Source organism: Caloenas nicobarica, chromosome 27, assembly GCF_036013445.1.
Source record: "Caloenas nicobarica isolate bCalNic1 chromosome 27, bCalNic1.hap1, whole genome shotgun sequence".
Classification (NCBI taxonomy): domain Eukaryota; kingdom Metazoa; phylum Chordata; class Aves; order Columbiformes; family Columbidae; genus Caloenas; species Caloenas nicobarica.
Window position 1 is genome coordinate 1,077,665 of NC_088271.1, and position 138,899 is coordinate 1,216,563.

The following is a 138,899-nucleotide window of genomic DNA, read 5'->3' on the forward strand; positions in this document are numbered from 1 at the left end:
GCTGCCTTACACAGATCAACAAACTATTTCAAACAAGCTGCACGACGAAAAAATTCTGCCTTTGCGTCTAAGACAACATACAGTCAGAAACAGTCACAAATCGCACTTGCGACGACGCGTCCCGCGTTAATTTAAGGCTCACAAAATCGGGCGCCACAACTTGTCACTTAGGGCTCGACGGAAAGGTAAACAAAACCCACTTTTCAGATGCAAATGCCACGCTCGGAGTCAGCAGCGCTGCTGAGAAAACCGCGGTGGTTTTTTAATTTTTTTTTGCAGGGCGGGCGGGTTTTAACGCCGCCTGCGCCAGCGGCTCCTTTCTCAGCCGCGACAGTGACCTCCGGGCTCGTCACCCAGCTGAGCCCGCGGCTGATAACCAGCGCTCCTCTGAAGGAATCCCCGGCTGCATTTGCATTGCAAATACCCGCCGCTACAGAGCAGCAAACGAGATATTGTTTCCCCCTGGCCGCGAACACCGCGCTGCCCCGCGGGCTCCGGCGGGCGGGAAGGGCGGGAAGAGCGGGGAGATGAGAGAAACCGCGGGAGAGTGAGCGGTGAAGGGGAGAAATGGGAGAAACTGAGGGGAAATGGGCGAGGTGAGGGGGGAAGTTGAGGGAGATGGAAGGAAAAACGAGGGAGATTGAGGGGGAAAAAATGAGGGAGAGCGAGGGGAAAAAAATGAGGGGGGGGGAATGAAGGAGACGTGAGGGAAAAAATGAGGGAGACGGGAAAAATGAGGGGGACAGGAGAAAAATGAGGGAGATTGAGGGGAAAAAAATGAGGGAGATGAGGGGAAAAGAACATGAGGAAAAATGAGGGAGACTGAGGGGGAAAATTGAAACTGAGGGGAAAAATGAGGGAGATTGAAGGGAAAAAAGAGGGAGACTGAGGGGAAAAGTTGAAACTGAGGGGTAAAAATGAGGGAGACCGAGAGGGAAAAGAAACTGAGGAAAAATAAGGGAGACTGAGGAAAAAATGAAAGGAGAAAATGTGGGTGACTGAAGGGGAAATGAGGGAGATTGAGGGGAAATGAGAGAAAAAAATAGGGAGATTGAGAGAAATGTGGGAGACTGAGGGGAAAATGACAGAAACTGAAAGAAAATGAGGGAGACCACGGGCACCTGAGAGGAAACGAGGGAGAACAAGGGGAAAAATGAGGGAAAATAAGAGGAGAAATGCAGAACAGGCGAAAACGAGAGGAACTGAGGAGAAATGAGGGATAAAGAAGGAAAAGGGGCCATTGAGAGAGAATGAAGGACAGCGAGGGGAAAAATGAGACCGAGGGAAAAGAAGGGAGGCTGAGGGAGAACAAGAACAGAGGGCGAGCAGAGCCGCCGGCTCCCTGCCCAGCCATTCCGGGCTGTGCCCGCTGTACTGGGAGCTGTGGTTTCCCTCGGTCTCAGCCCATTTGTGTAGGGAATTATAATAAACGGGTGAAGATTCGCTGCCGCCAGCGGCGGGGAACCGTGGGCCGAGGGAGGGAACAGGGGCGGGTTGGCGCGGATGGGGTACACAACAAGGCCACAAGCGCTTGGTCCCGGTTGGCGGCCGTGCTGCACCAGCCTGAGGGGCCAGAGCCACGCACGGGAAGGGCGCCCGGCAACGGGCCGCGGGCCCGGCCACGCCGCAGCGCCGCCGGGAAGAGGGGCAGGGGAAGCGGCGAGGCCCCGCTCCCTCCACTCCCCGCTTGACCCAGCGCAGGCTCCGCCCCTAGCCACGCCCCCCTGCAGCCCGCCCGCCGCCGATTGGGGGCAGCCGCTGCCCATCAGGCGGAGGCGGGGGAGGCTGGCAGAGCTCGGGCGGAAGCCCCGCCTGCAGGCGTGAGGCGGCGCAGCTATTGGCGGTGGGCGGGTGCCTCTCTGATGGCGTCGGTTTCCGGTTCCGCGGGGCGGGCGCCGGGGGGGTGGCGGGGCTGCTGCCTGTGAGTGACACACAATGAGGCGAGCGGCGGCGGCGGGGCCGTGAGGGGCCGCGACCGAGGAGGCGGCGGCGGCCGAGGCGGCGGGGAGGGGGGTGGGGGGGACGGAGAGCGGCTTCGCTCGTAGAGGGGAAGAAGGGAGAAGAAGGGGAAAAAGACCCCCTCCCGCCGACCGGCCAGCGAGCCCGCCGCGGCGGGAGCGAGCGAGCCAGCGGGGCCCGCGGCGCTGCGCCCAGCCATGGACAATCAGGTGAGGGGAGCGGCGCCGCCCGCCCCGCCGCGGGGGTGGGGCCGCCCGGCGCTGCTCCTCCCCCCGCGGGGGGCAAAGCGTGGGGAGGGGCCGGGGGACCCCCCCGCATCGGGGAAGGGAGGGGGGTGGCTTCCCCGGTGGTGGTGGGGGCATCGCCCCGCTTTGGGGAGGCACACCTTCCTCCTCCCCGCACCCCCTCCCAACACCCCCTTTTTTTCAGGGGGGGTGCCCAGCCCTCGCCCCTTCATGGGCGGCCGCGCTGCAGCCTCGCCCGCGGCGGGGGGTGGCAGCAGCAGCAGCGTTTCCCGCAAATTCCTGCCCGGGCTTCTGTACGGAGGAGGGAGGTGCCGGCGCTCCCACCCCCGGCAGCCGCCTGCGAAGGGTTAATGCCACCGGGAGAGTTGTTACCGCGGCGGGAGGGACGCGGGGCGGCGGGTTCTACCTGGGGGGATCCGCAGTTCAGGCCTTTGTGTGCGGGTGAGCTGCTAACAGGTTACCTGCGGGTTCAGGAGGGTGAACCCCGCTATATCCTTTGAATAATCAGCCAAAGGAGAGTGAAGGGAAGCTGGTTATGGCTTTCAGGCAATTAGCACATCAAACAAAAAAGCCGGGGCAGGCTTCAGAATGTTTATTGAGAAGTTGAAAAGCAGAGTCCTTTGTATTATTACAAATTGCTTGAATAGGATCCTGATTTCCCTTTGTTGAGAGACATGCTTGGAAGAAAAAAAACCCTCCATTTTCAGTGGAGCAACTTTGTATGTTTGTTATGTTAGGAGATGTTATTTTCAAATGTGTTTCAACTTCTGGCTTAATTCATAGTGATTGTTAATTGGAGCGATATGTGAGGAGTATAGCAAGTACAACTTTCACTCTCAGTTAAACAGTTCTCTTTTATGTTTAATTTTGTTCTCTTACACATAGTCCCATCTGTTTCTCAGCTAAAATTTCTCAGCCGTTTCAACTAGAAAGGCAGATTTTGTAGACTGACAGTCATTTGCACTTCTCTGGAGAGAGGGGTAGTAACTGGCAACAGTAGCACAATTTAAAGGGTAATTATGGAATCGATACCGTGAAGCTGCCGAACAGACTGGATCAGTGGATGTGAACGCTTGTGTGAACACTGTGGGAAGTACCCCAGATAAAGCAGACCCACAAACACCCTCTGATGCGAGCTTGGGATTCAGGCAAGCTGTTTCCACATAATACGCTTCCGCCGGAGCAGAGATTGCTGTGCTTTGAGTGAAACGCACCTTGCCTTTTTTTTGTATTCCTTAATACGACATGAAAGAACAGACGACTACGTACCTTCATTTTTAGCACGGTAGTGAGATGGAGCCAATGTAGATAAGCCCTAAAGCACAGAATGGGAAAAAATGGCCTGGCAAGAGAACTTGCGGAGGAAGGTAACCCAAAGAAATGCTGTAGCAAAACAGGTGAAGCAATTAATTAGATGAGTTTGTCCCCGAGTCTTAGAATGGATAGGTTGGATGGCAGCTGAAAGTATTTTGCTATGAAGATAACTGCCTGAAAGAGTGTGTTAGGGCTTAGAGATGAAATTAGAACTGGGCTGCAATTTGGGAGGTCGAGCTTTGATGTCTGGTGCTCTGCAGACCTCCTGTGTGATCTTTTTACAAAGAGAAGAATGCTGAGATTGAGTGACTTAGGCTTTTTCAGAAAGTATTAACCGTGCTCTGAAAAGCACATTTCGATAAAACGTCAGGTTGGATGTGCAAAATATTTTTTTTGAGCTTTAATCGTGGTCATACTCCTTGTACTTTCTCAATGGGAAAATGAGGATAATAGTTTTCCTAACGATCTGTTTAGAGCTCAGGAAGCTTTCCCTTTCCATGTTCATTGTCTAACATCATGGCATCAGTTTGGGTCTGTGTCCACCTGTAATACAGATAATGACGAATAATGCTGCCTCTCCCAACAGTAAACGAGAACTGCCAGAAGGAGCAAGACACTTATTTTCATGTCTTAGGTGAAGAAAGGACTAAAAACTGCCCTATTTTTATAAGCTTCCAGTTGCTGAAGCTGGATTTTATTTGCTTTAGGAGTTTGTATAATGTATATGCACAAAATTAGTAAGTAGTTGGATACCTGAGGTGTTATTCCATCTCTACAAATTTTACCCTAAGATTTGCTTGCTTTAACTGGTGTCTGAATCACATTTGCCTTTCCTCTGTTACATCTGTTTAATTAATTTTCTTTCTTCCAACTGTGAAGTCTGCAATAATATGTGGATCTTCACAATTAATTTAATCTGTTTTTTAAGACACTTAATGGGATTTTTGTGCTTTGAGTGAGACACTGAATACACCTTCTCTGTTATCCTGTGATTAGAGGAGGATTCGGGAGTAAAAATCGGAATTGGGTCATTTTAGGATTGGATATTGTGCAGGCGTGTTCTATGTTAGACTTGGTCTTTGAAAGTGCCTTAATGAAATATATTTAAAAGAATACAAGGAGTATCATGGCTGTATTCTAATGGATTACCTATTCCAGAGAATATCATAAACCACCGATTCATGATGTAATTTTTTCCTATTTTAAGATTAGTTTGCTGTCAGTGCTGTGAATTCTGTAAGTTGTGAACATCAAGTTCTGTCCCCGATGCTTTCTAGAAATAAAGATTCCACAATCAGGACTCTGCTGGCAATTGAGTTGATAAGTGAGGCAGATAAACCCATCCCTCTTCTAAAGCTGTTTTCTCTGCAATGCTACTATTAGTAAGAAAATAGGTATGAAATGATGCTAGGAGCTATTTTTATGATAACTTTTCTGTTGGCAACACTGTAGTTTTCAATGTGAGACTAACCTCTCTGTGGAGGCTGTTGAATTCTTGCCTTGCAGTGATCCAGCGTCTTCAGTTGGTGGGGCTCAGCGTTATGTGTAACATGTAAACCGTTTCATTTTCCTTCTGCTCTTACCTCTGTCCTGGAACAGTGCACGGTTCAAGTGAAACTGGAGCTGGGGCACCGAGCCCAACTGCGGAAAAAACCCACGACTGAAGGGTTCACCCATGACTGGATGGTGTTCGTCCGTGGCCCGGAGCAGTGCGACATCCAGCATTTTGTGGAAAGGGTGGTTTTCCGGCTACATGAGAGCTTCCCAAAACCCAAGCGAGGTGAGTGTGTTTTTGAAGATGGATTATTAGGTCGTCTTTGTATGAAGGAGCATCGTGCAAGTCAAGGTTGTCTTGGACTGTCAGCTTGCCCTGAAATATCTTCTTAAAGAGGAGCAAAATGTACATGGCGTGCGCTTGAGCTTTAACCTTTACCGTCGTTGTTTGAGGAAGGTCAGGGAGAATGGGACCTTTCTCCTGATGAAAGGGCTGGAGGTGAGATGCTTTCTTCTCTTATTTAACCATTAGTGCATGCAGGTTTTCAAGACAGTGATAGCAGGAGATGATAATTCATGTTACAAAGATGGGTTTGGTTTGTTAATATTCACTAACACAAGCTGGAAGCGTGTGTTTGGCGAGAGATGCTCAAATACTGGGCACGTATATGTACTGGAGTGTGTAGATTTTTGCATTGATCACTAAGCAGCCATCAGGATTTTTGCAATTTCTAGTCCCAGGTGCCAGTTCAAATAGTATTTAAGCTGGCAGAAATCAATGATGCCAAAGGGGTGGTGGTCTCTGAATTAATATATTTAGTCAGCAAGGTTGGGGAGAGTGTACAAATCGTAGTGCTATTTTCTGCTGGATCTGTTCTTTTCTCTCTCTGACTGCACAGCAACACGAACCTTATTCTTGGCGCGGGGCCGAGGTAGAGGAGCAGGAATTGTCCTTTTCGGCAGCGGTGCCGAGTTAGACCTGCTTAAGATTGTGTAGCTGCATCTGCAGGATTATTGTTCTGTGGTGTTATGAGGAATGCTGCCTGCCGGAGAGCAGTGCTGGAAATTGCTTTGTGGTGGGAATTCTTTGAAATATTTCTTGGGAAGGCTGCTGGGCACACGGGATGTCCTCAGACTACCTGCCACCTTGGTTATTTGTGAGAGTCCACAGTGGAAAGCAATTCCAAGGTGTTCTGCTCCTAAGGATGTGAACCTAGTCTGTATGTTAATAATATCTCCTTCCAATTGATGTTGTAAAACTGATGGATGATAAGCAAGTGCAATACTGAGCTGCAAGCTCATTTATAGAGTAAAAGTTGCAATCCGCTGTGCTACAATTCTTGTCATCTGGTGTAATTGCTTTATTACAAACAACTGTGTTGGGATAACACACGGTCTTTGCTTGGTCGGTTGCTGTATCATCTCCCTTTAAAGAGGCGTTTTTTCCGATCTCTGGGTTTTGCATGCTTTCTTCAGCTTGCTTGTAATACCAACTTGCTTTAGACCAAAGCGTGTCTGGGTTGTACATAAAGGCCCGGCAGATGCCTGCTAGTTGTAAATTTGTTTGAAGGGTTTGTTCAGACGGCTTGCAAAAAGCCAGTTCTCTGGTGAAGGTGGGCTCGTGTGGCTGGCACGTCGCTTGTGTAGTAATTGTATTTTGTTAGGATAGAGCAGCAAAGGAACAAAGGCTGCTCGGCAAATAGTCTTCTGATGCTTGCTGCCATCTTGGCACTGTTCTTTGGTTTGGGGCTTTTTCCTCTAAATTTCTTGTATGAAATTCAAGTTAAAGCAAGTTTAGAGATTTTGATTATTTTTAGATATGCACTTTTTTCACAGTTGATTTTTCAGTGCTGCCTTCTAGCACCTTTATGATGGTAAGAGTGCTTAGAGCTGGGGATAGTATATCTGCATTAAAGGAAGACAATTTGTGTGCTTTGAGGTTTGAGCTGGTTTCCTAATCATATTAATTACTTGGAATTCTTTAGAGAAGGTAAAAAGATTTGCACTGAATTCCTCTAATTGCCTAATTGACTTTATTTACATATATTGTAGTGCATAAATTAGATGTGAGTGTGTCTGGTTCCTGAGAGAATATCTGTGTTGGTCTCGTGTTTCTTCTGGCAGCTGTTATGTCGTGGCCAACTAAACTAAAATCGTAGAAGCCTCTGAGTTGGCTTTCGCTGTGCTGAAACGCAGTGGGAGATGATGAGAAGGATTCAGTAACATAAAGATACAACAGGTAGCAGGACAGGGCGAACCAAGGCAGGAAGCATGTAGATTAACTTCTTAGAAAAGATTTTGTCGTGGATGTTTGTGCAGCAACGGCGCTGTGACCTTAGCGGCAAACTGCTTCACCTTTCTCCATTTCCTTGTGTGTGCAATGAATAGCAGCGCTCACCTGCCCTTCGGGTTTGTTCCGAGGTTCAGGTGAAGCTGTTTGTAGTGTGGCTGTTACGTAATTATGAAGATTGAAGAGCATTTCAAGGAAAAAAGAAATCTGCTTGTATGGTATAATGTTTTGATTAATTGGTGTCAAAGTAAATTTTTACCTTACTGTAAATTGCCATGGTCTGGGTACTTGCCTTTTTTTTTTTCCTTTTTGCAAGACAGCTTTAAGTGGCAGTTTGCATTGTTGTGGAACAGCACCGAAATGTAATTGTATCTCACTGCAAAAGAGGGGGAAGAATCTCATGGAGACTCTGGCATGGAGCGATTTATGTTTCCATGGGAGGAGCTAAGAACAGGTTTTCATGTTCTTAACTATGCCTATGACCACCATCTTATTTTGATGTGTTTGTGCTGGTTTTGTTGTTCTCTTGTTTGTTTGGGTTGGGTTTTTAATTTTTTTTCCCCACAAAAGTCAGTGTTTCAAGCATGTCCTGAATTCTAAGCGGCCCATTTCTCATTTTGCACCTCCTTTTTGGTTAAAATCAAGTCACATTGTATGCTGAGTTAACATTTGTCTGTTCTCTTTGCAGTGTGCAAGGAGCCCCCTTACAAAGTGGAGGAGTCTGGCTACGCAGGCTTCATTATGCCCATTGAAGTGCACTTCAAAAATAAGGTAGAATCTGATTTCTGGTCTTCTAATTGTTTTGAGCTGTGCCAGAGCCTGAAACTGCCTGGCAGAAAGACTCTGAATTGTGTGACTGGTTTATGTGTGTGTTTTTTATTAGTCTAATAAATAGAATTTAACTGGGAGTTGGAAGCTCCTGCCAAACTTCAAAAGAAAGCTTTTGGCAGAAATGGAATCGTATCGAAAGGTGATATCAGGACAGTGTGATGGTCAGAGAGATTCTGAACAGAGATTGTACCATTTGTAACAGGCTTCTCTGGAATGGGTAATGTTAAAGCAGTTTAAAATATTTTATGCAAATAGGGAAGTAACTAAACATAAACCACTGATTTTTATAAACATTTGTAAATACTTTGTTGACTGGCAATATATTAAAAATTGATTTTTTTATTTGCAGTCTTATTAAATTAATTGTATGGGTATAAAATTTGCATGGGCCCAAGACAAAAATTTGCATTTATAGGAACAGGTATTTACAGCTATGCTAAAAATATTGTTGTTCTGATTCAGTACTCTTCCAAAAAGAAAACATTAAATGTTTTTAATCTTAAGATGCATTGCCAACAAGTATAAGAAAGTTGAAAGCTGGGATTTATTGCTTGTTTTAAGTTTTACCACAGAGGTCACGTGCTACGTGACTTGAAGAAGGTTATGAAAACAGGGATTTGGGCACTTGCGTTCATATCAACTCGGTTTCAGTTAAATCGTTTTCTTAAACATGAATACTAGATCTTTCTGGTTTTGATTACTACTGAAATACATTTTAAAAAGTTCTGCTTTTTATTCTTAAGAGGGAACCTAGATAACCTCGAATTTGACCATTAAATCACATCACTACAATGTGTGCTCTCATTCCCACCCCCTCAACCCTCCAAACCGTAACCCCAGGTTTTGTTGACAGCAGATTACATAAAACAACCAAATTCTCTATAAATTCCCAGCATCCTTTCCATGGTACCTCCCCCAAATATATCTGTTTCCTCCTTGCCCAGTCTAGCACAGTATTTTTTCCTGGTGGTGTCATTTTGTGAATAATTAACATTTTAGTTTGGTTTTTTATGGCCTTCCGCGTTGCTCTGTCCCCCCTGGATGAGTCTGAGTAACCAGCCGGATGATGAGACTGAACCACAAGGAGACTCATCTGCCCAACCTGGGAGTGTTTTGCTCACAACTTTTTTTTGTGAAGAGAAATGGCAGTCAGAGTCTCGGGGATGAAAGTTGTTGATAGAAGCAGCTTTTTTGGCAAATGCTGAAAACTACGAGCTGAATGCAAAAAAAACCCCTAAAAAACCTGAAAAGCTTAGAAGTAGTTTGACATCTGGTGGCTTTGCTGCAGTTTTGGATGGAAATCAGGAAACTCTTTGTCTGTGCTGCACATTGGCTTAATTCAGGTTCAAAATTGACCTTTACATTCCTGACTGAAAAATGTGAATGTCTCCAATGCTGATTTCTTGGAAGGGCAATTTCTGATGACTGTGATGGGTGAGCTGTTGTTTGTTACTACCTTTTTATTTTTTCTTCTCCTGTATTTTTTTGGTAGGTGCACTTGTTTGCAATGACATCTGTGTTCATGTGCTTTGTTTCTCTTTGTCCCTTGTTCATATAAGAACGTGGAACTGGCAGCTTTTCTGAATATAACTTGGTTTCACACCCACGGGGGTCATCGCTTCTCATTGTTTCTGTACACACGTGACTGCGTAGTTGTTCTTTCCAGCATTAAGGGTAGGATGGCTTTTATAAATAAGGGAAATAGGTGGTCTCTGTTCTTAGTGGAAACAATGGAAGTAGCACTTAATTTAGGAGAAGGTGCTTTGTTTTTGGCATTTTGGTCTTCAGCAACATGAAAAATTAATAGGAAAACAGGTTTAGTTGCAGAATTGTTTTCAAAACTACAAATCTTCAAAAATATTTATCTTTGTGCAGTTTTTTAGATGCATGCATTATGGGGGAGTTCTTCTGCATTTTTAAGCTGCTTTATGAATTGATCAGTTAAGGAGTTTTGGACAGCAGCCCCTGTTGTTAAATTGGTCAAGTGGTGGTTGAGGGAAAACGTCGTAACTTGTGTCTTCCAGCACGTTATTTGAACAGAAACGAGTTCCCAGGTTCAACCATGAACGTGAAATACGTGAGCTACACTGATGTTGTTTGAAATTTGCTTTTACTGCTTAAAAGCAATTTTTCCGTCCTTACATCAGCAAATGTTATATTCTCTGCACATGTGGAAGTCACACGTGGTACTTGGATTGCTGGAAGCTTAGAAACCGCCTGACGATGGGAAGAATTTGGCTTCTCTGACCACTATTGCCCAGTGATAACGCTGTCCTGAAATATTAAGAGCTATGATTATTTTCTGTAAGTGGAATTGAAGGAAATACAAGAGGTAAATACTTCTGGAAAGACAGAAACACAAAGACAAAGGATAAGCAGACTGGGATATAGTAGAATTTTTTAGAAAATGGGGAGGAGGAGAAGGAATGGCGAAGGCTTAGAATACAGCCTGTTTGCTGCTGCCTGAAAGAAAGTGACGTTAAAGCACCAAATAACTAGAAGTCTTCACTACTTCAAGACCATATGTTCACTCTGATCTCTGCAAACCTGTTGACACTGGTGGGCATCAGCTGTTGTGTGTGGAGCAGAAATTGTTTCCAATTTGCCTGAATTAATTCCAGCATTTGGGACTCATCCTTGACTGACTCTTTTTGAGTAGATGTTATGGATCGATTGTGGGTCTGGGCAGAAAACACTGTTTTGTGGGTGGCCGGGCAAGAGCCGGGTGGGGTTTCTGGCCATGTGCTCCCTCCATTCTAGCAGGTTTTTGTTGATCTGTGCCCTCTCAGTTGAAACAAGTTGCAAAGGCTTTGGGATTTGTTTATCAATGCACGTTTAGCTTTGTAGAGGTGAGAAGGGAGAGGGAGGGAGCTGCTCTGCACGGGCTCATCTCTGCCATGGCTGGCTGCATTTTTTTCCACGGTTTAAGCTCCTTTCTTAGCAGTTTCCTTTCCCTGTTGTAGTTTGTTACTCAGCTGATAAATTGTGGTTGTCGGAGCCAGTGCACTCTTTGCTTTGGCTGCAGAAACATGGACCTGTTAACTGCTAAGGAAGGCTTCTACTAAGAATGGCTTAAGAATATTTTTAATGAACTCAATTGGGGATTTTTTTAGGCAACTTTGCATAAAGCCACCCATTAACTCTTTGCATTGGAGTATTTTGTTGTTTGTTCGCAGTAGGACAGTCAGCGCTCACGGCCCCGCTGAAGCTTTTGGTGCATTTTGTCACACAGGGAAGTGTTAGAATATCCAAAAAGTATTCCTAAAGGTTCAGGAGCCTGTTTTTATCCTCTACGGATAGAGTCATGCCCCGTTGGCTTGTGTTTGTCCTTGCCGTGCTGTAGTTCAGCTCCTCAATAAGCAAGTGCTTTCTCAGTCCTGTTGTTTGAATTACAGGGTCTATATTTTGACTGTTGCTGTGAACTGGAAGGTTTGTGTATCTGAGATGCTGTAGTCTATACAGCACGCAGGACTTGCAGTCTCGGATGGGACCAACAACCTGCCGGAGTGTTTTCCTTTGGAAAAACGAGTGGCAGGGGCTCAGCGGGGTAAACCATGAAGCTTTTGGAAAGCACAGTTGACTAATGATAGCAAATCATTTGGGATTGTTGGACTGAAAATGGTAGCGTGCTATTTTTATTTTTAAATTCTTTGTGTTCCTTCCTGTAATGAGGGCCGCTGTTAGTGGCTTCTGGTGCTCGAATCAATACAAACTGGATACAAGAAATGCGTCGGCTGGTTTTTCTACTGCTCTTCCCTCTCCCCCGCTCAATTTCAACCATCTTGAGGCTTTTTTTGTGGCCTCATTGTTGTCTCCAAATACATCTCTTCTAGTGGCGTTCATTGTTATCTGGAGGCTGTAATACGAGTGTAACTTTGGTATTCATCTCCTGTTAGATTTTTTGCATCCTAATCAAATTAGATCAACCCCCCTTTCCCTCAACAAAAGCTAAAGGTCTCGTATCCTTCCATGCTACTCTGATGTAAGGCGGATGATATTAATGCAACATGGATAAGATGTTGTATTAAAGTCTCTTTAAAGATGCTACCACCTGATTTCAGTGCTAGAGATAAAAGGCTTCCAGTATTTACATAATGGATACATGTAACTTGGGCTTTTTCTGTTAGTGAAGAGGGAGATAAGGGAAGAAAGCGGAGAAATCAGTTTGATTTTTTTCCAGTTAGATTCAAAATAAAAACATGCATATTTTACCCCTTCTGCAATATTTATAGGTGTGGTACATCAAATACAGAGGAAAATACTGGAGAAAGGAAAAATTATTTGTTTTAAAGTAGGTACTCAGTGGAGACATTGTAGGTGGGTTGCACTGATGGCAGGACAGGTGAGATGGGAGATGAATTAGCGTCAGGACTGGGCTGTAGCAAAGGCTTTGGCTTGTGAAATGCTCTTCGAGAGCCTGTGTTTGCATGAGACATTTGATTTTACTGAACAAATCGCTGTGTTATTGGGGCTGCGTCTGCATAGATTTGAGGAAAGGAGGAGAAGATTTAACCTGTTGGTATTTATTCAGTTTTGCTGAAAGTTGTGGAAGGAGAAGTAAAACTTGTCATTTTGTCGAGCCTTTAAGTGGAAGCGTTAGTTGCTCCCATTTTTTGTGTCCGTTCTGTATTATTTTACCAAATCTGTAGCACTTTCTTTTGTGTTGCTGACAAGTGGTTAATATTTTTTTTTAAATGAATACATATTATCAATTTACCCCTTCTTCTATCTGAACAGGCTCTTTTAGTGGCCAGACCACCCGGTTGTGTTATTTCAATAGCCGATCAACGTGGTGTGTTCCTGGCCATCTCTGTATGCTGAATAAATCGCAGTGCCTGGCAAGGAAACGCTGAACGCAACAGCTTTACTAATCATACCAGCATCATGTCATGTATTTGTAACAGCCACTAGATTATTAAATGCTTGTCTTTGACCAGCGCGTGTATTTCCCTCATTTTCAGACAAGGTAATAGGCTTCAGACGGGGGAGGGTTCTGAAATGCTGTTCTCTGTTACTTAACCCTGTGGAATATAAAAAAAAAGATGAGTATTTCATGGACTTGTTAGCAGACTGTACCATAAGGCTACTTGCTTTAAAAAAATAAAAAATATTGGGCTATTCACTTTGAAATGTCCTGTGTCGGAGCGGGTGGAACACCAGTCAAACGGGTTGGACGAGCTGGAAAAAGGGGGGGTTCATTTATCTGGACGTTATGAATCGGTTATGGATAAATGACTCTGTCAGGCTGGATCTGTGGCAAAAGGGAAGTGGGGCTGGATGTTAGAGTTACTGAATAACCGTGAGCCTGCTTCCTTGGTGCGCTCGATTTTTGTAGATAATTTTGGTTTATGGCTTTCTAAAAGTGATTTATGAGCTTCATGCGCACGCTACCAGTGAAATTCTTTAGATTTGTGTTTAAGTGGAAAAGGGCACACCCTGCCTTAAAAAACAGGACAAGGAAATTTTAACAAAGACTTTGAAAAATTCCTCCGCTTACGAAAAGTGCCAGAAGAACTTTAACCCATTACTTCAAAACTCAGAAGGAAAATAAAGCAATTTCAGTGTTTTTAACAATGCAGTGGCAGACAGGAAGCCGAAAACACTAAAAATAAAAGTGTAACGCTCTCAGCTTTGGAGACTGGGGGTGGAATAGGGGGATTTGCTGGATGAAGGGACATTTACAGCGGCTGCAAATAAAAGCTTGGCCGTAGCTTTGTGGTGCACACTTCCAGTTTCCTTCTCTGGCATTGTGAGATTTAAGGGGCAGATATAAACAGAGGTTCTTGCTGAGAGATCCCAGACCAACTTAACCATTTCATGGCCAAGTTGACCACCACATTTTAATCTGAATAACCGCAATATCTACCAGTTAGAAATGGGTGCAATCTGTACTTTCTAAAGCCTTTCTTGGATGGTCTCAGCAACAAAATATCCACCAAAACTCTCTCCCCTTTTCAGTTTTCTTTGTTGAAGTCAAGGGTTGAATATCAGGAGGTGGATTCACGCAGTAGTAAAGCTTGGCTTACACTGATAGTTGCTACTCAAACCTGGACTTAAGCTTGTAGGCTGAGGAAGTACCGGCACTCCATTGCAGCTCATAGATCCGAAGACCTTATTTAGAAAGGCTTTGAAGTGTGGATTCAGCGTGGCTTTCTGTTGGAACTTGCAGGATGTGTAGGTCCAGATTTTCCTTGGTTTTCTTTTTTTGTTTTTCTTTATTTTCCCCTCCTCTCGCGCCCCCTCCCCTCTTAATGGTCATTTTGAGGGCAGAACCTTTTGGGGAGGACCGGATGGGTTAAGCTTTGCAGTGTGTTGAGCTGTAATCATTAGCTGTCAGGGAAGGCAGTAAAGGAAAGAATGTTTATTTGCAGCTTTTTTGCTTTGAGACTTTTGTACTGGAGCTTTTAGGAGTGCTGTAATCTTAACTATTCACTGGGGTGGGGGTTTCAGATGGCCTGAGGTGATACAAAGGATATTTTAATGATCGCGGTACTTGGCTGGGGCTCGGTTCCCAGTGCCGTCGTGATCTCTGAGTTGGAGAAAAATCACGTTAAAAAACTGTCTTAACTTTGCAATAAGTTGAATCTCTCCTCAACAGAGATACAGTAAATATTTGGGAAGTTCTCTGCTTTTGAGTCTATATATAAAAAATGAGATATGTAAGATAAAAGGGGAATTAATCCACTGCCCCCCTCCTTCTCTGAAAGCAAACAGGCAGATGACAAAGCAGAGCTGTGATAATGTGAATAAAACCTGCTTTTGCTAATATATCCAAGATCAATTTCTTCTATGTTGCAAACTAGGAAAAGCTTTTTAGAAACCGTCCTTAGGCCACATTTGGATTTCTATTCATCCTTCATTTAAGTTTATTAGACTTTGAGGGCCCCTCTCCAGCTGCTGTTCAAGCCCCAGCGTCAGCACACACATGCAGAGCTTGCTAATGATTCACTTAATGAGAATGGTCGTAGCAAGAGAGGAAAATGACTGTGTGGTGTATTTTGCAAGTATTTTTCTACTTCTTCCCTTTCATCTGTTTTAGCAGCCATGGAACCCTTTCAAGCGTGCGTGGATTCTTCAGGATTTTTCCAAAAGAGGGTCTGAAGACCCTGGTGTTGGTAGCATGTTCTTGCTTTTATGTGTCTGCGTAGATGTTGCCTTCCCCTCTTTTGGGGAGTCAGGACTCAAGATTTTGACTCCCAGGTGGGCTTAGGCTACTGATTTTGATATAAACCAGGTGTTGTTACCACACTTTTTGTTATTAAAGCTGTAATTTGTACAAGAAACGGCTTCTTTAGTGATGTTCGCATCCAGCAAACAGCAGGAATCTGTGTAGTCTGGAGCTGTTTGATGCTTCAGCCTATTTTCAGCAAATCTAATGACTCGGGCTGGGAGCCTGCGGCGTCTGTTCCTGTCCAACAATGCGACGGCACCAGGAGACGGAGCTGCTGACTGGGAATTGTGGAAGGGACTTGCTATGCAGCCGCTCGGTGTTGCGCCCTGAACGAGGTGCGTGGGACGCCTCGGTGTAAGTACCGATTGCGCTGTGAGGCTCTGCCGGCTGCAGGACAGGCTCTTTCGCCATATTTTCATCTCGAAACGCATAATACAAGATAATACCAGGCAATGTCGTCATCGATATTTGTAATACACGAGTAGTGTGCGATATTTGCAATTTTGGGGGAGAAAAGGGGTTTCTGCAGTTGTCCGTACTGCAGATGCAGAGTGTTCGCTGTGCTGCAGCAGGTGGAACGGAACCAGTGAGGCGCAGATGATCCCACCGTGCATACAAACTCCGGATTTCTCCAGCAAAAGTGCCCTTGGAAAGTTCAAAAGCCTGGGATCTCTTCCCATTCAGCCCCTGCAATATGCATATTGAAAAGGATTTTACCAGACGCGTCGGCCTTTTACCACTGCATTTGATCTTTTCTCAGCGTCCGCAGAGATCCTGTGAATTCAGAAGTTGTTCATTCTCTAAATAAAGGATTATGCTTTGCTTAATATTGATGCTTATAGTTCAGTAGCTTCCCAAAGGAGATAGGATCTGAATTTCAGTGAAAAACAGAATAGTGGCTAAAGCTTCTGAATCCGCTTTCCTGGGATGACTTGAACAGCTTTCAAGTGACAATTTTCAGTCAGTATCCTTGTCCGCATGTTGCTTTTGCAGTGAAAAGCCATGCCTGAGTTTCTGATGAACAGTATGTTAACTTTAGGCCCAAATAGTTTATTTTCTAGCTCTCTGATACTGTGATGAAAAACTCTATGAAGGCAACACTTACTCGGTGCTTTATTTGGGGTTTTCAGGAGTGACTATTTGAATCCTCTGCCTTAATGCACTTGCCAAACTTCTTCCATTTTTGCCAAGTCTGTCTTGTTTGTAGGAGGAGCCGAAAAGGGTTTGTTTCACGTACGACCTGTTCTTAAATCTGGAGGGAAACCCCCCCGTGAACCACCTGCGCTGCGAGAAACTGACTTTCAACAACCCCACCAAGGAATTCAGACGCAAACTCATCCGGGCCGGGGGGGTAAGTGCCGCAGGGACCGGCGACCTGAAGAGGTTCTGCTCAAATGTACGCTGGTCTCGTTTTGTTCTGGGTTGTGTTTTTTTTTTTATCCACTGCTTTCCACATTTCTTTAAAGGATGACCCAGCCGATTTTTACTCCTGGTTACGTGACTGTGGCACTTGAAGCAGAACTAAACCGTTGCCTGTGTGATTAGTGGTGCTTCATTTTTAACTTAAATGTGACCATTAATATAAAAAACCCCTCTGGGAAAGGGTCTCATGTGGATGTCACGTGTTGTCCGTCAGTTACACTTTTCTGCAGCCTTCCCGGTGTCGGGAGCTGGATCGGTACAGAAAAGCTCAAGAAAAGGGAGAAGCTTCCAGTGTGTTCCTTTACTCATTTTTGCCACAGGAAAGCTCAATACTCAGCACGTTCTGGTCAATAAATGTCCTCTATACTTGAGGTCACCTGCCTGTGGCTTAAATAATAAAAAATTAAGGAAAAGCATTAGAATTTAGAGCAAAAATGGGTGTGAGAGGAGAAAAATAGGTATACCCTTGAAGGCACAATAGGCTATGGGTTGGTACAGCAGATGAACTTATTTCTGGGTAGGCAACATTCAGTGATAGACTAAAGAAAGGAGAACCACAAGATCTAGGCAAATGAGTGTAAACCACAAAGTGCATGAAGTGTTTAACCAGGCAGTGAATATCAAGACTGCATTTTGAAACACCTACATATGTAGTAATTATCATTATATTCTGTTCAAGGACTTCATTCAAGATGATCTTAATTGCTGGCAAAATTTTCTTCGGAAGAAAACCCACGTTTCTAGCCTGAAAAATTAACAAAGTAAAAAAAGCTGTGGGGAAGTTTGTCCCTAATACATCTCAAGAGTGGCGAGGATTCCGAGCCGCTCCGTCCGGATCTTCCTCGCTGTGCCAGCGCGTGTCCGTGTGGGGCACAAAGGGGAGAGCGCTTGTTGCAGCTGTAGGGTGGCTGGGACAACATTGACTTTCTAGGGTTTTCACAGCACATTATTGTATTCCTGATGTACCGAGGCGGTTCATCTGTGATTCTGACAGAATACAGGGAGGTAAGAAGGAAAGTGTTTCGTGGAGCTCAGTGCTTGGTGTTAAGATCTTGTCAGGGGAGACACCCAAGACCTGCATTTTTCCTTTTTCTTTTCCCCCGAACGGGTGAATTCAGCTTCTCTTAAATTGATGAAATCTTGCTCGTTTCTTCCACATTTCTCTTGCTCCCCTTGTGCAGGATAAGAGCGTTTGCAGCAGAACATGCTGTTCTTGTCCAGTGCTTTATTGCCTGCTTGCGCTCAGAATATTGGCGTTCCCTTGGGGAAAGATACTTGATATTGCTTGTTGCCTTTCATTTTTTTGGTGCTTTTTTGAGGAGTTGCCTTGAAAATGGAGCATTACCTAGAAAATATCTTTTTATGGCCCTTAAGCAGGAGAAAAAACATTCAAAAGATGAATAATAGTGCGTTAATTGAGCAAGTGACTTAACATAATCATGTGTTAATAGCCCATGCGACTTGTACATAATTTTTCTTCTTTTTTATGACTAGGTAATGGTAATGCCAGAAGGAGCAGAGACTGTTTCAAGGCCCAGTCCCGATTACCCGATGTTGCCCACAATCCCACTCTCTGCCTTCTCGGATCCCAAGAAGACCAAACCATCCCATGGCTCGAAGGTCAGTGGGACGTCCTTTTGTGTCACCCTGAGGTGAAAAAGTCTTTCAGGACTTGCTGCTAAGAGCTTGTTTAGCAGCTGTTTCTGTCTGCTGCTAATTCCGAAACCTCCTTCCCTGTGCTCTGTGGTTCGCTAGCTAATGGCCTGGAACTTATGATAATTTAGGAGACTTTTAAATGGTTTGCTAGACTTCTCTCCAGGGAAATTTTGAAAACAAAATTCAGTGTCCAAGACTGGGAATTTTTGGTGAATCATATTGTCCTCCTGATACTCTATAGCAGATCAAGTGGAATGAAGTCCACCTTAAGTTTTCTTTTTTTCACTTATGCAATGAGGCTGTTTTTGTGTAATTCTACATAGGAGAACCAATCCACTAGCAGTGTGTTTTGAAGCAGATTACATACACTTTATTGGCCCAAACAGTCCCAAATATTAAGAGCAATTCATTTTACAGCGTAATTCAATTCTGATATCCATTTTCTTCAGGGCTCTATAAACACTGCTGGCACTTTGGTCATGCTTTCTGATGCTGATGATATGAAACAGAATAAAGATGACTTATCTGCCAGTGGCTGATTTAATTTTGGTCAGGAATTAAGCATTACAAAATGTGGAAGACAGAGAAATGAAGGGCTCTGACATGAGCTCTGGTGAAAATTGCCAGTAGCTAAAGAGCAAATAATCTCCTGCTTCTCTTCCTCCCCATTGCCCTCAGAGCTGCGTGTGCGTTTGCATCTCAGCGTGTCCAGTTCATACTCCAGTATCTCCCCACAAGACCCACTTCTTTCAGTATTTTGAGTTCATATATAATTTGCAAAGGGAATTAATCCTTCCGTGCGTACCTGACTCTTAGGACGGGCAGAGTCCCAGTGATTGGTGTCTTAAAGCTCTTACTAAAGGTGATGAAGTGGCTGCTGATATCAGACACTTGGGCTCTCACGGTTGTGGGGACACACAGTATTTTTGTCAAGTTGCGATGTGGTCCATGCAGTAAGTTGGGGTCTGTGCGGCAAACATAACTTGCATTTGCCATAGAAGTGATTTAACCTTCAAAAATTCCTTTAGTTGCTGCTTTTTTTTCCCTAAAATGCAGTTATGAACTATAACTTTGTAACACGACTTGAGTGAGTTTCCTCTTATCTGGCTTCAGACGTTAACCCTGCAGATTAAGTCTGAACTAAACATCCATAGATGTTTATAGACCTCCTTTTATAGACCACGGAAAGGAACAGGCATTTGTGAAATGTTTCATCCTCTCCTAATGTAGATATTTAAGTGCCTGCTGTCACTTTCTGTCCATCAGCTTTGGGAAATGGAGATGTCTGCCTCGAAGGTAGGTGAGTACATTAGGCGTGTGTGGGTGGATGTCTACATGAAACAAGCGCGGCAGGGTGATTTATGAGAAAGCGTTTCAAGAGCTTCAGTTTCATACCTCGCTTGCATGTTTCTGTTGTTGAATTTTAGGATGCAAACAAGGAAAGTAGCAAGGCATCCAAGCCACACAAAGTAACCAAGGAGCACAGAGAGAGGCCAAGGAAAGACTCTGAGAGTAAAAACTCCTCCAAAGACCTTGAAAGAGAACAAAACAAGCCTTTGAAGGACTCCTCCAGAAAACCAACTGAGAACAAACTGCCTAAGGAGGAGAAGGCGCCTCCAAAAGCTGCTTTCAAGGAACCAAAACTGGCGGTGAAGGAGACCAAACTGGAGAACACTTCTCCGAAGGGTGGGCCGCAGCCGGAGCTCAAGTCTTCCAGCAAGAGGCCGTCCAACGTGGAGTCACCAAAGCCCAGTGCCAAAAAACAAAAAAAGAGCAGCTCCAAAGGGGTGAAGAACATCCTAGGGACGTCTCCACGAACCTCGTCTTCCTCGTACCCAGAGAAGAAACAAACCAAGGAGAAGATGAATGCCAAAGTGGAAAAGGTAAAATCGGAAAGCGAGGCCAAGGAGATCAAAAAGCCGGTGGAAATGGACGAGTCGAATTCAGAGGATGAAACTTCTTTCAAGTCAGAGGTGAGTAGGGATTTGTCCTTCACCAGCATTTTTAAGGATGCTGCTTAAATCTCTGCATGAAAAAGGTGTCAAAAAATATTCCTTCAGATAAGATAGAGAACCAGACTCGCAAAAGCTTGGGCTGAGTTATATCTCAAATAAACTCTTTGAAAATGCTGGCAGTATTAATCGGTGCTGCTGCTGCTTTACTCCCGTTTCAGATACACAGTTCTATTTAGACTTATCTGCAGGCACTTACCTACAAGTCAGAGCCGAAGGTGATGGTTTCTCATTCATCCCTTGCAGTGACATTTATAAAGCCAGAGTATCGTAGGCATAGATACGCTTTCTACCTGCTTATGATAACATAGTGGTTTTGAATGTGATCTTAATTCAGGAAAGGAGGCAATAATTTCAGTTTTATTTCTGAAAAAAAAAGAACAGTATTAAAATGTAAATAAAAAACTATTCCTGACATGGCCTGTAAGAAATGTGCTGTTGGCTAAAGCTCAAAATACGTGCCACTAAACCTAAATAAGTTGTGTTGTAAAATATAAAACAAATTATGTTATTGTGCTGCTATCTTTAAAAGCTGTCTAAATATTTTTTTCCTTTTTGCAACTAAGAACACCCTTCGTCTTCTGTCTTCTAAAAATTCTTTTCCAAAAGAAGGCCAAAAAAAAAAAAAAAAGAGGGGAACGATACAACTTAAATCCAAACTCTGGCTGCTTTTTGCTTTATATTTTGTATTTGCTGTAAAGAAGCCATATATCTATTCCCAGGATAATACCACATGAATTTTTGAACTGCTTCCTGCTGACCACTTTTAGAAAGATTTGTTTTATTAGAATAAATCTTCTAGGGACAAGCTGCGTTATGATTTAACCAGCACTGTGATACACTAATTATTGACGTGTTTATTTCAGAAAAGATTTTTTTGCAAAAGATTCCTGGTAGACGAGTTTATCGGGAAAGCATTAATTCACGTGATTTGGCAAAGCCTTTTTCCAGATGGATTAGACGTGCAGCTTGTGCATTCAAAAGCGGCAGCTCCTCACACCTGAAGTGCATCCGAGTGCAGCAAACCCCTCGTCTCCGCACCAGCCACCGGCCCTCGGCGTCTCAAGTGTCACCCGTCCCTTCGGCTCTGAGCTGATGGTTCTTTTGCCTGTTCCGTGACAGAACTTGAAGCTCGAGGCTCGAACTTTATAACATGTTGGCATCAGCGGGGGAGACTGAGCTCCTTTTCCACCCTGGGGGCTCTTGTAGCTCCCAGCGCTGCCGTTTGCTGCTCCGTGCTGGTCCAGCTGTCTGTGATCTGTGTGGTAAAGCCACATCACTAAAGCGAACGAGCAGCTGGAGGTGGATCGGGGCCCGGAAACTCTTAAATCAGCTTTGGTGCTGCAGCCAGCGGGTTGTGCAACGTGCTCCGGGGCTGCAGCTCCGCGGCTGCTCCGACTTGACATCTTTGCAGGCTGCTGTTGAGAGGAACAGTCTTGCTCTCGTTGGTGCTGCTGTGACTGCAGCGCTGCAGGAATTTCTCCTTCCATTTCGGCCCTGCTAAAAGTTAGTTGTCCGTCCTTATTTACTTTTTTTTTCCCTTCCCCTCTCAAGTCCAGTTCCCTGAACTGGCCTCATGCTTGGCTGCTGAATCGCTGGTGCTGACAAAAGGGAGAGGCTGAGATGTGAGGGGAGGAATTGCTTTTTTTTCCATTGTCAGCGTGTGCTTTTGCCACATGGCGGTGACAGTACTGCGGCCTGAGCACGCAGAGCATGTCCAGCCTCCGGAACAGCTCCAAGAGCTGAGACGGTTCATGGCAAAAGGAGAAACAGGAGTTGATAAAACTTCCAACGTCTGCTTCGTGGGTGTATTAAGTCATTCTACGGGAACACCTGCTAGATTATCAGGAATGGAGGATGTTAGGATTGAATCTGTAGTCGAGACACGAGAGCTGTGCTGCCTTATTTTGAAAGTATTGCGCTTTCCTTTTATGTTGCAATTTTTTCTGAAGAAATAGAGCTGCTGCAATGTGCCAGTGTAGCAGATATTGGCACTGTTAAACTATTCTCCTTTGCAACTGGATAATCGGCAATTAGAATAGCCCTTTTTGACGTTTTTTACCCGCATTCTTACAGCTGAATAAATGAAACTTGACAACGTTTTGGTGATAAGTTATAGGGATGGATGGCGTTGGGGTGAAAGTCCTGCCACTGCTTTCATTTATTAATGCCCAAAGCTGCTGATGTGCCTCTTTCTACCTGTTCACAATGTTTTTATAATATTAACAGTTTATTACAGAAAGTTTATTGATCAGTGGGAATGTGTGATTTCTTTTCTAGTATCAGGATTTGGTAGTGGAAGTAATAGGTGGTTTCCCAGGAATGGTGCAATGGAACTGAAATGCCCAGTTTCCAGGAAATTACTTTTAGAAAGGCGAGATAATATTACAGTACGTGGAGAATCCTTAAATAGATCCTACTGAGTAACAAAAAACCCCTTTATTGTAACAGCCACTGCTGCTGTCGGGGAGGAAATATTTGATTTAGTCTTCACTGCCACCTCGTGGGCCTTGGAGCCAGAGCGTGCGATTGCTCTAGAATATCTTGTTTATGTTAAGAACATGTATTCCTGAAACTCCATTTCTGGAGGCTGTTATTAGCAGCAGCTCAGTATCTCTCTTCACTCGCTCTTACTGCTCCTGGCAGTTCTGCAGGGTGGGGAGTTGGTTTCACTGCAGTTTGCCTGGTTATGTTTGCACAACAAACTGGAAACAGTACAGTGGATCCCTCAAACTGGTGGAAAAACAACTGGTTTGGGGGTATAGTAATAAATTTGAATTGATTTTGGAGCCAAGTGAGCTAGTTAGGGTAGGCATCCTTTCCAGGGTTAATCATCAGCACGAGCTGTTCACAAGGAATGTTGGTGGGTTGCAATAAATACCCTTTTTAAGAGGCTTTGCTAACTGCTCTGGGTTGTTTGCCGGTCATCTTTCACGTTTCAAAGGAAGGGGTTTTTCACTTTGACATTTTTCAGATGCTGCATTTCATCACTTGAGGCTATTGGAAGCCAGTGGCATGAAAGGTTTTGGTGGGAGGTGTTGGTGCTGCTGCCCAGGGCACTGAGCCCCAGCCTGCCGCAGTTCTCAGAAATGTTTGGTTTATTCACCTTGCATTTTGTGTATTTTCTGTAATTCCAAGGACAGCGATGTGTGATGTTGTGAAGTGCTCAAATGCTTCTGTCTCACTGTGCTTTGTGCTCTGTGCTGGTTTTCCGGATTAGAAAGGTTAAGATTCTTTTTCTTTTTTTCCCTTTTATGGGGGGTTAAGTCTGTCCAGTCCAGCCCTTCCAACTCCAGCTCCAGCTCCGACTCCAGCTCTGACTCTGATTTCGAGCCATCCCAGAACCACAGTCAAGGTGTGTTGCAAGAAATAAAATTTGTTCAAATCTTCCTTGCATAACCTTAGAAGGCTCATGAGAATTAAATCTGTTTTCCCCACACCATATTGAAGGCTGATAGATTTTCTTGCATGCAGCCATGTGTTGAAGCTGTGACGCTTCAGCAAAAAAAGGCAATAATGTCAGTGTGATCATGAACAAGTATTTTTCTTGTTTTGACAGTTAATTTATGAGTAGAGTATCTCTCTGGATTTGGTTCTTTCCCTGTTGACTTTGGTTTCTGCCTCAGTTTATAAATGTGTTTGCTGCTGCTTGATCTATAGTGTCACCAGCATATTTCTCCTCCAATCTCATATATGCTTTATTAAAAATTATAAATGTAACATTCATCACTCTGCCAGTACATAACAGCTTCTTTTTCAGATTCCTCTGCCGATAATCCAAAGAGAGATACTGTGGCAAAAGTAAATGTTCTAATCTTAGCAGATGCTGTGTTTCTACAAATGCTGTCCCTTGAGTGACATTTAAAATAGTCCCCAAACGCGTGAAAAATAGGTCCGTTTGTTTTCATTTCAGAAGAGACTGGGTGGTTTAGGGGGAGGAGCTTTACAGCAGTTGTAAAGTTTGTCAACTCAGCTTTAGTTTTGAAGCTGGAATATAACGTCTCTTAGCAGTATCTTTGTGCATAATGAAAATAGCAGTGACATCGTGCGGAAACGTTGATGTATCTTAACAAGAACTGACGCAGTTTGGATCAGGATGGTGCTGAATTGCTCTGTGCTCCTGTTTCCAGGTCCGCTGCGCTCCATGGTGGAAGATCTGCAGTCGGAGGAGTCGGACGATGACGACAGCTCCTCCGGGGAAGAGGCAGCGGTCAAAGCCAACCCGGTCAGCCGGGATTCCAGGTGGTAACAAATCGGGGAGAAAGATGAGTTTTGTGTGGTTTTGCCTGGCGTGTTTGGTATTTTTGTGTGTTTGGAGGGAGGAATCAAAGTGATGGGGCTAAATGTGAGAGAAGGAGAGAAAGGGCGGATGTGTGGAGTATTTGGCACATGGTGGGGACATGGAGTCGATGAAAAAACAGAACTGGGTGAGGAGAGATCCCCAGAGCTCAAAGAAGAACCGCTGGGCCCTGGTGTGTGTTGAGCTTGCAGGTGTCAGGGACTGAGCCCTTTCAAATAATCACCTCGTCGTCATCCTCAGATCTCCGCTGAGCTGAGCGGCGCGGGACACCTTTGATCTGCAGAGATCAGAGACGTGTCGGCACCTGCGCTCGTCTCACTGCGGACGATACGAAACCGAGAAGTCTCGGTCTTTGCTCACAGCGTGTCCTGATCGCTGGTTACTTGGCTCCTAAGAGATTTGGTGAACAACTGTTCCCTGCTGTAGTCAATGGAAATAGTTGAATTTCATCCTTCTCCCCTCAGAAAACACTGTTGCAGCCAAAACCTAGAGTCTCAGGTTGAATATTTGAAACCAAAATGCTCGACAGAGACAGCAGCCACGAATTTCAAATGCTGCTTGTGTTCACCAGAAAACAACCAAAAAAATCTGTTGTTGCACTCTGTCACAATCAGCTAAACAGGAGCGGAGAGACTTGGAAGGATATTTTTTATACCTTTAGGGGATAAGTAATAAACAGTTTTTCAAGCTCATCAAAAGCAGGATACCTGCTATCATACATCTGTAGGGCCACAAGAAGACTGAGAATAAATAGGAAACTCAAAGGTTGCAACAGCAACACTAAAAGCATTTTGTGCCTGCGTTCTCAGCCAAAGTGTTCGGAAGCCTCTCCTGCAGGTGCTCAGTGATCTTGGAGTGAATCCCGCAAATGAACAGCTGCTGTTTGGGAAAATCGGGTGGTACTTACTCAGTTGTTCTAAGGGGGCTTGTGGATGAAAGGGCTGAACTGGTGTAAAGGAGAACTCGCTTCTCTGCCTGCCCGGGGAGTGGGAGGCGGCAAAGGTGACGTCAGCTGGGAAAAAAATGGGTTCTTGGAAATTACCAACCTACTGTTTCTCCCAGACTATTTAATAGTCTATAATAAAGAGAATTTCGCCGAACTCTGTGGTTCAGCTGACAGCTAAGGGGTTTTTTTACCTGCTGATGCTGATCCTCTCATGCTTGTTTTTCAGACTGAGCCTGAGTGACAGTGACAGTGACAACAGCGCCGATTCCTGCCTGCCCAGCCGAGAGCCGCCTCCGGGCCAGAAACTGCCCCCAGCAAATAATAAGGTATCGCATCCTACCTGCCCATCCAACGCTGCTTCCTGCTTTGTGTTCAGTCCGTGGTGTTAGTTCTGACTTGCACCAAGTTTTCCCTATTTTGCTATCTTCATCAGACAGGTCATTTTGCTCTCTTCAGTGATTTTGGTCCCTGATGTTGATTTCTTTTACCCTCAGGCATCTGGAAGAAAAAGCCCAGAGTCTTGTAACAAGCCAGAGAAGATCCTGAAGAAAGGAACGTATGACAAGGTGTGTTTGAGGGTTTGCGTATTGCGGAACTGTTGGATGCTCCTGAACATTCGAACCGGCCTGGCCTGCTCACGTCGTTCTGTCTCGGCAGGTTAAAACTTGAGCGTAATGAAAACCAGGTGTTGAAAGGACAGATGTGGGCGAGTGACACAGCAGAAATTGTCTGTATCAAATAGATGGACCCTCAGGTCATTTCCATACGCAAAGTGTTAAGATAGTTTTATTTATTTGCCCTTTGGCTGAACCGATGGTCTGGCCGCTGCTGCAGCGGGGAGAGCTGCTTTGTTAAAAGGCAGTTTTCATTTCTTACAAATTAAAGATTATTTGCTGCTCTGCTTTGCTGCTTTAGTTGAAACCTCTGCTCAGTGAAATTCCCTTTTTTTTGCCTCCAAGGAAAGCCGAGCAGCGGACGTGCTCCTAAAGCACGGCCAACATGCGAGCAAGTAGGAAACCCCGAGTTGTCCACCAAATTCTTCCACTGTGATTTTTTTTTTTTTCTCATAAAGAAATCAATCCAATGGGATTGTAATAAGTTTCCTTAGTCTAAGCATTGAAAGTAACCGAAGAGTCAGTCTGTAGCTCTCGTTTGTGTGTTAATGCTTTTTCAACAGGAGAATACAGTGCAGGTTAATCGCTTCCTATCAGGTCTAAGCGTGATTTGGAGATACCTGTATCCAAGTCTCCTCCTCGCTACAGAATTACTGTTACCCGTAGCTGAGGTGGTTTCTCTGAGGCAAAGTTTGCAGGTAATAGAGTCTTTTATTAGACTAATTAATGAACAGAGAAGGGGACACCCTTGAGACCCTCTGAGTGCCTGAAGTACCACCCGCTTTTCCAGCTGGCAGAGGTTTTATCAAAGACACCAGGGCTCCCAGCAAGCAGAGCATTGTTGGTCACTGGTGAAGATATTTTCAGGTAACAAGTAGCTCATTAGTACAATCCGTTGGTGAAGAACTCACCCCAAAGTTCACCAACGTGAACTTCACCTTGTTGAGGTCCTCAAAGCTTCTGACCGCTTCATAAAGCTGGTTACGAGCGTTTAATGGTATCATTAAATACTCTTGCTGATGGTTTTCAGATCATCTGCCTTTAGTCTCCCAGTACATGATAAGGATGGAGGAGGCAGTAAAAACCATAGGGAAAAATTTGGAATAGGAACACGTCTGAAAGGGCCTCAGGTTCCTCTGATCCTCTCTTGGAAAGTCGCCGTGGCAGCCGCCCAAGCGTGCCGCGTGTCAGCGTTTGTGTCCTGCTCCTTTCCAGGCCTACACGGATGAGCTGGTGGAGCTTCACCGGCGGCTCATGGCCCTGCGGGAGCGCAACGTGCTGCAGCAGGTACGCACCGGCCGCGGCTTCCTGGGGACCTGCGGTGCCTGACCTTTCCCTTGCCTCTCCTTCCTGCTTTGAAAGGAATGATACATTAAAAAAAAAAAAATCTGATGTGCAAGTGATGTTTTAGTTGGAAAAGATCCCCAAGTGCGGTTTGCGCATCTTTCCTCTGCCGTCCTCGTAGCAGCCCCAAAGCTGGACGCTCTCGGTCTCATTTAAAAGGAAGGAAACGTGCCTGGTCTGGCAGGCGGGAGGAGCTGGTTTGCGGTTTTGGGAGGGGATTCAGGACTTCTCACCTCAGGCTGTTCCGAAGGCCTGAGGGGAGCACCGGGCGGGTCGCTCTGTGCTGCTGTGCTTCAATGTTGATGGGCTCTCTGTTCATCTTGCTTGTCTCCTTTCCACACAGATTGTAAATCTCATTGAGGAAACCGGGCATTTTAACGTCACCAACACAACCTTTGACTTTGACCTCTTCTCCCTGGATGAGACGACCGTCCGTAAGCTGCAGAGCTACTTGGAGGCGGTGGCAACATGACGCTTGGCCTCGCAAGCAGGCTGCTTTCCGACCCAGCGATCCCCTTGATTGGTACCAGGAAACGAACCCACGGAACTAGGCCTTCTTTTCCTCCTGCTCCACCCGAAGCACTGCCTTAGAGAACAGCCATGCTCGATGAATGCACAGCCAGCTGCACTTTCTTGTAGGCTTCAAACAAGCGCCCGTATTGCTGAGTCTGTCCTCCCCGGCTTCGTCGTTGCGCTTGGGCGCCGGTCCCGAGTAGAGCAAGAGACGTGCTGCGCTTAGCTGCACAGCGCGACCTTTTTTTGGTTTTCCTCCAAGAAACTGTGTTTGAAGAGCACATTTTCAGGCGTCTCCGAGATCTGAAGAAGCGTGGATGGTGTTTTTGTCACCCAGTCGAGGGACCAGCCTGCAGAGAGCTCCAGCGAGTCCCGTCTCCTCCAGCTCCGCCAAGAAGCGTCTGCGCTGCGCAAGCAAAATTGGCTTTTACAAAGCTGAGCCGAGAGACTGATGACAGGAGGAGCTTCCTGGGGGTCCTGCTGCTCCGCTGCAGCGGAAAAAGGGAACAGATTCCAGTTTTGACGGCCTGCGAGTGAGTTCTGCCGCGGTTTGGCACAGAGCGCCGCTGTGATCTGGCATCGTGGTTCAGCTCCCGGCAGAGACGGTTCGTGCTCTCCCAGAGGCCTCTGGAACCTGCTGTCTCCACCGGGGTTTTGAGATGTCTTGTTTGTTGATCTGAGCTCCTAAACAAAAAGTCTCACTCCTTTCAGTCTGCTTTAACTGTAATAGGACTACGAAACTGTAAGCTGTATATTTTATATATATATATTATATATATGTATGTACTGTATGTATAAGGGCCTAGTTGGGTCTTAAGATCTTAAGGGTGTGTTTTTTCTGTTAATGTTTTTTTAATGGCTATGGCAGGGGAAGGGCGCTTAATAAGATTTGACTTGTTTGTTCAAATGCCTCTTGTGGACAGTTTTTAGTGTCTGAAAGCTGAACAGCAAACTTCAAAACGTTTTGTGCTCTGGAAGGGACTCGCCCGTCGTCTTTTCATTTGTCAGTGTTTAATAACTTTGCCAAAATACACGATTGGTTTTGCTCTGTGTTCTCAACGAGGAATCTCCTACAGTGGCCCCTATAGTAGTGGCTGTACGTTGGGAAAACCAAAACAAGGGAGAATTTTATCTTGGGACACGCCTGGAAAACGCTGATTTAAAACCCAGCGCGGTCAGGTTTGGATCCTCCTCCCTCTCTGGCCCCGCTGCCTGTTCCAGAAACAGCAGGAAACAGTAAACACTAATCCAGAATCTTTCCTGTATTATATTTCTAGTTAAACTAGTGTTGACTTCCAAGTGTTGTGAGGAAAGTCCCGGAGCTTTCATCAAAACTGTATTACTCTCCTGATCCCTAAAATTCAGTATTTTTCTGAAGAATTGCTCAGTTTTTCCAATCAGCGCAGAAGCTTTTGCCAAATGTTGAGTGGGCAGCGGTGCAGAGGAACCGTCTGTAGGCGAACAAACCTTCTGAACCCGCGAGAGGCCCGGGCAGGGGCCGGGGGTGCCCGCGGCCCAGGGTTTGCTGTCCCTGCTCCCCTGAAATCGCATCCCTTGTTTTGGGTTACCCCGTCCTTTATCATGGAAATGTTGCAACTGATCAACTGAAGTGGCAATATGATGATAAGCTTGTTTGAGTTGGGTCATGTTGACCCGATTCCCATTAATTTTGTCTTTGTACCATCTTTCGTGTGTCTTGTGTGTGTGTGTATATATATATCTCTGTGTGTGTGTATATATATATACACACACATATATAAAAAAAAAATCAAGCTCATGCCAGGTGCAAACCCTGTCACGCAGCTGATCGCAGCTGGTTTTCTTTCTTGATGGACGATGCCAAGCCCAGATGGAGCCCCTGAGCGCAGACGGACGCGGGGAAGGTGGAGGAAGAGGAGCAGCTGCGGGGCTGCAACAGGACGCACGCGGTGGAGGACGCACGCGGTCCCCGAGTGTCACGCGTTCACCCGTGGGATGCGCTCGGCGCGGTGGGTACGTGCGAACCACTCGCGGTGTCTGGGTGTGCAGCGCAGAGGAGACAAACCATCGCGGTCGCGATGGCCCCAGACTTGGTGCCTCTGGGGCTGGTGACACTGTCCTGTCCCCAGAGTGGCCGTGGTGGCCAACTCGAGACCTCCCGAGGTCTTTGCCTCCTCTCCCTACCCAGATAACTCACCCCGCAGCCGTTGCGTCCGTGTTACCCGTCCCAGCAGCTGTTCTCCTGGCGCTGTGTGGCCTCCAGGTCGCCCCTGAGGGGTCGGAGGTGCCACCTCCCTCTGTCCCCTTGTCACCCGAGAGCCGGACGGTCCCGCTGCTCCAGCCGTTCCACGAACACGTGCGGAGGGTGTTTGAACCGGCTGGGAGCGCCCGGGACTCGCGGCTGCAGCATCGTCCTGTCCTGGAACCGACTTTATTTGTGAAGTCGAATGAGCGTTGATAGGAATTTTGTTTGGTTTTTATAAGAAGTATTTTACACATGGATTTTTTTAGACTGTTTATAATCTCCTTGGAAACCTGAGATAGGATTGTTCCCCCAGCAATAGTTCTTTTCCATTGTGTGCACATGCTGATTTGTTACTAAAAGGTTTCTTGCAAGTACTTAGTTGTTCTACAGAGTTGTTGTTTTTCGGGGTATGTGGTAGCACCGGGGACCGCAGGAGGAACGACTCTGCAAACCAAGGATGCTCGACTCTGGGCCTCGTCTCGTGTCCCCTTCTAGTTCCACACGCCCGAGTTCCCTGTGTAGATTTCTAGGCTGGCTGAATGCTGTTCTGAACATGCCGTGTACAGGTATTTGTGGATAAAGTGTTTGTTCTTGTGTCACTCTTGAGAGCATGGATGGATTATTGTACTCTAGGAAGGAGGCGGCAGTGCTGCTGTCAGGTCTTCGAGGATGTGTAGTAGCTTGCGTTGTTTAAAAAAAAAAAAGGAAAAAAAAATATCCAAAATTGACTTCTAGCCATAATGATCTTTTTCTGAGAAAAATGGACAGAAATCTGTTACTTCTCAGTGTCCTTCACCTTGTTGCTGATGGGTTCAGAGTCGTTGGAAGCGAATCGTGTTGGAGGTGAGATCAGGACGTGGCTTTTCCTTTGCCCTTGGCCTTTGTATTAATGGGCCAAAGAGGGGTCAGGAGTATTTTCCTGTTGTCTTGGTCTGCGTACGTATCAAGCCTTGAGGCTTTGATTACTGACACCATTAAAAATTCACAAACTGAATGGCTAGTGACGCTGGCTGGACCCCGACCCAGCTGAGGACCGTTGGACACACAGGTAACGAGGTCACCAAGCCGCTCTCAGGCTGAACACGTGGACGTGCAATGATTTGGCCGCCGGTTCTACCGCCGCGCGCGGTGGGAGCGTCAGAACGAGCGAAGCGATTGATGCAACAATCCAGAAGCAGTTTTTATTTTTTTTTGTCAGATCTTGGAACGTATTTGATGGTGAGAGGGGTTTAAAGGTCCCGTATGGAGCTCGTCCCGTTCTCTGCCAGCAGGGACCCGAGCGGCTCCGGTTCTGTGCGTTCCAGCTCAGAGGCGGCTTCTCTGGGTTTCCGTGGTTGCCACGCTCATGTCCACGCTGTAGCCAACCGTGGTCACCTTGGACGAGTATTTACTTAAAAAAAAAAATAAAAAAGATGAAAACTGATGGATATTTGCTTTCCTGGGGCGCGTGAAAATAGCCATCAAAAACTGACAAGATGAGTTTGCACTCCTAAAGAAAAAAAAAATGTAAGTACTTCAACTTCTAGATAATTTTTAATTGTATTTCTGCCTAGAGCCGAGGTATTAAATACCTTGTCACTTGAGGATTTTAAAAGTTGTGTTGGGAAAGGAATTCTTCACGCAGCTGTAAGAAATTCAGCTGGCCCAAGACTAACTTCAAGATTTAAAAAAAAAAAGGAAAAAAAAAATCATGTTTGTAATATGTTACAGGATTGTTTGTCCTGAATTTTAAACTTTTTGTTAAATTTGTGGAACTATGGAGGAATTTTCTAGAAAAAGTGAAATAAAGTAAGATGGAAAACTACAACTTCCAGGTGGTTTTGGTTTGTATTTGCTTCTCCATGCACAGCAGGGGAGACTTTTCCCCCAGTGCCTTATTAGCACAGATGTTTTCTATTAGAAATACAGAAGCTCGAGCGGCTGCTCGATGGATGGAATGCACAGGACAAGGAAATTGGTTTGAAGTGCCGTGGGTTGCGGGAATAGCTGCTCAGCCATTGGGGCTTTAAGTTGGTTCCTTAAATCCTGCAGCAGCGGGATTTAAGGAACCAACTTAAAGCCCCAATGGCTCAGCAGCTGGACCCCGACCTCAAGGCAGAGTTGAGCCTTATTGTGCAAAAATTACCGAAGCATTAAGAGACACAAACTGCGGAGTTTATTTATTAGATGTTTGAATGCTGGAGGCAGTTCCAGTTCAGACAGCCAAGGACGCCAGTGTTTGCAGGAGACGGTTACAACCCGAGTTACCCTTCAGCACAGGTGCGAGGGGAATTTCTCCGAGCCCAGATACAGAGTTTTAGGTTTGAAACGCGGAGTTTTCATACGTGAGGTACAAACTCCGCTCTGGAGCTCCCCCCGTTGCAGGACACTAGACAGCGTTTCTACGACTGTAACACCACAGATTTCACACACATTTGTACAAGGCCTTATAAATAGTCCCTTTCTGGAAAACTCACACCACAGGTCACATCCGCTACTGTAACAATACAATTTATGGCTTCGCTGCAACTTGATAAAAACAGACTCAAAATATTGCACAGACAAACACAGCAAAGATGAGGTTCCACAAAGCCGGTGTGTGCAGCCACACGGCGTTTGTCACCTTTGACAGAACACAGTTTGCAAGTAAAGAGATTTAAAATAATTCAGATGTCATCAGCATGCAGATAAACGTGCACTGGGGGAGGGAAGTACAGGGCTATAAAAAAATCTGCCTTTTGCCCTCAGCAGGAAAATTGCAGTCCCTGATTGGTTTACATTCAGCTCCGGAAAAGAAAACTTTGGTTAAAACACAACAGTAACAGGGATTTAAGGTAAACATTGCATTGCCCTTCTAAAAAAAAAGTGGAAAGACAAAAATCGGAAGCAGATCCGCAGGAATGCTCAGCATTAGAACACAGGGCACGACCACGCTCACCACACTGCAGTACGAGGGCCAAAAAAAAAAAAAAAATTGGGGCAAATCGGGAGGGCTGCGTGATGAGATTTATTTCTGCAGAGCCCGGGGAATCCTCCTCCGGGGGGCTCAGTCGCTCAAAGCTCCGTGTTACTGGCGCAGGGCGTTCTCGGGTGCGGCGGGCGGCTCGGCATCCGCGTAAAACTGAGCGATTTGCTCTTTGTACTTCCGTGCCACCTCGGGTCTCTTCAGCTTCATCGTGGGGCCTGCGGAGACAAGACGGCTCGAGGTTTGGTGGTGACGGGGCTACAGAGGGTGTCGTTATGGGGCACAAATCGATATTAGGGTGAAGCAAGCCTGGAGGAAGATTCAGAACGCGTGAACAGACATTGAATTCAAAATCACTATTTGTGATGGCTAAAATACCTCATGGGTACAAATGGCACAACTGCCCTGCGAGAGTCAGCGCAGAACCAAGGGTCATAGAATCACAGAATCATTTTGATTGGAAGAGACCCTCAGGATCATTGAGTCCAACCATAACCCAACTCCAGCACTAACTCATGTCCCTGAGAACCTCTTCTAAGCGCCTTTTAAACCCCTCCAGGGACGCTGACTCCACCACTGCCCGAGGCAGCCTGTTCCAAGGCCCAACAGCCCTTTCCAGGAAGAATTTTTTCCTAATATCCAATCTAAACCTCCCCTGGCACAACATGAGGCCACTTGGGTCAGCACTGCCCAGCCGGGCTCTGCCCGGCAGAACTGGAAATTCCTCCCGCTCTCCCCAAAACTGCGACGTGGAAGAGCTGCAGCAAGGACGGGCTGAGTCACTCTGTGTGTTGGGGGTCCTGAGTGTGTCGTCTGTTCATCCCCAAGGACGGGGTGACCCCAGTGCCCACCCAGCACTCACCCAGCTCGCCCCCAAAGATGGAAAAGTCCTTCTCAAGAAGGACCCATTTCTGGACTTTCTGGGCGTTGGAGACAGCTCTCTCATTGACGGCCGAGATCCCCTTCTGGATGGCCGCGTACACGGCCTTGTCTTTGCTGCCAATGATTTCGGAGACTTTGGTGGCCTTGCTGCCCAGTTTCTGACAGTATTCAACAGCTTCCGGAGTCAGATCGTCCCCTGGCTCCCCAGTTTCTACGTTCACGTTGCACTGCAAGACAAGGCCAAACAGGTGACTTGGTGTTGAACACTCGATTCCCTCCACGCTAATGAGCTTGTTACTGTCCGAGCTGCACCAGGAGATACTAAAACTGGGTAAGAAAAGCAGAATCGTTTCTTAGTCTCATTTTTAGGTCTTTTACTTCTGTTTCTTTCTGCCCTGTGTGGTACAGAAAGAAAGAATTGCCCTGAACAACAGAAGATCCTCGAGTTGCAATGCTCATTTTTCTGGACAGTTACAACTGTTTGCAACTTGGCTACAACACGGTGCTTCCTGCCTCCAGAATACACTGTAAAAATGTGTAACAATTATCTTCCTCATTGGAACTAAACGCATTCAGCAGCACAGGTAGATTCCCATCCTGTTTCCCGTTACCTTCAGCGTTAGAAGCATAGCAAGGAATTTGGCTTTGTCTCCGACCAGCATTGCATTGCTGATGAGGGGAACGGCGTCTTTTACAGCGTCCTCGATTGGAACGGGAGGAATATTCTCACCTCCTGCGGTGATGATGAGCTCTGGAAAACAGTCAAGTTTGGATTAACACTTGGAGCTTTTCCCTGTTCCTTCACGATCTGAAATGGCTTTATAGCACCTTTGTCTCTAATGGACTGAACAGCAAGTCTGTGTCCCAGTGCCCAGAGAAGGCAGCGAACCCGGACTCTGGTTCAGGCTCATTGCAAAAGCTGCTTTACTGCTCCAGAGACGTTTGCAGCTTAAGGACACAGGGTGTGGGTATGAGCACCTCAGTCCCATTAGACTCTAGGGCATGTCAGTTGGTAGCCGAGATGTTCAGAAACTTAAGTACAAAATTCACCGAGGCGCAGCAGGGATTTTGAAGATCCGCAGTGTGATGCGGAACCCGCCTGTCTCAACTGGCTTTTAATACATTTCTTCAAGCGGCCTCTTTGCGTGACCATTTATCTCTTTTTGATGACCGAAGTCTTGCATGAAACTCGATTTGTTTGGGGTTGGTCAAAGCGGTGTCCCAAGTCCCTTTCACAACAGCGTTAAGCTCTTGTTTTCTCTTAGAGCTCAACTAGCCCAGCCAGCTGAAACCAGAGGGACATGGACGGGTCCAGCACCATAAAACAAGGCAATAAAGCTTTAACTGCCACTTGGGAGATCAGAGGATTTCTTCCTTACTCTGCAAACACGCTGGTTTGGAGGACAACCCTCTGCTCCCATCGCACACCAGGTCACCTGCTCAGTGACAGGACACGCCGCAGCCATATTCATATTAGAAACTTCAGCAGTATTTAAATATTCTTCTGTGCGAGCCACAACCACATAACGAGCAGGGTCTGGACGTGGCGTATCACAGCCCTGCGGAACCTCAAGGCAAAGGCAGGGGATGTGTTACCTTTGATTCTGCCGGTGATGTAGAGGAATCCATCTTTATCGTGCTTGCCGAGGTCACCCGAATGCAGCCACCCATCTTCATCAATCGCCTCTTTGGTCTTTTCTTCCATGTTCAAGTAGCCCATGAAGACGTGCCGTCCCGAGAAGCAGATCTCCCCGTTGCCGTCAGCGTCTGGCTTATGAATCAGTGTCCGGCAGCCCGGGATTTCCCTTCCACAGCTCAAAGAGAACACAAACACAAACCCATGGCATCCATTTCTTTTTCAGTTCATAGCTGAGCAGCAGACTGAGATTATGCCACAACCCTCTCAAGCTAAAGCATCTGAACAAACCCAGGCAGCCTTTTATTGCAACGGCTTCAGCAAGGAACTTACCAAATAAAAGGCATCTGCTTATGTAAGGGGAACTACCAAAAAAGTTATTGCAGAGAGATCAGTGCTCACACACCTGGTGTTTTCCACTCGTCGTTCTCAAACACCTGAGCTTTGAATAAGAAGATTTATGTCCTTGGCAGCAAACTTTTACTGATGGGGCTGTTTACTCTGCAGACTGAACAAGCCACTCAAAGCAACAGCCCAGCCTTTCTGTCCTAATTCATTTGACATTAAAGTGAGCTGTAGGTTACAGTTACTAATTCTTCCTCCTTCTCATCAATCACTTACTTCCTCCTCAGTTCCTAGAGGATCCAGGCCAAGTCAACTATAAGTAACACAGCTGTTGCCCTTGGCAGATCTCTTCATCTGCAAGATGTGGCCAAAGGAACTGGCTCCCCAGTGACTGTTTCCTGGCCGCAAGATTCCGGGGATCGTAGAATCACAGAACGGTTTGTGTTGAAGGGACCGTCCCAGCCCCCCCAGTGCCCCCCCTGCCATGGGCAGGGACATCTGCACCAGCTCAGGTTGCTCAGAGCCCCGTCCAGCCTGGCCTGGGATGTCTCCAGGGATGGTTCAGCCACCACCTCTCTGGCCAACCTGGGCCAGGCTCTCACCACCCTCAGGGCAACAATTTCTTCCTCATGTCCAGCCTGAATCTCCCTCCTTTAGTTTAAACCCATCACCCCTTGTCCTATCACAACAGGCCCTGCTCAAAAGTCTGTCCCCATCTTTCTTATGGGCCCCTTTTAAGTCCAGAAAGGCCGCACTAAGGTCTCCCCGGAGCTTCTCTCCTCCAGCTGAACCCCCCAGCTCTCTCAGCCCGTCCTCCCAGCAGAGCTGCTCCAGCCTCGGGTCATTTCTGGGGCTCCTCTGGCCCCTCTCCAGCAGGTCCATGTGTGTCTGTGCTGATAAACTGCATCAGGCCAGACGGATGTGCCAGATGCAGGAGAAACCTCAAAGCAGCTTTTCCTCCTGGCACCATCACTCTGCTCAAAAAAGGTGTTTACCTGGTGAGCCTGAACGCGTGAGGCAGAGAGACGGTGTGAGGCCCGGTGCTCTCGCTCATGCCGTACAGCTCTAACACAGGAATGTTCAGACTCAAAAAGAACTCCAGCGTCTCTCGGGTGATGGGAGCAGCCCCCGTGTAGCACTTTGTGCAGCGGTCCAGCCCAATGGCCTTTCGCACTTTGTTGTACACCAAGTGCCTGGCTATGTGGAAGTTCACTGGGACTTCAGAGCGCCTGCAGGAGACAAACGGTGACAAGATCTCAGTCACAAAGCAGAACTTCTCCCCCTTCCTCCTTTCATCTGCTCCTGTTTTAGTTTATTCAGTAAAAAGTAAATTACTTCCCCTTCCAGCCCTTGCTGCTCACCCTCTGGTCCAACCACTACCTTTGGCTTTTACGGTCCATGAGTCTGGCCTGTTACACAGGATACAATTCCTGACCTGATAGTAAAGTTCTCCTGATATTCATAAATTCATAACATCCCTTAAGTGTAGTTCATAATTACCCATTCATCCACTTCAGGTTTGTCTGCAACCCGACTCCCTTGGCCCACGATGCCACTTTTCTTCTGAGTGACGAAGACTTTGCACCTATGGATTTCATTTTCTCTTCAATTTTTTCCCAGACACGAGGAACTCCCAAAAAAACCGTTGGCCTCACTTCCCGCAGGGTGTCTACCAAGGTGCCCTGAGTGAAGCAGAATTTAACACAGCTTTCAAAAGTGCTTCGCTATAGACATCGTTGGGTCAGCACTGGTCACTAGGCCAGGCCTAGGGCTGACTTTGCCATCGGTTTTGAGGAATTGCTCCTTTTCAGCTGTGCTGCCACCAAGAGAAAGGAACCCCGGGAGCAGCCAAATGCCACAGGGGTTTCAAGAAAACAACGGTCAAGGATTTCAGTGCCAACGCTGACACAGCACCGAGAGAAGAATTGCGCTCTCCTCAGGACACGGATTTAACAGTAGTGGCATTTTGCAATGTGGACAGAGCAAACGTTGCTCAACCGAGCTGTCGGGGCGGAGAGCTGGTGTCAGGTGAGACGGACACCGGGAAGCTCTGGTTGTCAAGCGCTTGGTCAGCTCAGCCTTGCTGGCAATAGAGTCAAAAGACAAAGGTCAGAGTGACCACGCTCATCAAACCAACAGACCCTTAAACAGGAGCAGTCAGTCACTACACAAACAGCTTTCAGAATCAGGAGGTAAGCCAGCCACGGTTGTTTTAAAACACCCATGCCAGCTACAAGCAGGTGAATGGGGGTAGGATTTTTATTCTCTTCTGCTTTTTTTACCTTCAATGCATCTGGTTGAGCAAAGAAAACTTGTGCACCGAATGTCACTGGCAACCAAATATCTGCCATCTGTGCAGCAATGTGGCTGAGGGGCAGATAGCTGACCACCCGCTCCTGCTTCTCTTTATCGTGCGAGTGCATGATGAACCTTCCCGCCACCGCCGCCGTCCACGTCAGCTGCAACGAGAGCCACAGTAGCGTTCAGCGACGGCTCTTCCGAGCGGGCACAGCACAGAACACGCAGCTCATAACGCAAGTCTATGGCACCCTGTAATCTTTATATCGGGGCTTTTTTTTTCCCCCCTGATCTCAGCCCCCACCCAAGGTCACAGAATGGGCATTTATACAAAAAGATACTCACGTTGTCATGACTGAGCATGACTCCCTTGGGATGTCCCGTTGTCCCCGAGGTATAGATCAGCATACAGCACTGGTTAGGCTTCTGCGACTTAATGACTTCACGGAGTTGAGCATCTGGAACATCTTTGCCAAGGGCCATGAACTCGCTCCACTGTGTATACAAAAGAGAAGAGCTCGATCAGTTTGTAGGCTGGCATTCGCATGTGAAATTAAACCTTTTGCTACCCATGAAGAGAAGGAAACTGCTTCCTACAACCAAACCTCTGGCTGAATCTGGAAGAGGTTGTAAATATGCACCGTCAGCCCCATAATGTTCTCTGGCTGCCACAGAGCCATGGCAAAAAGCAGAAAAGGAGGTGGATACAGCCTGAGGAAGGTGACTGGCTCCCTAGCAGCCCTGGTACTCACTGGGAGCGCCGAGCTGGAGTAGCTGTGGGACCTGCGGCTGCCCTGCGGCGGTGGGCACGCAAACACCCTCCCTTACAGCATGGATTAGCGAGGTTTGGACACCTACTGCTTCAGCAAAGCAAGCGGTCCCGCACTAAAACCACCACACGCTCCCACGATGACAGTCCCGTGGAAGGTGATAGTCGCTTGCAAGCCATGAACCGAACACAGCCAGTATTTACACACCATCAAGATATCCGGTACTTACAGAGTACAGATTTGGCCTCTTCTCTTTCAGCTCTTCCCCATACTGGACAATAGCTTTCAGATGAGGTAGTCTATGCTGAATCTGCGTTAAGAAGGGAAATTCATGAGAAGGAGCAAATCCTGCTTGTCCCTTTTAAACCCAAGTAACCCACCACTTAAAATGTTACTTCCAATTGCCATTTTAAGTAAAGGTAAGAGAATCTCATCTGTGTTATTGAAAGAGCACAGGGAAGCCTTGCTAGAGATATTAATCATTTGGACTGGGATGTTGCCAGACAACCCAGGGGATGCTCAGTTGTTCATTCTGGCTTCTCATATTTTAAGGTCGAAGTTTTGCTAAGCTGTGGAACCGCTGTTTAACCTCTCATGAGATTTAGCACTAGTGCCTATTCCTCCGGCTTGCACAGGGAACACACCGAGTAGGCTCAGCCATTTCACCTCTTGCTTTCAGATCCTGCATCTCCCTCAGGTGTTACCCTCACACATCTGCCAAGAGGATGCTGTAGCCCCCCCAGCCATTTAAAAAGTCTATTTACTTCTAAGATTTTCTGCAGCTGTTTATGGTTTTCCACAACCAGAATGTTAGCACTACAGTTGTCCGCTACATAATGACAGGCCTCAGGAGAGTTTGTAGTGTAGATACCAACAGCAAGTCCACTACGGAAGAAAAAAAAAAAGAAAAAAAAAATAGAGGATAAGCAGAATTGCTGGCAAAAGTCAGATCATTTCAAACTTTAACAGAGAGAAAACTTTAGGAAGGATAGCCCATAACACAACAACAGAAAGCGGGGGGCTTAATTCCAAGAGCAAAGGCTCTGTTTTGGGGCATGGGAAATGTCAAAGTGGTGTAAGGGATCAAAATGCCTCGGGTGGAAGGCGGCTGTCGAAATGCAGTGCTCTGGCATTTCCCATCATATTTTAAATAAGTAAGCACACTTTTGGATTAACCTACTGTTCATCTTATTTTGAGAGAAGCACCTGTCTAATCAAAATTATTTTTTATCTCATTAATTCATAATGCAGTAAAAAGAAAGTTCACGTTCTAGCTATCTTAATTAAATTCAAATATAAGCAGTTGGTTTGGTTTGGGGATTTTGCAGTTTGTTTTATTTTGGTTTTAATCAAAAACTGCTTCTCACATGAATACTGAAATGACTATCCCAATGCTAAAGTAAAATGTGTGTCAAGAGACAGCACTGCTCCTTACCCTGCAAGGATAGCTCCAATGTCAGCAATAAACCACTCTGCAGAATTAAATCCCAAGATGCACACTCCATGGAAACGCTGCAGTCCCAGCTGTAAACAAGAGAGGAGATTACAGCAATCTTGTTTTTCCTTTGAAGAGTGCTTAAATTTACAGCTCTCTGCTGTGAAGACAATGTCAAGGGAAAAGTTCACGCTATTATATACAGTAATTCACATAGAAAAACTTCCGAAGATCTAATATGGAACCAGTTAAGTTTCACATCAGACACTGTCGCACTTCATCAGTAGGCAGGGAAAAGAGGATTTGTTTAGGTCTGCGCTCGGTGTGATGAGCTCACTGACACTAACGGTGTCATAAAACTGCAGTTACGAGTTCCCTTTGGGCTGGGAATGAGAAGAGGTTAAGTTAGACAACACCTACTGAGATATTTTGTCATTTAGTACAGGTTAGGTAGTCAGACATCAATATTGATTACCAAGCTGATCGTGGCATGTTCAGGTATTTCCCTGTCACTTTAAGACTCGCCTACACTCAGAAAATTTGCAGGTTTAAGATATAGTTGACCACAGCTGTTTCAGCAGTTAAACTGGACACGAAGGCGGAGCGGAACTCAACAAAAACTCACCTTCAGAAAGCTTTTTGCCGCTTTCCAGCACTCATCGTAGTACTTCTTGTATGTCATCTTTACCCACTGGCCGCCCTTCTTGGATGCAAGGGCGTAATTGTCACCGTATCTCCGGACAGCCTCCTGGAACAGCTCGTGCACGGTCTTGGGAGGCTCGCTGCCCATGCCCTGCTCCTCCATCCTCAGCCTGACCTCCCCATCGCGCCGCGTCGTCCACACGCGGGAGGCAGCGGGTGAAGAGGCTGCTTTGAAAGAAACGTGCTCAGCATCTTATATATAGAAGCTGCTTGCTGCCGTATCAACAATATAAATACAAGTATCAAACGGAGAAAGAAAATGTCATTATACCCCCTCTTACCCAAGTTTTATGACTTTTTATTCTCTGGAATTTGCCATACAACTCCCAGTGCTTTAGATCAGGACTAACAGATGAAGCCTCTCAAGCACTTTCAACATTTTGTTAAACATTTTCCATGTACATCCTCCTCTAACCTGCTCTGCTGCCCTAAAGCTCTTGTACAGCTAAGGCGGCAGCTTCCCACAACAATCATATACACTGTGTTTTTTGTTTTTTGAAGGAGGACTGAAAGTAGATGAGCACAAGGCAGGAAGTCTACTTATTTTACTCCCTGAAGCACACCCGTGCTTTAAAGTCAAACTTCAGGAGGCTTCTGGACAGACCATTCTGCAATTTGTGTTACTTCTTCCATTGTTATGGTTTGATAAATTCCTCTCTCATTTCCATAATAATTGTATGCACAACCACAGTAACTAAAAACTCTTTCCACTTACCTTTTGAACCAAGCGTGTCTCTCTTACTTCCCTCCATCTTGGTATCTTCAAGTGTCTCGGTGCTGTGGGCCTCCCCAGTTCTGCAAGGCAAAGGCCATTAGCCCTGGCTCAGCTTTAGCACACGGGCTGGAGAACGCCTTAGGCTTGCTCCAGTGCTTAATTACATTAGTCCTTGAATGTCCAAGTGGTTCCTGATGTTCTGCAAGTGCCTTTATTAATTTTACTAGCCTGCATGGCTACGGCGACAAAACCGCTTGCTCTCAGAGAGCGTGCAAACTGCCTGCACTGCTTTTAGACCAGTGTATGTTGTCCTAATTGCAGCTATCGTTGCAGATAGGCCGCAGAAGAATCTGTAAACACAGCATCTAGAAAACAGCGATAATTTAACACCAGAGATCTGCTCTAGTTGCCTGAAACAACAAGTCTGCAGTGGTGAGGAGCAGGATGGGAAGGAGCAGATGGATCTGGTGCTTTCCTCCCATCTGCAGTACGGGAGTTTAAGGGAGGGGGGGCCGGGGGCCTCTCTCCAAAGCTGCACAGCAATTTCCTGCCAGTCACCCTGTGGGGAAACCCCCAGAGGTTTCCTGCAGAAGGGCCAGGCCAGCTGAAGAGCAGGAAATGGATTTAACAGGAAATCTTGTTCTTAGGCATTCCTAATAAAGTTAGTGCATCGGGCTCCCACCGGATGTTTGTGAAGAAATGGGAACAGGCGCATCCCCCGTCTGCTTCAGCCGCGCTCCTGCCCAGGGATTTGTCCTGTGGTGCCTTTTACTCTCATCCTTGCAAGATTTGGTGAGATGCCACCTGCCCACATTTGCAGAACAGTGTTTTTCCTCCATCCCTTTCCAAGAGAAGCCTTCTCACAGCCGTAAGTGATGAGGATGAGGAATAATCAAGTCACAGGTCCCACTTCAGACCACCAGCTGGAAGCCAGACCCTGAGAGATCTGGTATTCTGTGCTCTGCTCTCTAGGACATCCCACCCTCCGATTCACAGGCAGGTGACACTTGTTCCCCTGCCCTGATCAATACCCAGTGATGCTCAGAGCATCACTGTAGCACTAAGGTTCAAGTTTTAGTCGACCCAAGATTATATTCCAGAGAACCCAAATATCCATCTTGCCTTGCCAATCAGCCCTCCCGGGGTCATCTGCTTCAGGCTATGATGAAGGTGTTTGTGTCTTCATGCCAGTGGCAGGTGTTTTCCCCATGGCCATGCTTGCTGCAAGGTTTCACTCTGGCACTGGCTCCCAGGTCTTCTAGAAGGGCTGCACACCCCTGACATCACAGTCATAGAATCATTTTGGTTGGAAAAGCCCCTCAGGATCATGGAGTCTGACCATAACCCAGCCCCGGCACTGCCCCGTGTCCTGAGAACCTCATGTCCGTCTGTCCAACCCCTCCAGGGATGGTGACTCCAGAACTGCCCTGGGCAGCCTGTCCCAATGCCCCACAGCCCTTTGGGGAAGAAATTGTTCCCCAGATCCAACCTCAACCTCCCCTGGTGCAACTTGAGGCCGTTTCTTCCCTCTCTACCAGACCAAAGAGAAGACAAGTCAGCAGAAGGCACGACGTGAACTTTAGTGTAAGGGGTAAATCGCTTCCTTATTGTTTACCTTTTCTCTGAATTTCTAGGGGATAGTCAACTATTTTTGCTTTGAGCATACAATAAGGTTTAAGGTATAGAGAAGGTTTGACATGGCTACTCCAGTGTGCTGTTCAAAAGCAGAACTGCTTCTCCCATCTAATCTGCAAGCCAGAAACAAGAGGGAAGTAAATCAATTTTTTTCTTTATTTCCCCCAAAGGGATTACAAGATGTTCCCTACTACACAGTTCCTCCTCATTATTGAGAGCATTTTTCAGCATAGATTAATCCTCAGTTGCAATAGTTCTGCACTATTTCTCCACCAGTTTTTATGATCGAAGCAGGCAAATGACTCAATAATATGAGCAAAAAAAGCCCCAGCTATTTCCCTTCCAGTGAATCCAGTAATCTTTTTCTCCCCCTTACTACATGTAATTCAAATGAAGCCTGAAAAAAATTAGGTAAAGGGTTTTTTTGTCAGCTATATCCCATTACACTGTGGCGAGATACAGACACTTAACTACTAATACACTCTTTAGTAAGAGGCTGCTTAAATTTCCAGACAAACGAACAGGAGTTTGATAAAAATCAGTGTAGGTCCTGCTCACAAGCTGTTCCCAACAGAGGCACACCTCTCTGTTTATGGTACAGCAGCACCTCACAAACAATGTCCTACTTATTGGTATTCCAACCATTTGATCAGTGCCCTCTCAATTGCACAGGTTAACAATTATGCGAAGTTCCTTTACAAGGGGTGATCAAAGAAGATTCTGCTGTTCCTGTGACTTAAGTTTTTATTAAAGGTACGCGGCTTCAAGCTCCAAACTCTGTGTGGTAGCTACGTCAGCAAATTTAATTCTATTCCTCTTCTTTTGAGAGGGTGAGATTGTAAATTCAGCTTTTGGATTCTTGGAAGTACTAACAAATGTCTGAGACTTCTTCCAAGAAAAGCTTAATTAATCTAAGTAAACATGATAGAATACAAACGCTATCCTATGTACACAGAGAAAACAAAATCTTAAATTAGACAAACCTCGCTGGAGAGTGGAGCAGTACATCATCCAGTGACACCTCACCGGTCCCTTGAGGATCTGAATTAAAACAAGCCGTGGGGACTGGTTCTGCAAGTGCCATACGTGCATCTGACTCACACAGCATTGTCCCTGGAAAAACAGGTATTAAAAATTAAAATAGAATCACACGCTACAGCAAAATCAGCTTATACTGACGCAGCCATCTGACCCAGTCAATCCCAAAGCAGATGCGAGTCAAGACCACTGCATGTGCGTGAAATACGGGAGATTCTCCGAGCAGACACAGAACACTCCGTGTCGTGCTCGGTTCATTCGACAGTCCTGACCAGCAGGACATGAGACATCCATTCCCACATCCAAAACAAGCATGACAATTACAGCCTTGAGAGAGCCCTGTGAACTTAACAATTCAAATTTTACACTCCCTTTGCCCTAAACCTTCCCACTCGAGTCTCAGACCCCCAAAACCCCCCCATGGGCCCCCAAAACCCCCCACCGCGGAGCTCCGGGTCCAGCCTTACAACGCATGGCCGCCTCTCCTCCCGCAGCCGCTCCGCACCAGCGCTAAGGACGACGTGGAATATCCTTTATTTTTAAACTAGCGCCCAGGAGGCAGATCTGGAGCATCTTATGTCATGTGCTGCCTGGCTCGCAATTGGAAGCGGCTCCTCACCCCACACGCCGCCTCTTAAGGAAGCTCTGGCCCCGCACCTGCGGCCAGCCCGGGGCACCCCGGGGGTCTGGGGTCCCTGTTGAGGGGCACAGCCCTGCAACACCCCAGACATTTAACCTATTCGCATAAGAATCAGCGTTTTTGCAGCTGTTGTGTTCGGCAGCTCCTACACCGTCCTCAGTATTTTGTCGTTATGGGATTTCGTCACCTAAGCAAAGTGTTTTCTAACGCTGAAAGCAACCCCAGCTTTATTTAAGGTTTGCGATCAAAAGCATTTGATGCTTATGACTTGGCAGGCTGAGTTTTAATTGTTTCAAGGAATTTCTCACTGCTTGGAGGGAGGTTAATTCACAACTGGCAGAGCTGCCTCCAGCCCAGGAAAGCACATCCCCCCGCTTCCGCCTCCTGATCTACGCAAGGACACGTCGCTGCTCACACCACGCGCTGCTACGAGCTACAATTCACAATGCAAAAATAGTTTAATTCGCGAGCAGCTGAGAAAGGGATGTCTCCAGAAATCCCACCTCTGAAGCTCCAAGATAATCAGCAGATGTTACGCAGCCCCCCATTCTTGGCTAAAACACCAGAGCGATTTATTTGAGTATTTTTTAATGTGACAGCTGTGAGAGAAAAAAAAAAAAAGGGCATTATCTCTACAGAGAAGGCACCTAGACCTGTAAAACCTAGTTTTGGTTCCCTCCCCAGGCTGGAGGAACTGAAACCCACATCCAGAGGAGCGCAAGCGCGCCGGTCACCAGCCTGCACAGTGCCCGCTGGAGGTGCCACCACCACCTCTCTTGCTGAAGGAGACACCTCGGCACGAGGCGAGGAGGAACGCACCGTACGAGCCGCCATCAGACCTGACCCCCTTTCGCAATTCTGTACCCACGTTCCTTCCCAGCACCCCGCAACGGGGAGCCAAAGGCTCCCCCGAGTCCCTGAAGGAAGCCTTTCTCTAATTACAGCCCTTCTCCTGCCATCTGCTCTCTAGGGCAGGCAGAGGTGCCCTCACGGCAGCGATGCCGCAGCACCGCCCAGCAAGCTCCTGGCGGCAGGTGTGGGTTGGAGACACGCCGGGCAATGAAAGGCAGAAGCCTCATCTCTCAGACAAGCGTTTCGGCTTGTCGGCTGCGGGTTTGTGCCGCACCCCGAGCCACTCAAGAGGAAAAAGCACTTCTTGCTGGAAAACCATAACTGCATTCTGCCCTCGCCGCGCACGTGCACTGCACCGAGACCCCGACAGCAGGTTCCCGAGCAGCACAAAGACCGAGGACACGAGGCTGCACAACCTGCAAGACGCAGGCAGGACGTCGCCGTCACCGTTACATCCAGCGGGACGGGCTCCTTAAAGGGAATCTAGATGGAATCGCGGCCCTCAAGGTCTGGCGAGCAGCAGCACCTCCTGCATGAGCAGCAGCAGAACTTTTCGAGCACGCAGGCCCTTCGCAGCACAAAACAGAAAGCTGAACTGCAACCTGGCTGGGCAAGTTTCCTTGTGAACACAGGCCAGACGAATCCCAAGTCAGTCATGCATTTTATATAACAAATTTAGGTTAGAAACAACAAATATTATGATATATACTCTCACTAGCTCTGCAACAAAGCCCTTCCTGTGCAGGTGCTTAGTGACAAGCACAGCCCCAGGAAAACACACACACACTCACCAGAGCCAGGCTTAATGCCCACCAAAGCCAGGCTTAATGCTCACCAAAGCCAGGCTTAACGCTCACCAGAGCTCACTGGGGATCACAAACGATTCTCTCCTGGCACACGCTGTTCCCAGAGTTAACACACCGTGATGCCCCCCAGCTGTGCAGAACACGAAGAACACACACAACGCACCCAAACAAAAACCTGCTGAAAGAAACCTACTTTTTAACTAAGCCTGTGCAGCAACTTAATTCATTTAAATACAAAGCATCTTCTGCTTGAGGGAACACTGTGTCCTAGAAGAAATGGAAGTTGGCGAACAATTTCACTGAAACTGCTGCGAAGCTTCACTGACAAAACAAAATCAGAGTTTGACTACGTGCAACCGCATGACAGTCAATGGGACAGGAGTGAAGGTTTCATTTATAATAGGCTCTGAACATGCTTTTACTTAAAATACATGTAAAGCTTCAAAAACACCAGTTCAAGTTCGAATTACCCAGTACGTTCACGAGCCACCTTGACATTTCCCAGCACAGCTCACTTGGCTTCCTGTTGCTGATTTCATTTCATTTTACTGGTAAAAGCATCACGTCTGATCCGGTCCAGCTATCACTGTGCACATCAGCTTGAGGAGATTGCCACATCATCTCACCGCCTTTCCACATCTCCCCCAAAAGTGAAACTGGGCCCTTTTGTTCCTTTGTTTTCTTTAAAGATGTATTGAGTGAGGAAACAAGCTGAGCAACCCACTCTTCAGCACATAGGCCACCCCATAATTATTCTAAATTTTACACAGATTGCTGGGGAATTCACCTAAAACAGCAGTATTGCTGCTAGAGAGCTGTGATACTGAATGAAGGCGACTGGGGGTTGAATTTAAAGCCATCCCCAGCAGATCCCTGGTTCCAATGAAGCTGGGAAATTAAACCACAACTTGTTTTTTTAATAGACTTACTCTGCAGAAACTAGTTGTAAAAGACTTCCCGTTGTTGGGGTCACGGGAAAGAAACAGTTAAGGCTGTTTTGGAACCGACAATGCCAAATTGAGAACAAAAATTTTAACACGTGAATTTTCGTATATGCCAGACTGCCCTGTATCTGTCTCTTAGTTCGAGATTTGTTAAGCAAATTGTAAGCTCAAGTAACGTTTTCTGAGAACTCTGTTCAGCTGCACATCCCACAAGAAGCGGCCTGGACGGTGCAGCTCTGGCCGTGTCCTGGCGAAGGGACGTGACTCGAGGTTCAAGTTTCTCCTTCCCAAACCGCTGTTTTCTCTGCACCTGCCCCGGGTGGGAAATCCCCTCAATGGCACCGGGACGTGTGCTCAGAGACACGTCAGTACCGGAGGGTCCCCGAGGGCTCGGGTCACCCCACGTTGTGCCACCGGTGGCGGCCGCCCACGGGGAAGCGATGGACGCTCACCGCGGACGGGCCGCTGCTCTGAACGGACGGGTCGGCCCCGCGCAGACCCCGGCTTTATTTCACCAAAACTCACGGTATTTCCGCTCCGCTGGCCCGGCCGCCCCACTCGTGACAGGAGAAGTTGCCAGGCAGGTTGATGTCACGGTGAGTGACGCTCCCGACAGGTGGGCACAGGCGGGTTCAGCACCAGCCCCACTCGGGACACCCCATGGGCACGGCCACACGCGGGCCCGCCGAGCGGCCCCCCCCAGCCCGCGGGGGGTGGGCGGGGCTGTCACGTCTCGCGTGGGCGGGTTTCCCGCGCTGCGCTCCCCGTGTCGCGACAGGACGGGGAACGCGCGGCCGGTCGCGAGGGGAGCGCGGGACCGCGCGCGTGGCCCGACCGCGCGCCGTTACCTCAGGAGCCCGCGCGCGACGACCCCCACGCGGCGCCACAGCGGCTGCCGCGCGCCGCCACGTGCGGCCCCTTTAAAGCGCTCGCGGCGGGCGGGGGCGCCGCCCACAAAGGGGCGTGTCCGTCCGCTCCGCCCCGCCCCCGCTCGAAAGACCCGCGCGGCCACGCCATTGGGCGAGGCGGCGGTCGGAAGGCGGCGGGGCCCCGCCCGCCGCCGGTCGGGGTCACCCGCGGTCGTTGCCCGCGGCGCGGGGCCTCCCGCCGGCGCCGAGCAGCGATCGGCGGCCCCGGGCCGGGCACCGCGGACCCCCGAGGGCACCTCGGCTCCCGCAGGCTGGAGGCGGGGCGGGCCGAGCCAGCGCAGCGCCCGCGGGGCGGTGGGACAGGCGGTAGAGGCCTCACAGTCACCCCGAAACCGGTGAGCGCGGCTGCGCCTCAGGAACCCGTGAGCAGCTGCTGCTTCTCTGCGGTGGAGGGCAGGAGCTGAGGGGAGACCTGGCTCTCTACAGTTACTGAAAGGAGCTTGGAGCCGGGGGGGTCGGGCTCTGCTCCCCAGGAACAAGCGCCAGGACCAGAGGAAACGGCCTCAAGTTGAGCCAGGGGAGGTTGAGGTTGGATGTGGGGAACAATTTCTTCCCCAAAGGGCTGTGGGGCATTGGAACAGGCTGCCCAGGGCAGTGCTGGAGTCACCATCCCTGGAGGGTTGGACAGACGGACATGAGGTTCTCGGGACACGGGGCAGTGCCAGGGCTGGGTTGTGGTTGGACTTGATCTTAAAGGTCTTTTCCAACCAAAACAGTTCTCTGATTCTTTCCTGTTTCTATCCTGCCTCGCCGTTTGCAGGTGTTTAACACGCTGCAGCAGAAGGCTGAGGTGGAGGAAGATGCCGCTGAGGACGGGTGTCCCCTCACAGGACAGCAGGGTTGGATAAGCGTCTTGACATGCCCAGGATAAGTGCAGACCAGGTCTGTGGTACTTTAGGTTTGTGCGCGTCGAATCGCCCGCCTGCGGTTGGGAACGCTGCTGTACAGACAGCGCTTCTGCCTGACCGGGTTGGTTTGTGGGTGAGGTACTGGCTGGCAGCTGCCCAGAGCCGCTTCCTCTGGCCACGGGTTTCCTGTGACCCGCAGAACATCACTCTGCTTTCAGCTGAAACAGAAGCAATTCCATTTGCAAGTTCTTTCCTATCTCAAGCAAAGAATCATTTCTTCACACAGCTCTAGACACAGAGACTGAGCGGAAATAAGTTTCTTCTTCAGCTTAATCATTCCCCATATGGAACAAATCACATCTGCTCACTTAAATGACCCAAGACAGTTTACACAACTTTTCACTTTTATCACTTTTCCCTTCCAGCCCTGACATTGGATCTGTAAGATATTCTGGGCCAGCATTCCTCCGATAACGGTCACAAATTTCCAGCTCCAGAGTCACTGGGAGTAAGTGACTCAGCCCGAGATGTAGTTGCACCTCAGGACATTGACTTGAGAGATAATGGGGCGATGAGAGGGACGATAAACTAGTTCAGAAATTTCCACGACAAGTACAACACGAGGAGAATGAATGCAGTGAGAAAATACACTGGTAACCACACAGTCACAAGGAAGAGTGACAGAAGAGTCTGCTTATAGCAGAGTCATTTTTAAACCTAAAGAGGTTGTGTTATCTTCCCCACCAAGGACTTGGCAGCATCTTTCTGGTCACGTGAAAGTGTCTACAGTGAATACATATGGGTGTCTGTGGAAAAAAACCTGCACTAAAACATGCACACTAGTGGATTTTGAAACAACGCAGTATAGGCAAAGGCTGCCCATTGTTTTACACAACACACAATGTATGTAGCACATGCATTTATATAGTGGAAAGGCAGTGGAGAATTAGAATTTCTAGCCTATGTAATAAGATAGCTCGATTCTAGATACCACCTCTCTTCAGAGGTATTGCCCGTATCCTCTGAACATTGAAGTTAAACCAAATCGCAATGCTATTTATTACCATTCCACTTTTGAAAAAGAATTTAATGGAAAGCCATTTGCTCCAAAATGAGACGCGTACAGAAGTTCAATTTAGAAGGGTTGTTTACAGCAGCTCAGAAAAAAAAAATCAAAACAATTGCATCTCTGCAGTGTCAATAAACAAAATAATTATATCTTTTCTCTCACTGCTTAGGAGAACAGTGGGCTTGCTTCCCATTCCCAAGCCAAGAGGCTTTGTTCCAACAGTGTGACAATGTTTACCAGGTAGGTCTGACCCGAGGCACAACAAGGCTGTGCCCTGTCTTGTCCTCCGCGTTTAAACTGTGTTGTAACCAGGGAAGGGATCAATGTGTAACCAGAGGAAGCAATAGCAGCATGGAAACATGCTCTATCACCTGATTACCCAGAGTCCAGATACCGGTCTGTGTGCTGGGAGACAATACAAGCAGAAAAGTTGCTGATGGTGGTTAACTGTAGTTGGAGTGCAGGGCAAGACCTGTAATTCAGTCTGAAATGTTAATAATCCACAGGGCTACTTCATATTTTTCTGTAGTTTTTTAAACGTACACTCACTGTAGTAAAAAAGTTACAGAACTTTCAAATGCTCGCAGTCACACTTCCCCATACAAACAAGCTGAACCTTTCTGTTTAATATTCAGGTTCCAAACTTCCATAAGACTTCAACCTTTTGTGCCAATTCAAGATGGAAGAAGTGACCTGAAACATTGAAAACATTCACCAGGTAGGCAGCTGAAAAGTGTTTGCCCTCCCACAGCCTGGTTTTTGGATTAATTCCGCCCCAGCTTCCCTGGGCAGGATGCAAGTTCCACTATCTCCAGCCATGGGGTCTTTGCCCTGTTGCTCGTCCGTCCTGCAGGACACTGCAGCACAATTCCCAATGCTGATTTTTTGGTAGAAGGAAATTGTCCCTCCCCATTGTTCTTGTGGCTGTGGTTCTCTGGGAAACGGGGAGACTCATTTAAACTCACTGCACTAGAAAAGAAGTTCTGCATCGTACAGAACTCCCCTTGAAGCCTTATGCCAGGGCTAGTCAGTCATTGGGAGTTTTATTGCACAGACGTTGCCTCCACACAAAAGTTGTGTTGACATAAGCTATATTGATTTAGCTATATCAATATGACTATCTTTGGTTACATCCACGTTGTGGACACAGCCTCAGGGAGTGGCACGAAAACCCACTCACGCTGTTTTTTCCATGACCATTCCCAGTGTTTTTTGCAGATTTTCCAGACAGCTGTGGCCAAACCGAACAGACAACACTTCAGATAAATGCTTGGTCCTTTAATTCTGCCAAAAGGAAATTTGCAGGGTGGGGGGAAGAGAGCATCTGGGTTTCTAGCTGTGCTAAAAACTTGTTAGGGGGAGGACACAAGGCTGAGAAGGGTAACCTCTGCAAAGTCCACGTCCTCAAAATGGCAAACTGGGAAGACTTTGCTGAGGACTGTTGTGATATTTGCTGCCACCCAAGGGAGACAGAAGGGCAAGAGAAGGGCTGAACGCCCTTTTTCTTTCTCTCGTCCTCAGCACTCACCTGTTTGCTTTCAGGCTGGGTAAGGCTGGCAGGACGGGACAGAGCACCCTGTAACACAGGACCAGTGACAGCCCAGATTTCATTTTCCTGGAGAAACCTGTGGGCAGAGGAGGACACATGATATGATGCCACCGAGAAATTCCAGCGTGGCCTTGGCACAACCACAGTCAGCAGATTTATCCTCTTAAACCCAGCCGAAGGCACTGAAGAGGGTTGTTGTCTGACCAGCAGCAAATTCAGAAATGTGTCACGCCGAAGACAACGCTCCCCGGCTGTGGTTGGAGCAGGCTCAGAATCATCGATCTGCTGCAGGGCTCCAGGTAGGAAAAGCTGTCGCTTGAGTTTGTTTCAATATCCTTGAAGAAGTTTCCGCAGGAGCAGCGGGTATGGAGATTTACTCTGTTCTCAAGTGCTTCACTTGAGCATCTGCCCACCAACAAAACCAGAACCTATCCCATCTGCATCACCGTTTCAAATGATGGGAGGTTCAGTTTTATCAGTGATATGTTGAAAGAAAATCCATTATTGTGGTTTAGATGATCTTCTTAGCTTGTATGAGATGATGCTGTTTATACTTTGGCAGGAGGGACAGAGGGAGACACCAGCTCAGGCTCCTTATACTTTACATCAGATGCACTGAGATCACTTGGCAGTAAAATACAGCACAGACTGGGGGAAGAGCTGTGTGGGTTGGTACCTGTGTAACAACAAGGATTCTCTCCATTGAAACTGGCTGAACACAAGCAAACTTTTTTTTTTTAAAGCAAAAAAAACCCAAAGGCCATTTTTGTATTTGGTCTGGTTTTAATCTTCTGGGAATTTTTTCATTTGAAAAAATTCAAGGGAATAGCTTCCTTTGAAGTTCCATTATCACCAACCACAACTACAGTATTTTTCACAGATAAACATGGAATCTCAAAGGATCCCACTACCCTTGCAGGGCATTTTCTTCCATCAAAAGACCAGGTTTTGTCAAAATTTAGTGAAATCAAGTCGAAGGGATCCTTTGAGCGGGATGGGATTTGAGCTGAATTCCTGTTTGCTTTGAGGAACGTGCCCTCCTGTGGGTGTCTGTGAGAGCTGCAGCAAACGTGCTTCTCTGCAATCAGGCTCAAGTTTCTTCTCTTTCTTTAGCAGCAGCTTTCTTAAATAAGGCTCCTTCTCCCCGACCCACCCCGATACCGCACAGGCGGAGAGGCATGAGATCTGGCTTATGCAAGAGATTGCAAAAAAACAAGGAAAAAATAAATCCAGGGATCGTCAACAGGTGACAGACAAGTCCCTAATTAAAAATGACAGCCCTGTGATTACTCCCTGGGTTCCCAGGCGGGAACTGGCGAACTTCCCGAGGTTTGTCGGACTTTATCAAAGGTTGTGTGCTGTGCATTATTAAGAATTTCAGGATATTACTGGGAGGGTAAGGCAAGGCAGGGAACCTCTGCTTTGGGTTTCATACAATAATTGATGCTTCGGAAAGAATAAGAGCATGTCTGAATATGTTTTACATTTATTTTGTGGAGGGACATGTGCCGTGCAGTGGAGAATCGTGCCCTAAAAACTAAAGTGATGACAGATCCGCAACAACGTGTTGCAGGTGACACTAAACTGGGAGAGACTGCAGGCGCTTGGGAAGGATTTCATTGAGCTCGCAGGAAACTTGAGGGATGACTCAGAATGAACATGATGCAATTCGATATGGCCAAATGCGAAGCACGGTGCTTAAGCAGGAATAAATGACCACGGTACTGCAGGATCGAACCCCACTATTTACATAGCGCATCTGTAGGAAAGGCCTGGGGTTTTTCTTGAAGAAAAAAACCCAGAGGGTTGTTTAATTTAGAAAACGAGATGGAGGGAAGAAATGACAACAGTCTTCAAACACATCGGAAGGAGCCATTAAGAAAAAGATATTAATTTGCTCTCCATTTCCCATGGTAAAGGTGGATGTTTATGTGCATTAGGTGACTTCTCAAAAACTATTCCGTCTCTATTTTCTGTTTTACTGTTGCAATGACACCCTCACCTCAGAGTTGCTCTCTTTATCCTTGGCTTAAGGATCTACAACCCCTTAAGACAGAGACTTGTTTTTCTTTGGAGCGTCTCAAAATCTCGCCCAGCATATCCTTGGTGCTCGGACACACAACTCTGTGAGTTTTTCTGGTATAACTCTCATAGTAACCTATCGAGAGCAGGTTTATCAACCCCAATTCCATGGACAAACCAAGCAAGTCCAGTCTCTCCAATTTACATTGCCTCCCTCAGTCACTTTCTCTCCGTCTCTCCCTTTTCCAGTAACTCCATTCCTGATATTTAGGTAAGAAAACTAATAATCCTGCGGTGTTTGGAGCCGGCTGTGTTATTGGAGTCTCCATGGGTACGAATTCCACACACTTCCTTGGCTTAGGCTGGGACATACTTTTCAGAAAACGTTACAGAAAAATTACATCATAAAAGCTTTTCATTGCATGTCAATAAGGTGATCCTTGAAATCTTGAAATATCTTACAGGGATTTTTTCAAGGCAATTGAAAAGTGCACATGGTGATTCTGCTGGGTTTAACTGGGAAAAAAAAATAAAAAGAAAAAAAAACACAAACAAAGGTATTCTGTAAAGCTTTATAAAAAATGCTGCTCTCCTTGGCAGCACCTGCCTTCAAACACCATAGAGAAGAACTGAGCCTGACCTAGAGCATCAATTGGTTTTCATTATACAGCTCTTGCTGTCAGAATTAAAATAAACAGGAGGGGAGCGGAGCAGCTCCCTCTGCTGCGATTAAACCGGGGGTCTTTGCCATGAGATCTATCAGTCGTTTCAAACTTCAGAGAAATGCCTGGGATACAGGACTGGCTTAATCCTGCGGGAGCCAGACCAGCTCCGAAGCAGCGAGGCTGGTGTGTGCTGATGGCAGGTTATTAATAATTATAATACCCGCAATAAGAGGAAGGACACATCCCCACTTGTTTTTAAAGCTGTGCCTCCATTCAAAATTTCTTCTTTAGGAGCAAAACTGTATTTAACCTTGACCACAAAGCCACGACCAGGCTCATCATTATCATGATACTATCAAGACCCTTTGGTGGCAAAGAGAAACCCTTAGAATTTGAACAACGAAACCATCTTAACTTTGAAATATGCTTAAATTTGTCACCTATTGCAAATGCAAGGTGAAAAAGAGAAAACATCACATTAATAGCAGTGTTGGTGTTTCCTTCGCTCTCTCTTTCTTAGGGACAGACACAAAACGGCCTGCATGAAATACCAGAAAATAGGAGAATTTTGTTGTTCTGTGCAAAAAGACTGGGACAAATGGCTCAGCACGAGCTGGGACTCTGGCAGCTACTTCATATTAATCCCCAAGGGAGTCGCTTTAAGTACCTGGAAAGATTTGTACATGCCAATTTGTTTGTTTTTACAGGAATTTGTATCCAGAGGAGCATCCCACCCCTGCAGGGGCAGAATTTGTGATGCCCACTACCAAAAAGCCTTTTTTTTTCCCCAAGAAAATGAAGGAATAACGGGTAGATTTTAGTCTGCCTGCGTTCAGGATACCTAAACGCCTTGCGGGCATTAATGTCCGGACTGGAAATATAAACCTAAGGCTACAAATACTCTTTTTCACAGGCTTTTGAGTCTCTCGCTCAGGGAAGGGATTTCAAGGAAACTCCACCCGAAATCCGCTGAATTTCCAGCTCCAGGAGGACAGAGTGTCCGTTTACACTGATTCTCACCGCCGGACCAGCGGGGATGATCGTTTAAGGTGAGAAACTGTAGAGCCGAGGTAGCTGCTGCTTTTGCAATTCTCTGTGTCCAGAGAATACACTTTAGGCTTCATTTTCTCTCCACCACCACCAAAAAAACATCAGTTACACCTTCCCACCCATAAGCAAGGAGTGTTTTCCCCGGTGTCACGCTGCACATGCGCAAATACACGACACGTATCCGCAGGGTGACGGGATTCTGCGCATTTTCGGGAGCCATTCCCAGTGCCAGGTGTCTCTGTGGAAAACGCTCTCGCCTTTTGGTGTTTGAGCCCAGTATTTCATGGAGTTTAAAACTCATGACGGACACTCCACCGGGATGCATTTAGACGGATAATTCTGCGTCATGGGACGATGCTGCTGCTTTCCTCCTCATCCATCGCGTCCCCAAATTGAACTCCAAGCGCTGCCAGTGCCTCATTTCACTGTTGCCGGGGCGGGAAGCGGGACCGGGTACCTGTGCGTAGGGGTGCTGTGCAGCAATTCACTGATATTTCTAAAATTTGCCCCAAACCGGGAGCCCTGAGCCCCGTTTCTCCATCCGCTCCCGTGTCCCCCCCTCTTGTTGGTTGTGACTTCACAGCCGGTCGCTATGGAAACGGTTTGATGTCACGAGGAACTGGGAGCTCAGGTAGGGCAGAAACCAGCGGCGACTCGGAGCAAACCCCCGAGTTCCGCCCGTGCCGACGGGAGCTTGTAAATATTTAATATTAAATATTAATATTTAATAGTGGAAAAATTAACTTTTTAATTTTTTTTTTTTTTTCCGATATCAAAGCGCGGAGCTCACAGGACCGCTGCTCCGTGCCCATCGCGCCCCGGTCACCGTCCTGCCCGCCCCGCCCGGGCCGGGCGCGCACCGGCCCCGCTCCCCCCCCCGCGCCGGGCCGAAGCGCCAAAGCGCGCGCCAACTCTCCGCCCCGCCTCCTCCCCGCCGCTATTGGCCTCTCCGCGCCGCGTCCCGCCCCCCCCGGTGACAGACAGCCGGCGCGCCAACCGCCGGCCGCGCCCCGCGGCGGGGTGGGCGGGGCCGGGCGGTGACGTGTAGGGAGAGGGTAGCAACAGTTGCCTCGAGACCCGGCGCCAGGCGCCATAGTGACCGTAGCCCTGGAGACTGTTACTTGCCAACGGGAGCAACGCGCGGCCCCGGCGGCCGGAGCCCAGCGCAGCCCGCGGTGCCCGGCGGGGAGGGCAGGTGAGCGGGGGCGCGGCGCCCCGCCGGGGGGTGTGGGGGGCGGCGGGCCCGGCCGCGGGGGTCCCGCCCGCTGAGGGGGCCCGTAGCGGGGCGGATGGCGGGGGGGGGGTGAGGCGCTTGGCGGCCTCCGCGGGGGTCGCTGAGGCGGGGGGCGGTGCGGGGACCCCCCCGTCCCGCCCCTCAGCCCCGTGCCGGCCGCAGGATTCGCGCCTGGGAGCGTTTCTCCGGGTCCGCCGGCGCTCGGTGCCGCCCGGGGCTCCGGGCGCTCCCCGCGCCGCCCCCGGAAAGTTGGGAGCGGCGTCGCGGCCGGGCGGAGCGGGGGAGGCGACACCGCCCCCGCCACCTCCGGTGCCGCTGCCCGGGGGCACCGCCCGGAGCGCCGCGCTCCCTCCCGCCCTGCCCGGGCTCGGGGCCCAGCCCGGGCGCTCCCCTCCGGCGTGGCGGGGCCGAGCCCGGCGGGGCGACCGCGTCCCCCCTGCGGGTACCCGGCGGCAGCTCCCGCCGGCACCAACTTCTCCCCGGCTCGTTCTTTCCCCGCTTTAACTCCCCGCTCTGAGCAGCAGGTTTGGTTCGGAACGAGCGCTCGGAACACCCCTGGCTGCTCCCGCCCCGCTCCCGCCGCCGGGCGAGCTTGGGAGTGCCCGTGAGAGCTGGAAGAGTTGGGGAGAGGGGACCCGGGCCAGGCAGCCCCTCGGCCCCCGGTTAACACGCTTTTTACCTCTCGCGTTGTCTCCTTTGCCCCCGGACATTCCTCCTCTTACTGGGGGTGAGGGGGTTGATTTCAACTCCAGCTCGTCGTTTGCCAAAACTCTCAAATCCCAGCCCTTGCTCTCTTGTTGGACTTAGAAACGAGCGAAAAATTGCAATGAGGTCTATTTTTAAGCATCTGCCGCCTATTCCTGACTTGGTTTCTCCTGTTTGTTTTGAATAAAGTAAGTTGTGAAACGAGACTCATCTCCTGTTAAAGCAGGATTCGGTGTATGTGCCTATTTCAAGCGTGAGTTCCTGCAGCCTGATTAAATCTTTCCATTCTTCGACTTAGATACTGAAGTCTTTTTTTGGTTTTGCTATTGAAAGAAGCGAATCTTACTAATGAAAGAGCAAAGCGGAATAAATAGTAATTTTTTAAAATTTACTTGATGTTTTTGGGTTTAGAATATTCTTAATCTGACCATGCTCAGCTTCAGATTAATTTGTTAGTTGAGGAGGCTTTTTTCATCTGCTTCTGACCAAACTTTTCAACTCCCCATCTCGGTTATGAATCATTTGAGAACAGAGAGTAATTGCTGGCTTAAAAAAAAAAAAATGAGTCTCGGAATATAAGCCTTAAGCTCCCAGAGACTGGGGTTCCTTCTTTGCTGTTTGACGTTCTGATTGAGTTTGCTTCGGTCAGTTTAAGATTAATACAATCTTATCTCAGGTTTTATTTTCAAGTCACGTGTATAGCGGAAGGCGGTCGATGTGGAAGGGAAAGCTCGGTTACGTGTTTCAGGATGGGTTGAATCAGCCACTGAAGGTCTCGTTCTCTGGTGAGGGAGTCTGGGATGAGCAAAGTTTGACTCCTGGATGGCTGGAGTCAGGTGAGGACAAACCACACTTGTAGGACCAAATTGTGGGTGCTGGAAATCTGGCATCAGGGCTGGGATGCGGTGGCTTCGTCAGCAGCGCTCGTTGTTTCATTTTGAAGATCTTGGTTCATGTGTTTAAAAATCCAGCACATCCCACTGGTTCTTAACCTCTCAGTATTGCTCTCCCAAGGGACGTGATATTTATTTGAATTTTGTGAGATGTTTTGCATTTGCCTTTCGGTGTATACGCATGTGGGCGTGCTCTGGTTTTTTGTTTTAAGTCCCTGTTCTCAAAGCTGTTCCTGTACTGGCAAGATTTAGAAACACTCATCTTTTCCAGCGGAGTCTGGGTTCTCAGGTAACTTCAAGATCTGGGCCTTGAGGGTGAAAGCGCACACAAAAGCAAGCGAGGGACTGACACTGGAATGTCTTTGTTCCCATTTGCTTTCTGCAAAATGATCCCTGTGCATTTGTGGATGGTGATAAGAGCATCCGCTGCCACAGAGCGATGCAAGAGCCAGGTCTGTCCGCCTTCCCAGACAGCCCCTGCTTTGCATTTCCCTGCTGTGCCATTTGCATCTCATGAATTCCTCCCATAGCACCGTGTCCCTGTCCTGGGGCCCTGCGTGCCAGCTCTGATTGCCGTGGAAGGGTCCGAGCAAGTGCGAAATCGTGTTACAGCGACCAGAGAGGGTGTGAGACGTGCAGGCAACGTGCCGGGTGCTGTGGCCATGGCCCAGTGCAGCAAATGATCCCTTCAGCGTCAGATCTGCCCTCTCAAAGAGCATTTTGTACGTTTGGCTGATCAATTTGTAGGTGTGGCATACAAATTTGGAGGTTTGGCACATAAATGGAGGCCCATCTTCATGAAGGGACTTGGCATCCGTTGAGTCCCCCCATGGGGTGGGAGGCACGGATGGGGTTGCCCATCTCGGACTAAAGGCCGAGTGTGATCTAGAGAGGGTCACTGTTAAATCATGTGTTGTGTACATGAAGTTACATTAGAAATACATGTTCTGTGTATGTTTGCGTGTGTAAATCTGAAATGGTAATTTAAGGTGACAATCCTTGAAGACATGAGCAGCCGGTGTCTCCCGTGACGTCAACTGATGCCGTGTGTCCTGGCTATTTTTTGGGGTAAATTCTCCAGTTGAGAGTATGAATTGCTACTAAAAGTCACCTCCGTACTTGTTACCCTCTCTGTCACAAAACTTTTTCAGGGCTGCCATAAATGTAAGGCCTCAGTCAGTGGTTAATAACTGGAGTTTTTCCTAGCTCGATCGCAGCAAAATAGATGGTGCCAGTCATTGTCTTTAAATAGTCGCATGCTTGTAACACATCAGAGCATTGACAGCTGTTATGTTTAACCACAACATGGTTTTGCTTTTAATACAGGCCTGTAAACGTAGCTCTTTTAGTGTATTCTAGCAGATTTTCCCTGTTAGTTTTAGTACGGAGCTAAAAGCGTCCTGCGAGGTGCAGAGTCACAGCGCGGGGAGGGCGATGCTGATTCAACAGGCGCATCTCACCGCTCCGCTTCTCAGCCAAAGTTTCTGCTTGGAGGCTGCCGAGTTATATTTAAACCAAGTTTTTCCCTTCTCTCCCTCCCTCGGAACACATGCCGGCGCGGCTCGGGCCGGCCGCCAGCTGGAGTGAGCGCTGCCGCAGCGGCGTGCCGGCTCTGGTGCCGGCTCTGCCGCGGGGGCTCCCAGCCTCCCTGCCCCAGGGCCCTGCAGCCCACTGAGCCGGGATTGTGTCGCCGGTATTCGAAACATACGCAAGGTCTCCTTCTGTAATCTGCGCCTTGACACGCGGTATTTTGTCTTATTTGGACTGGCGGGTCTTTATTCCTGTGTTCAAACACTCGCAGATCCACCTTATTGTCTAAGAATGCGCCGGCTTTCTTGTGTTAGGCTATTGCTGTCGAAGTAGTGTATGAACTAATTATGCCGTAAGTAAATAAACAGACAACAAAATATTTCTTCAGTGCAAGCCATATACCCCTTAATACCCTTTGTGTTTACCTCCACAGGCACCGTGCGAGCTCTGGCTGTGGGTCTCATTTGTAGAAAGCACTAATCAATTCCTTGATGGGGACAGAAAGGACACATTTTAATATAAAGACATCTGAGAGTGTGTCTATAAAATCCCTCTCTGTGTTTATGCAGGCCCCGGGGCCGTATCTGCGTATCTGGAGATATATGTGTAATTTATTTTATATATATATATATACACACACATGTATATAAATATGCCTGTATATGTACAGATATCCACATTATGCTAGAGTGTCGTTCTCAGCGCACACCGTGCTGAGGGATTTTATTCACGTTTCTGCGGTATCTGTGTGTGTCCAGACTGAGCCTTCTGTGCCACCTTAGACTCTCGGCTGTGCTCGAAGGCTTGAATTAGTCTCTGCTTTAGTCACATCCTTTTCTGATCTGGACACCACATCTATCGGTACTTCTAAGCCTGTTTGGGAAACTCTACTTTATTTGCTCTGAGCTTTCATTTCCATTAGGGAAAAATTCAACACCTGCTTTTTTCCAAGGGCCAGAAAGTTGAGATTTAATTAGAGAAATTTTTTTTGGGGAAAAGAGTGATTGGGGGATTCCTTGCTGAAGTGACTCCAGTATTGGTCTTCGGGCTGTTTTACAGTCCAAAGAAACACACATGTATTGTGGATTGAATTTTTCCAGCTGTATTCGAACCTCATGGCCTTAAAACTCAAGCTTTTTTTCTTAAATGGCACCAAATAACTAAATAAATACATCATACATTGCAATCCTTATTCGTGTTCCCAAAAGAATTACTTAATACTTTGGTGATGAGTCTCTGATTAGTTTATCATTAAGGAATTTTTGTGATAGCTTTCATTTTGGCAGCTCCTTGGTTGAATTTATATTATATTGGACAACAAAATGTTCCGCAGTGAACATTTAGAATGCATCCCCTTGATTTCTAACTGCTTTCTTCGGAGGTGAGGATCGCATTCCATGATTAGCCAGGACATTATGCGGCATTTCTGTTGGAGAGAAGTAAATTGTCTATGGATGAATTTGAATTTCTACTTTATATCCTTATAGCCATCCTGGGCTAATAGTGAATTGAAAGCTGGGAAGAACTGGCAGCCTGTGGCCTCTCTGCAATAATTTTAGACCTTTTTCTCTATCAGGTTTATAAAATAATATACTTTTTTTTTGCCTTTGAAACAGGCAGATGGGATCATTTAACATATCATTTGCTAAAGTTTATTTTGACTGAAGTCTGATGTCAAGTAGCATCCCAAGCAAATATTTAAGAATAAAATACCATGTTGCTGACTTACAACTCTGTTGCTGTCAGTTCAAACTAACTCCGGTTATAAAATCGCTCACATTGGCAACTGTTCTGTTTGTGTATAGGACTTCAGACGAGTTGTGTTTTCTGCTGTGACGTTAATGGGAAGCGTGTTTTGACACCTTCCCCTCCGCCCCCTGGCTGAACTGTGGGTCTGGAACTCCATCTGCCTGCACTCAAGAAACTCTTCCCTCTATTCCCCACCCGAATCTCTGCTCGGTAAATAAAGGAGCCACCGAAAAGTTTAACTGTTTTTTTTTTTTTAAGAGAACAAATCATTCTGCTTTTCCAATCGGCAGCGCAGTAGCCTTTGTTGGCTCCCTGCTCAACTGGGGCTCTCCAGAGGTATCGGAAGCTTTTTCTACAGTTCTTTGAGTTGTTTGAAGCACGTTTGGCTCATAAATACCTACAGACCATAGCCCGTGAGAGACCCACGAGTCAGGGCGTAGGAAAGGGCCGAGTACGGATGTACAAACCCCAGTGCAGTATTTCAAGTGACAGAATAAACTGATGTTTCGTTTGACAGTGCCAAACCCCGTCCAGAATTAATGGTCCTTGGCCTGTCTTCTCTCCCCTTCATAAATGTCTTTTTTTCCTTCTTCGTGTATTTGGGGAAGAATGCTGCAAATGGGATTTACCCTACGGAATGGTGAGATTAGTGTTAGCTTCTATCTTCTGTCTTTCCTTTTAAAGACAGGTTTATGCAATTCAGTCAATGACAGGAAAATTAAGAGAGAGCAGTAATGGGTGGATAGCTAAACAATTCATCATTTCAAAAGAAAAAACCCCAAGTGAATCCCCAATACCACTGGAAGAGCTGAATGGTGACTGATTTCTCTGGTGCTTTTGAAGCTGTGCAGCTCAGACAGGAGAATGGGTTGGAGGTGATTTCATCAAGCCGCCCGGGCAATCTCTTTTATGGAAAAAAATCCATTGAAAGCTTCAGAGCCCACACAGGGTCTTGGCTCTTAATGTCTCCCACTGATCTCTCTCCGCTTCATATGATGACAAATGTTCGTTGTTCTTTGCGGTAGAATAAGAGGGAAAGTTGCTGCAGTTCAGAGCAATTTTGCACTGTGTTTTTTGCAAAAACCCAGAACGTGTCGGTGCTTCAGGCGACTCCGAAGGATGCTGAGAAGTGGCAGCTCAGATGTCCAGACACCCTCATACCTCCTTGGTTGTCCCAGAAAGAAAACAGCTGCTCCTGGGGTTTGCAGCTTTTTCTGCTTCTTTGTAAAATGCTGTGTCACAGAAAATATCCTGTCACAAAATCCTGTTCGTATTTTAGACTGCAAGAGGATTCCTAGAAAACTTTGCTAAGAGTGCTGCACTTTTCTCCGAGTATTTGCTTTGCTGATTGTTTGGCCGTGGGAGGGTTGTTCACTTTGTTCTCAGCAGCTGATGGCTTTGCCTTCTAGAGGAGATGGATTTGTTTTTTCCACCCCTGAATAATTTAGATACTATTGATAGCTTAAAAATATTATTTTGCAGAGTAAGTAGGTACTTGCGTCAGGCTGCAAATGAATACTCTTCTGTATTTCCACCGCAAATTACAAAACTGCTACATGAAGTTTAATGTTAATAAGCTTTAGGGACTCCAATTCAGTTTTCATTTAATCAATTTATTTTGTGGAGGAAAATTTGTATCAAATCTGGCAGCCCTGGTGTGTTTCAGAAATGAAATGATGTGTATTTCTGGTTCCAAATGTGCTGCGAGATCAGTGTTTAAAAAAAAAAGAAAAAAAACCCCCAGAATTATTGCTTCTCTCACTTGTGAAATGGGCAGTCATTGTGTATAAAGAGATTTGGTTTAATTTTTAAAAGTTTTGTCATCCTCAGCTGTAGCTTGCTATTGTTGCTTCAGAGTGCAGCCCCAACCCAGGAAATATCTCATCATTTGAAGACCAAACATTTTCTGGCTGGCTTGTATTAGAGAAAACATTTAGCCTGAAAACTTGGATTAAGATGGTGACATAGATGATTAGGCTGCTCTCAACTGAGGCAAAGACTAATTTCTTTATTTGGAGCACAGCGATGGGGTGGGATGCAGAGCGGAGCCCTCGGTCCCCACGCCGCGGAAGGCGCTGGGTGAGGATGCGAAGCAGAACACGCCGGAGCCGCTCACGCTCCTGCCTGAGCATCGCCATCGCTCGGCCCGTGTGGGACCTTCTGCCTCCACAAAGAGCGTCTGGTTGCAGAACGTTCCGCTCCCAGGACCTGCTCTGGACCTGCATCCTTCCCTGCTCCTGAGGTGCGCGGCCGCTCTGCTCCACTCCAGCTTCTGCTCCCCCTGCTCACTTTGCAGGGACAGGCATTCTTAGCATTCCTTCCAGTCTGCATGGGAGCTGCACAACATCTAATTACAGTTCTCCACAACAACTAGCCAGCAAATTAACATGATAATGGATCTGGAGGTTTTGTGATTACTCAGAAATGTCACTGAGTGCTGGGCTCAGCAGCCTCTGCTGTGCAGCCACCTCCTCCTCCTGCCTTTGGAGTCTTCCTGCAGGTGAAAAATTCCTTATCCTGAGGCCTCATTGTCCTTGGCTGCACCTTCTTCCTCTATTGCAGAGGGGGCTGTTTGTAATTAATTTCATACAGGAGGGTCACAAAGTTTGGGACCAGTCTGTCAAGGGAAGCTGAATACGTCACTGAATTTCTTTGTGGGTCTGAGGTATCCCTCCTGTTTCTAAACACTGGCGGCTGCGGCTTTCTTTTGTCCTGTCCCAATTTTGATTTTTTCATTTCTTCAGACAGAATGTCTGCTGAAATTGCTGGAAGAGTTGCCTTTGGCAAAGATGGGGGTGCTGCTTGCCAAATGGTGGCAGAACTGGTTCACCCTTAGGGAGAGGAGCAGAAAACCTCGCACACTCCGTAGTCTCTCAAATTCTCCCTTGGCATCCTTTCTGCTCTCCATCTTGGACCCGTCCTGCCAAAATCAAGGCTTTATTATCACAGGAGAGGTTTCCACCTCCGAAACGACACGTCTCACCACAGAAGGGCTGGATGCGGCAGGAGCAGCGGGGACGTTCACGTTGCTTCACTCTGGGCACTAAACTTAAACCTGGGTTTTAGGCTCGCGTTACCTGCAGAGACTGGCTCAGAGCAGCCGCATCTCCTGCTATACCAAAAATTAGGGGTTCAGCCCCTAATGAGGGTGCTTGGGGTGGGTGGCTAATGCTGGGTGCTGGAAATCCTGTGTATCCCATTGCGCCTGCATCACGAGCATCCTATGGATAAACTGGGTATATTCAACCCTCAGCTAGCTCTAAGTCTGCTTCCAGCCTAGTTTAACCAGCACCTGGGAGAAGATCCATCTGATGTAAATCGAGGTTGCTGCCTTTATGTCAAAAGTGGGGAAGGAATGAAATAATAGTTAATACTTAATGCATATGAGCAGCAATGCTGCTGGGGTTGCCTAGCAGCCAGTTAGACAAGCAAAAGAATAAAAAGGGCTGAGCGAATGTGGCTGGAGCTGCTTTCTCGGTTTGCGGGTGGAATCTGACCCATGCAGTCCGTTGGGGTTTTTTTTTTTTTTGGGAGGGGGAGGAGATGGTGGAATTTACCACTAATGGATATTTTAGCTCTGCCGGATCATCTCTATCCACTCCCCCACGCTCATCTGGTTTTCCTTTTCAGTTTTTCAAGTGTAACTTGGAAAGCTTTTCGCCAAAGGGAGGTGTTGAAGTTTTGTGTGCTTTCTGGAGATGAAATGGGCAAAAAAAAATCTCTCAAAGTAACTTTTTCCTTCTCTTTAGGACTGTATCTCTAGCAGTCTGGGCATCATTAGCATTTCACAGCCTCTTCAATTACTGCTCAGCACATGCAGTAGATGCTGGATAGACTGGAAATAGCTCTTACAGTCACACTTAACATTGCTCTCACTCTTGCAGAAAGTGGATGTACTTTTCATTTTCTGGAGAGCAAAAGTAGAAAGGTAATTTGGAAAAAAAAAATAAGGGGGGGGTTGAGCTGCTATGTGGTTGCAAATAAACTGTCCCCTCCCCATGGGGCCAAAAATTCCCAGAAGTATAAAAGTAGGAGATGAAAATAAGGAAGGCTGACAGTTTAAATGGTGAGTTTCTGAAACTGGATTCTTTTCACTTTCCCAGTAAAAGCTGGACAGCTGGAAGCCCTTTTTCTTGTCAGCTCTGTGGGAGTAACAGGACTCCAGCAACTGAAACCCTGAAACCCCCGGAGCATCTGCAGATGAGGTGTCAGCTCTCCATTCTCATGGGTTTTCCTCACCCCAGCGGTAACTTTTTAGCATATTGAAGCAGGAATAAGGACACGCAGCAGAGAGGACTGGAATGAGAGGAATCTTTGGCTTAATTTGCCCATCTTAATAGGGAATAAGAACAGTGGGTCTTTCAGGGCGGCCTGGGCTCTTCTACACTCTGCAGTGAGTCGATAGGTCTGGGGCCAATGCCAGTAAAGATATCGCAGTAATTTTGGTGGAGGAACCAAGGAGCAAGGGGGTCTAGACACTGAGTTTGGGCTTGTTTTGCAGGCTGGCGTTGGAGTGAGACCAGAGTTATGAAGAGGTTGGTCACGTTGATCTGATCTTGCTCCTGCTCTCCTGGCAGAGATGCTCCTCTCAACCAGAATTATCTCTTCAAGTCCTTTACTTGGCCAAATGTCACGATGTTAAAGCATCTTTTAACCATATTTCGCACAGCTCGGAGACTGAAGTCTACCATAAGGCAATAGGTAGGGTAAGTTAAGTTAAGGAGCTTATTTTGAGTTTGCTTTTTTCTGTACTGAGTGCAAGTGCTCCCAGATCACCTCGAACAGCTGCAAATGGTGCATATTTCATCCCTTTCCTGGGCAGATTCTTCAAGTTATGACACTTCTTAATTTTCAGTTGTCATTTTTAAAGTTGCCAAGCGATGCCGCGCTCTTGGCTGTCTTGCATGAGTGTCTGCTCTCTGTTGAATGCCACTCTGAACATCATAAAATCAAATATCAGCTGCTTCTTTCAAAATGTTCCTGGGTCTACAGTTCCCATGCAAGAGACATGCGAGTGCCCCGAAGAAATAAACACAACCAAATGCTAGAAGAACACAGAGTAGTTTGAAAGCTGAGGTCAGCGATAGTTTGAAAAAAACCAAATCCTTAAATAAAGAACAGAATTTTTTAAAATACCTAATTTAAAAAGTGCCCAGTACTATGACTTTTTATTTTTCATCCTGTGGATGAGTGATTTCTGCTTTTTGTGACATTTGCTTCAGAACAGTGAAAGCCTTGCTGCAATCCCTTTGCAGAGCCCTGGAGGTCTGTGCCTTCAGTCGATAAACTCCACAGAAACACCAAAGGAAGCACTAAAATCCCCCCACACTTGGCAATCAGCAACTTCAGTGACGAGCTTTATCGGTCACTGGAAGGTGAAGTGATGCCAGTGCTGAAGCCTTGGTTGAAAAGCTGGAGAGACAAATTCTGCCCCAATTCTGCTCCTACCCGGTTTGGGAGCCTGTGGCAGCAGCATGTGGCTTTAATGACGATTAGCAAGCGCAGCAGAACTTTTATGTTTTAGATCATATGACAATGACCTGTTTCCACCAGCCCAACAAAAGCTGCTATCTTTCCTTTATTTCCACAGAGAGCAAGCTCTCCCTTCAAAACCTCTGAGTGTTTATATGTTTTTGCTTAGCATTAGTTGCCTCAAATTTTAATGTAAAAAATGTAAAGTAGAGAATTTAAATGAGTTTCCCATGTTCGTGGAACTAGAAGAAAACATCTTTCTGGTGAGTTTCTCCTCTTCATCAAACCAGAGGACGCTCAAAAACCACACGTGCTCTCCTCTTTTAAGCTAAATCCTGCTTGAAAGGGATCTAAATTCTGTTGGAAAACTTCTAGGAATTTACAAATAGGTGGAAGAAAATCAAGTTGAAAGGGTGCTTGCTCAGGGGGTTGTGTGTTTGCGGGTGGCTCTGGCCATGCAGCAAACTGGGGACACGGGGCCGTGCAGAATTCCTGGTCGCCACCCTCTCTAAAAGAGGTTAACCGCTTAATAATATTTTTAAGCAAACAAACAAACAAAAAGCTTCCTTTCCTGGGCATCTGCTTTGAAGAACTCTGTCCAGCCCGTTAATCCGTTTATTCTGAACTAACAATTAAATAAAAGGAAAATAAAACCAAAACAAAGCGCCAAACCCCGCAGCCCTCACCCCGCACCCCCCCCTTCGCAGTTACTATAGCAAAGAAATTATTTGTCAGTCCTCCCGGCCTTCTGAAAATACCCGCTGACATATTTAGTGTGCGTCGGTTGGGATGTTTGGTTTGGGAAGCCTCCCCGCGTTGCCTGGCGACGCAGCTGGACCGCGGGGACCGCGGTGGCCATGGCAACCGCTGTTGCTCCCCAAACAGCGCGGCCCCGCATCCCCCCAGCACCGGCATCGCGCTCCGGGTGGGCTCGGGCTCGTCGGGGGGTCCCCGTGTCCCCCGTAAACCCTCCGACCAGCCTCGGAATTAGGACTGAAGCCAATTTCCCCTCCCCCGGCCATTAGTTTATGATTCAAAAGGATTTAAATCTTCGCCCTCCGCTCCGTGGACTCTGCGCACAACCCTGATCCGTCAGCGCAGACTGGAGGACCATGGGCTTGTAAAAGCACAGCTGTGTCTTGCCCGCTTGCTGAATGAGTAAAAACGCATTGTTTCCTGGGTGTTATCTTAACCCTTCTCTGGCCAGACTGCAGCCAGACGGGTGCGTGGGCCGGGGTGCCTGTCCCAAAGCCGCCCCTCGTGTCTCCAGCCCAAAATCCTGCCCTCAGGAATTTGTTGCCTGGATAAAAGATACAACTGGGTTAATTCCAGTTCAGTAACAGTCCATTCTCTTTCGTTGGGAGGCTGCAAACCATTAGTGTGCAGTTGTTGCAAGCCTTTATTTTCTCCCTTTTATCTAGAATATGGTCTGCGCTATTACTATGCTCAGCAAACATACAGCAGTGCCTTTCTCCAAGTGCAGAATATTCAAATTCATGTTCCCAAACTGCATTTCTAGGGCATCTAAAGCAGCCTCCTCATTTCTTTGCCTTTCCAGGAAGAATTGCATGTCTCTAGATAGTTTGTGTCTTCTATTTGGGGTCTTGTTTAGCCCTAGAGTCTGCAGTACCCGTCACCAATAGCTGTATAAACCTTCAATTGCCACAGGAAAAAAAAAAAAACAGCTGTAAAATCGGAGGTGAAATCGTCTCTTCTCTGAATGGCCACAGTTTATGTTTGTGGCTTGTTCCGCTTGACGTTGTTAAGTGCCCCAGTGCTTGTGAATGGTGCTATATAAATAAATAACAATATACTGGACTGTGTTGGCGGTTCCTTCTGTATTTGCTGTTACCAGACAGGCGTGGTGGAAACTGCTGCAGCACATCTCCCCCTTCACACTGACGCTGTCAAAAGGCCGGGTAACCTTAAGACCATTGAAAGGATTGTCTGGTCTAAACAAGTAAGAAGTGATGGCTGGTGCGCATACAGGTTTAAATTAAGCCGATCTCTTGGAATTAATTTAAAATAAATGACATATTCCATAATTTTCTGCCGTAGGACAAACTATAAAAGCAGGTCTTGCAAAACCACGGTCGAGTACCAAGGTTTGTAGTTCCTTGATCAAAGATGAGCCCGGTTTAGTCAGGATTAGCTGTACCAGGTACCTGGGATCATCCTGGGAACACAACAGACCGCAGGGGTCGACTCGCCAGAAATTCTGATTTGGTTGACGGTGGAAACGTTACCATTTGTCCTAGAAAGGAACCTTTGGAATGCTTTTGTGTCAGATTTTTGCTTCGCACACTGTGTTTCCCCTCTTGAATCACAGCCCTGGGAAATCCCTACAGTGCACGTATTAAAACTATGGGGAAACGATTCATGTGAGCCCGAAACTTGTGCTTGCTTTTGCCAGACAGCACTGATGCAAATGTCGAGCCGGTGTCGGAAAGGCCTGGGCTTGGTGTAGGACACGGTGTGATGATTCCTTCTCCAGCTGCGAATGCTTCCTCGCTGCTCAGCAGATATCACCACGATTTTCCTTGGGTAGCGTTATTTGCCATCCTTGTAACAAAACCTTTCTAAAGCCGAGATTTAGCTAGTTAATAGGAAAGGACAATGAGATTCAAGCACTTGCTGACAGGGTTGTCCCAGGCTAAAAATCTGGAAGCTGTCCGACTTTTTCTTAAGAGCAAACAGCTGGAACTTGTGCAGGTAAATCTATGAGAGGCTGAGGGTGAAATGCAGCATGGCAGTAAATACCCTGCGTGCTGCTCCCTGTATTTCTGAGCACCAAGAGGGGATCACCCTGATCTGAAGGAATCCAGTCCTGGCTTTTTCCACTTGCAGAGTGTTCCTATCAGTCACCCAGAAAGAAAACGGGACAGGTTTTTGTATGCGAGGGAGATTTGCGATGTTACTTTGCCCGTGTTCGGGTCTGAGCTCCGTGCACGTGGGATTTGTCCATACGCTGCTGCTGGCAACATTAAACCATCACGGCTTCTGCTGTTCTGAGCTGGCTCTAAGGAAACTCCAGATCCCTGGTCCTGCTCTCCTGTGCCTCTCTGAAAGCCACTTTTAAAGAAACAGCAAAGCTCAGTGACCTGCTGTTACACAACAATCACGTGTGTGGATATCTATTACTTGACTTGATTCCATGCAATCTAATTAAACACTGGGTGTATATTTGTATTTTGGTATATTATTAACTTTTGCTAATAAAAGCCATTTCCAAATTTGTATTTTTCCATGAGGACCAGGTTTCTGAAAAAAAAAAAAAGAGCACAGTTACAGTGCCTGCTGCCCTTGAAACGTGTGTTTGGGGTTTATCTGTGTTTCCAGGTAACTAGAGCTCTTAGACAAGCAGCGTTTGCTTCTGTTTTAAATTAATTTAACCTAATCAGTGGAAGGCTCTGGTGCCTTCTCTGTTTATAACATTTTGAAGCGATGTAATAAGCAGCCTCTCCAGAATCAGCTTATTGTCAGGTTCCTTGCCATGTTTGCTTCCCCTCTCCATCCCCTCCACTTACCACCGCTCATTAAAAGGCTGAAGGTTGTGACACGCGGTTCAGGACACTTTTTAGAAGAAACCGCTCACATGCCAGCTTGGGTTGGTCTGGAATTGCTGTTTTGGCCGCGATGGGGATGTGCAGAGATGGCCCAAACCTCTGCCCCGGCCTCCGCTGGAAGGGGCCGCTGGGTTTGTGGAAGGTGGATGCGGCTCTTAAAAAATCAAATAGGCTCGGGGGGACAGTTATATTCACTCCAAACGGTGACATTTTCCTCTAGTATAAAAATACTGAGCAGGTCATCTGCAGTTACACCAGCGGCAACCCTGGGCCTGGGGAAGGCAGGGACTAAAATCCTCTTTTTTTTGAAGTCTCAGAGCTGCTTCGGTAGCTGCTGGTGCTTCCACGTCCCGCGGAGCCCCGACCAGAGCAAAATCAACGGAGTATTTCCCCGGGGCAGAGCCCCTGCTCTGGCTCCAATCAGCTGCGGTTATTCAACATTTGAGGTCTCTCCATTTAACCTCCGAATCGTTTTTTTTTCTTTGAGCACTCAGGAGCTGATAGTTTATATTAACAACGTTCTGTGGAAAAATACTTGCAGTTCCTCCGGGTGTCCTGGATGGCGGAACTGCAGCGCAGACCGAGCGCCCAGGGGCACCTTTATTGCTACTGGGGGGTCTCTCATCAGCCCCCCATCCTTTCCCAGTTGCTTTTTGGGAGCTGGGACGCTGGTGCAGGTGATGCTGCTGCTTTTCCTCCTCGGCACTCGTGGGAGGATTCTGTGTGGTATCCGCCGCCCCGTCCTTTTCTCCCCCGTCTCGCTGCAAACTTAGATGTGAAAAATATTTCAAACTGCTCCTCTTATCTCTGTTTTCCCAGCGTTTTGCAGCTGATGTAGGCAGGCGAGATTAACAAAGGCTATTTACATGAAGGTGACGTGGCTTATGAATGAAACGGTGACAACTGGAGTTTTTATCAACCCTCAAGGCTTGTAATATGACCACTCGTCTTTCTCACATGCATTCGGGCTTTGACAGCCCTCGGGGACCACTGCTCGAAAAATCCCTCACCTGGGGGAGCATCGTGGCTTTTTTAGGATGGGGAAAATTGAAGCCCGGGGACGGGGAAGCATCTTGTTCAAGGTCACAGAGCGAGCTGGTGGCAGAACCAGAAATAGCGCCCAGAAGTTATTAAGGTTTTTTTTCTGTATTTCCTTTCCTGTCACCGCTGTTTGCTTGGATACCGAGAGCGGTGTGTAAACAGAGCGTTGCCAGAGCGCGGCAGCCCTGTTATCTGCTTCACTAGGCGATGATGCAACCTGGAATCCAGATTTTTGCAATGCCTTCCACGCTCCTCACGCTGCCCTGACATCACCGGCCGGCTTGAGCAACCCGAGCTTTAAACTTGTCCCTACCTGAAACGCAGATGTATGACTAAGGCCCTTCTCACCCGATTTTATTCATTTTTTTCCCTTGGCAAAACATAATTGACTTGTCTTTTTGTTCTTCTTAAGCCAACAAGGAGCCCTGGAGCTGGGAAGGTTGATGCCGATCCTGTGACCCACCAGCAGCTCTGTTGGCTGTTAATTACGTTCTCAGTTTGTGCAAACTCCCCGGTAGCGGGGGAGTTGCTAAGCTGTCAGACTTTCACCCGCTGTCAGAAGCCACGAGACACCTTTTAATAGCTTCTCTCGGTCACCGTGAGGGCTCCAGCATTCTCCTCCGGCCAGGAGTGGGAAGCAAACGTGGCTGGGATGAACCGCTCTTAGGTCAGATTGAGTGTAAGGCAGCAAACCTTAGATCTTTGGGAAACAGGAGGGCTTGCTTTGGAGCCCCTCTGTTAGGAGAGGATGATCGAGACCCCCATAAAACTTCCTCCTCTGCGGGAGGTGAAAAATGAGCTTGAAGGAGAGCGGCGAGTCCTTTCACGGGCGTTTGCTTTAGGGATGTGGCAGAACTGCCAGGGATGGCCAAGCTCCGCGGGCCAACGTTCGTCAGGGGCTACAAGAGCGTTCCTCACTTTGCACATACAGCTCCAAGAAGAGAGAAGAGCAAGACTGCAAGACTTGGGTTGCCACATTTCTTCTTCTCCTTGAAAGCTGATGCTTTATTAACGCTCCGGAGCTCTGGCTCGGGTGCCAGCTTACTGGGTAGCTGTGCTCCCAGGATGCCGGCAAAGCTTTCTAGCACCTTGCGATGGTTTCTCAAAGCGTAGGAATTCTGTTTAGGTTGTCAGCTTTTCATCAGTGCAAATTAACATCTGCACCAGCTCAGGTTGCTCAGAGCCCCGTCCAGCCTGGCCTGGGATGTCTCCAGGGATGGTTCATCCACCACCTCTCTGGCCAACCCGGGCCAGTGTTACAGTATTAGTTGTGATTATAAACCCAAATTGAGCACCCTACTTTCCAAACGAAAGCATTACCTAAGCTCCAGGCATGTACTTAATTTTTTAAATTTTTTTTTGCAGTAGTTAAACCTGATAAGGCAGAAGGAGAGAAAAAATTATGTTTAAAATAAGCCCTTACTCTTCCAGATCTGAAGTTACCCTCACTATGACACAATAATTTTCCAACACTACTTTTCGGTTATATTTGGAAACGTTTTTTCTGTTCCTTCCCTGTCCTTTCTGTGGAACAATTGTGCAACTTTCTTTTTTTCTTAATCTAATACCGTATTAAAATTAGCTCCGAGACTAAAAAGAGTCCTCTGCGTAGGAAGGTAGCTACCTTCCTTCCCTGGATCTTCCCCGGGGATTTTGTTCCCGCTGCCGCGGGCTCCCGGGGCGTTTTCGGGGTGTGTGGCTGTGTTTCCCTGGCTGATGTGCCCTGTTCTCCCAGCAGCGAGCATGCAGAGTTCAGAGCCTGGATCGGACTCGGCAGCTTCGGTGGCTCTTCACCCTTCGGCCTCAGCCCAAGCCCCGGTGGTGCAGCCAGTGCCGGCGTCTCAGCAGGTAACGCGTGCCCAGCCGGGAATGCCGTTGCCATGGAGAACAGACCTGTTTTCCTGGCAGATGTATTTTAATCCAGGGGTTTTATACGGTTTATTGTTAATCGGCTCGTCGAGGTAGTGGGGAGAACCTGTTGCTGGACTTCATGTTGATAAAGGCCATGGATATTTCATGCAAGCTTTAAAATGTGGGGTTTCGATTTGTACTTAGCTCACTTCATGCCAGTTTGGTGTTTGCTTCAGTATAATATCCTGTTGTCATTATTTGGTGTGTCAACAGAAGCAGGGTGGAGGAGCCACGTGCTGGTCTCGGCCTTTGGTAGATCCTGACATTTTAAATCGGGGAGCGGAGGCTCATGGTTCATATACATGCACACGAAACACTTGGGAGGTCTCCTGGTAAAAGAGAAATGCTAGAATAGCTTCAGCTGATGAACAAAAAACACCTAATGCAAAATGGGAAGGGTTAAGTAAAGCTGATGCCTTTTTAATCCTTTTGAGGAACTCTCAAAAGAAGTTTCTGTCGCAGGAAGCTGGAGGAATAAGAGGATGGGTGGGTGTAACTTGGCTACACCCTTCTCTCTGATTCCCAAGTGAGCAGAAGTAGCTGCCATTGGATGCTGATGAAAAGAAATCATTAAAAATTGTGGTAGGAGCATTCGATTCACCAGGAGACGTGGACATTCGCATGGTGTGATTCGGTCTGTCTTTGGCCAGCTCTCCATCATCTTTCAGCCTCCCTGTTTTCAGTTTCTCTGGATAAAGTTTTTTGTTCATATTGTAATGACGTGGATACCGCTGATCAACAGTGTCGAGTCTCTCAGGGATCATCAGTCATTAGTGCGAATTGGACTGTGACAACGTGTTAAAGAAGTTTAGAAAACCCACCGGCTTTGGATTCTGAAATTACCCATCCAGCATTTGCTGGTGCTGTGGTCATGACACGAAGTATTGAGTGGAACTCCATGGCTGACGGAAGCCCCAGAGGACTGTGGAAGATCCCTGAAGAGGAGCATCCCCAGCCTGCCGGTCCCACCAGCAGGACCAGGGGAGTCCCGGGAACGAGCTACGGGCAGCATGAGGCTGAAGCCGTTGGTGGTGCCGATCACTGGTCTACCTTTCACTGTCAGAGAAGGCTCTGTGAACACGATGGCCTCATCTTACAGGTTGGGGATGATTGATTTTGCGGGTTGGAAGGTGATAGGAGCAAACGGACAGGCAGTGACAAATTCCACAGGGAGCTGAGCCGGGCGGCTGTGCCAGAGCTGTGTCCCTTGGTGAAAACAATGACAGAGAATGGGTAAAAAGTAGGAGAAAGGAGCAGATCTTGCTGAGACCTTGGTGTAGGTGGCACCATCAAGGCCCCACTTGGAAAAGGCTTTTAGTGTTCTCCTCATGCACTGGTTAGAGCCTCTTTTGGAGAGAAAATGGGCAAAGCTATGCCTGGCCTAAGTGTCCGTGTCCCTGTCGCCGGCTCAGCTGCAGGATCTCCCGTGTCTGCGGACATACTGAGGGTCAGCCTGGGGCTGGGGATGGAGAGGCTGCCTAGAAACCTGGGCAGTTATCATGTCCCTAAAATTCTGCAAGAATATAATTTCTGGCTTGTTACAAAGGGCATGTCAGGACAGTGTGAGAGGGCTAAAAATCATAAATATATATGTGTCAGGTAGCCAGCCATTGTCAAAGTCCTTTCTGACCCTCATGCTGGTAGCCCAGGCTCTGTTCCCACAAGCATCACTGAATCATTTCTTTCCACCCACCACGTCCCCGCGGTCATTTGGCTGGATCTGCAAGGTGCTGAGCGCTCTCCGAGACGTGTGTCCAACCTCCAACTGAACGCTGAGCGTAACAAAAGAGCTGGGAGACGATGGGAGTGACAGGGGAGAGACAGAGGACACAGCGACCACTGCAAGGCAGCACAGAACGTTCCTGTGCCCTTGGTGACACTGCAGGGAGCTGCACAACTGTTAAGGAAATTCAGAACCGTCTGAACTTTGGTGCTGGTAGAAACTGCAAGGGCTGTGGCACCTTGGAGGGCGCGATTTCACGTTGCAGGAGGCAGAGCATGGCTTGCTGCGGTGGCTGTAAGAGAAGAAGTGTTGCAGCCCTAGGAGGAAAATGTGAACATGTGAGGGGTGGTTCTTGTTTAGCAACAACTGAACCTCATGTTGAGCTCCTCCTGTCAATCAGCTGCTTGCTGTTATTTCCTTGGGTGGAGACTTAAAGATGATCCGTGTCAGAAAATGCGGATCCAGCTTTTTCCAGGTTCAGGGGACTGAATTCAGGCTGATGTCCGGTGCAGGTTATATTGGAAGGATGGGACCGCAGGGATGCTAAGTAAGGGGTATTGCTGCCGCTGGAGTGGGAGGCAAGCTTCTTTGCAAGAGAATACCTGACTCACCTGTGTTACAGACTGAAAATAAGTGTGTCTTACCGTATTTTCTTCTTTCAGAGGGTTTTGGTCCAAGCAGCAGGCTCCGCTCCCAAAGGAGCGCAGATGCAGCAAATCTCTGTTCCCAGAGTTCAGCAGGTTCCTCAACAGGTAATATCTGCGGGTGAGACACCGAGCAGGGACCTCCTGTCAACAGGACCCCACGTCCCACGCGACATTTGAAACTGTGCCAGATTTAGAATAATCCATGCTCTTAATTAAAGAGTTGTGTGCAATTAGAGAACTGGAGATCACTGCGAGAGCAGCTTTCTCCATCTCTCTCCTCCTTTCTTAGAGTGATGGCAAAAGAAGCTCTCGAGATATTTAAAGTTTAGAAAGAACCTTTACTGTAGCAGTTGTCTTTGAAGATTTGATGGATGCTTTTAATTGCCATTTAAAAGCAGTCCTCCTCTGTAAAGATTTTTTTAGAGGCAAAGCATTGGGGTTTTTTTTTAATTACACAAATAAATTTACTGGCTGCATGTGGCTTCATAGAAAGGTTAGGTGATGGAAAACCATGCAAGTGTTTTTATTTATCTGAACTTTGCCTTTTGCAGTCCTTGTTTCCTAAGAAACCAGGCATATGTGGTGCTGCTTCATGTGGACAGAGAATCTGACTCTCTTGACTTTTTCCTTTAGCCATTTTTAATTTGGTTGCTCAGTTTCAGAAAAAAAAAAACCCAAAACTTGACAGAGGGCAACTGCATCCCTCCCAGGGCACGGCCAAAGGGGCAGGCTGTGGATGGACACTGCAGGACACGCTGCAGCGTGGGCTCCCCCTTGTTACTCAGTACAGAACCAGCCCCGAGACGCGTGTGCTGAGGAAACCCAGCTCCATTGTTTCCATTGCTCATGGAGCAACGGCTTATTTATTTATTTTCATTTGACCTTTTAAAATAAATATGTCCTTTGGGATTCTGAAGCGTGTGGGGTTTTGTTTGCTTTGTTTTTCTGTTTCTTTTAAAAAGAAAGCCTAAATGTCAAGGTAAGTTTGAAGGTTTGTTGAGGACGTAAGATGCAATTTCTCCTGCTTTTCTTAGGCGATAACATATCCATAACTCAAGTTTATGATGCTTGTTTCAGGTGCAATCCGTGCAGCACGTATATCCATCCCAGGTCCAGTATGTGGAAGGAGGAGAAGCTGTTTATACCAATGGAACCATGTAAGAGTCTCTTGTTGGTTGTAGCAGAGCCCTGGTCCCCACCCCGAGCCGGGTTGAGCCCTTTGGTCCTCCCGGCTTCGTTCCACCCCCGTGCCCGCCGTAAAAGGAGGAGGAGGAGGAACAACCAAGGAGGAAGAGGAGGAACAACTGTTCCACGTGCTACCTTGTGTGCGTGGGGTTAGTTCCAGCCTGACTCCAGGTGTTGTCCCCATGGAGGGACCGTTCTCCAGGGAATCCTGCTGCAAAAAAAGTATTTTTCTCTGCCCAGCCCATTGCGTGGTGAGGTGTGGTGGCTTTAGGAACCAGAGCATAATTGCTAGAGGAAGAAGGGGGTTTTATAAGGTTTCCTCTCCTTCTGCCCACTGTGCTCCCTGCTTTGGCCCTGCTGCCCCCGGGGCACTTCATTTTCCTGCACCGCGGTTGCCTGCGGTGGCTGCAGAGCCGTCCCACTCTGCGCTCTCCCTGTGGCTCTGGGCCAGTGCTCCAGGGCTGTCCCAGGACTCATTAACATTAGCAGGACCGAATTTTACCCTGTTTCCCCCAAAATAAGACCTACTCTGAAAATAAGCCCTAGCATGATTTTTCAGGATTTTTGAGGATGCTCGAAACATAAGCCCTACTCCAAAGATAAGCTCTAGTTATGGTTTATTTTAAAAGTCAATTTAAATAGTGTCCAGGCAGCTATACATGTAAAAAAGTAAAATTAATTGGCAATAGAATGCAGCAGGACAGATGTGACAGAATGTGATGCCATGACTTTATTTGAATAAATGTTGATTTTTTTTTCAAGAATAAATGTAGGTTGTTGTTCATGGAAAAATAAGACATCCTCTGAAAATAAGCCCTGACACATCTTTTGAAGCAAAAATTAATGAAAGACCCTGTCTTATTTTTGGGGAAACAGGGTACAGCACAGGTCTCCATTTGAACGGAGCAAATCCCACCGACAAAGGAGTTGGGTTTTTTGAAGGGTGGTCCAGATTTTGGAAACCATTGTCCGTGCAGTTAGACCCGCACGCTCCTCTCCACCTCCTGACCCTCTTATTCCTTCGACAGACGAGCCGCCTACTCCTACAGCACCGAAGCTCAGATTTACGCCCCCAGCAGCGCCGCGTCCTATTTCGAAGCGCAGGGCGGTGGAGCTCAGGTGACTACAGCGGCATCTTCTCCTACAGCCATTCCCTCTCACAACATGGTGGGCATCACCATGGACATTGGGGGAAGTCCGATCCTCTCCGGCTCGGGAGCCTATCTCATTCATGGGGGGATGGAAAACACTAGACATTCTCTGTCACATACTTCACGCTCCTCTCCAGCAACGGTATGTAGCTCTGCACATGTTGCAGCTCGGGGGCCAGGAATTAGTCCAAGGGAACTGAAAAGCCTTCAGAAAATCAAACTTCCTAGTGTTAATCGCTGTGTGTGTGTGTCCGTATAAGGTGCCATGCAAAGGAGAGAATAGACACTGGTGTACTAGGGATATTTCGCAGTGGGAGTTTGGAACATCTCTCTGGCTGGCGGGCAGAGGCTGGCCGAGCTTTCAGAGTGGGTCACTGAAATTGCACAGAGAAAATTCTTGGGGATTTCTCTTTTTTTCCCCAAGCAAAATGGTTTGGCTTTCCAATTCGAAAGAAGTGTCTGTATTTGCAATTTTTAATAAGTATAACATTTGAACACAGAGCTTGACTTACTCAAAATAAAGAAATCTATAAATATATTTTTAGTTATGAAGACATCTGAAGAATCCATTATTAAGACAGTGGCTAATTAGCACATAAGCTATGTCAAGCTGATCACGCCAAATGCACAGCGATGGAAAACCCTTTGTATATTCCTCCTACACCATTGTGTATTCTGTCCATGCCATGTGTTACAGAAAATGTATTTTAGGGATAATACTGATCAAACAGAAATGTTTTAAAGCTCCATTTTTTTAAATCATGTCGAGGGGTCAGGTTGCTAGAAGCACAGCTGTACAGCTGTGCGGGACTTGGGGAGGTGCAAATATTAACCCAAACCCAGCCTTTCTGCAGCTTTTACCTGGGAATCTCCCGACCCCAAGCAGCAGCTGCTGCCAGGAGGGGTTGGAGCTGCTTTGCTGGGCCAACATTCACCTTCCTTTCCAGACCGACTTCTGCGTGTTTATATGTTTGTACGGAAACACGATTACAAATGTGGGTGTAATCCAGTGTATGTAGCCAGATTTTAAAATGTGAACAGCACCACCCAGGGAGAAAACCAGGAGCTGTTTGCTGCGGAATACTCTTGAAAATCTGCCTGGTTCGTTGTACTCTCTTTTCCCACTGAGTTTTAGAATCTAGGCTGAACGTTTTTTCAATCTTCATGCCTTGAAAGGCTGCCTTTGATCCTGGAGTAAATGTGCTCTGCCTTGGGTAGAACTAGGGGAGTCCTTAGCTTTGGGTGGAAGAGAAAATGACAGATGCATCTGGATTAGCTGGGACTCGTTTCTCGTGTGAGGACTCTGTATTTTAACTGTTCATAGTTAAAAACCAGCATTGGACCATCTTCTGATTTTTGCTCAAGCTGGTTATTTTGAAGGAAGTAGCTGCTGATCTTGTCACCCTGTGTCACCTTGCAGAGCTGCACAACATTACTCTTGGGCTTTGGTTTTCATTTTTTTAAAATTTCCATGGCAATGGGCAAAATGTAAAAGCCCAAGTAGAATATGTGTCAACAGAAATGTCCCATGAACAGATTTAGTTTGTAGCTGTTTATCACAAGATAAAGCTGTTCAGAAAAAAAAAAATAAAAATAAAAAAAATTAGGAAGTGACCTTTATGAAAATGGATCTGAAATAAATTCACTCTGTGAATACTTTGTGAAGGTGTTTTAACAAGAAATGCCTGTGCTCTTGTGGAGGTGCTCAAGAGGGTGAAATAGTGCATGGCAGACAGTAGAGAAATGTGTCTGTGTGTGGTGGTCGGTTCTTCCAGAGTCGGAGGGGACCGAGCAGAGCCACGATAACTGCTTTAAATTTCACGTGATAATGTGCGGACAGATACTGGAAGGTTTAAGGAAGCAATGACTAAATCAAATCAATGGGTAGGAACGTGATTTTTTGTTGCAATGTCTTGCTTAAGCAGAGAATAGGAAAGGCTGGAGAGGCTGTAGCCGTGGCAGAATGTATTTGGTACAGGATTAAGGGTTTGTGGAGAGGAAGAAAAATACAAGTCGTGCAGATGGAGCCAAGGAAGCCGCAGTGTTTGCACGTGGTGGATGTCAAAGCAGCAGCAAGGTGAGGGTTTGGAAAACGAGAGGCCGGGAACGGGGAAGCGAGAGGGTTTGGGGGGCGTTGGGTGCTCAAGACCTCGAGAGCATCTTCAGAGGAGCCCGGGACCGAGGGAGCGCTGCAGAACGAGCCGCAGCGTCACAGCTGCCTCGGGAGGCTGGGGCTGTTTGCTGATGACCATACGCACGCTAAAATAAAATCTTCCAATATTTAAGGAAACTCATCTTCCGTATCTGCTGGAATAATGATCTTCTGCTCCACCAAATGGGCTGAAACAGCGCATGAAGCCGTCCCATTCTGTGCCAGCAGAGCACTATTAATCTTCGTTTAAATTAGGCTGTAACAACTGAGGAAATCCTTGAGAGCTCCCATAAGTGGGTCCTCAGAGCTCCTCACCTTCGTGCATTGCTGTTGAAGAGCTTTTAATCTTTCCCGTCATGTTTTTTCCTGCAGACTCAAGGTGTTTATTTGGACAGGGCACTTACCGAAATGCCGAAGGACGGGCGGCGTTTCTGTGCTTGCGTAAGGGGTGTTGCTCAACGGGCAGGGGAAGGAAACGGTGTCTCCCCCCAACACTGACTCATTTCCCCAAGGCTGCAGCAGCAAGCGGCTTCGGTTCCTCGTGGTGCATCACGCTGTGCTAAACACGTTCCTCAAAAAAACCAAACCAGAGTGACACACAGCCTTAGGCTGACCCTGTTTGAATTCAGTGATAACTTCTTGATAACTTTTAGATGGAAACGGAGGGATGTGAGCTGGGGGTGCTTGGACAGAGTATCATGTTCAGACATGGATACAGCACAACTGTAGCTTTGGTTGTCAAATATTACTTAAAACGTTAGATCTTTCTTTAAAAGATCTGGGTGAAAGGCACTTTTTGTGTAGCAAATCTCCTTTGGCCTGCTGCAGCCTGTCTGTCTGGTGGCGGTTTGGTCTGCCTAGACCAAAAGAGAAGGGGAAAGACAAGGAAAACTGCTTTTCTTTTATGAACGGGCAATGCATATAGAAGATCCAAAGGCTCCTGGTCTCGCTCTTTCACCCGACAGGGGTTCTCGCTGTGTTGTCAGTTTGCATGCCGTACAATAACGTCTCTGCAGCTTCATCCCATAAGGACCGTGCCTCATCTGTTTGCCTCTTTTTTTCACAAGCCTGTTGATATAAAGCATTAATCATTCAAATATTAAAAAAGAAATAATAATCCTGGCTGTTGCTAACTGTCTGATTTCCTTTCTTTTTCTTTTTTCCCTTTTTTTTCCCCCCCTGTGCACATTTTCTTTAGCTTGAAATGGCGATTGAAAACCTACACAAAAATGAAGGGATTACATCACACAAAAGCAGTTTGCTCAACAGCCATGTAAGTTACAATCGGAATTTCCGACCTCTTTCCCGCTTTGGTAGGAGCATTATTTGTAGCCCTTTGGTATATTCAACAGCAGGAGCCGCCTGCGATTCAGCTCTGCTGCCCAAAGCCGCCCATTCCCAAGAAAACAAGAATCTGCAAAAAGTGCCACGATGTTAATGTTTGTGTCTAAGATGCTCCGGATTCCCTGAACTGCCTCTACCCTGTGTTGATTTATTTCACCTGCCTCGCAATGGAAATTGCGGGCAATGAGATAAACACGTGTGAGGAAGTTCTGTCCTTTTACTGGAATTGAAAGATGGCTGGAAAATAACTCGTAATTCTACAGCAATAACTTGACATGAATCGTGACAGATGCCCCTTAGCCAGCGAGCACCAAAAGCCACCTCCTGCGAATGCCTTTATTTCTCTCTCTGCACCTCGGGAAGCCCATTATTGTTACACCGCTTCGCTAAATCCATTCGCCAGACCTCTCGCTTCTCACTGTGCCAACAATTGCCCTGCTTTGTGTGAAGTTCCCGCTGTTCTGGGCCTTCTGCGTCGTGGTTCGTGGCTCCCGCGCGGTAACGCCGAACGGCAGCACGTGCTCGGGCAAGGTCTGAAGGGTCGCATTCAAGTCCTGTTGAAGTCATTGGGCTCGCTTTGGCTTCACTGGGGTTTGGATCACGCTGCCAAGTCACAGTGCGCAAAGTTCTACTTCTTTATTCTAACATATTTGCTTTTGCTTTATGTGCGGGGGCAGATCTGTTGTTCTTAGGTCCTGCAAAAAAACACCTTTGCCCTTTTCAGCCCAGAGAAATAGCCTGAGAAAACGAAAGGAACGTTAAACCCAGTGGTCCGATCCTCTTAAGCTGATGCCAGACTCCGAGCGGGGGCTCCCGGGTGAGCTCGATCCTTATTTCAGCTTCTGAAAACTGAAGGTTCCTGCTTGTAGTTGGGGAAACACAAACCCGCAGAACCAGGCGGGTAGTTCCAGGTCTGAGCATCTCTGCGCATCCCAGATTCGTCTCAGGATAATGTCGCTCTGCAGAACTTTTCTTGTTTGTCCCCATGCAGAAAGGGACAGAGCAGAGTAGGATGGGGTGGGTGTTGAAGGAGGCTTGAAAAAAAAAAAGCAGGAAAAGGACAGAGGAAAGAAAGTGAAGATAGAAACAAGATTTCATCTGAGCGAAGCAACAGGTGGCCGCGATTTGTCAAGGCTGAAAGCAAAATATGAGCTTGCAAAAGCGAGTAGCCGAGGAAGATGGGAGATCATGCTAATCGCACTATCAGTTGTGACTTAATTGCTTTTAGTCTTAAGGTTGCAGGGCTTTTCATTAAGTGCTCTGTCCCTCATTTTAAATTTCATTTTGCAAATCTGTACATTGTTGGGATAATGGTTTGTTTTGTTGCCATCAGCAGATGTTCCATGCCAGGAATCCTTGGTTTGCTTTAAATAAAAGGAGAGGTATCTCAGTCAAGAGGGAATTTTTTACATAATGCTGTTTAAACAAAGTCAATGTGAAATGGAGCCACACTTGATAACTTAATTTAGCTTCAAAAACTCTCCGAGAGGTTATTTAAGTGCACTTGAAATACCAAATTCGGAAGCCTACGCTGATGTTAATGCTCCAGCGACACATGATGTTTCTAATGAAATCACATCAATCTATTAGTGTTACTGAAAAAGCTCCGCTCACGAGTGCACTCCAGAGTCACTGGGTCAGAGGATTCCTTCTTTGCCAAATATGAGCCTGCAGATGATGCAAAGAAATTTGAGGAAAATGACGACAATTTTTGTACACGACTGCCTAAAGCTGGGCACGGAAGGAAGGACTTGGACGCTGTAGCCTGCCTGAGGTGCTGTGGCTCCTAGATACCCACAGCAGTCAGAGGAGCAGGGGGAAAATGGATTTTTTCCTCACCGTAAAGCAAAACAAACCCACAAACAAACAAAAAACAACGTAAAAAAAAAAATCGACTTCTTCGCTGTGGGTAAGTGGCTCTTAGGCAGGTGCTGATGGAGTTTTTTCCCCTGAGGAAAAGGTCTTACCCCCACCAAAAATGAGACTGAAAAGCAGGAAAACTGTTAAAGGGAATATTTATTTCTATCTAATATTATTATTCCTCCCTTGGCCGGGGGAGCAATGGCATGACCTAGTGACGGATGAACCTCCTGCGTGGTGGAGAAAAGCGGGTGATGCCGGAGCTTGTGCTCACGTCCACGGGGTCTCAGGGCCTGACCACGCGAGGGACCAGAGCTCACAGGCGTTTGTTCTAGAAAAGAGGTTTTTCAAGGAAATGTACAGGTTTCGATGGAACTTTAATTGCAAAAGATCGGTGGGGTTGAGCAGGGAAGCGTTTCTGCCCATCGCTGGGCTCGGGATGCTCGGCGGTGGTCCAGGGTCCGTCCTGACTCTGAGCTGGGCTTAGTGGGATTTAGGAACCTGCTCCTCCTAGTCTCAGATAAAAACACCTTAAATATGAACCACAAATGTGTGTCTTCGTTGGTTTATTTACAAAAAGTGCCCATAAGAAAACCTCTCCAAACCTGGACCTTCAGGAAAATTAAGAAAAAAAAGGTTTTTCCTTTTCTCAGACAGCCACGTGTATCTATTTTCCATCCCTAAAAAGCCATCCTTGAATCGAACAAGGACAAGGTTTTTGCTAAAGATTTTTTTTTAATCAAAACAAACAGTCAATAGAAATAAAAGTAGAAATAAAATGGAAATGTTCCCCTGTAGTGTCTATAACAAACAAAGCAGCATATGCTCTACAGTGATTTTATTGGAACATGGTTGTTGTGTAAACAGGAATGAAACTGGGAAATCTTGTCATTGTCACAACTGAGAAATATTCAAAAAGCGAAGAGAATAAGGGATATAAATGCAAAGAATCTTGATTGTTCTCATTTTAAGTACCCGGTCTGTTATTACTACTGTAGGAAAAGCAAAAATTACGTTTTGAAAATTATTTATATTCTGACAGGATTTCTTTTTTAAGCTCTTTTGTGTGTGTCGTAATGGATTTCTGATTCAATAGTGGGAGTTCATATTGCGGAACTCTGTAGTGTTTAAAGGAATATGAAAAGACACTTGCAGAAAAAGCTGCAAGATGGAGGGATGTGCTGGTTTGACTGAAGGCAACTTGATTTTCCTCATGCTGTTCAGAATCTTTTCCCTCTTAGTCGCCAGCTTGGTCTTTTGTTTTGGATTTTGTCCGAGAATGATGCGATAACACGACTTCTCCCCCGGAGCGCAGTTAATGTTTTCTTCCAGTAGCTTTCCAATGTTCGTTTTTTTTGCTAGGAGAAGAATGTCAAAATCTCGCCGCTATCTCGGCCGTCGCCGAGGGGACCAAGGCCGTTCCTCAGTTTCCCGTGTGGGTCAGGCGGGGAGGAGCGGCGGCGGCGCCGACCAACGGGACGAGGCCACGCCGGGAGCCTCACGCTCCGTATTTAAGCGGGAAGCTCCTGAGGAGGCTTTTTCTTTAATGGCCGCCATCCTGAGGGCTCGTGCTCCGGATCCCGCTCCGGATCCCGCTCCGGATCCCGCTCCGGATCCCGCTCCGGATCCCGCGGGGGCTCCGCTCCGCGTTTTCCCGCCGGCCGCGCCCTCTGGCGGCCGCTGCTGGGCCGCTGCTGCCGCACGGGCGCGCCGCTCCCCGGCAGCGCTGGTGGTCGTGGTTGAGCCAGTCCGCTTCGCTTTCACCCCGCCAGCCTTTCCTCCTTTTCCCTTTTCCCCCTGGGGGCAAGAGCTTCTCTTTACCATTTTAAACCACCGCCCAGGGTTAAACGATAGCAAGGGGATATTCTAGAAGTATCTGGGGCTAGACTGAAAATGGGCAGGATCAAATGTAAATGAGAGATTTTTGCATCTGAATTTTCCATAGTAACATGCAACTTTATTATCATTATTATTATTGTTAGATATTATTATTGTTAAATATTATTGTTAAATATTATTGTTAAATATTATTGTTGTTGTTGTTATTATTATTATTATTAAGGTTATTATTAAGATTATTATGATGATTATGATTATTTTAGGCTCGGAATTAGAACAGGTTTAGAAAATCAATAGCTGGTCCATACTCGGTTGCAAGACCCTGGCTGAAAGGAAAATTCACTCAAAGAGAATTGGTCTTGTTTTAACCAAACCCAGGACAATCTTCCATAGGATAAATAACATAAATGGCTTTTTAAAAAAAAAGGTCAGCTTTGTAACCATTAATCTTTTAAATAAAGGGGGGGGGCCAAAATTAGCAGAGATGTGGGGATGCGGATTGTTGGCAAACAGCACATCTGAGGGCTGCAGGGTCCGTTCGTCGGTGGGGAAAAGCGTTTGCGTGAGAGCAAAGTTGGCTATGAAAGAAATAACCCGAAAACAACTCGGTGGAGTCAGGGGGCAGAGATGGCATTGCACAGTTCGCGTTGTGTTTTCCCAGAGTTACTGATAGAAAACTCGAGTAGAGTGATGAATTGGGACCCCAAAGTTTCCCCAAGAGAAAAAAGAGCCAGATACTGAAGCGAGAGAGGACTCAAGCACAGACCAACTTGTATCGATACATCCATGTGCGTGGTTAAATCCCACTGATTTCTACACTAACTTTGTGTTTAATTACAATATGTGCTCGAACTATTTGTTGTAAGGAGATGACGTGGATAATATTTTCTCATCTGAGTCTGTTTTGCCACTGATCTGGTGTGAATGCAGCTGCTCCTGCTGGGCGGAGGTCTTGAAAACGTTAATTCCAAATGTCCTAATGACAACGAAAGGGCTCTTACCCGAGCTATTGATTTTAGTCCATTTGTACGTTTAGTTCCTTCAAAAATTCACTTAATATAGCACTTGCTTTATTGATGCTGAAGTCATTTAGGCAATTAAAGGAGGTTGGGGTTTGGGGTTTTTTTGCATTTTAATTCCTGTGCTGACGTTGTGTGCTGGGCCTGCCCTTTCAGACCGGCCGGGTATAATGAGTTTATATTAATTGCGAACTTCAATCAACAGAAATGTCAGAAGAAGTTCAGATGGTGAAATTTAAAAAATACATGGACCCTCTCACATTTTTAAGGTTGCTTTGGTAACCATGAATTTTATTGTTAAGGGAAGAGTTGCAGACATGCCGATCTTCAAATTAAAAAAGACTTTGCAGCATATTTGGTTGCCCTAAAATTTCTGCCTCTTAGGCAGTGTCTTAACATCTTTATTCTTGGAAAACATGAGTTCTCACAGCTTTATTTCGGCTCTGCGGGAATTTACCCGAATGCCAGGCCGACGCTGAGCCGGCGGGCGAGCTGGGTTTGTGCAAAATCTGACAGCATTTTCATTTGGCTTATTAGCTTTGGGCTGGGGGTCCTTTTATAAAGATGCAACCAGCATGAGTTATATAAACTAACTTATATAAATTAACTACCCGGCGTGAAGTTCTCTTGAACTCTGACTGTCAGATGGGCTCTTCTGACATTTGTGCGTTGCCAGTGTTTGATGCGGCCCGTTCCAGCCCTCTTTAGACTTTCATGTCTTCTTTATTTCTTTGTGTTTTCCGCACATAAAGCTCCAGTGGTTGCTGGACAACTACGAGACGGCGGAAGGCGTCAGCCTCCCCAGAAGCTCCCTCTACAACCATTACCTGCGGCACTGCCAGGAGCACAAACTCGACCCGGTCAACGCCGCTTCCTTCGGAAAACTCATCCGTTCCGTGTTCATGGGGCTGAGGACTCGCCGCCTGGGAACCAGGTTGGTGTACGTCTGTGTTTTTTTCACAAAAAAGCTCCTACAACTCTTCTCACACGTGCTGAGAACCTACCGAGCATCATTGAGCAGGTGCAGGGCTGCACTCCGAGATCTACGGAAACAACGAACCATGATCTTGTGCGAAAAAAAAATTTGCTTTTCTGAGGCACAGGAGTAATTTCCATGTGTTGTGAGGCAAAGCTGCTTTCTGACCATGAATCAATAGTGAGAGGCGTGACAATAATGTGAATTTCAGACACACTCAGGGTCTGTGGTGACAGGGCCTTGTCCAGCCACACAGCGGAATTTGGTCTAAATCCGTTTCCTAAGGAATCTAAGAATGTCGCATTTGAACCTAGGCTGCTTCTCATTCCATCACCGTGTCAGAAAGGTGAAGTAACTCGTCTTCACAGTTGCCGCTGTCACCTCCAGAACCCAAAATTCTGGTGCCGTCCGTCGGGTCCAGTAAAGTTCCTCATCACAGATGAGACCAGAACCTGGGCCCACATCTTTGATGCAGACAAGTTGTAAATGGCTTATCTCTTAAATTCCCAAAGCGGTGGGCTGGATCTTGTGACAGATTTTCTTCTTTTTAAACATCAAAGATCCATATGATGTTACAACAAAAGCGCAACATAAGAAAATATACATGCTGTAATTACAGATGTGTCATTCAAGGGAGCAGCCACAGCATCTGCGCAGCTGAGTTTGCACTCACAGAGAAACAGTGATGGCTCTGATTGCATAAGGTTTTATAATAAAATTCGAACTTCAGTATTTGGTCTTCTAAACGAGAACAAAACCAGATGTGTCCAGGGCGTTCCACAGCTGGAACGTGGAAGCAGCAGTTGTAGGAAGAGAAAGGGAGAGTCTGAATTTCTGCAGATAAGTTCAAGTGTGGGAGCTCTGAAATAATTTCTTTAGAGGAGAGAAATTCTTTAATCCTTATCAAGGATTATACTTTAATCCTATCAAAGATGAAAGAAAAAACAAACAAGAAAAACCAACCCACTTAAAGTTGCAAGTGTGCAGGCTGGGAAGGATACAGTGAACCTCAATAAAACTGTCCACCATTATTTTCTTATTCATTCATTTAGGTTATTTAATTTGCAGGCGCTTAAAGTCACTTAAGATTTGACCAAATCGTACTTCATGCCCGAGCACTCAGCGTGTGTAAAACCCTGTGGTACAGTGACAAAGACTGAACAATTCAACCATCCCCTTGAAAAGAGAGAACTCCCCCAACAAGGAGGAAAGGCTTAATTCTTTGCCCCATATTTCTCTCTCAAGTTTCTCTATATAATTTTCCAATGGGGAGCGTCACTGAATGAGTTGGACACACTGTTGTTGTGTATCCATGGCTGCATAATTATCCTTCTTGCTCCCAAAAGCAGATGCTTGGGGATTGAAAAATTCCAGTTTGGTGGAAAAACTTGAACTGACACATCTGTCCAATGTGATGGAAAGACATTCTCCCAAGGAGCATCGCAGCAGCTGTACTGACCAGCAAAGGAAAATGAATTACGGCCTCTTTTGCTTGCAAACAGCTTTCGGTTTTTACAAAAACTACAAAAACGAGCGACTCCAAGAACAAAGCCACATCAAAGCCCGTTGCCATTGCTGTGGAAGTGCTGGCAACAGAAAGACATTCTTCTTATCACAGCTGACTATTCAGTCAGGCTTGTTCTATCCAAGTCTAGACAAAGATGAAAGTTTGTTTTTATGGAAAAAACAAATCCTTAAACCCTAATCAAATAGCAGAGTGTCCCCTGAGGTCTTTCTGTCATTCTGTTTAATAACACTTTGTATTATAACCCTTGTCTCTTCTTCTCTGATTACCGCGGGTTACTTGGAACAAACCTTGTTGGGTTTTAAACGTGGATGTCACTGAACTTTGCGACATGTGGTTTTAAATTTTATAGGGGGTGATGGCGTTCATTAGTTCATTAGTTCAGCCATTCAAATAGCACTTGGCAGCAAACTGGTGTGTGCTGTAAGAAGTAGAATGTGTTGTGAAGACAAGCTGAAGAGTAAATTGTAGGACTACAATGTCCTTTCCATTGACTGAGCAATTTTAACGCTGATACTTCCAGGGGAAACTCCAAATATCATTATTATGGGATCCGTCTCAAACCAGAGTCTCCACTGAACCGCTTGCAGGAGGACACGCAGTACATGGCCATGAGGCAGCAGCCCATCCACCAGAAGCAGAGGTAGGTGCTCCTGGCAGTGCCCCCGATGCTGCTGTGGGCAAGGGTCCTGTCCCAAAGCAAGCCCCACATCCCATCTTGGGACCTGGATTGGGAGCAAAGGGAGCGTGTTGGGACAGTTCGAACCAGAGCTGAGCTGTGGAAGGGGGAGCTGCAAGTCACTGGGTGCTCTGAGTAGTAGAAAGGTCCAAAACCAACTCTGGTGGATGCCCCATCCCTGGAGACATCCCAGGCCAGGCTGGACGGGGCTCTGAGCAGCCTGAGCTGGTGCAGATGTCCCTGCTCATGGCAGGGGGGGCACTGGGCGAGCCGGGAAGGTCCCTCCAACCCAAACTTTTCTATTATTCCATGAAACAGCATTTTTCTGCTTATTCTGTTTGCCAGCGGCTCGATTCAGCTCTCTGTTACAGAGAATGGCACCATATGTACCACTTTTCAATGCCTCCCCCGACCAAACTCTTTTAGGACCTCGGCTATGGAGTTATTTGTGCCAAATCAGTGTTAAAAGACTCGGGGGCTTCTGTTGTGCTTAGATGGGTTTTGCTTTTTGTTTGGGTTGGGGTTTTTTTTCCGTGCAACAGCTCAAGTTAAATAGTGCTGTGCTTAGTCTTGTGTCTGAGTAATTTGGAATACAAAAAACAATGTGCAAAGAAATTTGGAATCATCTCCTGGAAGCCTGGACACTTCTGGTTCTTGCTGGAGCAAAGAAGGAGCGGAATTTATTTCTTCACTTCCCAAACAGAAAGTAAATGCCAAAGTCAGCTCCCGAGACTGAGAGTCTGCACTCTGGCACCCGCTCCAGCTCTGCTGCTTATTTTCCTTTTTTTTTTTGGTTTCACCTTGGCCAAATGTCTTAACCCCTTTGATTCTGTCTTGGGGAGTGCTCATTTTCCCCCTCCGCTCGCATAGGTGATATAAACAGTCAGCCCTCAAACTGCTGGCCTTGAATGTAACCTGGTGTTACGTGATGAACACAAAAGCCTGCATGGCGATGTTGCAGATACCACGTCCGCATTTGCTCATGCCGGTGTTCACCCCGAGCCACGCTCTGATTTCAGGTACAGACCAGCGCAGAAGATGGACGGCGTGGCAGAGAGCGGGTCCAACAGCAACCCGCACCCCACACCAGAGCAATCAGTTGCTGCTCAAAGTCAACATCATCAGCAGTTCATAGGTGAGGAAACTGCTTTAATGTGTCAGATATCTCATGTCCAGGCTTAGAGCTGTAAGAGGAAGGAAGGTTATAACAGGGTGAATCGGGGAAAGCACTGGATTATCGGTCTCATTTCTCCGGTTTCATCCCAACTGAAACATGAAAGAGCCACCAGCGATGGCAGCACCTTGTGCTCTTCTTTAGTCCTACATAACTGAGTTCTCCTCGCTCTTTCCTATTTTTTTTTCCTAGATGTCACCCACGTCTTTCCTGAGTTCCCAGCCCCTGATTTAGGTAACGTCCTCTTACAAGAAGGGGTCACCATGAATGACGTGAAAACTCTGCAGCTTCTTTACAGGCGACACTGCGAGGTGAAGATTTTGAATATTTTTAATCGATTTATTAATTGATGTGGGACATAATTCATGTGCTCATCTTGTATCCCACTCTTAATAAAAGCTGGGATATAACAGGGAATGCTTGATTTGCTAGGGATTGCAACTCAAATATTGCACTTTATGTTATTTCTTCATTGTGTGACCTGGTTTGTGTTACGTTGATTATTAAAACAATGCCCTTTCTGTTATTTTCCTTGTAAATTATTTAATATAAATGGCACCACATGAAATCTATGCTTACCCTGTGTGACAGAATCCTAGCAGAGCAGCTCATGAGTTGTGTTCTTTGTCGTTAGGTGACTTTGGATGTTGTAATGAATCTTCAGTTCCATTATATTGAGAAACTGTGGCAATCCTTCTGGAACCCGAAACCACCAGCTAGCGATGGCTCGACTGCCCTGCCATCCAGGTACGCTGCTGTGCTCTATTTCGGAATGATCCCTTCTCCCTGCTTCAGATATATACAAATATAAAACCAAAATGTTATCCAAGTGGCGAACTGAAAGCATGAGAAAATGCAGAATGTGGTTGCACTTAACAGGAAGTTTAGGTACTTGATGGCCAGTTTCTCCACGTGAGTGTCGTAGGAGTATGGCCGTGGAGTTTATTTACTAAAACTGCTCAGGCAGGGGCTGTAAGTACTTCTTAATAGTATGTCCAAGGCTTGGCTTTAATGATTTTGCTGTAACACATAGGGAAAGGCCCTTCCGAATTCCCGATTCCCAGCACAGTGTCTGAGCAGCTCTGCTTTGATGCCCTGGCCATGCATTAAGGCTTCAGTTTTCTCTGCTTGCTTTTAAACTAAATATCTTCGGCCTTAATCATGCAGAAGAAGTTTTCATACATCTAGAAAGTGAAAATAAGGCAAGCTTGATCAACTGCGTTCAGAGAACACATGCTCTCTTCTCATCAAAACACCAAATCTTTTTCCTTCTGAAAACATTCAAAAGGGGCTAAAGATGGAAAAAGCGAAGCCCAAGCACAGGGAGATACAGATTTGAGAGAAAACTGTGGCCAGAGCTCCCACTCCATGGACAGAGAGGAGCTTGCAGGGTCAGAGAAGACTTGTACAAACCATTGGACATTTCCTTTTGAAAGAAAGATGTCTGGCTTTTTTTCTGCTGAAAACTGGGGTTAGAAATCAAGAGGAGGGGTGAAGGCACTGAATGCAAACCTGCCGCTAACGCTGCCTCCCTCCTCCTCCTCCCGCAGCGAAGAAGAACATGAAGGGACCCTCCCAAAAGATAAACTCATCACTCTGTGCAAATACGAACCCATCCTCAAGTGGATGAGAAGCTGCGACCACATCTTGTACCAGGCGCTGGTGGAGATCCTCATCCCAGACGTGCTCAGACCCGTGCCCAGTGAGTATCTCTGAGCTGCCCTTGTCACCCTGTGTGCGGGGGAACACATCTGTCCTTAAAGAGCATGTTATAACATTTGGAAAATGCTCAGGAGGACCATGAATAAGAAAAGGATAAGAAAGAATAATAACAATGAGAATGAGAATGAATTTGTGTAATAGCATTAGAGAGTAAGGATAAGGATAAGGATAAGGATAAGGATAAGAATAAGAATAAGAATAAGAATAAGAATAAGAATAAGAATAAGAATAAGAATAAGAATAAGAATAGTTTGAGTGCATTGCAGGACCCAGCTGATTTCCTTGATGCTAAACTGAGATCACAGGTAACCAGATCAGGGCTGTGCTTTCCCCAGCAGTCCTAAGCTAGAAAGTGGTGCCCAAAAATGAAACGGAACAGCCGTTCTAACTCTGCGAACTTCTTTGCAGGCACACTCACCCAGGCCATTCGTAATTTTGCCAAGAGTCTGGAAGGGTGGCTGATGAACGCAATGACTGAATTCCCTCCTCAGATTGTCCAGACCAAGGTAAGCAGAGGGAGCGCGTTGCGGGTCGGGGATATGAACTGAGCGTGTGTGTGTGTGTGCGCACTGCAGTTTTCCAGTGACTGGAAATCACTGCTGGAGTTTGGCCACATGTACTCCAGACTAGCACAGTGCAATGACTAAATACGAACCAAAATCAGCAAGGAGCGGGAGGACAGGTAGGGCAATTTCTTTGTACCAGAAGCTGATGATGCTCTGGCCATTGAGCCACTCCTGTGTCCTGAAATTGCAGATGAAGCTTTCTGGAAGAAAATCCTTTACTAGAAGGTACAGGACACCTCATGGACTGAATGGCATTGCGGAGATTGAACCTGAGGCTCCCACTCCCCCTCTCCTAAAGCTGCGGATTCTTGCAGCCTGTTCTCACCTTGCTAGAGGCAGAGTGTGAAAACCTGTTAGGTTAATGACAAGAAATGCAGAGGCTGGTTTGCAAAATGCAAATAGATGCTGCAAAAGTGCTGCCCTGGAGTGCTTGTGTGTGTTTGGACAGCAGGGTGGGTGGGACAGTGCGGGTTACCCCAGCTGATGTGCGCGGTGTGCTTGAGCTCAGCACGGGGAAGCATTTCTCCTGCACCCCGCGGGCTCCTGCTCGCCGTGTCCTTCGTGCTGTCTCGCAGGTCGGGGTAGTGAGTGCCTTTGCGCAGACGTTACGGAGATACACATCCCTGAACCACCTGGCTCAGGCTGCCCGGGCGGTGCTGCAGAACACGTCCCAGATAAACCAGATGCTCAGTGATCTCAATCGGGTCGACTTCGCCAATGTGCAGGTAACTTATGGTATTTTTTTTCTAAGTCGCGTTGTATAGAACTGGGACTCTTTAATGAGGTTGTCTCCTTGTAACATATTTCCAATACTAAGAAGCAATTAAATTAACAATTTCATGGGTTTGATGTTACTTTTCCAGGTAAGTCTGACATCTCACTGTGAATAGTGGAGAAGGTACTAAGGAACTTCTGTAAGAAGTAGTGATACCAACGATAATGTAGTTCTAATAATAATATCGTACTGTAGTCTGGACAGGTCAGAGATTTGGCCTGTTGCGACAGGACAAGGGGTGATGGTTTTAAACTAAAGGAGGGAGATTCAGGCTGGACACGAGGAAAAAATTGTTGGCCCTGAGGGTGGTGAGAGCCTGGCCCAGGTTGGCCAGAGAGGTGGTGGCTGAACCATCCCTGGAGACATCCCAGGCCAGGCTGGACGGGGCTCTGAGCAACCTGAGCTGGTGCAGATGTCCCTGCTCATGGCAGGAGGGGCACTGGGGGTGCTGGGAAGGGCCCTGCAACACAAACCGTTCTGTGATCCTGTGATTCAGAGCTCTTTTGGAGTCCTTGTCTACTTGAAATGGAGTTGAATTCCTGGTTGGGATGCACCGACCATGCAGGCTTGGCATGAGTAACTGTTAACCCTTGTTCCCGAGCAGGAGCAAGCCTCGTGGGTGTGCCAGTGCGAGGAGGGCATGGTGCAGAAGCTGGAGCAGGATTTCAAGCTCACCCTCCAGCAGCAGAGCTCTCTGGACCAGTGGGCCAGTTGGCTGGATAACGTCGTCACTCAAGTCCTGAAGCATCACGAGGGCAGTCCCAGCTTCCCCAAGGCAGCCAGGCAGTTCTTGCTGAAATGGTCTTTCTATAGGTAAATTTTCTTTCTCATTTTGGAGATATTTCTGCACCATGCTAAGGGCATGTAAGTAGCTCCTTGAAAAGCCAAGGCCGAGTTCTTTACTCCCATGCAATCTGGTTAACTGCTGCTCTGCCCTGGTACAGAAGGGGGTGTTGCGTTTCAGGATGGTGATAGGATTCTTCATCACCTAATTTCTTAAAGTGCTGTGATACTCGGGTTAGAGGCAGAAACAAAGCACCATGTCCCACAGTACCCTCAGGGTCAAGAATTCAGCTCAGCCCTGACGCAAGTGTAAAACACAACTTGTGTGTTTTGTTTCCCTGCCATTTTCCAGCTCCATGGTGATCCGTGACCTCACCTTGCGCAGTGCCGCCAGCTTCGGTTCCTTCCACCTGATCCGCCTGCTCTATGACGAATACATGTTTTATCTGGTAGAGCATCGTGTTGCCCAAGCAACGGGGGAGACACCCATTGCTGTCATGGGAGAGGTGAGAATTGCTTATTCCCTAGAAACAAACCCAAGCTAAGCAGCGCTTAAAGAGATACGGGTTGTTCACAAACCACACTGTGAGCTGAACACATTTTATAACAATCAAACGGTAAATCTGGCACTTGGCTTGCAGGCAGGTCCTGTCCTGCTTAGGTGAAGCCTCATCCAGTTTTTCACTCTGAAATGCACAGATCTAAAAGCCCCTGATCAACCTCTAACAGCAATATAGAAACTACTGTTACATTAAAACTGGTCTCATTTGCTCCTTGAAGCTCATGCTGTTTTTTTCCTTCCACGGAGCTCACGTAGAGGAGCCAGACAAACCAACTGCCCGGCTTTTCCTTCCCCTTCCCCTCCCGTTAGACCCACGCTGTTGCACCAAGTCAACAGTGCTGCGAGTTTCCACTATTCCCTGCAAAACCTCTGTCTTTAGTGATGTTAAAGGAACATAAAAGGCAGAGAGCGGCTTGCAGCCAAACGAAGCTGTGGGAGGCTTTCTTCCTTCAGTTTTCACCTTCATAAACTCTTGCAATATTTCTCTTCTCCAGGAGGAGGCTGATTCTCCCCAGCAAAACAGGATGAATCGTGTCCTTCCATTTCCAGTGCTCGCTTTAGAACTCCTGCTGTCCTCAGTTCCTTCTGCTGCCCAGCTTTGCCTGGCTTTTCAGCATTATTGTTATAGCAATTTAGTGTTTCGGACCTCGTCATGGGGGGTGACAACACGTCTCTAGAACCAAATTTATCCCCAGCTCTCAGGTTATACTGGGCCTTGCAAGCCAAAGCGCTCTCCTGCTGTGAATGCCAAGGCTTTGCAGAGAGTTGCAGAGAGGTGGAGTGATGGTGGAATCCCAGGGGAGGTGAATATCTGGCATGTCTGAGCAGCTGCGCAACAGCTGCAGGGGGCTGGAGAAAAGGCACCGTCCTTTGGTCTTGTGACAGCATTGGTCATGACTTGGGAAATGGAAAAATTCCTCCTCTTGCCCTTTGATCCAGAGCTTGATCCTGCCCTGGATTCTTGTGTGTGGTGGTTGCCCAGAGGTTTAAATGGCAGTGGCAGAGTTTTCCCCAAAACTCTTCTTGGATTTGCTTTCTGCTCTTCACCGCCAGCACTGCTCATGCTTGTGGTTTCTCCCGAGCGCTTAATCTGCGTGTTAGAATTGCTCGCAAATAGATGCCAACTTGCAGGTCTGGCACCTTCGTTCTCCATCAGCCTCATTTACCTCGTAACTCCTTTTTCTTGCAGTTTGGTGACCTCACATCGCTGTCCCCAACACTGCTGGACAAAGGTACCTCCTGTCCCTCCAGGGAAGTCCCGCTGGGTGAGGGTTGAGTCGCTGTGGGAGGGGGAACCCAGTGCTGGCTCTGTTGGGTAGAAGAACCTCTTCCCCTCCGGTCCCTGCTCTCATGCCAAGGCCTGTCCTTTGCAGATGACATCAGTGACCTGGGCAGCGAGGTGGACACGGACTCCCGGAGCGTGGGGGAGCCGCTGGTGAAACGGGAGCGCAGCGACCCTGGCCACTCGCTGCAGGAGATCTGAACCAGGGACTCAGCTTTCCTCTGCAGGACGAAGACACCCGGAGCCAGGTTTGACGGTCGCAAACCTGAGACTCCCCGTATCTGCGTTACTAGTGCCTCTTAGTTTCTCTTTATGTTTACTCGTGTTTGAGGATGGGCTCCCGGGGTGAGCCCAGGCGGGCAGTGGGATGGGGCTGGTTTTTGCACCTGCATCCTCCTGCACGGCTACTGCCTGGACAGCGAAGCTCCAAAGTCTACAACCGATCAACGGAAGCCTCCGTGGTCAGCAGCGATGGGATGAGCGTGCCTAGGAGAGGATGTCCTCTCCAGCCTGAGAACGCGGGCAAACGAGGCTTTCTCTTTCAGGGAAGGTGGTTTGCATTTTCTTCCCCACTTCTCAGACTTCACTGTGATACAAACTTGAACCAATCAGTGCCCAAGAAGAAGGAAAAATACTCGACCCTTCTCCTCCAGCCTTTCCAGACAAGCTGTCCTGGCTCTGACTTTGCCAAATCGGTCATGCCGGGGAGCGCAGGACAATTCGTCTCTCTCACACCCACCCGGGGAGACGGCTCCGGGCTGCATGTCCAGCTTGTCCTGCTGGAGCGGAGCACGTGTGTGCTCGGGGACCCACACGTGTGTGCTTGGGGACCCACGTGTGTACTTGGGGACCCACACGTGTGTGCTCAGGGACCCACACATGTGTGCTCGGGGACCCACATGTGCTCATTCGGGGACCACGGAACGTGTGTTCCCACCTGCTCCCGCATCTCCCCAGCTTGGCCTTTCATCGCTGGTCCGCGAATGCTCCCGGGACACTGTCAGGACAACTCAAGATACCAAAGGACTCTGAGGAAGTGGTGGCTGGTGGCAAAAGCGTGTTTGTTGCCCCCTGTGCTCTGATGCCCGTGGGCAATCCCATGAGCAATCCCCATCCTCTCCAGGGTACCCAGGCAGAGGGGAACTGCTCCCGCGTCCTGGGTTTTGTCAAATTCTCGCTCGGTGTCCGCGGAGCTGCACCGGGAGCGCGGGCGAGGGTGCGCGACTGCAGTGCCTTAGGCCGGGCCGTTGTGCCCGATTCCCCTGCTCTGGGCCAGCCGGCGCAGCTCAGATTTTGGTAGAACAGCCCTGGGTGTGCTCCCCATGCCGGTGCCGTTTCCCGTTGCTGAATCGCTTTGCCTTCTCCTGCGGCATCGTTGCGGTGGTGGCTCCCGCGGGGCCGGGCTGGGGGAGCTGCTGCCCCACAGGGGTTCGATTGTCCCTTCCCATGTCCGGGGGGTCTGGGCTGATGTGGACAACAGGGCAGAGGAGGGGGGTGGAATCTGTCATCAAGCCAAACTGCAAAAACAAAGCCCCGGGGCAAATCTTTCTGTGAATAAAGACCGTGTCATAAATAGCTTTTATTATTATTCTTTCTAATGATACAGTATTTGGTGTGAGCTTTTCCAGGGGCCTCGTGTACATTTGCATCAGAGTATATTCTATCCAAATATATTAGTTACTCATTCTGAATGATACTAAGGTAGCTGTGACACTTTAAAAAATCTTGCTAATGGAAAGTAAAAAGAAAGTGTGTGTAGTGGCACATCTTTCCCTCTTACTGTCCCGTGCTGTTGTCTGTCAGGGTGATGTTTTTCTGTAAATGTCTCATATCGAAGTAACAGGAGACAAGTGAGAAAGCTGGATTTATTTGTAAATAACACCAATGAACACTCCCTGGGTCAGAGTCCGCACTTCAGGTCCTGCTGATGAGATTAAATGGTCTAAAAAAAACCCCAAAGAACAACTGAGCAACCAAGGCTTAAACTCCCCTGCTCCCATGGAGTGTGATGTTCATCCCAGCTGGCGCGTTCTCTTCTTTACGGCCGCTACCAACCCAACCCAGCGCCTTCTGCTTCCCACGGATGCGCGAACGAGATGCTCTGGAGCTGTGCAGCACTGTGCGAGGAGGACACCCCATCAAATGCACCAAATTCCCAGCTGAACCTGAATAGCAATAAACATATATGAAATGCTCAGGCCTGTACAAGAATTGTTGTGGTCCCATTTCTTCTTTAATCACTAAAAGATGCCAGGCAGATGCTGTGGCCTGGCAGCACTGGGGGGAGATGCAGGATCTGGCCAGTGTGGCCAGTGTGGTCTAATTGAAGCGGTTTTGGCTGGGGATCCGGTGTGTGCAGGGAGGCGGATTCACCGCGAAACAGCGGCTGGTTTGGGGGGTAAGACCAGAATCCACGGAGGGGGAGAAGAGGCTGGGAGACGAGGCTGCTGCCATGCACGGGGCTGCAAGAAGCACTTTGGAATGATGCTTCCAGACTAACTGTGGAGGATGGGAGCAGGACAGAGGGACGTGACCAGTGACGGGTCCTTGCTGCTGTGACCCCTCGGGAAGGGGAAGGTTTAGCCTCAGCCTCTCCCTTTGCATCCTTTTTCACCCTCCCTCTGGATTGTGCCCAGTCTTGCAGGGGTGGCTGGACCAGCCTGAGCCTCTTCCTTCGGATCCCGAGTCTCAGGGCTCAAACAAGGGGGTTATTTCGCCCGGGGGGGGCTCAGCAGCACCTCCTGGCCCCGAGCAAGCAGAAAGTGAAACCAGCTCCAAACGCTCCCAATAAACCACCCGCACAGCCCAGCTTGGCCTCGTCGCCGGCTCCATCACCCCCCCCAGAGCAAATCCCCGCAGAGGCTTGGTGTGGGCGTCACTGCGGGGCTGGGCTGGAGCTGGGGACCCGGTGACGGCTGGGGGACACTGGGGTGACTGTGCAGCCCCTCGCTGTCCCCAGGGACAGGCAGGACCCAGCGGTGCGCACAGGGGCGTCCGCAGCAGCATCAACACGTTTCCAGCGCAGAGAGAACTTAGATGGGAGTGTTGGGTGGGGTGTGTTAAACTAAAGGAGGGAGATTCAGGCTGGACATAAGAAATTGTTGGCCCTGAGGGTGGTGAGAGCCTGGCCCAGGTTGGCCAGAGAGGTGGTGGATGAACCATCCCTGGAGACATCCCAGGCCAGGCTGGACGGGGCTCTGAGCAACCTGAGCTGGTGCAGATGTCCCTGCCCATGGCAGGGGGGCACCGGGGGAGCTGGGATGATCCCAACCCAAATAATTCTATGATTTTGTGGTTCACAGCGGCAGTTCACCTCCGTACTGGGTGCCACTGTGTGCTGGTACCAGTATCAGTAGCTCTGTCTCTGCCCCTCCGCCTGCCCGGGCTCCGGGTCACAGCAGGAGGGACCCGGCTGCGCGGGGCTCAGCTGGGGCTGTTTAACCCCAGACGGGTTTCACCTGGAGCCTGGTGGGTCCATAACCACCCACCTGGGCTCTTTGTGGGCAGCTCCCCTTATAAACCAGCAGCCTGCTTACCCTGAGGGCTTTTTCTTTTTTTCTTTCCCTTTCTTTCTCACTTTGTCTTTTAGGAACCTCAGTTTGGAGGTGGGGAGGGTTGGGGTCTGCTGCCTGCGGGTCTCTGGGATGTAGTGCCAGGATTTTCTACCTTTCCCAGTGCTGCCAAGCAGGTAAGGACACAGCAATGAGCTGCCTCTGCTCCCCCATCCCTGGGCTGGGCTTGTGGGCTCTGCCCCAGGGCTGGCTGCAGTCAGGCGGTGTCCCAGCCCTGTCCTTCTCCTGTTTACTGTCCCAGATGAAGGACAATGTCGTCATGTAGCTCTGGAGTGGCCCTGGGGCTCGGTTCCCAGCCCAGCCGCAGCAACTCTCTGATAGTGCAAAGAAACTCTGTCCCGGCGCTGAATGTCCGTCCGCCCCGGAGCCGCTCGCTCACCCTGCTCAGCCGCGAGGAATTCTGCAAGGGCTTCAGTGGGTACGCGGCTGTTGGGATGTGCGCGGGGTCTCACCTCGTGTTTGTCCCCGAGGGAACGTGTCCCTTGTCTGGGACGGGTTTAGGTTCACGGTCTCAGCAGCGGGAGCCTCGCAGGGCGCAGGCTGCTGTTGTTCCCCTGTGTTCAGGGCAAGGCTGGTGGCGCTGGCTCTGCCTGGTGTCCCTGCTGCCCTCACCATCGTGGCGGAGACCGGGCAGCGCTGACATCCCAAAGGCCACCAGCTCACGCCTGTGTCCCCGCTGCTCTGCCAGGAGCTTCCGCAACATGAGCGATGCGTTGGGGGCCGATCCGTTGGGCCGCAGCTGCTCCATCCCCGACCCACAGCTGGTCCGGAGGATCGTGTCCCAGGTGGAGTTCTACCTTTCCGATGAGAACCTGGCCAAGGACGCTTTCCTGCTGAAACATGTGCAGAAGAACAAGATGGGGTTTGTCAGCATCAAACTGCTGACGTCCTTCAAGAAGGTAGGTGGCCCCCGGTGCCGGCCAGCCGGGGTGGGAAGTGGCCTGCACGTGGAGGGTGTCCGTGTGTCTGGGTGTCCGTGTGTCTGGGTGTCCTCTGGCTGCGTCTGGTGGGGCGCATGGGGAGGTCCAGGTTGCCATTTTCCAGAGGCCGTTGGGAACCTTCTGCAAACTCCAAAGACGCTCATGTGGCAAGGGGATGTTGTTTTGCTGTGGTTTCAGGTTGGTGGGGTTGCAGCCTGCCCGGACGGCAGGTTTAGGGTGGTCCCTGCCTGGGGACGCTCATGGGGATGTGGTGGCCCCCCCGTCTCTCCCACAGGTGAAATACCTGACGCGCGACTGGCGACTCACGCTCTACGCCCTGCGGTTCTCGGAGCTGCTGGAGGTGAACGAGGAGGGCACCAAAGTGCGGCGGCGCGTCCCCATCCCCGAGTCCCTGCTCAGCGTCCCCCCCAGCAAACTGCTGCTGGCCTGGGAGCTGCTGCCCCGGGAGCAGGACGCGCTGTCGCCGCTGCAGAAGAACTTCCTGGAGACCATCACGAGGATGTTCAGCCCCTTCGGCGCCATCGCCTCCATCCGCATCCTGCGCCCGGGCCGCAAGCTGCCCTCGGATGTGCGGAAATACGTGTCGCGCTTCCCCGAGCTGCTGAGCAGGTGCTGCGCGCTGGTGGAGTACGAGAGCCTGGAGAGCGCCCGCAGAGCCTTGGAGGAGCTCGGCCGCCGAAGCCCCCCGGGCGGCGAGAGCATCAGGGTGGTCCAGCTCAGCGGGAAGGGCTCCAAGAAGAAACCCGAGGTGGAGCGGGAGGCGGTGGAGGAGCTGGTGGATCAGCTGGGTTGGAAAGCACAGGCAACAGCCACGACGTTCCCCTACGGCCTCGGGGACTCGGTGCTCGGCAGCGGTCGGGAGCTGGATGGTGCCTCGGCGTTGCCGTCCCTCCTCCTGAACGAAGACCCTTCGGAACCCGCCTGGCCCAGCAGCGACTTCAAGCCCAGCGGCTGGAGCGACGCCTTCACCGGATCGCTCCTCACCAGCCACCGCTTCCCTCCCTTCGGCACCAGCGTGGGCACCGGCGGCTGCTTCAGCCCCAGCCCCGAGAGCCCCCGTGGCGGCTGGGGGAGCGGGGCGGCCGCCTGGGCCCCCTGGGGCGGCAGCTCCTCTCCGGGTGCCAAACCCCCCCCCGGCACCTCCCCAGCAACAACCAGGGTGTCCGAGCTCCTCGGGCTCTGCGACGGGGTCCTGCGCCTGCCCCACGGCCCCGGTGGCACCGGTGGCTTCTCCAGCAGCATCGGGAGAGGAGAGCTCGTCCTGCAGCACTGAGGCTTCTTTACGTTTGGGTTTGGGCATTTTTTTGTTTTGTTTTGTTTTCCTCCTTTTCTCTCTGTGCCCGCCCCAGAGCTGTGGGTTGTGGCGGTGCAGCTGCTCCGGGGACCCGAGTTTTGGGCCAGGACGATGCTCGGGGTGCGATGCTGAGCGGCAGCAGGAGCTGAGCCGGCTGCGCTGCCACCGGGGTCCCGCGTGGGGACTCGATGCACCTGCTGCCGGCCAGACCCGCGGAGCTGAGGCCGCTGCCCGAAGGCGCCGGGGGCTGCAGCGGCCCCAGGTTGTGGAGCTGGGGTGGGAAATGAGCAATAAAGGGAGATGAGGTTTCCAGGCAATTTCTGGCCAGCGCAGTGATTTGTTGGGCGGTTGGTGGTTTTCTCCTGCAGCCGGACAAGGGCAGGAGGGTCCCTGCCCTGCAGCCCCTCCCTCGCCGTTCTGGGGGTGATTTGGGGTTATTTTGCTGCAGCAGGGAGGCAAAGCCGGGTCTATGGTTCCTGGTGCCCCCTGCATCCCATCCCACACAGGCACAGAGCAGTTCTGGAAAAACTGCATTTAATGGGGGCGGGGGGGAAAAAGGTCCCATGAAAGCCACTCCAACCCCCCTCCCCCCAGTACAGCATCCCCTCCTCCCAGACCCCACCTTGAACCCCCCCATCCCCTGCTCTGCGTTTAATCCCCCCCTCCCACCCACCCCCTGCGCTTGCTGGGGGGCTCTGGCGAGGGGCTCTGTCCCCGTTTGCGCCCCCGTTTGCGCCCCCCGCTGCTCTGCCGGCGCAGCCCGGGGTGGGGGCAGCTCCATCCCTGCGTCCCACAGCTCGGGGGGCTCCATCCCCAGGACGTAGAATTCCTCCATGCTCAGAATGGCTGCTCTGACCTCGGGGACGCTGTAGTCGGGCGTCAGCAGGTCCTCGGGCAGTGCCAGCGAGCCGAAGTCCCGCTGCGGCACGGCTGCGACGGTGCCACCGGGCTCATCGGGCTTGGGGACACCGCTGAGAGCTTCCTTGCTGACCCCCTCCGCGTCCACGGAGCAGCCAAAGAGCTTCAGGGCATCTTCTAGAAGGACCTTCTCGGGGACTGCGAGGTGGCTTGTGGGGTCCCCAGCGGCTTTGTTGTGGGGGGCAGCCGAGCAGCTGGGGGGGACGTTGCTGCCCAGGGGTGTCCCTGCAGCGGTGGCCTTGCTGGAGATGTTCAGGCGCGCAAGTTGTGCCTCAAGGTGCCGGTAGCCGGGGGTGGGAGCTGGCAGCACCCGAGGGGCTGGGGCCACCGCCGTGCCCTGGTGGTTATAGGGGACGGTCCATTGAACGCGGAACACCCGGGGGTCAAAGCAGCAGCCGCACGGTGCTCTCTGCAGCCCTGCGTGGGGAGAGGGAGCCGTGCTGGGCCGGGGGACCCTCCATGGACACCCCCGAGCCGGCCCCCATCGCCCATGTCCCCGGGTCTGCTGGTGGCCGGGGCATCCCCATGGGGTGAGCTGCTGCGCGGGGAGCGGGGCTGCAAAGCGGGAGGAGACGCGCTTCTGGGAGAGATGGCCCCGGGTACCGGGGAAGTTCTCTGGAAATGGGATTTTCTGGGCACACATCACCCAGGCCAGGGCCGCCCAGCCGTGCTGGCTGGACCCTGTGCCACGTCTGCCTGGGGACAGGGGTGGTGGGTGCTGGGAGTGCCCGGGGTTGGGGATGGTGAAGGGGCTGAAGGTGCCGGGGTGTCCGAGCAGACGGGGTGCCGTACCTGCCGGGGGGGCCGGGGGTGCCCAGGCTGCGGGGAAGGGCTGCTCCTGCCCGGGCAGGGGGCACAGCGGGGCTGAGCCTGCAAGAGAGACAGGAGCCATGGCCGGCGGTCACCTCCGCTCCTGCCCCCGGAGCGTCCCGGGCTGGGGGCTCGGGGTGGGTGCCGACCTGGGGGGTAGAAGGTCTGGGGGAGCACAAATGGCTGCAGGAGCCGCAGGACCGGGGGGGCCCGGGGGCCGTGCGCTGGGAGCGCCATGGTGCCTCTGGCTGCTGGTATCTAAGGACTCTTTGGGGTGTCCCAGCAGGGAATGTTGGGGCTCCCCACATTCCGCCCCAGCCCAAGAGCCTCCCCAGCTCCTCCTGGGCAGGGAAAGGGTTTGGAGGGGTGGGCGGGTGGTGGGTACAAACGCTTTTTGCTTTAAATACTATTTTTCAGGAGGAAAAGGAACAAGTTGATGCAGCTGAGCTGTGTGTGGGGACCCAGCTGCACCTTGTGCCACACGGTAAACACATTCGTGCCCATCGCCTGTGTTTCTGTGTGCTGGAGTGATGCAGAGATAGGAAAAAGGGACCTCAGGGACACAAGGGAGCGTCACACAGCGTGTGTTCCCCCAGACCTCGCTGCAGTAGTGCTGCCAGGTCTTTTAGTCCCCTGACCAGGACACACAAGCTGCCCTGGATCCCCCTCGGGGGGGGCCGAGCTTTCCCCGGGTGACACTTGGGAGGAGACGGACCCCACCATCGAGCACTCCCCAAAAAAAGGGCTGGATGCCGCTCATCTGACGAGATGCTGGGGCCGTTTGTGCTCTGCAGGGCCCCAGGGATCGGGTGAGTACATCGTACACGGAGCATTTGGCACCGCCAAGGACATCCTGGGAGGAACAAGAGGCCTTTTGCTCTCGCTACGTGAGCAGGGTCTGGCCTGGGGGAGCCGGGACAACTCCTGCCGCGAACCGGAGGCCAAAGCTCTCTGGTGGCCCGTATCCTGTTAATTAAACACGCTGTTCTCTATTAGCGAGGCACCGCTGGCCGCGGGGCTGTCTGAGCCCATCTGCTGCGGAACTCGTGGCAGGGACTCTTGCTGGGGGCGTGAAGACAACCACGCTTCTAAAAACATAAAACTTTATTTCATTTTGGAGCGCGGCTGAGCCAACCCGCCCCTCGACGCCTCCGCTTGACTCGCCGCCACGGGAAAGGGCCCCGTCAGCCCTATCTGTAGGAATTGGCCTTGTGTTTGGGCAGGAAGGTGAAGCTGGTAGGTACAGGTCCCAGAAGCATCTCACTGGAAGAAAGAATAAAACAAAAAAACAAGGAGAGGTTTGCGTTGAGTGCACCAGTACCTGGTTATTTTATGGCTGTGGCTCTGCGGCGATGGTGACTACACTCAGATGTCTCAAATCAAGACTTTAATCTCCCAAAATATTAAGGCTGCTGCACAAAAGCACCCCGGTGCTGAGCTTTAACCCCAAACCCCAGCACCGGAGGGACGAGAGCAGCAGGTAAGGGCAACGTCCTTCTCACCGGGGAGTCCCCGAGGGTCGGTGCCGGGCTTGGTGACCTGAACGCAGCGTCACCGCTGGCGAGGACGTGCCAAAAACCAACACGAGCCTCCGAAAAGCTCCTCTCAACCTCTCGCTGTGCTTGTGTGGAGCCAAAACCCTGTTCGTGCCAAACTGCGTTAAGGTCAGTTCCTAAAATGATGTGAGCCAGTGCTAGCGCGATCAGATTTAGCCTCGCTTAAGACTTGAACTATTTCGCACTTTGGAACACACGTCGTATTTTCAGTGCAGAGTAATTTTCTTTGGAGTCAAGGAGGTTTAACTTATTTCCTGGATGCTGGTTCAACGCAGCATCACTAAAACTTTCCATAAGACATGTCAGGGAGGGGATCCCAGCAGGGCACGGAATTGCAGAGCAAGAGCCTGAATTTACAGCACAGAAGCAGAAACGGGTTGTGTTCAGAGAGCCCCGCTTCTGCTTATTGTCTCCTTAAAATCAACTTTAGCAAATAAACATAAGTTGCTTTAAAATGTTGAGTTCTTATGGCTATAAATGTCTATTACATGGCACTGTAGAGACCACGGGTTACAAAGCTTTGCGCAGCCTAATGCGGGCAGGTTCCACTCGAAAAATGGCATTTAAAAAATTCTGACAAAAACTTGATTAACGTGGTTTTAGGCAGCTGTTCACAGTCCTAACGAAATGGATGAGGATTAGCAAAACCAGAGAAGGCTGTAGCCGTGCTCTATTTTTGCTAATCTCTGTTTCCGTGAGACGGGAAGCAGCAGCTGGCTGCTCCCGCTCGCGTTTGCACCGGCTCTGGGCTTGCAAAGGCGTTCCAAGGCAGGGCCTGAGGACTCGCAGATTTGGGGAAAAACAGTTTCCTGCCCTTTGTTGCATGAATGCAGAAGCCAGGTAATGAAAAATGGGGAAAATGCTCAGCTCCTAACTTGGGGAGGGGGACTGTCTGGGCAGAGCACGGAGGGATCTGACACCAAAAGCCTGAGACGTCCCATCGATCCTACAACTGTCCTGGGATGAACAGCACTGGGGAGGCCAAACCTCGAATCCTGGGGGCAGTTCTGGGCCCCTCACGACCAGAAAGGCCTCGAGGTGCTGGAGCGAGTTGAGAGCAGGGAACGGAGCCGGCGAGGGGCTGGAGCACAAGGGTGATGGGAGCGGCTGAGGGAGCTGGGGGTTCAGCTGGAGAACAGGAGGCTTAGATCGAATATTGGGAACGATTTCTTCCCAGAAAGGGCTGATCTTGAGGGGCTTTTCCAACCAAACTGGTTCTGTGGGAGGTCAGCTATGTGAGATTTGCAGGGGATGACCTGAGAGAGCTCTTTATGGCAACTTCGAGCTCAGCTAAAACCTCGAGGTAAAGCGCTGCTTAACCCTCACTGCTTTCTTACAGCCCCTTAAACTGATGGGCAAGAGCCACCACCCCCTCTTTGGAGGACACACGTGGGCACAGTGACTTTGTGGGGCTCTGCCCTGCCCCTTCCTACCGATTTAACTGAAATCCAACGCTTTCTTACCTTATTTTAATCCAATCGTCCACGTTCTGGCTCGCCATCAGCGTCTCCAGATAGTCTCTCCCCATGTAGTAAGGCGGTCGCTCGTTAATTTTCTGAGGTAGATATTCTAATAAGCCGACTGGAATGTACCTGCAGTGAAACAAAACAGCAGCGTGTGCGACGGCTCAAACAACGCGGGTTTGCTGCGCCGAGGATCCTCCCAGCTGGGCGGTTACCTGCAGAGGAACGAGAGCCATTCCAGCAGGAATTTCCTCGTCTTCTCCACTCCCTGCGTGTCTGAGCCCCAGTGCTCGAGGCCGTAGTTGGTGAAGTCTTTGAGGATCTCAAATCTCTCACTGGAGGAGATATCCCAGTGTCTCTGTTCCTTAATTTCAGTGAAAAGCCACGGTTTGATGAGTGCCCCTCTGTAGCGAAAAACACATTGTTATTCCCCTGACTGATGCTTCTGACTATGCCAACTAATTTAAGAGACGTTCCAGCACTTATTTGCCAGCCGGTGCTGCTTTAATTTTTATTTCAATTTCAACAGGAACCTCCTGGAAGTTCCCACAGATGCAAAGTGATTTTACCAAGTTTCAAAGAGAAGTTTCACCAAGAAGAAACCTCTGGTGTTTCGGGTCTGTTCAGATATTTAATTCCTTTTTTACTCTTGCACCAATCGAGCTCAGAAGCGAAGGGGAAACACAAGCACTTGCCTTGCAATCATGATTCCCGAAACGCCCATCTGCATGGCTCGATTAGCATCTTCATAAGACAAAATATCACCGTTTCCTGTCCAGAAGGGAGAAGCCAGAGATCAGAGCGATACGCGAGGGCAAGTCAAACTGAGTGAATCCAGGCATGGGATAAAATTCAAAAAAGACACAGGGTCCAAGAGCCAGACTGTCCAAAGAGCTCCACAGCTCATGTTTCGAGCCCCCCAGGGATGTTTCTGACACTCCAACCTCTCCTTCAGGCTAAATGTCCTTGGGAGCCTGGTTTTTTCAAATTTTTTAAAGATATTTCGAATGAAACATGCAGCACTTTCACTCCACGTGACAAAACGAGAGAAACACCTACCAAAAAGAGGCAGGGGGCTGGCTATTTTGGCACATTCTGCTATGTAGTCCCAGTCCGCGCCCCTCGTGTACCGCTGTTCCCGGGACCGGCCGTGAAGCTGGGGAAGAAACTTGCAGTGAGACCTCAAAAAATGCCCCGGAGGAGGCAGAGCAGACTGGGAATGCTGGAATAACGGGCTTCAGCAAAGGAAATGACACTGGGCAGGGGTCAAGGATCCCTCTGGAACGAGGTTTATTGGGCTGAAACCTCCATTCCAGAGCACTGCAGGAACCGTCTCCCTTTGTCATGGATACAAAGCTCAGAAGCACCCAGGAAAACGCTCCCTGCACCTGAATTTTTCTGTCATTAGCAGAAAACACTAAAAGGTTGTACGCAGCTGGGCAAAGGTGTTTGAAAGAGCCGCTGGGCTGTGGGGAAGGGTAAAGTCACCCCCACATCGTGCAGAGTTCCCCAGACACCGGTCAATGATCCCTGTACCGTGACCATGGACGCTCCCCACTCGCGGATCTTGGGGATTATTTTATGAGCCACATTCATCTTTTCTTGCACCCCCGTCCGTATCTTCACAGTCAGCGGGACGTCCAGCACCTGCAGAAATGGGAGAGTGAGGCAGGAGTCGGCTCCAGCAGCTCATCCCCCGCTGCCGGCAGATGCTCCGACTCACCGAGTTCATCCCTCGGACGATCTGTTCGAACTTGTTGGTCCGAGTCATCAGGGCACAACCTCCTCCCTGGGGGACAAAAAGTGGCAGAGTCAAGATTTTCTGCCTCCTCGCATAGTGAAGATGCTGCTTGGAGCTGCTCCACAGCGGCTCTCTGCTCAGGGGATGCAGCTGAGACTTGGAGCATCTCAAGACTTGGAGAAACAGGACTCACAAAACGTGCTGGAGAACGTCTTACCTTCTTGTAGACCAGGTCAATGGGACACCCCACGTTGATGTCTACAAAGTCCACTTCAATCGTCTGGTTCAGGAGCTCTGCACATTTGGTCATCGTGTCTGGAAACGCTCCTTCCAGCTACCAAAGAGGGGACAGGTTGCCTGTGTTCAAGAAGCAGCTTTTCTCCTCAGAAGTGAGTTCTCGTTTTTTTAGGTTATCAAGGTGACGCCACTCACCTGCACCCCAAAAATATCTTCGGTGTGATGGCGTTTGAGGAGAGCCCACTCGGAGGACTGGCCCTGGAGCAGGTTTGTGCACACAGCCATCTCTCCGCAGGTGACGTCCGCCCCGAAGCGCTTGCAGATCCTTCGGAAAGGGAGGTTACCACACTGGGAGAGACAGCAGAGACATGGTTTTTCAGATCTGCTCTGTTCCAAATGTGGGAACGGCAAAGTTTGACAAAAGTTGAGAATTATCTACTTACTGTGGTGAGTGGAGCTAAGTAGAGCTTGCCTTGGATTTCCAGCTGGGAAACAAGAAGGATGGAGGAGCACGTTAGTGGAGCTGAACCAGCAGCGGTTCAACAGGACGATATTCCAGTCAGCAATTTTATCACTTGCTGTGCATATAACTCAGTGGGAAAACCAGAAGAACACCGGTTTTGTTCAAGAACCTCAGCTATTCCTTGAGAATGTATCGTTTGGATAAAAGAACCAGAAACCGAACCGCTCAATTTGTTTTCACTGCTCAGCTTGGAGAAAACTCAAAGCAGTTACAGACAGAGGGATGCGAGACTGGCTAATGGATGCAAGGACGGAGGTGATGAGGAGGAAGGAGGTGACGAGGAGAGGAAGGAGGCAACGCTTTCCCCCCAGGAGAGCACCGTGCGGTACAAACCAACCAGCCCCAGCCTCAGCTCTTCCAGCAGCTCGTCTCCACCCTCACCGACAGCTCAGCTCCTCCACGTGCAAGGAGCTGCAGCTTCTCTTGGTTCTCCCCCATCCAAGGACACCACCACGACCCCAAGAGCTCACCTTCCTGCATCCCACCCCTCACGACAGTAACGCGGTCCCCAGGCAGCTCGGTCCTCTGCCTCTCACCCAGCGCGGACCTCCCTCTTGTCTTCCCAAGCACAATCTCAACCACTTGACAAGAGAGGCCAGCCCTCAACCAAACTCTCACCTTCTTCTTCTCGCATGCCCGCAGCTTTATAAGATCTTCATCTGTCACCAGGCCCGCTGTTTTGATGGAGGAAGGTTCCTCGCCGCTCTGCGAGGTGTCAGGTTTGGGATCTTCTCCCTGCTCCGGTCGCACAGGACATTCGGGGCCGTCTCCCAGGCCCTCCTGGGCTGTTGTGCAGTTGGACACCTCTTGCTCCTCTGCAGAGCACCCTGTGGCTTTGCCGCCCTTCCCACCATGGCCGTGGGGCTTGGCCAGACCGCGGAGATACTCATCAGCCTTCTTGAAGCCGAACTTCTTCTTGCGCAGCTGGTGCTGCAGGTCCTTGGAGAGGTTGTTCCTCACCAGCGTCTTCCCTTCCCACTGCTTGGCCAGGTCCGCGTTGATGATGTTCTGGTAGCTGTCGCCGAGGTGGGCCTGGGCAAAGCGGCAGGTGACACCGTAAACGCACTTGCCGAAGGTTTCGAAGAGCACGCAGCTGCGGCCCAGGTCGCCCGGCTTCGTGGCCATGTACTCGCCGACGTCGTGGAGGAAGCGGCACCGCGCGCCGAAGTAGCACTTGTCTGCACAGCCCTTAAAACGATAAAGAGGAGGGTGAAACCTCTGCCCTCTGCTTGCCCACCCAGGCATGCCAGGGTTGGAGATATACGAGAAATAAAGACCAAGGACATTAATGAACGGGGTGAAGAACCCAGTTTTGAGACAACACCAGTATCTTCCAGTGCAGGCGAGGTGAGCCTGGGTCTGCCCTGGCCCAGAACTGCTCTGAGCACCCATCGCTCCCCGGGAACCCCAGAGCCCCGTGTCCCACCTGCGTGACCGACGGGCACAGCCGGTTCTGCTCGTAGCGGGTGGGTTTCATGCACGGCCTGCTCTTGTTCTGCCCCCGCGCCCGCTTTCGCTCCACCGGCTCCTTCTCCGCTGCTCCATCCTCCTCTCGGCTCTCCCCGTCCTGACCCGGCTCCTCCGGCCTCACCCGTTTGGCGGGGGGCTCGCTCTGGGGGCTGCCGACATCCTCATCCTCACCCTTCTGGCCCTCCTCCCCGTCCTCCGCAGCCGCCCGGCTGCCGGGCTGGCCCCGGGCCCGCAGGAACGCGTGGAACTGCTCCTTGGACGTGAGGAACCTGCGGGGACACGGCGCCGGCTGAGCCAGGGGTGGCCGGGACACGGGGATGGCGGGGGGCGCCAAGCGGGGGGCTACGGAGGGAGCGGGCATGAACCGGGGGGGCTACGGAGGGACCGGGCATGAACCGGGGGGGCTACGGAAGGACCGGGCATGAACTGGGGGGGCTACGGAGGGGCAGGACACGTACCGGGCTGGGGTTGTGGCTGGGACGGGCACGTACCGGGGGGGATCGCGGAGCTGGGCACGTACCGGGGAGGCCGTGGAGGGGCCGGGCACACGGCGGGGGTCACAGAGCGACCGGGCACGTACCGGGTGGGCAGGACACGTACCGGGGGGATGGCCGTTCTGGACACGTATCGGGGTTATGGATGGAGCGGGCACATATCGGAGGTTATGGGCGGACAGGGCACGTCCCGGGGGTCGCGGGCCGCACTCACCGGGCACTGACCGGCGCCGCCGCCGCCGCCGCCATGCTGCCGCACGCCGTGATGACGCGCGGCCACGTGACCGCGGGGCGGGTATAAAAGGCCCGGCGGAGGCCCGGCCGCCTCACAGCGGCGGGACGGGCGGGCCGCGGACGGGGCGTGCGCTGCTGTGAGCTGAGGCCGTTGTGTCTTCGGGGTTTGGGGTTGTCCTCTGGCATTGGGTTGTAGCCAGCACAAAACTCCAGAACTGAGGGGCTGCCACGGATGCCTGTTGGTTGTGTTAATGAGCGGCGAGCAAGGGCTGGAGCTTGTGAGATGAGAGCGCAAAGGCTGGCCTTGGCCTTGGTCCGTGGGTGGAAGCTCGGGCTGAAAACCAAACTGACGTGCCGATGTTGGATGTGAGATGGTGCCCGCTGAGCTCTGCTCCCTCCTCTGTACTTCCCCACGTGTTTGGGACACTTGTTACAGCCTGTCCTGGTCCGTACCCCTGCCCACCAGAAACAGCCTCATGTGTGACGCTCTTGCCCCTGCCTGGTGTGCGTGGGCCTTGAGCAAGAACTTGTAGCCGGGGGCTTGGTGGGGTGACGTGTTCAGAGCTCTCCTGGATGAGGTTTCCTTCCCAGCTTGGGCTCGCGTCCCTTCCTTCGCAGTGACGCTCCGTCGTCCGCACAAGCCTTGTCGTTTGACTCATGCCTGGCCTGGGCTACCGAGAGGGTGAGAAATAGCCCTGGAGTCCAAATGCAGAAAGACCTGTGCTCCATCTTCTTCCCTCTCCCCTGCACTGAATCCGAGGGCTTTGCAAAGCCCTTTTATTGGAATAAAATATGAGCACAGGGAAACAGGCTGGAGTGCAGTTCCAGCCCTGCGTTGTAGCGCGGGTACTGAGAAGAGGAGGCAGAAAGCAGCTTGTGGGTTTTGCCTTTAGGGGCTGCTGGAAGCTGGCAAAGAGCAGCAGTGCTTGTGGCGTCGGGGAATTACTGCAGCTTGAGTTTGTTCATGGGCGCGTAAGCGTTGTGTGCGCATGTGGGACGGAGGTAAGACTGCATGTGGGGCTCTAATTTTACTGTTTTCCTGTTTTTGTTGCCTTAGCGCAGTTCTCTCCAGATGCTCCATCAGAAATGCCTTTGGGGGAGCTGGGAGCCTGGGAGGGCGTTCTTGCCTTTGCTGAGGGCGGGCAGGTTGCGTGATCAAGCCACGCTGCCGTGAGAAGAGCTTTTGGCTAATTGGGTATTAATTAGTTTTGGAGAGAAAGATGAGGAATGCGAAATACTATTTTAAGCTTCAGCTTGGCCAAGGGAAGGAAGGAAATGAGGCCCTGGGGGTTAATGAAATGATTTCACCAGTGTTTTTGTGGGGCAATAAGCCTAAAGTCAGAGTGCTTTTGACTCAGTATTCAGCTGAGGTCACAGGCTTTTGCATTTAATCCCTTCTCGGTGCACTGGCTCGGCAGTTTTATGAGGCTGAGCCCTGGGCAAACTTCCCAACAGGCCCTGGCAAAGGGTCTGAGAGCAGCACACAGAGCCCTGGGACTGCCAGCTCTGCTGCGGCCGCTTGGGCACCAGATGGGAGCCAGCTGGGGTCTGTGTGTCCTGCATCCGACTGCTCCTCCTGCCCCGTGCGATGGGGTCAGCACACGGGGGAATCTCTGCGAGGTACCGAGAGGTGCTGGGGGGTTCAGCTGGAGAACAGGAGCTGAGGGGAGACCTTCTGATCTCTGACCTGCCTGAAAGGAGCTTGGAGCCAGGGGGGTCGGGCTCTGCTCCCCAGGAACAAGCGCCAGGAGCAGAGGAAACGGCCTCAAGTTGCGCCAGGGGAGGTTGAGGTTGGATGTGGGGAACAATTTCTTCCCCAAAGGGCTGTGGGGCATTGGAACAGGCTGCCCAGGACAGTGCTGGAGTCACCATCCCTGGAGGAGTTGGACAGAGATGAGGTTCTCAGGACACGGGGCAGTGCCAGGGCTGGGGGAACTGGTGGACTCAATGCTTTTGAGGGTCTTTTCCAACCAAAATGATTCTGTTCTACAATTCTGTGCTCTTGTTGGCTGCTTTAGCTTTTTCACCCCCTGCTGTAATCAGGTCACACCAAGGTTGGACACGAGGAGCTGTGAAACCTGCATTGCGGTGCCAGAGCTGGACAACTTTTGTGGGTGAGTACAGCGCTTGGGTCGCCAGAGCTGTCACTTCACCCTCCTTCAGCAGCACTAAAGCAGCTTTGGAGGAAGCCAGTACTCAAGAACTCACTGGGAAAGGCCAAGCCAGGAAAAAAAAGAAAAGGCTGATTACAGGAAACTATTATATATATATGCAGGGAGCACTAAGTCTGAAAAGGTTCAGCTGCTTCAATGTCCAAGTTAAACAAGGCGCATGTATTAATGAAAAAACTCCTTTGTGGGCTCCTGCACAAAAGTCTGATGTGTCAAGCCCCTGGTTCTGGCTACTACACCCAGGCGTTAGCTGAAAAATGAGGTTCTGTAGCAGCCCCACGAGGTCACCCCCACAGCTGCAGCGGGGTGAGAGCGGGGACAGAAAATTGGGCTGGTCCCGTTTGTTTGGATGCCTTTCATAGCGGCACGGTGACGTTCTGCCAGCCTCTGGTTATCTGCGTAAACGGGCAAATGCCACAGAAGGCAGGTGTGAGATTTGCTGCTGATGTATGGGCAGGGCTGGGGGTGAACCGTGGCGTCCTATCCATCTTCTGCCCAAAGTAAAACCATTCCCCTTGTCTATCGGCTACTCTTTTATCCCGTCTTGTTTTTAAAGCCCCGTGCAACAGCGCTTCCAGCCTTCTGCAAAGGAGACTATTCCCTTCGCTCATAAATCTACTATCAGGAAGCTGTTTCTGAGATTAAAGCTGAAATGTTTCCCCTCTCTAGTTTCATGCCCCGGCTCCCAATTCCCTCCCTGCCGTAATTGCCAGGTCTCAGTCTCCTCCCAGTTCATGCGGACACATGCTGGGGTCTCCATACCCCACAGCAAGACCCTGAAAGCCACCGTGTCACATCTGCCCCAAGAAGAACTGTGGTGGGGACGCTTGGAAATGGTTTGAGCTCCTCAAGTGCTCGTAAACGGCTGAGCCAGGCTTTGGGCAGGCAATTGTGTAATGGCATTTAGAAAAATATCTGTTGCTGTAGTTCCCTCTTGACTAGTTTAAGAGCTGCTCAGAGCTCTGAGTCTTTGGCCCGTGGATGGAGCAGTTAAAGGTCATTATCTGGGCAAGACCTGCGTGGTTTTGGGACAAACTGTGAGCAGACTGGAGTTCGGGGTCTGTTGTGGAAATTGTACCACCTATGGCAGGAATGATTGATCCTGAAACTGCAATAATAAACCACGGTGGTGAGCCCTTGGATCTGCAAATTCTTTGTGGTGTGTGGGGGCAGGAGTTCTAATGGAGGAGGGAATGGAAGGAAACACCCGGGACATCAGGGCTCATGTGGGACCCCAGGGCTCCTGGCTGTGACGCTCAGCCCTTCGTTAGGCCTTGGAGAGGCCAAAGCTTTGTTAAAGCTTGGAGAAGACCCCAAGTCTTTTCATCAGGCCCTAAAATGAGACAAAGCCGAGGCAGGAGTCGCGGAGAGGCTGATTTCTCAGCAGGGGCCGCTCTGTGTGACAGGAGCACCGGGATGTGGCTTCCCCAGCGCCCCTGGGCATGGGAGCGGGGAGGCCCCAGTTCTAGTCTGGGAGCTTTTCACCTCCCTTGTCACCTTAGGTCACCCTGTCACCTCATCACGCAGCTTGACTAATCCCTCCATCCTCCGTTGTGACTTCAGCGGAGTTGGGGATCTGGACAGGAAAGGTGCTTGCCCTTTATCTGGCCTCTTCTAATGCCCTGTACCGACGGATAAAATCTTTTGTATGCTTTTTATTTTTATTTTTACATGAAAAAGCAACACCGAGGTTTCCTCCTGACATTTAGCTCAGTCAGTAAGTGACAAACCGAATAAACATTCCTGTTTCGCTGGGACAAAGACTCCAAGATCCTGCTGCGACTAAAATGTTTCATCATTTCCGAAGTGAAATGTTTCAGTTAGAAACAAGCAAGAAAAGGAGGAGGACTAAAAATAACGTTTTTCAATGTTTTTCTAATTATTTCCTCCATTTGGGCTGAAGCTATTAGTCGAATTTGGCCCCACTTTGCAAATAGTTTTGTAAGGTTCCAAATTTTTTTTTAGTTTGGTGACTTTTCCCATAATTGATGAATAATAGGTCGATCTCTGCCCTGCTTGCCAGCGCAGGGCATGTTCCCATATTCACCCCTTGGCATTTTCCTTTCAGGTTTGCTGCTGGGACCTGCCCTGGGGCTGCCCCAACCCCTTCCCATGCTGGATGTGTGTTGAAATACACAGGTGTGCGTGTTGGATGTTCTTTGGTGCACGTGTCATGAGACTCTTGCTCATCTGTGTGTCTCTCCTAGAAGTGGATAGAGCCTCAGTGCCAGGTGGTGACGGTGCAGGATCTTTTTCACAAGGCCTATCCTGTGCTGCCCTCGCAGTTGCATCTCATGACACACCTGGGCTGCTCCTCTGTGCCAAGTTCCTCCCAACATGTTTGTTGGATTCCAGGTGAGTGATGTTCTTTTCTCCCCAAAACCTGATTGCTATGAACATGTATGGTCTCTGCTCCCCAGGAACAAGCGCCAGGACCAGAGGAAACGGCCTCAAGTTGCGCCAGGGGAGGTTGAGGTTGGATCTGGGGAACAATTTCTTCCCCAAAGGGCTGTGGGGCATTGGAACAGGCTGCCCAGGGCAGTGCTGGAGTCACCGTCCCTGGAGGGGTTGGACAGACGGACATGAGGTTCTCAGGACATGGGGCAGTGCCGGGGCTGGGTTATGGTTGGACTTGATGATCTTGAGGGGCTTTTCCAACCAAAATGATTCTGTGATCCTGTGTAGCTTCTGCAGCTCAGCTGCAGCTCTGGAAATGAGCTGGGGAGCCTGTAAACTGAGGGACAGCGAAGAAGCTGGGATCCTCGCTGCTGCCTCGGTTTGTCCTCACGCCTGCTCGGCCTGCATGAGTCAGAGGAACAACATCTGTTGATTTTTAGGGTCACAGATGGCTTTGTTTAGCTTTTTAATCATGATAGCATGGCCTGTGAGTGACACATGGCTGCTTTGGGTGGTGGGGACTGAGGCGCAGAAGGCTGAGGCACATTCTCCTGTTGGTTTGAGACCTTGTGTCCACCATGGTTCAGTCTGTGCAGTGGCAGCCTTTCCTAGCGTCTGATTTTTTGCAGACTAGGGTGGATGTATTTTTGTTTCCTTCTCCTGACTAGAAGGTAGGGAGGACTGGTGCAATGTTGTCTAAACTTGGAGCAGCCTATGCTGCAGCTGCTGAGGAGGTTTTGCAAAAATCAGGACCATCCCTGGTTTTCCCCCCATCTCTTGGTATGATGGCGTGTCAGTTTTTCATCCTGCCTTTGTTCTGGAAGACTTACCATACGCCTTAAAGTTAAAATTGGAGGCAGTTGCCCTTGCCTGCCTTGATTGAGAGCTACTCCTGTGTGTGCTGAGGACCTTGCCCAGCTCATGGTGGGGTCCCCTTTGTCATAAGGGATTTGTGGCCACTCTGGGCTGCTCAGAGGTGTCTGGAGGGGCTCATGAGACTGCAGCGACTGCAGAATTCCTGCGCCTGTTGCTTGTGTTCAGCTCAGCTGCAGAGCACGTGCTTGGCCAGTGTCGCTGTAAATTAAAGGCCAGCTCAGCCCTTTTGTGAAAGAGGCAGCTCACTCCATAGTATGGACATGGTCCCGTGCAAACGAGTGGGAAAACGGGCAAAGGAACAAGCAGGATTGTCCCCGGGAAATTTTATTGCTTTTGAGACGGAAAGATGTCAGTCTTCCTTCTCACAGCATAAGGGGGAGAGAGAGTGAACCAGCTTTGGGTTTAGCAGTCCTAATAAATATCACATGTGAGCTTTAGGGTGTTATACAGGACAAACCGTCCCTTCTGGCGTTTTGCTGCGCTCGAACAGCTGCTGGCAGCTCTGCTCGTGCTGCTGGAGGTGCAGGAACAGCAGCACCCAGAGCGGCCATTGGCTTTTTTTCCAAGTAGACCTTGGCAGTCCCTGGGATGTGAAGAGTCCAGAAGAAACCGAATGGGCTTTGGCTGGGGTCTGGGAGCCAGAACGTGAGCGGCGCTACCAGAACTCGCTGTTCTGGTAGGAAGGCGAGGAGATTGCGATGTTTGCAATGAGCCTTGACACTCCTCTTCCTGAGCTGGAAAACTTCCTGCCCATTTGTTTCTCCCTCTCTACCCCCGTATCCCTTCTCAGCAGGGACTAACACACTTGTCTTTCTAGGCTGGCTTAATCCTGACACGAGATTGCATCTGCGGGTGTCGGTATGTGTGCTCCCTCCCCCTGCTAATGACAGTTGAATCCCATGGCTAATTTCAGCAGCGTTTGGCAGAGAGGAAGTGTCTCAAAAGCACTAAATTCCTGCAAATTTCATAGAGGTGGGTGGTTTGGATTAATACCCAAATTTGTGTCCCCTTTAAGGGGGGGGTCTTAGGCGATTGACCAGCTGGCAGAGCGGGAGCTCAGATGTCACATACAGTCCCAAAGCCACCGGCAGCGTGTTCCAGGTCCTTTGCAGTATGGTGGGGAGCAGATAGAGGGTGATGGGGGACCCTACAGGGAAGAGTAGGGGATCCCTGGGGGAGTATGTGTGTTAGGAGGATGTATACGTGAAATCTGGTGTTACTGCAGCGCAGGGACTACAACAGGTACGGGAAGGAGCTGAGTTGTGATGTGTGAGGAGAGATAAAGGATCTATAGGACATCGGTCCATAAGGGCTTTTCTCCCACTCCCAGTACAGCCCCTGCTCAGGAAACCAGGAGAGAACGGGTTCTGTGTTAAAATGTGCAAGCGGCTCTATGGAAGCACTAAAAATATAAACCTTGCTTTAAATAAATCCCCGAAAGCCGACCTAAAGTGAGTCGGGGATAGGTAGCTGGAACCTGGTCATGCTAGTTTTATCATAGAATCATTTTGGCTGAGACCCTCAAGATTGAGTCCAACCATAACCTAACTCTGGCCCTAATCCATGTCCCTAAGAACCTCATCTATGCACCTTTCCACCTACAAGGTGGGATTGCTCACACAAGCACTCGAGCAATGCACATCTGTCCAGCTGTAAAACTGCTGTTCCACAGTGTCCTTCAGTTTTAAGAACAGGTGAGGACTTTTTCCAAAGCTTTCATTTAAGGAATGAGGTGCCCTTTCCTGGTTAAAGGTAGAATCATGGTTCTCTAAGTCCTATTGGAAAGCTCAATCTGTTTCTCCCCACAAAAGCTCTGTGTTTCCCCCTCCTTTCTCCTGCCTGGGAGGTATTCTGCACCAGGCAGCGTTTGCTGAACTTGGCTCCGAAGAATCTGTCTGCCCACAGCTGCTTTTTCTGCTGCATCTCTGCAAATCATCAATATTCATGTGCTCCATCGGCAGAGCCTCTAAAGAGCTCTGGAACTCCAGAGCGGGATCCGGTGCTGGAAAAGTGTTTTGTGCGTGGGGTCAGGGAGCAGCTGGCTGTGTGTTTGCCACGAGAGGGGGGTGTGAGCCTGCGAGAGCCCGGGAGAAGTGGGTGCTGAGGGTGCTGTGGCTCAGGGCAGGGTGCTCTGGAATGGGCGTCACCCCTGCGCTGCACCCGCAGCTTTCTCGAGTGCCTCAGCCTTTCGGGGCCACCCCGGCGTGTGGGCTGCCGTGGGGATGGGCTCCAGAACGCGCCTTTCTCTCGCTCTGCAGGCTTTGTAGCGGCTTCATCCCGTTTTCCCTGTGAAGGACGGGATGATAGTGGGTTAAGATGCGATGAGGCACGATGGGCGGTGATGGGTGGTGAAGCGAGGTGGGGTTTAGCAGGAGCTGGGGCACCTGCCGCAGGGCAAACGGGGAGCCAGGAGCACGTTTGGTGGGGAGGAGCTCAGTCCTTGTTTGCAAGAGGTGTCTTAGAATCACAGAATCATTTTGGTTGGGAAAGACCCTCAAGATCATGGAGTCCAACTGTTACCCCACCCCGGCACTGCCCCATGTCCTGAGAACCTCATCTCCACAGCCTGGGTTGCCTCCAGCAATGTCTTACCCTGCAGTTCCTGCCACAGCAAGGTCCCGGGCTCATTTTGCATGTCAGGACACTAATCTGATATTTGCCCTCTCCACTTTGTGGTCTTTTTTGCTCAGGATCTGAAGCCTTTGGACCGGTAGAGGTTCTGGGTCTGGAGTCATGCTGGGGACATGCCGTGCAGTCACAGCATTTGTTACTGAATTCTGCTGTGAAGGGTCCTTTATGGTCTTTCTGCTGCACAGAGATGAGTAATAGTCCCACTCCCCATCCATCAAATGCAATTAGGTCCATTTCCTGATGAGATGAGAGGAAGACTGAGTACCTTGTTGGTGGGCATCGCTTCCAGGGAAGAGAAGAACCAGCGGCCTCCTCTGCGGCACTGGCTCGGGGGCAGGTTGTAAAACCCCACTTGGTGGACCAAAAAACACCAGGAGCCCAAATATCTGCTCAAAAAAAGGAGAAAATCTGCAAGTGATGGAAACTTTTAGGAGTCAGGATGAAATCAGGTACTCGCGGACACTTCATGCCCTTCTGCAGCAGTGCGCTCGATGTCGTGGGCCCGAGCAGTGACCTGGATTCCTGCCTCCCATAAACTGGGGGATCCTGGGCAAATCTTAACAATGTGGTTTTGTTTTAGTCTGGTTGTTTCCCCCCTGAAGTGGCTATGGTTTATTTTCCCTGAGAAAGGATTTGTTTTTCAGAAGATATCAATTAAAATAGAATCTGAAGCTGTTCCAGGGAGGATGTTGGTTGGATTGAGTGTCTTGATTTATTTATTTTATTAGTTTTTGTTGGTTTTTACATTGTTGACGCATCCATTAGGCCAAATGCCAAGGAAAATGTTGAGAGGAGGGGTTAGACTAAAGCAACTGTGTCTTTTGAAATGTCCATTAATCTCCATTTACACAAGGAAATTTTGCTTTCCAAAGTTTGCAATTAAAACATGCTTCAGTTGACCTGGTAAGTTGTCCTCCACTCTCTGATTTAGTACCTTGAAAAAACGTCCTAAATTTGACTTCTCCTATGGCTTGGAATTTGAGCTGGTTTGGTGTGTGATGCGGTTTTGGCTTTTTGGAGGTTGGTTTTTTTTAAATTTGAGACCTTGAAACATCTTGTAGGGTAACAACTGTGTCCCTTCTAGACTGGACATGCGGTAGGTCAGGACCTTTGGGGTCTCTGTGAATTCTCCACGTGTTCTTTAGATCCTGCATCTCCCTGATCTCATTCATCACCTCCTGGCCAAGGCTCGTACCCTCATGCAGGTATTATTGAGCAGGTCCATACAGGCTCTGCAGAATATACCGTACTTTTGGAATGAAGGTTTGCTGAACAGCACAGCAGCTGGTTTTTTGCTGGTTTAGCTTGTGGAAATGGTTGGGCACAGGGTGCGATGAGTGTGTGGGCCAGGGCGGATGCCCAGCCTAGAGGGCAGGGCTGGGGCAGCCAGCAGTTGCGCTGGTTTAGGCTTGGTTTAGGCTTCCATGGAATCCATACTGTAGCTCCTCAGGTTTGAAAAACACTGCTTTGATCTACCTCCGTGCCCAAACAACAAATCAATGCCATGCATGGCGTAAGAACTGAAGAGTTCTGGTCATCCAGGTGTTGCTTTTTTTTCTCAGGACAAGTTATTAGTGAGCCTGACTTTCTTCTTTGGCTTTGCTGTCCTGAGACTCTGGCTGGCAAGGGCTGGGGTTTGTAATTCCTGGCACAGCAACAGCATTAATGGATTTGTTCAGTTCCCCTTTATCAGCCTTTCCAGCCTGCCTCTTATCTCGTTACTTCGGGGAGGGCTGAGATGGGATTAAAAGAACGCAAAGGCCTGATAAACAGAGATAGAAACCGAAGAGCTGGGGCAGATCAATACAGGCCCCTCGTGCAGACTTGCGAAGAGCTTCCAGGGCTCATTGAATGGACCCAGGCCCTGGGGAATGAAGCTGCCATGGCACGGTGCCAGAGCGCCGGGACCCCAGAGGAATGTGCCACAGCAGCCGTGGGACCTGTTGGGTGAAAGCGGAGCAGATGTGAAGGCATCTGGCGCTTTGCTTCCCGCGGATCCATCCTGCCCTTCTGTTCTCCTGACTCGGCAGCTCGCTGGAGGGCTGATTAGCATCTTGGCTGGGCGAAACTTTCCCAGGCTTCACGGCACCGCAAAGAGTCGCTGGTGCCTCCTGCATCTGGAGAAGCCGCTTAATGCTATTTGTGCTCTTCTCCGTCCAGAGGTGAACTGGGATGTGTGGGATGTATTAGTCACTGTGGAGGGGCTCTGGATGGAGCTGGGGTCTGGAGGAAAGAGGCAAATGGACCACTGCTGTCTGCTGTAGGGATGAGGATCTCCAAGCCATCTGAGATGCCTGAGATTTTCAAGGGAGTGGAAAACAGGTCTTGTGAGAGTGGGTTTCTCTGCCCCTGGGGCAATACCATGAGAGTGATTCTTATCCTGGGTGCTGGGCAGGCTGGTGCCTTCTTTTTTGTTATCCTCAGAGGCTGAAGCGATTTGGGGAATTTTGCTTCAGCAGCCTGGCTGTAGCGTGGCCACTGACACAGAAACTGGGTTTCCTCCATGAGCAGGAGAGGGCTGGGGGTCCTTTCCCTGCGGGGCTGCTCTCTGTCTTGCTTTGCCTGGGTTCCTGGGGCTCCCAGCCTGTAGGAAGGTGGGCACGGGGGAATTCTGTCCTTCCTCCATGAGATCAGTGGGGCGAGGACTTTGTGGTGGACACTTCAGTAATTTCACGTGACAGTGCCACGTTCCAGCTGAGCTTTGACACAAATCTGCCAGGAGTCAATAGACCCAGCTTCTGAAATGGGCTCCTGGGACATAGCCCTTGTCCCTGTCCTCTTTAAACCAGTTTCTCTTCTGCTCAGAAGCTCTGAAAAGCAGCCCAGGACTCTCCTGGTGACCCCTTTTTTTGGCACCACGTCTGCTGTCCTTCACTCATTCCTCCGTACACTTTCTAAAGCTTTTGCTTCCCAGGCATCTCCAGCAAGAACCTGGAAGAGCTTTCCCTTCACCTGGCACCAGCTGCAGATCTCTGCTCAGTCTCTTTCTCCTCCCTGCTATCTCTCCCTTCCCCTAATTCCCTCCTTTAATTTGCCTTTGCTTATTTTGAATACAAAGCTCCTCCATCTCAGTGTTTATAGTTTGTAAAGCCTTGGGCCCATTGCTTATTCTCCTCCTTACATCCCTACTTAACCGCCTTGGCTCGCCGTGCCCTTTCTCTGCTTCCAGAGTATCCAGGATGAATCGCAGTCCCTGTCCCCAGCTGCCTGCCGCACAGTTCCCATATCCCAGGAACCCGGTTCCCAGATGCTGCAGCAGTTTGGTCGCAAAGTCCTCGGGTTTCTCATCCTGTAAAAATCGCGTTCTCTGGAGTCAGCAGCAGATGTCTTTGCCTCTCGCATGAGCCTCCTGAGCGAGGAGCAGCCTTGAGCGAGATCTCATCTGCATGGTGGCCAGGACATACCAGAGGAGCCCCAGAAACGACCCGAGGCTGGAGCAGCTCTGCTGGGAGGACGGGCTGAGAGAGCTGGGGGGTTCAGCTGGAGGAGAGAAGCTCCGGGGAGACCTTAGTGCGGCCTTTCCAGACTTAAAAGGGGGTGGTCAGAAAGATGGGGACAGACTTTTGAGCAGGGCCTGTTGTGATAGGACAGGGGGTGATGGTTTTAAACTAAAGGAGGGAGATTCAGGCTGGACATGAGGAAGAAATTGTTGGCCCTGGGGGTGGTGAGAGCCTGGCCCAGGTTGGCCAGAGAGGTGGTGGCTGAACCATCCCTGGAGACATCCCAGGCCAGGCTGGACGGGGCCCTGAGCAACCTGAGCTGGTGCAGATGTCCCTGCTCATGGCAGGGGGGGCACTGGGGGGGCTGGAAAGGGCCCGGCAACACAAACCGTTCTGTGATACCCAGCATGGGCTGGATGAGCAGTGCAGGCATCTCCTGCTCAGCCGGTGCTCAGAGCATCCCCACCTGCTTTGGGAGCTGCTGGGTTGGTGCTGGCTGGCACGTGCTGGCACTGGGCTTATCTCCCTGGCACCGAGTAAATGTCATCAGCTTGCTTCGTATCCACTTTTCCATATCAGATTTTGTCATGGTTTCCCTTCATGTCTTCCCAAAATAGGCTGGGCTGCTTTAAAGCACAAATGCCCTGGTTCCTGTTGTTGCAAGGGTGTGGTGAGGAACAAGTGCTGGCCACGTCCCAGCTCTGTTCCCCTCCAAGAGCTCCTGGTTGGGTTTTTTCTTTTCCTTTTTTTTTTTTTTTCTTTTAGTGAACCGAATCTTCGATCCACATTTCGTGTCCAGACAAGCGAAGCGAAGCTGATGTTTGTGTGCCAGTGGGGACTGAAGCAAGCAGAGCGCAAGTGTGTGGTGAGAAGACAAGTGGGACAAGGACATGGGATGCTTTGGTCTGAGACCGAGTCAGAGCAAATCATGGAGCCCGTGCTGGGGAAACAGACCCATGTCCCAGAGTTTAAATTCCCCACCTAGGACTTGGGTCTTCCCCATCCCCTGGTAACAGCATCTGAACTGAACTAATTCTGCAGATGGAGAGCAGGACACTGTGTCACTCTAAGTCCTTCCCGTTGGGCCGGGGTCACTCTGGTAGGAACCTGGGGCTCACAGCAGCCTGCAAGGCCACTCTCCAGTTCTGGATGCTTTTCCTCGGTGGAAACGCTCTCACACACGTCAGAGCTAACTGCTGCTGCCTTGTTTCACCTCCCATTGAAGGGGCCATCTCACTCCCCTGTCCCGTCCTCCAGAGACACAAGGTCCAGCTCATCCCATGCCTGCGCACGAGGAGCGGGGACTGCGGTTCGCAGGAAAATGAAGCCCAGGCCAGCTCAAAATAGACTGCTTGTCAGAGTTTTCCATGAGACCTTGGAGACTTCTTATCTCCCCGCTGCCGTTCTGGCGCAGGACAAGCCGCAGATGGAGCAGCCTCCAGGAGCAACGTCACCTCGGTCACCCCGAGGCTTCTGGATGAGAGGCCGTTGTCCCATGGGATAATGGCTGCTGCAGGGTGCACAGCGGCCTTGTTTAGCAGGATTAATTGGGTGGAAGTGAAGCCTGCCTAGTATCACTGGGACAAGGGCATTAGAGCCTGGCTTTGGTGAGAGCAGCTTTAGCAGAGATTGGACACAGAGGCTTGGTAAGCCGATCAAGAGACACCAGCAGTTGGGGGATGCTCGTGGACCTCTCCAGCTGGAATATCTGCCATGCAAAGGCAGCAGGGGCAGCCCAAGCCACCCCGAGGTCTGTCATCCTCCTTCGTTGTAAAAAATAAGGATATTCCTGCTAGGAAGCAGGCAGAGCTGCTGCCTCGCTTGACAGGAGGTTGGTCCTGCCAGGCTCGTCCCCCATGAACCGTTGTTGGTTCTGCGCTCAGGTGTCACCAAGCGCTCAGGTGTCACCGAGCCGTGGGCTTGTCCGTAGCCCTGGGGCAGGTTTGGACGTGTGACCTCCTGGTGCTTTCCACAAGTGCTTTTCCTGACCCTGCAGGATTTTCTTGTGGCCTTAATGAGACATCTGGGGGCCATTAGTTTTCTGGTTTATGACGTCTGGCTTTTCTCATTGAACGTGGCCCCGTGGGGCTGTGCTGGTTTTCCAGCCACATCTGGGGAGAAGGGAGGGGAGGCAGGAGGTGCCGAGTCAAGCTTTGCCCCCATCCTTCTCCTTCCTGGTGCTCGTTGCCTGTGCCTTTTGTGTCTACAAAGTCCAGGTCCAGGCGTAATCCTGCGCGAGCTCTGGTGCGCGGCGCTGGAGGATCAGTCCTGCCGTGACCTGTTGCTCTCATGCGAGTCCTGGGATTAAGGCTGAGCCTCCTTCCCACCCGCCCTATCCTGAAGTTTCCTAGAGTAAGAGATTACAGAGGGGATTAGATATAAACCTTCACTGCTGCGGTAAATCACGTTTTTCACTGCTGCCAACTATGCAGAGAGGAGAGACGGTGTAGACTGGCGTTTCCTAAGGCAGCGTTGCTGACCCCAATTATTTCAAAGCGATAAATCACTACCTGTCCCTGGTCTGTCATAAACTACTATGTTGTGTTGAAAATCAAACAGGTTAAAGAAGAAATAACAAGCATCCTTTTTGGTTGCTTTTTAGTTCTAGGGCTTTGGGGGTGATGTTTCTGAGGTTTTTCTCTGATCACAAGAGTGTATAAACTTCTAGAGGTGTGTGACCACTCCAGGAGCTGAGGCTTTGGGATTGACACTAAAACTCATGGACCTACAGCACAATCGTGAGGGCTCCATCACCAGCAGGAACCAGTGGAAGGCGACCGTCTCTTGGGAGCTTGAATGATTGCTTTGGACAGAGCTGCAATCGTTTTTATTTTACAGAGGGGGAAACTGAGGCACAGAAGTGAGGGTTACTGGGGTTTCATGTGATGTTTGGCCCATAAGGTCCCTCTGCCCTGACCAGTACCTGTGCTGGAGAGGATGCTGGTGGTTCCAGAAGCAGATGCTGGATTTGTAGCAAAGGTTGAGCCCCTGCTTGGTGCCAGGAAGAACCAAAAGCAGAAGCTGATGCTGGGGCAGCAGTTTAATTGTGATTTCAGAGAATGAGGTTCATTTTAGGCAAGGTCTGATAATCCATCCCTTTAATAGACCAACACATGTGCAGACCTGCGGAAAACACTCTCAGAAATCTATTGGAAATCCTGCGTGGAGGAAAATGCCATTGGGCAGTTCCAGTGGGAATGGGGGGGCTTTCTTGTCTTTTATTCCCCTTGTAGTTCACTTAATCAGCTAATGGATTTTGCTGTCAGATATTTATCAGCCTGAACAGGCTTTCCCTGGTCTTGGAAAAATAAAAATCTTTACTCCTGGCTCCAATAAAAAAAAATCAGCCCAATATCCCTGAACGAGCAGGTCTGAATATCAATCCTCCTCATGGCATCTCAGCTCTGGGAGTCGCTAAGACAATGGTAAAAGCAGAAAGCAGAGCCATCCAAAGTTAGAAACAGGCCTGACTATTATTTCTTTTTTTTTTTTTTTCCAGGCAGAAATTTCAGATGTTTAATGAGCTGAGGAGATTGCTCTGAGCGAATCCTCCTCTCCTTTACACCTCTTTGCCACCCTGTAGTGATTTACTCCTTTCTTACACCAGTCTGGGATGCCGAAATCTGCTTGCAGCCCTGTCTGCAGCAAGCGAAAGCCAACGGGAGGCACCTCTGTTTGGATTAACCTAGCCTGGCCTTACAAAAATATCGCTTAAGCGCAGCTCAGCGAAGCAAAACACCCAAGATGCGTTGGATCGTGGTGTTAGATTTATTATCAAGGAAACAACCCGTAACTTGGGAGATGCTGCTCTCTGTCATAAATGCAGTCAGACATTCTTTCCAGTGCTAATGAGAATGGAGATGAATGTTCTCGCCCGTCCTCTGTGGTGGTGCCAGCGGACGCCAGCGTTTTCCCTTTTTTATTTCTTGAAGCACTTCACAGTTCTGAAAATTGCTGAAGTGAAATTTTACAATGAGTGCCCACTGGTTTGTGGCTTTTGTACATCTAGGGAGTCCGAACAGGTTTGTAAAAGCTCTCTTGCTCTCTGTATATATGAATGTATGTATATACATATATATATATTTATATTTTATATATGTGTGCATATGTGTGTGTGTAGATTAAAAGGAAGTCGGCTCCTATTCTGTTGCTCAGGGCTGGGATCTGCACATTCTCTTTGGAGTATTTCGTGCCAGATATTAGCTGTGACTTATATTTTGAATGAAAATTTTAATTAAATTGGTGTTCGTGAGCTGCTGGGGGGGCTTTGGCCACTATCTTGCTCAGGAAATAAAATGACCTCATTTGTGAGCCTTGCAGGGTGAAGGAAACCAGCTTCCACCCCTTTGGGTAGTGAGGAATATATGGCAGGAGGCAGCAGTCCCCATGAGAGGGAGGTCTGGCCAGTTCAACCAGGATGAGGTGGGTCCGAAGCTCCTGGATGCCACGTTTCCACGGGGATGCCCTGGACCAGGTACCGACCAGCACCCTGGGGGAACTGGAGCTTAGTCTGGTGGTTCAGTTTATGGGAGAAAAACATCTCATGCGCAGCAGTAGGACCTTTTGCGTGGCTGATGTAATTAAACCACAGCAGAGCCTCGTGAGCTGTGCGTTGCTCGCCAACCCACTGCCTGTTTGCAGGTCCGTCTCCTTCCCTTCCTGCATTATTATTGCCCGTTGCCTGAAACGTTAACACGCTTCATTTGTTTCTGTCCAGGCACGAGGTTTCGGGACGCGAGAAGACTTGAGGAAAGATTTATCCCCGCTGATTGGAAGTGGGAGAACATTTTCCCATCCCAGATTTCCCCACCGCAGTCAGAGCCTGGCTGGGAGGTACATCGGTGTGCTGCTGAAAATCATCTCTTGTGCTGTGCAGAAATGGGAAAAACGTTGACCTTGGGTGACAGCCCCATGAGACCCGGCTCTGGGAACAGGTAGGAATGGCTGGAACTGAGAAAGACCTCTCTGGAGATTACGTTAGTCCTCCAGTAACACCCAAGTCATCACTGCGCTGTCGTTGCTGTTGGGGACGGGCAGTTCTAGCTGGACCGATAAGCTCTAAGGCAGATGTTTCTGTCCTAGCAATGAAACTGGGTAAATTGGAGAATCTGCCCTAGAACTAAGCTCTGGCAATTTATACCTGCAGAGGATCTCTGCTCTTTTCTTGGGAGATGGTAGAAATGATGCCGACCCTTCCAGCCCTGCTCTGCAGGGATTGCAGCCTGGCTGTAAATAAGAAACAGTCCCAGCAGCGTTTCCGCTTACCCAGCCTTTCTCTCTCATGGAACCCTGTGCGTTTTGCACTGGCTTGGGGGTGTTATGAACTGGGGAACTTTTAGCGATGCGTTATTCAAAACACACCGGCTTTCGCTGTGAAGTTTCAATTGTGGTTTGTAGGGTTGGGCTGAGATTATTGCCTTTAAATTCAAGGCAGATTTCGTTTACTCATGAGAAATGAATGCTAGATCCTTGCTTCTCTACTAGGAAAAAAAAGCCCTGGGCACACAGATGTGCACAGAGGCCCTGGCCACAGGTCACTGGGCTGCTCTTGCGCTGCTCAGATAGCAGCTCTGTGTGCTCCAGAAACCTGCTGAAGTGTTGACATGTTGCATTTATAGTAGATTCTGGATATGGGAGAAGGACAGAAGACTGGTGAGGGAGCACAGAGCTGAGGAGAGGTTTGTCTGTTGCGCGAGTAGCCTCTGGTTTTGGCGAGGAGATAAAGGTCCAGCCCTCAACAGAGGGAGCCACCACCCTGTCCCCATGGTCTGCGTTACCAATGTGAGGCTCTTGTGGATAAAAGCTTGGACTCAGCGCTCACCGTGCAATCTAATCCTGACCTTGGTGTATTCTTTAAACTGCTGCGGCCCCGACGTATGGTGGAGGCCGAGCAAACCTCAGGTCTCGTTTCAGCTGAACCAGGAGCCTCTGCACAGCCCTTGACAGCCCTGGGCAGCGGCAGGTCCAGAAACGCCGGCAGATGCCATTCAGGACACTGATGAGCGAGTCTCTGCGCTGTTGTAATAGGACAGGCCCCTTGCCTGTGAGCCTTGGTGGTGATTTCTGCTTTGGTTTCTATTAGCAAATCTCTGCGGTTACGTGCTCACGCTGCGCAGTGAGGGGTGGAGGGTTCAAAGCCAAGATAAATAGTCTTGGGGTCTGGCTGGGGCTCTAGGAAAACAGAGAGCGCAGCGAGTAATTTGGTTAATACGTTCAGACACAACCATTAGCCCGTCAGTGCTTCCTGCGAGGGAGGCTCAGCCGGAGAAAGCCGGGCCGCAGCGGGCTGGGCTTTGCAAAGCTGCGGTGCGAGGGCTGGGCCGGCAGCAGGACGGCCACACGTCCCTGTGCTCCGTCCTGGAGCCAACTGCGGTGGGATGGGACCGCGAAATCCCGGCCTTGCCTTTGCTCCCAGGGTGACTCTCTGGCCAACCTGGGCCAGGCTCTCACCACCCCCAGGGCCAACAATTTCTTCCTCGTGTCCAGCCCGAATCTCCCTCCTTTAGTTTGAAACCATCACCCCTTGTCCTCTCGCAACAGGCCCTGCTCAAAAGTCTGTCCCCGTCTTTCTGATCGGCCCCTTTTAAGTCCGGAAAGGCTGCAATAAGGCCTCTGCAAGGCTGTGTCTGTTTCTGTGGGTCTGGGAGAGCAACAGCTCGGTCAATCCTTGGAGCGAGAGCTTGCGATGAGCAAAAAAAAGCCGGATAATCTGCAATCACCTTGAGTGGCAGCGCTGGGGTGTTTAGCTCCTTGGATTGTCTCCTTTCAGCAGAGGAGAGGGAATAATCCCAGAAACGACAGGCTCCCCTGAGAATCTAAATTAGATTCTGTCCATCACAGCACCTCTTCATTATTTATTTGTGCTTTTTCTTCTTTTAGCCAATTTCTTCAGCCATCCTGGTCTGTCCTGTTGACACCGCAAGATGAGAGGGAGGGGAGCATGCGGGCAGGTTTCCCTCCCTTTACTGGCTTCAGGAAGCAAGTGCAGGTGGGTGCCAGCCAGGGCAGTAAAATTGGATTTTTGGGATTCTTCTGCAATGGCAACTGGTTTGGAGGATGCCAAGGCCAACCCCTTTGACTCTGATTCCATGAAAACCAGCCGGCTTTGGCAACAAAACAGCTGCAGCTAATGAGAATTAAAACACACCCTGCAGGCACCCGAACTCTTCAGCTCTGAACCTCCTGATTCTTAGCATACTGTCATTTTTCTGTCCATCAGCAGCTCCAAAATCTGTGTGTTGTGCTGCGTCGCTACCTCACATAACATTCGTTGCATGCCAGATTGCTTGCAGAGCGACGTGCCAGCTCCAGCCGTGTGCGATGCAGCCTCGTTGGGTCTCTTTGTGTAAAGTCCGATGTACAGGTGCATTTTTGCAGAACTCAAAAGCTCCCGGTGCTCGGAGGACCGTGCGTTGGCTGTGCGTGCTGGAGACCTGCTGGGCTTCAAAACACACAGAGGGAAATCTCCAGCTGGGAAAAGACAAACTCTGTTGAAGGTTTTAGGTCCGATTCCCCAGTCAGTGTGAGCAAACAAGCATCTGCTCACTCTAATCCCTGTCTACTAAGCAAGGATATTGCTGTGCATTGTCAAAACAGGGATTTTGCAAAGAGGAAGGAAAGTAAAACCCAAGATAAATCCATCACTAATGGTGAATCCTTCGAGAAAGTCAAACAGCGCTCCAGGAGCGGCCGTGGCGGTGAGATCTGGGGAGTGTGTCCCATCCGCAGGCTCAGAGCATCCTCAGCTCCTGCCTCACCGCATCCTGCCTTCACACGGCATCTCTGAGCCGGCCAAACACCGACTGCTGCAGCTGTGCAGCATATTTGGACCTTAAACTGAGATTAAAATTTAGTATATTAGTTACTTTTACGCAGCTTAACATTTTTAAAAGGGAGAGAAAAATCTGTCGTATGTAACTAGGGCTATAATTCTAAATGAAACAGATTTAGTGGATCTGATAAATAATTAGTGAAACTGGAAATTAGATGAATTCTGATTCATTAGCATCTGGTTTTAGAATGTGATTGTAAGGGAACTTGAATGGGAAGAGGATGCTGGAAGTGTATCTGTTTGTAAAGTCATAATTAGGACAAAATTAATTTAGTCAAGATTTAAGATTGCCTTAACTGTCAGTGCTAAATTTTTCCCCACGATGAAACATAGAACAGTGCTAACGATTAATCTGTTGTTATAAAATTGAAGCGAAAGTGAGGGTCATCTTCCCCCAGCTGCACCCGGGGCTTTGCTTGTGCCCTTCTCGTCTGTCCAGGCTACGGAGAATCCGAGAGCGCTCGCGGTCCCCGAGCCCTGTCCTGGCACCAGAAGGGACAGAGAACAGGTGTAAAAAGGTAACCTGGCTCGGCGCGAGCTCCGAGCAGCCGAGGCACCACCTGCAGCGGATCACCAGCTTGTATTAGAGCCATCTCCATGGAGGTTAAGCCCCGCTGCCACTCCGGAGGATCGGCGGGACAGCTGTGCCGGCGGCGCGGGAGCAGAGGGAGCTGAGCTCGTGCACGCTGCCAAGCCTCCTCGGGACCCTTCCACACCAGCTCCTATCTGTTGGCATCTCTTCGGGAGCTGACAGACCTGTTCTTCCTCTGGTGCCCCAGGGGACAGGAAACATTTCATGAGCCTCCTACGCCGATATTGGAGAGTAAAGCAAACCTGGGACGGTGAGTTCCAGCCCCCTGGAGAGGAGGCGGCGCTGGGAACAGCTCGGTGCCCACCTGCAGCTCACAGAAGGGCTGGAGCACCGCACGGCTTGATTTTCTGCGCTCGAAGCAGCGGGATGCAGCTGCCTTCCCATCTCAAGTCCAGCCTGGTCCCTCGCTTGCATGACTTCCTCTGCCTTCCGCTACCTGCAAGGGCAGAGGGTTTCCCTTATATGATGCCCACTGAGCCTGCCTGCGGGTGCAGCAGGTTTTCCAGCTGCAAAGCACAGTAAATCACAGGCCGAGCGAGACTGTGTCCCCGCTGCGTGGAGAGGGGTCTAAGTCTGGGGTCACTTATCTGCTACACGGTAACTCCAGAGAAGTGATCTGTGGATTAAATTTCCAGGAACTGGTGGGGCCCAACTCAGTTTTGAGCCACCGATTCACCAGATTAAAAATAAACAGAGAGTTATAGACAGGCTGTGCTCGGTCACAGCTGATTTTTGTCAACGCTGCCTGGGCGTTGGGATGGACGGAGCGCCCGGTCGGAGTTGCTCTCTTTCCATTCGCGGTCCCTGCCGCCTCGGGAGGATTTGGGAAGCAGAAGGTTCGAGTCGGGGGCCTCTGTGAAATTCTGGCTGCTCTGAGATTTTCCCACACGTTCATTAGACATACAGCTCATTCAAGTTTATTTCCAGAGGTTTTTAAGGGCTGAAAGGCTCATTGTATCTGTCTGGTGTGATAGCCGGGTTCTGCGGGAGCTTGGACCTGTGGTGTGCTGAGCACCGTGTTGCCGTGGGGGTTAATGACTGAGTGAGAAAACTCCGTTCTGTCCCAGTTCTGAAGGTGCAGCAGCCAGCAGAAAGGCAGAGCATCCGCGGGAGGACGTCTGCCCTGTGCTGCACCTCTAGCGGGTGTTTTTCGGCCAAGCTGTCCATCCCGGCATCGGGAGCACAAGATGCAACTACAACAGAGCTGGGCTGTGCAGGGATGGGGGTCCCGGCCCCCAAGGCCCCTCGCGGCGGTGGGAACAGCGGGGTTATCAGGACGGGTGGCTCCTCTCTAAGATGGAAATTTCTCCCCTGGCCAGAGGCAGCGATCTTGGCGCGCGGCCCCGCTCCCTGTCACTGCGCCTCACCACCTTCCAGGCTTCGCTTTGTTCACAAAGAGCCTCAGATAAGCTGCTTGGCAGGGGTGCTCTGTTCTGCTGTGGCGTTAGCCTGGCTCAAGGCAGGTTTTTTTAATATTAACTCTTTGTATCCCTTAGAAGAGGCAGCTCAGACACAGTCCCTGGGGCAGCAAGTTGAGGCTCTGCGTTGGTGAGAAGCATTGGCGTCGCTGCAGGGGCTGCTGTCCTCTGCGTGCCGTCACGGACCGAGGAGATGTCACCTTCCGTGGATGAGCACATGGAGGTGAGTACGAGCAACCTTCTGCCTGGTGAAAACGGGCTTTGACCCCCTCCTGTCAGAGCCACAGGAATCTTGCCATAGATGTGCGCACGTGTGCCTGAGGTTGGGGCTGTGAAATGCCTAAGGAATGGCTGCAACTTGAGGAACATTTTGGGTTTTTTTCACCAAGTTGGAGTATTTTATGTGGAGATGTGTTTCTCCGTGAGTGTTTTGTTGTTTGTTTGTTTGTTTGTTTGCTAGTCTGAAAAACCACCTTAGACCTCCTGCTCACACCCTTAAAACAAGTGCTCGGTGATTCGGGGGGGCCAGCCTAAGGCATCTCATAGAGCACCCTGGGGGGATGCTGTTAGTCCCTACCCAAAAACACAGCCCTGGAGCCCTGCAGCGTGCCCTGATTCACAGGGGAGAGCTGGCTGGCAGCCGACGTGCTGCCTTCCCCTGCCACTCAGCCTCGTTTATCTTCGTTACTTGGGCTGTTTATGCAAGCAGGAATTGGCCAGAGGCGCCCGGCCCTGCTGCGTGCCAAGGGAGGAAGCAGGAACCAGCGCGAGCTCTCGTGGCTGCCACCCAACTCCCTGCACGCTCGCTTTCCAGAACAAAAGGCCGGGATGCGACCTCCTTGGCCCCTCACGTGGCTCGTGCTGGGGGTCCCAGCAAGGGGACCCAACCTCTTGCACTCTGTGCTGGTGACCTGCAAGCGGAGATGCTCGGGTAGCTCCACCTGAAGCTGCTGGGAGCAGAGCTCCTGAGGACCTTTGTGCCAAAGCTTGAGAGTTCTGTCCTTAGGTTTAGTCCTGGCTTAATCCTTTATGGAGTGGGAGCTGCTGCTGAGCTTGTGGCTGAAGTCTCAAATTGTGCCAGGGGAGGTTGAGGTTGGATCTGGGGAACAATTTCTTCCCCAAAGGGCTGTGGGGCATTGGAACAGGCTGCCCAGGGCAGTGCTGGAGTCACCGTCCCTGGAGGGGTTGGACAGACAGACATGAGGTTCTCAGGACACGGGGCAGTGCCAGGGGTGGGGAACGGTTGTGCTCAGTCTTGAGGGTCTCTTCCAACCCAAATGATTCTGTGATTCTATGAGATGTCTCACTCTGGTGCCTGCACCACAAGCACAGCAGCATCTCCCCTGGTTGCTGAGCTAGCGCGGCCCCAGGTGCCTGCCTGCTCTGCTGCTCTTCTTCAAGAAGCTTCTAGAACCCTCAGCTCGCCCCACGACCATTCTGCAGAGAGAGGGGGTGTCCTCGCCGTCCGTGGGGCTGGAGGGAGCCGGGGGCTCCCAGGGTTCAGCGTGGTGTCGGGGCCGTGCTCCCCAGAGAGCTGCTGCCTGGGTGCAGGGGCACCCTCAGCCTGGAATGCGCTTCTGAACCCAGGGCTGGAGATCAGATGGGTGCCAAGCTGCTGACAGCCAGCTGCTGCTAAAAAAAAAGAGAATACACATGCTTTTCCAGGGAATTTGACTAGGTTTCTGTGTAAGACTTTTTTTTTTTTTTCTGCTCCATTAAACACCATTTGGTGTCAAATACCCAGCAGGAAACCACTTGCTGCAATTCTGAAGAAAGGAATGAACGGGATGGTCCAGGGATGGTGTCACCTCAAAAGCTTCTCTAAGCCAGCGGCAATGGAGTCTAGACCTGGCCAAAACCCCTTCGACTCCTGTCTCGAGGTGTCCCCGTCCCCCCCGGCAGCAGCTTCCCGTGGTGGGCGGCTGTGCCAGCGCCCGGTGCCAAGAGGATGTGTGAGACAGAGCACGCTTTGTGTCCCGCCTGGCCCGGGCTTGCCTGGCGAGAAGAAACAGCAGAAATCTGCTGGGGTCTGACACGGGACCTCGACGGTGGGGCTGGCCCTTCGGTCCATCCCGGGCTGCCGAGGCCGCACCCCAAATCCTGGGGTCAGTTTTGGGCTCCTTCCAAAGCCACGGAGGTTGCCCATTCGTGGCAAGATCATCCGCAGAGTCACTTGGGGACACTGACTTTTCTCGCACCTACTTTCCAGGTGATGGGAAGAAAAAGAACCCAAGATATTTAAAAGCAGGAAGCCAGATTCTGTAAACTGTCTAAAAATGTATCCTCCGGAGATGAGAATTCACTCTGGCTCCAAGCCCAAAGGAATGATCGGGGCTAATGAAAGTGAGTGAGGAAGGGATGGTTGCGCCAGGGGAGGTCAAGGTTAGATCTTGGGAACAATCCCTGGAGGGGCTGGACAGACGGAGATGAGGTTCTCAGGGACATGGGGCAGTGCCAGGGCTGGGTTATGGTTGGACTCGGTGATCTTGAGGGGCTTTTCCAACCAAAATGATTTGATGGTTCAGCTCTGTGCCCTGGAGAAGGATGGTGGGCAAGGGTGCTCCTGACATGGCAGAGGCCAGCATGGAGAGTTGAGCAGGGTGGACGGACGGATGGGTGGACGGACGGATGGACAGACGGACGGATGGACGAACAGCAGAGCTGCCGCTGGTGCCTTTCTCAGCCTCCCAGCTCCTCTGTGCCTGAGCGGGGCTGCAGGACAAGGGGTGATGCTGGAAGGGCTGTGCGTCTTCTAAGTGGCATCAGTAATTTGTAATTAGTGGGGAAAACACTTCAAAAATCTGGGAATTCTGGGGAATTATTGGCTAGGATGAGGGGTGTGTAGCAGCAGCATAAAGCCTCCAAATGCAGCTGCTTTTCAGCAGGAGCTCTCCAAATGTTCAACAAAGCACCTGATTTTAAAAAGAAAGTTTTTTTAGTTACTGTCTTTATTCTCACCTATTGAATTTTGGAAGAGATAAATCAACTTTTGGATGGTTTTCCCTTGCTAAATATTCAGAGAAGCTGCTTTCCCGAATGAAAAAGCTGCTTTTTTTTTCAACTGAGTCTTGAAAGCACAGAGGAAGAAAATGCAAATATTTTCATGCTCAGTGTTTGTGGATACATTTTTTTTTCCCCTTACTGCTGTATTCATCAGCCCTGTACTGAGCTTACTCAAAAACCTGGGTCATATTTAAAAAGCTCAGACGGGAACTCTTTTGAAAATCAACCTAATACTTACAGACTTTGCTTTGATTTCTCAGGAGTAAAGCCAAGTCAGCTTGCTGCACGGAAGGAAGAAAACTCAGGATGAGCTTGTGTCTCTGGACTTTTTTTCCTTTTTTTTTTTTAAACTTTTCTTTATGCAATGCCTCTGGATGCTGCACACACTCAAAAAGGTGAGTTTTGCCCCTGCCCAAATGCTTGATCCCACATAAGCATATTTTTTTTTATAGGCAGCAAGGAGCAAGCCCACGAGCGATGCCCCTGCCAGTCCGTACAAACCCATTAATTGCTGGGATGGAGCTGACTGGCCGCTAATTCACAAATACAAGGTGCAGCGTAGTTCCCCTTGACACCGCAAGTAAACACCGCAGCGCTCCCAGCTTTCCCATCAGCATCCCATCCGGAGGGACCGCGGGCCAAGTTGGCTGCGGGAGGCCCTCGCCCTCCTTCTCTCCTCTTTTCCTTTTCCCTGGACCTTGTGTCATGTTAATTTTTGTGCTCCTGAGGTTTGTCTTGGCACGTGGCTCAGAGAGCACGGCGGGGGGGGCCCAGAAGCCGAGCAAAGTGATTCTTTATGTAAACGGGCGCTGATTATAATTACTCCGCTATAATTACTGCTAAGCAAATAAACAAGAAAGGGCAGCAGCATCCCGGAGGCTTCTGCAACCTCTGCAAAACCCTGGGAGGAGATCGTGTGCACTGCACCCGGAGGCCCGCGGAGGAGGGGATGAACTTGGAGCAAATGCTTAATTTTACAGCATCCTGCTCCAGCCAAGCTGCGGTGACACGGGAGCAGCCAGGAACTGGGAAAGCGAAGCGTCTCTGTGTGTATTTTGCACAGCAAGGACACCTTTCCACGAGGCGAAAGTCCTCCTTGCTCCCTTTCTGGGCTCTTTGGAGCCGACGAAGGCCAGACCTTCATACCTTAGACAGACGGCTTACGGGCTCATTTACTCTTAAGAGAGTTGAGTACGGGCTGGCTCACGCCTGGCACCGTGCTGGTGCTCGTGCTTCATCCCTCATTGTATTTGTGGGCTTCACGTGTGGGCAGCACCAGCAAATACACATTTTGAGAGCGACTGCAGGGCACATATGACAATCCCCTCCTCCAGAGACATCCCCCATGAGCTTTTTCAATGCCCCTGTGCCCTGGTGGGGGTTAACACCAAGTCCAGGCAGGACGTGGGGACCCGGGTGTGGGGTACACGAGACCTGGGAGGGCAGGGACAGGTGTGGGTCTGGCTGCCCCCAGGATGAGGGGTGGATGAGGGACCTGGGGGGTTCACCTGGAGAGCAGGAGCGGAGGGGAGACCTTCTGATCTCTGACCTGCCTGAAAGGAGCTTGGAGCCAGGGGGGTCGGGCTCTGCTCCCCAGGAACAGGCGCCAGGACCGGAGGAAACAGCCTCAAGTTGTGCCAGTTAGTCTCTGTTCATACCAAAGCAAATGTTAAAAATCTTCAGCCTAGATTGCTCCCCTCTATCTCTGCAGCCTCCCCTGCCCGCAAGGCTGCTTACAGCATCCTACCTCCTCACTCCTTGGTTTCCAGGCTAAAAAGACCAGCGCTTGTAGTTCTCGCCTGCAAGCTGGGCACTCCATTCCTTTGGGTTCCCAGTTCCTTCTCATCCATCCTGGTTTCCCCTTACTTTTCTTGAGCACGAGTGGCTACAGCAGTTCCCCAGCACTTTTCCTCCCAGCAAGTCTGTACCTGCCGCAGGCTCCGACCCTGCACAGCTGCCGCCCTCGGCACGATGGGCAGGAGGGATCCGGCCCTGCGGTGCTGTGCAGTGTGAGCACCAAACCCTGCCCAGGACCCGGCAGCGGAGCCGGGAACATCGAACGTGGCCCTGAGCGACAGCCCAGCGCTCCACGCTGCCGTTCCACCTCCATCCG

At 49.4% G+C, this 138,899-nt stretch overlaps 5 protein-coding genes across 13 annotated transcripts; 3 read left to right on the forward strand and 2 right to left on the reverse strand.

Moving 5' to 3' along the window:
- Positions 1-2,038: 2,038 nt before the first annotated feature.
- Positions 2,039-32,118, forward strand: MLLT1 (MLLT1 super elongation complex subunit). The gene is made up of 12 exons (XM_065652693.1): positions 2,039-2,168; positions 5,118-5,298; positions 7,991-8,073; positions 16,512-16,655; positions 18,221-18,346; positions 19,810-20,355; positions 23,662-23,749; positions 24,525-24,636; positions 25,867-25,966; positions 26,135-26,206; positions 27,470-27,541; positions 27,942-32,118. Exons 1-12 carry the CDS (start codon positions 2,157-2,159, stop codon positions 28,068-28,070), a joined length of 1,665 nt encoding a protein of 554 aa, XP_065508765.1. The 5' UTR covers positions 2,039-2,156; the 3' UTR covers positions 28,071-32,118.
- A 400-nt stretch (positions 32,119-32,518) lies between these two features.
- On the reverse strand, positions 32,519-48,891 carry ACSBG2 (acyl-CoA synthetase bubblegum family member 2). Of its 2 annotated transcripts, none has more exons than XM_065652510.1 (15): positions 48,826-48,891; positions 44,681-44,810; positions 42,063-42,142; positions 41,271-41,512; positions 40,646-40,734; positions 39,975-40,095; positions 39,440-39,520; positions 38,786-38,935; positions 38,425-38,601; positions 37,643-37,824; positions 37,138-37,371; positions 35,758-35,975; positions 34,773-34,912; positions 34,142-34,388; positions 32,519-33,497 (listed from the first exon to the last, which is right to left on the reverse strand). In XM_065652510.1, exons 2-15 carry the CDS (start codon positions 44,803-44,805, stop codon positions 33,382-33,384), a joined length of 2,202 nt encoding a protein of 733 aa, XP_065508582.1. In that variant the 5' UTR covers positions 44,806-44,810; positions 48,826-48,891; the 3' UTR covers positions 32,519-33,381. The 2 variants fall into 2 exon arrangements, with proteins under 2 accessions (XP_065508582.1, XP_065508581.1); XM_065652509.1 differs by having other exon boundaries at positions 41,271-41,515.
- A 223-nt stretch (positions 48,892-49,114) lies between these two features.
- Positions 49,115-99,343, forward strand: RFX2 (regulatory factor X2). 8 transcript variants are annotated; one of them, XM_065652539.1, is made up of 24 exons: positions 49,115-49,241; positions 49,667-49,788; positions 50,993-51,063; positions 51,459-51,541; positions 52,345-52,671; positions 55,973-56,108; positions 66,722-66,921; positions 74,035-74,147; positions 76,596-76,685; positions 77,658-77,737; positions 78,794-79,058; positions 82,267-82,341; positions 87,883-88,064; positions 90,155-90,274; positions 91,330-91,445; positions 91,677-91,795; positions 92,119-92,231; positions 93,035-93,186; positions 93,615-93,712; positions 94,348-94,497; positions 95,152-95,360; positions 95,683-95,836; positions 97,082-97,124; positions 97,266-99,343. In XM_065652539.1, exons 8-24 carry the CDS (start codon positions 74,043-74,045, stop codon positions 97,373-97,375), a joined length of 2,181 nt encoding a protein of 726 aa, XP_065508611.1. In that variant the 5' UTR covers positions 49,115-49,241; positions 49,667-49,788; positions 50,993-51,063; positions 51,459-51,541; positions 52,345-52,671; positions 55,973-56,108; positions 66,722-66,921; positions 74,035-74,042; the 3' UTR covers positions 97,376-99,343. The 8 variants fall into 8 exon arrangements, with proteins under 8 accessions (XP_065508611.1, XP_065508607.1, XP_065508609.1 ...); XM_065652535.1 differs by having other exon boundaries at positions 52,366-52,671; XM_065652537.1 differs by having other exon boundaries at positions 52,366-52,671; positions 74,038-74,147.
- Positions 99,344-100,997: 1,654 nt separating this feature from the next.
- On the forward strand, positions 100,998-102,960 carry LOC135999257 (la-related protein 6-like). The gene is made up of 3 exons (XM_065652825.1): positions 100,998-101,164; positions 101,435-101,645; positions 101,962-102,960. Exons 1-3 carry the CDS (start codon positions 100,998-101,000, stop codon positions 102,958-102,960), a joined length of 1,377 nt encoding a protein of 458 aa, XP_065508897.1.
- A 2,878-nt stretch (positions 102,961-105,838) lies between these two features.
- DUS3L (dihydrouridine synthase 3 like) lies at positions 105,839-112,483 on the reverse strand. Its single transcript, XM_065652559.1, has 13 exons — positions 112,408-112,483; positions 111,656-111,968; positions 110,848-111,417; positions 110,150-110,191; positions 109,902-110,054; positions 109,687-109,803; positions 109,452-109,517; positions 109,265-109,375; positions 108,788-108,884; positions 108,424-108,499; positions 107,944-108,132; positions 107,729-107,857; positions 105,839-105,972 (listed from the first exon to the last, which is right to left on the reverse strand). Exons 1-13 carry the CDS (start codon positions 112,440-112,442, stop codon positions 105,900-105,902), a joined length of 1,971 nt encoding a protein of 656 aa, XP_065508631.1. The 5' UTR covers positions 112,443-112,483; the 3' UTR covers positions 105,839-105,899.
- Between the last annotated feature and the right edge of the window lie 26,416 nt (positions 112,484-138,899).

Bases quoted from the DNA above. Each gene is read 5' to 3' on its own strand.
- ACSBG2 (XM_065652509.1), bottom strand. From the start codon at position 44,805: ATGCTGTGTGAGTCAGATGCACGTATGGCACTTGCAGAACCAGTCCCC. The intron at 40,096-40,645 runs GTAAGGAGCAGT...TTTCTTCCGTAG, and splicing joins ATTGGAGCTATCCTTGCAGG to TGGACTTGCTGTTGGTATCT. The intron at 34,913-35,757 runs GTAACACATCCC...ACTGTTTTCCAG, and splicing joins CATCACCGGCAGAATCAAAG to AGCTCATCATCACCGCAGGA.
- MLLT1 (XM_065652693.1), top strand. The intron at 25,967-26,134 runs GTATCGCATCCT...TTTTACCCTCAG, and splicing joins TGCCCCCAGCAAATAATAAG to GCATCTGGAAGAAAAAGCCC. The intron at 27,542-27,941 runs GTACGCACCGGC...CTTTCCACACAG, and splicing joins AGCGCAACGTGCTGCAGCAG to ATTGTAAATCTCATTGAGGA.
- DUS3L (XM_065652559.1), bottom strand. From the start codon at position 112,442: ATGGCGGCGGCGGCGGCGGCGCCGGTCAGTGCCCG. The intron at 110,055-110,149 runs GTAAGTAGATAA...TGTCTCTCCCAG, and splicing joins ACTTAGCTCCACTCACCACA to TGTGGTAACCTCCCTTTCCG. The intron at 105,973-107,728 runs GTAAGAAAGCGT...TCTTTCTTCCAG, and splicing joins GACGATTGGATTAAAATAAG to TGAGATGCTTCTGGGACCTG.
- LOC135999257 (XM_065652825.1), top strand. From the start codon at position 100,998: ATGTCGTCATGTAGCTCTGGAGTGGCCCTGGGGCTCGGTTCCCAGCCC. The intron at 101,165-101,434 runs GTACGCGGCTGT...CTGCTCTGCCAG, and splicing joins TTCTGCAAGGGCTTCAGTGG to GAGCTTCCGCAACATGAGCG. The intron at 101,646-101,961 runs GTAGGTGGCCCC...TCTCTCCCACAG, and splicing joins TGCTGACGTCCTTCAAGAAG to GTGAAATACCTGACGCGCGA.
- RFX2 (XM_065652539.1), top strand. From the start codon at position 74,043: ATGCAGAGTTCAGAGCCTGGATCGGACTCGGCAGCTTCGGTGGCTCTT. The intron at 90,275-91,329 runs GTAGGTGCTCCT...CTCTGATTTCAG, and splicing joins CCCATCCACCAGAAGCAGAG to GTACAGACCAGCGCAGAAGA. The intron at 95,361-95,682 runs GTAAATTTTCTT...GCCATTTTCCAG, and splicing joins CTGAAATGGTCTTTCTATAG to CTCCATGGTGATCCGTGACC.